A 144,179-nucleotide genomic window follows, 5' to 3' on the forward strand; every position below is an offset into this window, starting at 1 on the left:
AGACATGTGTATATATTAGGAATTTCTACTAATCCAGATTAAATGCTTCTTTTCTAACCATTTTTGTTCTTTTTTTTTCTTAGTGATGAAGTAAAACAAGGTCTGATATCAAAATGTGCTCAACAGTACTTGGCAAACAGAATTTACAATATGATTTGATACAGATCTACTTCCAATTTTGATTGCAGCATTAAAGGGATGAGGGATGGTCTACTTTTGGTTGAGATGGGGGCTGAGATGGAGATTTTGTGAAATAATGAGAACCCTGTTATGAAATATTAAAGAGTAAACAATACCAACAGGAATTCCAAATTTATTTGTTAAAAATTGGTTTTGAAAAGGCTGAGATGTACGAAAACAAAGAGGTCCTAATAAAAGGTGGCACCCACTTTTAATTATTATTCTGTGTCACTTTCTTAAAAATTTCTCGGCCATTTCAAAACCAACAACTTTAATCAAACAAACTTCAGATTACTCTAAGAATTTGATGCTCTTTCATATTTCATAAGTTGTTTTTAATTTGCTTGCAAAAAGTTAAAGTCTGAATCTCCATCTCAACCAAAACTATACCATGCCTTTGAGACTCACGGTTACAAGCCGCATACTAGTAGTTCATGGAAATTGATCCTCTTATTTCCTTTGAAGCCCAAACGCCAACATTTTAATCCTGTCAGATTGGAATGTCTATTGTTTTTGGTTTTATGGGGGGAGTCAACAAAAGGGAAGTGAACTTTGCCTTTCTTCATCAGATGGAGGAAAATATATGACATGTTGGCCAGAAAAGAGAAAGAAAACTGCATATTGAAGTGCTTAAAAAGAGAAAACTTCACAAAGGAACAGTTCGTGAATCTGAAGGGAAATAGCACAGAGCATGTTTTTTTCTAGTTTAAGATATGAAAGACATAAGTAAAAGGTTCCAATCCAAACACCAAGTACAAGAAGTAGTGAAAAGGAATATGATCTGGTCAAGATGTATGTTTTGCCAGTTTGTTTTTTTTTTCACATGTGCCGTAATTGTCATGATGTTGGTAATACTGCAATATATGTTAGCTATTCAGGGCCCCAGCAATGTATACTGGTACTTAGAATAAGGGAAAGTATTAGAGGGTAGCAATACCCACGTATTTTGGAGAGGTGATTTCTTTTTTTTTTTTTTCTTCACTGAGAGACAAATACTCAGTACAGATATCTTATCACACTGGTCTGCGGAACACAAAAATGATATCAGACTAAAAGCAGAATCTTACAAATTTGGCAGTCACCATTCTAATTTAGTTGTACAGTGACGAAAGTTCAATGCAACAGCGTACAGTCATAATTAGCTAGGATATGTAACCACAAACTGTGAAAAAGATAGAGATATTGAAATATTGCCTAAAGAGAAAATTTTGCTTTTCTTACTGGTGTAACGTTTGTGATGGTGGACACATAGTATATGTCACATTAAAAAAATGAGTTTATCAATGCAGTTAATGTAGTCAGCGCAATTTGTATTGTTGATTTTCAAAGTCTTTGGATGTATGTCACAGAGATAAAAATTTTCAATGAGGACTCATTCTCTTTTAATGCTTTTAATCATTAAGAAGATTGCTTTCAGATGGAATTTTTGTTTTTGTTTTTAGATGTCCACAAATCGAGACTGAGGTTCTTATTTATATTTTGCAGGATTCAAGCATGTTCTTACTGTGTATGGTATTTCTATCAGAATTTTGGTAACCAGCAACATTGATGTCAAGTGCTGCTATTCTAGTAAATGTACGCTAATGGCGAATCATTATTTTAAAAAAGAGAAATTGTCCCGTTTACTGTTTACTGTATTTCATTGTGTGTTGATATAGTCCGTGAACGCTGTTTGAGACGGTGGTTGCGGGCGTGGTGTGCACATTGTGTAGTACGTTTTGTTGGTTGACTGGGAATATAGAGTGTTGGTGATAACTGAAATGATTTTTTTTTTCACAAAGATGTGATAATATAGAAAAAAAAAATCGAATTGCAAACAAACAATTTGTTACATGTCTGCTCCAAGGACATAGATCTTGGCTAAGGATAAATATAATCTGTACTATAGACTAGATAATTTAACCGACTTAATGATGGGAAGGGGAAATGAGGCTGTTATTGCATTGTACGCATTTCAATTCTAGTTCTTTTTTACTTCTTGTTTTCTTTTTTGAGGGTGATATTTGCCTTACTTTTTCACACAAGTATCTGGGGTACATATATAATATTCTTATGTCGCCGAATAAGTGTGCGTTCCAAACAACGTTCATGTAAACAATCAACCATCATAAAAGAAACATTTAGTAAGTCTTCGGGAGGATAGATCAAAATAAAATGCAAACACCTCGCCTTAGAACATTACAAAAGTAAAAGTGATTTCGTGCCTATCCCTTGCAGGGCTGCGTTTCAGGGCCTGAGAGTGCAAACTATATAGCATTGTATTGATAACCATGAATTCCCAAGCATTCTCGGGGGAAGGGGTGAGTATGCAGGATGGGAGATTTGGTATCGTAATTTTTCCCAGTAAAACGTGATTTGTTATCACGGTTTCCATGACAACCATTTCCAAACAGAGTAAACAATTCATATATAACTCTTAGGTTTCATTGTTAAACATAGATTAGTTAGAGTGATACATTTTTCACACACACACACACAAAAAAAAAAATGTTTCAACACTTGTACGTTTTATAATCATGAATATTTGAAATTTTCAGGGAGTGACCTAATAATGATCAGTTGCCATGGTAACAACACTAATGACCACCCCTCTTTGTATTTTTTTTTTTTTTGTGCAAAGAAGCACATTTCAGTCATATCAAGGTGCCACAAAGGGTTTTTGCAGTCAGCTATTCAACCTGTCCATTGACGTCGCCGATTATGTAAGATAATATACTTACACGCACTATACCATACACAATATATATGGGCCTACGCTATACATTCGATTTTTCATTCAAAATGCGCGTCCAGTAAAAATACATCGTCCCATTTAGGATAACATAAAACGAGTTATCTTTCGCCTTATCTTATAATTTCTTTGCTGCATAACATATCAGAACATATATTATATTTCGAAAAAATAAAAACTTTTGAATAGATTGATTTAGGTAGTGTAAAAAAACTTTGAAGTATTGGTAGATTTTACAAAGTACAATTTTGAGTAAATCACGGTTTATATTTCATTGCGCCATATATGTGCGTGTAATATTCTACATTCAAATGTATATTAGTCAGGTTCTAAACTTGAAATGGAAGATAACACATTCCTAGTTTGAAAGGTACTTATCAACCATTACTTATTTCGATAAAAAAATAAAAATCGTGATTTTTGACATTCTTTCAAATTTTGGGCTAAAAAAGGCATTTTTTTGGCAAAAACGCGCTTGACATCCGGCCGTACACTAAAATTCAGTATTTTTGCAAGACTTTCAGCTGGGAAACTTAGCATTAACAAATTTTGCCGTCCAAAGTAAAAAAAAAATCGTCTTGGCTGGCCTACTATATTTGCCAAATGGAGATATTTGCGATATAAGTTCAAGAAAAATAAAGAGAATAATAAAAAAATTTTGGCTTCTTTTGACCATAACGTAAAAAAATATACCTTTATATGTAGTGACCAATATATCATTTTAAAGGTATTATTTTGTACTTTATGACAAAGATCGTACTTCAAAATCTTCAAAAATGGACTTATCGGTTTTTGCAAACAAACCCTTCATATACAAATAAAAAAAAAAAATCATCTGTTTCGTTTATGTCAAATGTCAAATGCCACTACGTACGAGACACAAAATCCTAACATCCTCAGCCCGAACGCCTCTTGTTCGGGCTGACCGCAGTTATGTGGGCATATCATCAATCGACATAGGATGAAAGGGAGTGCTTTTTAAATCATTGCTCGAAAACAGATAAACTTGGGGCAGATTTAACATCAACTGGCGAATCAGTAATACTGTTTTGTGCAAAGTTGTGCGTGCACTAATTACAGCATATGGGACACGTTTTGCTGACGAGTGGAGTAATTATGAATTTGAGTATTTTTTCTTAGTGACACAACATTATATGCTCCCTCGACATGATAATGCGGCGCCGACAATTGTCCAGAAATTGCGACAAATGCGCAGCCAGCAATTGCTCCGTCGACATTTGCTCATTAAACATTTTTTACTTCGCCGACATTTTGTTCCCCGACATATCCTCCGCGGACAATTGCTCCGTCGACATAATTTGCTCCGAAGATACGGCATTATTTTGTTCCATCGACAATTGCTCCGCCGAAATTTTTGTTTCGCCGATAAAACGCTCTGCCGACAAACGCTCCTCCGATACTTGCTCCGCAAGCCATTCCTCCGGCGCCATTTGCTCCGAAGGTACCGCATTAATTGTTCCGTCGAGAATTGCTCCCCGACATTTAGACCGGGGGCCCAGAAGATTTATTCAGCTGAAAAGGGTCACACTTTTTAATGGTCTCATCATATAAGGATGTGTCCAAGGGTCAATAAAATGAATTGCTGGCAAGTCACATCCTGTACCGTAAGCCTAGGGACCACAAAAAGGGACCCCGAAAAATGGATTTATTCAGCCGAAGGGGGTCACGGACAAAAGTTGGTCGATATTGTTCCTTTGGGTGTACTTATCATGAAAACAGCAATGCCAGCTATTTTATCCTGTACGGGGCCCCAGACAGTAGCCCCAAAGGGCCCCACAAATATGGTGTTATTCAGCTGAAAAGGGTCACGGCTAATTTCTTTTGCAATGGAAGTAGTTTCCATCAGAGATATCCAAAACACCAATGCCAGCTATTTTATCCTGTACGGGGCCCCAGACAGTAGCCCCAAAGGGCCCCACCCCCCATAGGCCTACGTACAAACACACACAAACATTGATTTTATTCAGTTGAAAAGAGTCACGGCTAATTTCTTTTGCAATTGAAGTAGTTCCCATCAGAGATATCTAAAACACCAATACCAGCTACTATATCCTGTACGGGGCCCCAGACAGTAGCCCCAAAGTGCCCCACCCCCCATAGGTCATAGTACGTACAAACACACACAAACATTGATTTCATTCGTGCAGCTGAGAAGAGTCACGGCTAATTTCATTTGCAATGGAAGGAGTACCCATCAGAGATACCAAGAACACCAAAGCCAGCTATGTTATCCAGTACGGGGGCCCCGGACAGTAGCCCCAAAGGAGCCCCCCCCCCCCCCCACACACACACACACACACACACACATTAGTTTCATTAGCTGAAAAGAGTCACGGCTATTCTTTTGCAATGGAAGTAGCACCCATCAGAGATATCCAAAATACCAAAGCCAGCTATTTTATCCTGCACGGGGCCCCAGTCAGTAGCCCCAAATTGCTCCCCCCCCCCCCACACACACACATTGATTTTATTCAGCTGAAAAGGGTCATGGCTACTTTCTTTTGCAATTGGAAGTAGTAGGCATACTTATCAGAGATATCAAAAACACTAAAGCCATGCAGTTATTTTATCCTGTACGGGGTCCCAGACAGTAGCCCCGAAGTGAACCCCCCCCCCCCAACACACACACACACACACGCACACACACACACACACATTAGTTTCATTCAGCTGAAAAGGGTCACGGCTAATTTCTTTTGCGATGGGATTAGTACCCATCAGAGATATCCAAAATACCAAAGCCAGTTATTTTATCCTGTACGGGGCCCCGCACAGTATAGCCCCAAACACGGGTAATCTCTTTTGCACTGGAAGAAGTACATGTACCTATCAGAGGTATTCAACACACCAAGGCTAGTTATTTTATCCTGCACAGAGCCCCATAGCTCCACAGTGTCCCATCCATTATACATGTACTGTGAATCAGCTGAAAATGGTCTTACAAATTCTTTTGTAGCGTTAATATCAGGGCCTACTGAACAGAGGAGATATCACAAACACTAAAGCAAGTCATCTTATCCTGTATACGGGGTCCCATAGGTTACAGTAGCAAAACACTCAAGAAATTTGCAAAGGAAGCATACTTCTGTATAGTGCACAACTAAGATGACCATATTACGAAAACCAGTCATTTCATCTTGTACTGGGCCCAGGTTACAGTAGCCATATAGTGCCCCTCCCCCACATAATTATTATGACATCATTTAGCTGAAAAGAGTCATAGTTGTTTTTCTTTTACAATCGAAGTAGGCCTTAGTTTACATCATAGATACCCAAAACATCAAAGCCAGTTAGGTTTTCCCAGCCAGTTTCGCACTTTTGTTTGTTCATTTGATAGAAGGTTCGAATTCGTAAAATGGGTATTCAAATTGGCTGGTACTCTACGTTCATTCAAATTCGCCTTGACTTGCCGAAAAGGGTATTTCAGCCATTAAATTTCGCGAAAGACAGTCAAATTCCAAACGTGTTCATTCAAATTCAAATCATGCTATTTCTTTGTTTCAGATCATTTTAACATGTCTTTCTATGTGTGTTTTCGTTTCATCTATGAATTACTGTTATAAAGCAGTAAAAGTATCATATTTCTTATCTAGTATAACTGGATTTGGTTGTTCTGTAACCAGACTGGTAACGCTCCTTCTCTTTCATATACATGTCATTATAGGCCTATACGTGTACCAGTAATGCAGATTAACTTCATTTTTTATAGTCATGACAGCACAATAGATACAGACGTATATCTCTCGAAGACATAGAAAGAATTATTAAAAAAAAAAAAACATTTGACGATCATAACCTTGACTTCTTGGAACTGGCCGACCGCTCGTAATAAAGCGCTCGTAACGGCCAGATAATTTGTGGCTTCTTACTTCTTTGGATTCAAAAAGCACGTTAAAAATGGTGTCAAAGTCTCAAACGAATACGAAAACATGAAATGCTATGATGCTTACAAAACAATAACTACGATGAAAGAAAATAAGGAAAGAGGCCAAGCATGAACATATCTGTTTAATTGACTGCAGAACATTTTAAATTAGATGGCCAGAAATCAATTTGAATGAACGAGCGCAGCATGTAATCACGTGACTATATCATTATGAATTTATGAATGAACGGATAGTGGAATGGTACTTGTCTTATATATGGATTTCAGTTGAAAAAAAGTGTTATTTAGAATAAGGTTAGAGGTAATGTGAATGTTTCAAAATAAATTTGAATGAAGAGATTAATATGACATTGAACTACCATGTCATCTAGGCGAAATTTTTGCTAAATTTAATTCAACATTAAAGAATTCGATTAAAAGAGGTGCGATATTGGCCCGGATGCAGGCCCTTGACAGGTATAGCCCCAAGGTATTCCCACCCCATATGAATTAAGTGTTTTTAGGTGAAAAGAGTCATGTATGCCTATTTTCCTTGGCAGCTAGTGGAATTAACAGCTGAGATACGTAAAACACAAACCCATCCAGTTAAGGGGCCCCCAGCCAGTAGCTGGAAAGTGCTCCCGTATTATTTTATTCTAAGTGAAAAGAATCACTGCTATAATTTCTTTTGCAATGGAAGTAGTACTCAACGAGGTATCAAAAACACCGAAACCAGTTATATAGCTGTACAGGGCCCCACGGAGTGTTCCTAAAGTGTCCCCACATGTAATTCCACTATCAAGATCTGCATCCCGATCTATTCAATCTGTCAGATCGGGAGAGAGCGGCAAAAGTGTACGGGGACCGGGAGCATCGTAGCAGCAGCGTTTGGGTGACGGGGTTGGATCTGGCAATTTTACAGATCGGGAAGAAATTTTGAACTGGTTCAAAATTTCTTCCTCATCTCCCCATCAAGATTGACCTATTTTGAATCGTAGCTCAAACGGGGAGAGAGCAGTGACAGTGTTAATACCGCGGGATGAGCGTAACAATTCCAGGTTTTTCTGACCGTAGTAACAGCGGCACAAGAACGGGAAATGTAGTCTAAACTAGACACCGACGACATGGTCCCGCTGCTGCACCGCTTTCTTGATCAAAGCACGACCTTCCCGCTTTAAGCCCCCGTCACACTAGAGCGGATCGAGCCAACGAATGCCCAGCGGATCCGAAAATTTGGAAAAAAGCTCACATCCGTTGCTCGTCGTTCGTTATCCGCTTGACGTTCGTTGTATCCGCTAGCAGCTGTTCGCAGAGATTCGCAGAGATCCGCCGGCGTTCGTTATCCGCTTGACGTTCGTTGTATCCGCTAGCAGCTGTTCGCAGAGATTCGCAGAGATCCGCCGGAGCCAAATTTTGATTTTGGACATGTCCAAAATCTTGAGCGGATGACGAACGGAATGACAATCCGCTCTGTGTTCGCTTAGCATCCGCTGATTGAAAGTTTTGGTCGCTCTGCATTCGTTTCTCAATCGTCCGCCGTTCGTCCAAATTCGTCCAGCAAATCTGCACAGCAACACACGTTAATCAAACGTAGATGAAAAATAGATATTCATATATAGCACACATAATAATAACAATGATAATTATAATGATAAGAAAAAAGGGTCTTATTTGCCCAGGGTAGCCTATTCTACCAGAGGGCCCTGACATTATTATTACCCCAGCGTTGCCAGGTACCCATTTATACACCTGGGTCGAGAAGGACATCGTGGGTAAAAAAATCTTGTCCAAGGCTGTAAGCACTAGGCGGGATTCGAACCCGGGTCCTCGGTTCGGGAGTCGGATCCACTATGCCACAGTCCCTATACATGACATTTCATTATACGTATTCTGGCAAGAGAACATTATTCTAAACCACTGCTATAAAAGTCAACCTGTAGTAAATGGAAATCTCTGAATGGAAATTGGGAATTGTGAAAGTTCGACTCCAGTTGGAGGCACCAGACACAATGGAGGATGTTGGACTACCAACATCGTCACATGATCATCAGAAGGAAGTACACTTTTAGGGGAATCTTGAATGAGTGACATCAAGAGTACTTGGTGGTTACTTCTGCTTCCTTCTTTTGGGGGCCATTTCACAGTCACAACTGTCTAAACAAAAGAAGAGTGAAAATGTTCAATCTTATTAAGGGAGTGAATAACAGAAAAGAGTGAGTTTCGAGTGAAATTGGAGTGACTTTGGAGTAAAAATGTTCATTTTTCACTAATTTTGGAGTGACCTCAGGGATCACTCCAAAATCTTCGAGTGATCCCTGAAGTCATTCCAAAATTAGTGAAAATGAACATTTTCACTCCAAAGTCACTCCAATTTCACTCGAAACTCACTCTTTTCTGTCATCTACTCCTTCATGAATGAACATTTTCACTCTTCTTTTTTTAGAGAGACAACATTACTTGACACTGTCACTGCTCAAAATGATTTGGTAAAGTGTGTGTCATCCGAGATCCGTCACGTGATTGCCGCAGTATCGCTCTGCATATGTTGGGCATTCGCTGCTCTTTCACTTTGTCTACTCAGCATCCGTTGGATGGACTGTACGCATTCGCTTTCATTCGTTACTTTATCCGCTCGTTACACGGTTAGCATATGCTCATCATTCGTTAGGCGAACGTTCGAAAACCACATTTTGCTTGCGAATTCGAGCGGATTCGAGCGTATCTGGACTTTGCCAAATTTTGCCCATCCGCTAGGCATTCGCTGATTTATACGCTGCAGTGTGACGGGGCCTTTAACGACGCTCCACTCTCGTATAAAATCAAGGCCTGTTCCTACGACGCTTCATTCCTGCTTCGATAACGCTGTTGGCCGCTTTAGCTACGCTGTTCCTACGCTTTCCCAGACTCAATTATGCATGCAATTATGCGATACGCTGGAAAATGTTTGCCAGAACAGCAAAACTGATGATGATCAGGAGGACGCGTTGTCGTTGTCGCGAAAATGAAGACGAAGGAGCGCATATTTAAGAAGAAGAGATGCAAACAATAAAGAGAATAAAGCAAAACACTTTGGAGCTACTGACGGGACCCTGTGCAGGATAAGATATCTGACTTTGGTATTTTGATATCCGATGGATACTACTTCCATTGCAAAAGAAATTAGCCGTGACCCTTTTCGGCTGAATGAAACCAATATATGTGTGTGTGTGTGTGTGTGTGTGTGTGTGTGTGTGTGTGTGTGAGTAGGGGGCACTTTGGGGCTACTGTCTGCGGCCCCGTACAGGATAAAATAACTGGCTTTAGTGCTTTGGATATCTCTGATGAGAACTACTTCCGATTGCAAAAGAAAGTAGCTGTGACCCTTTTCAGCTGAATAAAATCAATGTGTGTGTAGGGGGGGGGGGGGGGAGGGGGAGGGGTAAGGGGGCAATTTGGGGCAACTGTCTGTGCCTACTGTTTGGGGCTACTGTCTGGGGGCCCATGCAGGATAAAATAACTGGCTTTGGTATTTTGGATTTCTCTGATGGGTACTAATTCCATTGCAAAAGAAATTAGCCGTGACCCTTTTCAGCTGAATGAAACTATATAATTGTGTGAGTATGTGTGTTTGGGGAGGGGGGGGGGGGGACTTTGGGGCCACTGCATTGCGCCCCGTACAGGACAAAATAACTGGCTTTGGTGTTTTGTATGTCTCTGATGGGTACTACTTCCATTGCAAATGAAATTAGCCGTTACTCTTATCAGCTGAATAAAGTCAATGTGTGTCTGTGTGTGTTTGTACGTAGGGCTTATAGGGGGGTGGGGCACTTTGGGGCTACTGTCTGGGGCCCCGTGCAGGATAAAATAGCTGGCTTTGGTGTTTTGGATATCTCTGATTGGTACTCCTTACATTGCAAAAGAAATTAGCCGTGACTCTTTTCAACTGAATAAAATCAATGTTTGTGTGTGTTTGTACGTAGGCCTATGGGGGTGGGGCCCTTTGGGGCTACTGTCTGGGGCCCCGTACAGGATAAAATAGCTGGCATTGGTGTTTTGGATATCTCTGATGGGAACTACTTCCATTGCAAAAGAAATTAGCCGTGACCCTTTTCAGCTGAATAACACCATATTTGTGGGGCCCTTTGGGGCTACTGTCTGGGGCCCCGTACAGGATAAAATAGCTGGCATTGCTGTTTTCATGATAAGTACACCCAAAGGAACAATATCCACCAACTTTTGTCCGTGACCCCCTTCGGCTGAATAAATCCATTTTGGGGGTCCCTTTTTGTGGCCCCTAGGCTTACGGTACAGGATGTGACTTGCCAGCAATTCATTTTATTGACCCTTGGCCACATCCTTACATGATGAGACCATCAAAAAGTGTGACCCTTTTCAGCTGAATAAATGCTCTGGGCCCCCGGTCTAATTTGTTTCACCGAGATATGCTTCGCCGACAAATGCTTCTCGGGTACATGCTCCGCAGACAATTCCTCCGGCGATATTTGCTCCGAAGATACGACATTTGCTCCATACCGATAATTGCTCCGGCTACATTTATAACGAAGATACGACATTACGCTCCGCCGCAAATTAAGTGCTCCACCCACTCTGCTGACGATTGAATTCTTGAGTAAAATTGATATATTATTGTCCGTTTTTCATGAATTCAGTGTGAACTATCTTCTGGTGACTATCAAATATCTGGCAGATGTTATCTTACAAAATTGTTCTTTCTTTAGTAAATGCTTAAGAGATGGTACCGTCCAGTAATTAGCCAGTTTATTCGTTCGAATGTTTCATTGGTTAAGTGGGTCATTGAGATAAAAAAAAAAAGTTTGTAATGCTACGAAGAAACTGTCACTGTAATGTAATTGCCGTGAGAAAGACTTTTTATGTATTTTTTTTTCTTTTGAAAGTTATAATCATCTCAGTCCCTCATCTACAGAAATTGTTCTACATGAGTACTAGTATACTATACATTCACTACACCTTATTTGCGTTTAATCAAATTCCCAGGAATAGGTTGCATGTTATATTCCTGCTTTCACATAGAATTCATGATAGAGTAACGCTTTATATAGGCTGGAGGATAAAAGGAAAGAAGGAAATGCGTGTCAACACACCGTCATTGCCGGTATTAGAGTGATTAATAATTTTATCGCTAATCAAAAGAAGCATTGCGTCCTTTGCCAAGTACTGTCATCATCATTCGAGCTATACAACTCAGCCCACAGATCTCAAAGTACCCACACAAAAGTGGTTGCTAGACGCCCTAGTATATTACTAGGTGTTACAAAAAATATTTCCCAATTTTGATCCTTAAAAGTTCAAAAACTATACATCAGATAACACTGACATTGATATGCGCAATAACTGAATAATGTACAATTTTGTTGGAGGCAATTTTGAAATGAAAGCATGATTCAGTTTCATTAAATTAAACATTGATTTTTCGGTTAGGTTTCAGATTTTACTATATTCAACCCTCTGTACAAAACTTTAACTTTGCACAAAAGTCAATTGGTGTGTATGGGAGTGTGTAGTTGACACCCAGACAATGATCCTGGACAATTTCCAGAATTGGAAAGCTCCATTATTTATTCATGAGGAATTCCACTTTCACAGCTAATCTTTATTCGTTCTGAAATGATATGGGTTTTCATATTCAAATCACCTTCAACTAAAATTGTACACTATTCAGCTATTACTTATATCAATGACAGTTTTATCGGAAATATAGTTTTCAAACTATTAAGCATCAAAAGTGAGAAATTTTTAGTGACACCTAGTATAACTAGGCCTAATAACGTTAAACAAAATAATGGCAATTACTTTCTCGTAGATACTGCTAAGATTGCTAATATTGCTAATAGTTGGGGGCCTAAGGGCTCAAAATGGGTTGTTTGGTTCAGATTCTTCCTAAAGCACCAAATTTGGCTCATAGGTCCCTCGTACCATACTCTTTCGATTTTTGATGGGCGCCAAGACTAAAAACCCTTGGGGCCGCCATATTGGTGAAATCCAATATGGCCGCCATCAATCCAATATGGCCGCCATCCGGGTTAAAGGTCAACTGCAGTTACAAATTGAAAAGGTTGATCAAAGTAATGAATCCCGTGTGAAAGGGTTTACGGGGTCAGAGAATATAATTCTAAATATCATTTCTGCTATTAAAGGTCACTATCACCTCCCAAGGTCACTTTCAAGGTCAAATAAGGGTCAAATCAGGCATTTCGGGCATTTTTCGAAATGGCGTCTGTGAGCATTCAACTGCAATTCACTGGTACCCCCATATTGTGTCCCATTTGTCATCTCTTCCATACTTCTTCAATGATCAGTTAGGCCAAGAGCGGTTCCATCCCACCCCCCACATACAATATCAATAAGAATTATGACAAATAAACGAAAAACTATATTTGTGGCCGTGAATCACAAAACGAACAAAATGTCGCACACACTGATTTTGAGTGAGGACTGAAAATAGGTGAAATGGATCAACCGAGCCGATCTTGACTTTTTCATATTTTTTGAAAGAGCAAGTCTTGTTCTACGCTATGCTAAAATTTGGGATCATAAAACGGGCAAGAAAGTGCGTTTTTCAGCAGTTTATCTCAAACATTTCTTGGTTGAATAGTGTGATTAAGTGTGTCTTTAGAGTCCCCTTTTCATTTCTTAAAGACCTTGTACACTCTCCTCACTTTCAACTCCTATAATTTTTGAAACGATGATACTACTGCTTTGAAAATTGGTATTAATTAAGTACAGAATGTGTTAATAAGGCATTTTCAATTTCAGTTTAATCTGTGTCCAATTCATCACGCAGCCAGCACGGCTTGGTAAAGATTACGCGCTTGAATAGACACTGTACTTCAGAGCCTCTTTTGTCAGTTCACACTTCCTGAGTGTGTGCCTTCTTTCCAATATTTAGATAGGTTAGGAGAGTCCATTTGGTTTGGGTTATACATCATTTTAATGCTTTCAGTCTGCTCTTTCAGAATATGGTCTTAACTAAAATTTCATGTCTGGCGACTTTCTGTTTGTTTTGTGATGCAGGGTCACATTTAATATATTAATTGTAAAAACTTTGAGCACAGAAAATCGGTTTCCAACGGTTTCGTTTTCTTTTCTCATTTTCTTTGCTCAAAGTTTTAACTATTTATCATTTGTTTCTGGTCAGTTTTCCCTTTCTTTGTTTCAATATATATATTATTATGTATATATATATATATATATATATATATGTGTGTGTGTGTGTGTGTGTGTATGTATGTATGTATATATATATATATAATATATTATATATGCCGAAGTCCCAAGGTGCTGAATCAGGGTGCAATTGCAAATAGGGTAACACATCTAATCTTATTTTGTTTTCATTTTTCCTTCTGACGAGATAGCTGGATAGCCCGTATGCAACTAGCTGGTCTGTTTGTATAGCTGGCCAGTTGTGTGTAGGACCTACATGGGGTGGACCACTCTACCGGGTTATGCACCTTGAATTTTCCGATAACGGAATGCCGATTCGGGATCTTTTAATGTGTCTGGGTTGTGATTCTTACACACACGGGACTTCCATTTTTGTATATCCGAATGCTGTGGTGCAGAGTTGTGCCTCTACTAGAGGGGGCGGTATATATATGACAACTCACACCATTGCTCAGCTAGACTTGAGATAAGTGGGATTCGAACTCGCGCCGGAACACAAGTCTTAAGACTGCGAGTCATACGCTAGGTGCCGACTGAGCCACCACGTCACCTTTCAAGGTCAATTATACAACTTTCCAGCTGGCAAGCGGTATTACTCTTCTCCTGTTCAAATTGGTATATGCCTTCTCCCCCTTGACAAGACAGCGCTACATCTTCAGTGAATGACGCAATGGTCGAAGCTTAGATTCCAGGGAATCGAGCTCCTCAGTCCAGGTCAGACCAGCATTCTAGGAGCAGTTAACTACATGCGATCATTCAAGTCCTATAATGGCAGTGTCTTATCAGAGTAGGTGAGGACAATCCAGCTGAAGGTTTTTTTTTTTTCTTATCTTTTTTATTCTTTTTTTTTATCAAACGAAACTGTTTCTTTACTTAAGGCGTAAATTACTCGGGAAACTAAACACCTATTGATGTTGTGTGGGTTACTGATCCTAAAGAAAATTATTTAACATTTCTGCGCAGCAACAATGTGCAGTCCTCTGGCAAGAGATGGTGATGGCACCACTCAAACCTGAAATATAAGATTGACAAATAAAGAACCGCCCTCATTCATCAGCGCACAGATCTACAAGAATAGATGGGACGGAAAACTCATCCTGAGCACCTGATCGAGACTGGAATATCCGACAGGAATTGTGATCTCACAACCCTTCAGCTCTCCAACAACTTGGATGCGATCTACGCAAAGATATCGTTATGTAGGATGACATAATGTTGAAAAACATTTTCTGAAAACAGTTTACAATCGCACGGATGAGCATAACATCACATTTTTGGTAGTATGCTTTTTTTAAATCCCTTTGATCTGAGGGAGTTACGGGTGAGTCCTGGTATTGGAAAGATAAAGGCCTTTCCAGCTCTTTCCTGTACAGCATATCTCTCTTCCAGAGCCCAACAGGCACCTACAGGGTGCGACATTACCTTAGACATGCTTTGATGTCGCATGCAAAATGCCTATAAGTAGTATGGGTCAGCAAACTAGAGGTCACTGACACATTAACTACACAGATTTCATCCTGGACCTGAGCTCGACGGTATCGAGTCCGTTCATATGCAACGGGTAGAACACTTTAATAATCGTGCTCATGTGCAGCAAGGGCTGATGAGCAACAAGGTATATGGTGCAGCCAGCGTCAACGAGGGTAGGAATCATCTCGTCATAACGTGGGAGCAGATCATCAGAAATCACCCTATCTGCTCAAGCGGCGCTGTATCAGCATTTCGTAGATGAGTGCTGCTACAAGCGAGATGTATGTTGTAGCACGGTATTAATTGATGGTTATAAATTTGAAACAAAAAACAGAGAGCAATACGGAGGGGGAGTTGGATGTTATGTTCGTGAAGACATACCATACACAAGAAGATCTGATTTAGAACAAGATGATTTAGAAATTTTATGGATTGAACTGAAGCCTAGACATGAGACTAGCCTCTTAGTAGGTGTTATTTACAGACCACCTAACAGCTCTGTGTCTTTTTTTTTATGTATTGGAAAACCATCTTGATAATGTCACCTCTATTTCTGATAGAATTGTATTACTCGGGGACTTTAATTGTAACATGTTAACAGTCAATCCCCTGTCAAAGAAACTGAATAACTTGTGCAGATTGATGGGATTGCAACAACTAGTTCAAGAACCAACTCGAGTAACCCCGAATAGCACCACCTTAATTGATCTAATTTGTCTTTCAAATTCTTTTGGAGAATTACAATGTGGTGTTCAGTCAATAGGCATCAGTGACCATTCGTTGGTGTATGTGTTGTTAAAGGCTATATCTCCAAGAGTAACTCCTAAAATTTTTTGTTTTCGATCATTTAGAACTTTTGATGAAAACGCTTTTTTGTGTGATTTAGCGGATATAAATTGGAATGATGTGTTTCTGCCACAAGACGATGTAGACTCAAAACTGAAAAAAATTATATTTTTGTTCTCAAAGCTGTGTGATAAACACGCTCCGTATATAACAGTTCGTACAAAACTTAAAGGATCACCCTGGATAAATAGCCAATATCTGGAAATTGCCAGAGAAAGAGATTTTAATAAACGGAAATTTAACAGAACAAAGGATTTGAAGTATTGGGACCAATACAAGTATTTCAGAAACAAAGCTAACAATATGAATAAGAGGTTAAAGCGAGCATATTATTGTGATCAACTAAATGATGTTAGCAATGATCGAAAAAGGGGATGGAAATTTTTGAACGAATTATTACCTGATGAAAAGAAATTGAGTACAGTGTTAAATATTACGATAGAAGATGAATTAGTAACCGATCCCCATAAAATTGCAACTGAGTTTAATGTAATGTTTAGTAATGTAGGAACATGTGCTTGTGAAAGTAATTCTGATGAGACACAGACTAATTATTCTCGGTTATACAGTTTAAAACAGGCACAATCAAGATTTGTTTTTGAGGATATTTCTGTTGAATTTTCTTTGAAGGAACTGAGTAAGTTAGATTGTACTAAGGCTGTAGGTCTTGATGATCTGCATCCCAGACTATTGAAAATCAGTGCTCCTTTCATAGCTACGCCCTTAACCCACATCTTCAATCATTCAATTCAATCTGGTTATTTTCCATCGGACTTTAAACTTGCTAACATTGTTCCTAAAGCCCCTTTTACACTTTCACGGATTACTACACGGATGACCACGGATCGTCATCCGTGGTGATCCGGCATGCAAAATATCGATTTTCCTCTCAATGCCGGTGTGAATACGATGCCAACTGGATGTCTACACGGACAAGTACTGATGCTACAAGGACAAGTACGGTGCCTACACGGACAGACAAGGAACCAACGCGGACCACAGCGGAAACGATACGGAGCTAACATGGCCATATCAAGGAAGAGGACGGATGCAACTTGGTCCCTTCGCGGTCTTTACACGGATATCTAAAAAATGTTGACAGATAACATTTACTTTTGCTTTTGATACTTTATCATTCTCAGGCAACATGCCTCCAGCGCTAATAACAAGCACATCAGAAAATCTACAGCAGCCATGCCTCGGCTTGTCGACGTCAGGCAAATCTCTTTGTTGCAAACTCTCATTTTGCGGGAACATCATCACATAAACAAAGCAAAGCAAAACAAAACAAAACAAAACAAAACAAATCAAAATGCACACACATACACACAAAAAAAAAAGGTCAAGGAAATGTGTGGGTCACTGAAGGTTTTCGTGCGACCATTATACGAACAGAATATGAGGGGTTGCTGGCTGTACTGATGGGGGAAGATGTGAGCAAATTTAATGGACTTCATGAGCTTGTATTTACAAAATACACGAATTTTTCATCCCGGATGGAGCCGATGCTAGTACGGACGTCCCGATGTCTTCACGGATTGTCCCGGAAAGAGTACGGAGGCAACACGGAATAGCCGGTGCCTGCAAGGAAGGAATACGGAAGCAACACGGAGTAGACGGTGCCAACAAGGAAGAGTTCGTATTGATTTTCGTCCGTCATGTCCGGGATGAAAAATTAAGCAAGCTTAATTTTTTCCGCGGACATACCGGATGATCAAGGATAATGCCGGATGACTTCACGGAGTCAACACGGTCATGCCGGAAACAGTACGGATGATCCCGGATCGACGATCCGTGGTCATCCGTGATGCAATCCGTGAAAGTGTAAAAGGGGCTTATCCCGAAAAGTAAATCCTCCAACGACGTGAACAATTTCCGTCCAATATCCCTTTTATCCGTGGCTTCGAAAGTGTTTGAAAAGGCGATTCATTCACAGCTACTTAGTTACAACAACTTGTACTTGGACAAAGAAAAGCTTCTGTCTGATCGTCAGTCAGGCTTTAGACCAAAGCATTCAACTTGTACGTGCTTAACCGAGTTCTCCGACCTTATTTACGATAGCCTCGATAAAGGGCGATTGACAGGTGCCGTCTTTTTAGATCTAAAAAAGGCTTTCGACACTATCCCACACGATCTTCTATTAACGAAGCTGCATTGTTTTGGTATTAAAGAGGTGGAGTTGGCGTGGTTTGAATCTTATATAACAGGTAGACAACAATGTGTAACATTTAGGGGAGTGACGAGTGATTTTCTTCCAGTCTATGCGGGGGTTCCGCAGGGATCCATTTTAGGTCCCCTACTATTTTGTATGTATATCAATGATATAGCTTACCTTCCTCTTCACCCCCAAACAAATATATCCCTTTATGCAGATGATACTGCCGTCTTTTCCTCAGGGTTTGGCGTAAAGTCAGTGCAAAAACAGCTTCAAACAGATATACACGTGTTAAGTAAATGGTTTATGGAAAATAGAATGGTGGTTAATACAAACAAAACAAAAGTAATGTTATTTAAATCCCGAAAGAAAAAGAGTTTCTCTGAGTTAGAAATTACCATGAACGAGAGAAGACTTGAGAATGTTACGAAGTTTAAATACCTCGGTGTGACGGTCGACCAAAACCTCGACTGGTCTCCTCAGGTGAATGAAGTTATAAGAAAAGTTTCGTATGCTACAATGTGTATACGTAGAATCAAGTATCGCTTAACAAAAGATATGTTAATTCAATTATATTATTCTTTGATTCTCCCTCATATTGATTATTGTTGCACTGTATGGGGATCTTTAACTAAGAAGAACATTCATAGACTTCAAATATGTCAAAATAAATATTGTCGTATGGTATTAAATGCAGACTATAAAACATCAACAGTTAGCTTACTAGATACACTTAAATTGCAATCCATTGAAAAGAGATTAGAGTATCAGTATTGTATATTGGCCTATAGAATAGTTAATGATGCAACCCCATCTTATCTTTGTAAGCTTATATCCCGACGTAACGTTATATATCCTACTAGACATGTCCTAACAAATCAGTTATATTTACCTAAGCCAAAAACAGACAATAAGAAACGTTCCTTCTCATACTCCGCTTGTAAAATGTTCAGCTCACTTCCAATTTCCGTTCAATCATCCCCTTCATTACCAGTGTTCAATCTTTTGATTTAGTTATCACTTCATATGACCACCACTTGTATTATGTCGTATTATGTTTTCATTTGTTTTGTCTTGTTTTGTTTTCTATTTTGTATATATGTTACCCGATATTATTTGTAATTCGTTGATTTTGTAACCTTTGTATGTGATGCAGGGCTCCCTTGCAAAGCAGGCCATTGAGGCTCTGAACGGGACAACCCTGCTTTTAAAGAAAACATGAATAAATAAATAAATGAATACTGGAATCATGACAGCATGGGTCATGATGTGATCCCTGACTTCAGGGAGTGGAGTTCGAGTAAAGATGACACAGGTATATGACAATTACTATCGGCCACTCTCCGCAATGCTTCAGTACCAAATGTCATTCTCCTGCACTATACAGCTGTTGCAAGGCATGCTTTGGGAGGAGGAAAATGGAAATGAAAATGAAAAACAAATGAATTAAATGAATGAATAAATGAATGAATGAATGTGAAAATGCACAATGTAGAGCGGGTGTCAGACGAGCCATGATCAGTAGCTTGATATTGCTGCAAACTTAAATGGGGGGAGGGGGATTGAGGGCCTATCTGACGGTAGGAGACATTGTCGCAATGTCAGCGTGTGGAAGAAAATCATTTTTGCTGTCACAACCAACGCGATTTTCCAGGGCGACGTCCAAGACGTCTTTAAACAAAGGGACAACTTATTTGCTTGGAAGTCACGGGGATGTCGGCACGGCTTTTGCAGTCGCAGGGACTTATCAGAGACGTCTTTTCTCAGCGACTTCTCCATCTCGTTGCTATTAGGTTATTACGGGCCTCCGCAGATGCGGGGACATCTCGAAGATGTTGCAGACAAATTTAGTCCCCACGACATGGCCACAGTGACGGAGACTTCGCGGAGACGTCTCCGAGACAAGCTGGAAGCCGGAAATAGTCTCTGCAAAAATCGAAAATGTTCGATTCTCATGCGACTCCTGGAAATTGGGTTCGTCTCCAGGAGACGTGCGTCATAAGAGATGTTGCGGAGATAGTGTTGCAACCTATAGTCTTCAGACCAACGAGATACCAACTTATAAAGTCTTGTGATATCATACCCATTCGCGTCCAAGCACTTTGGATCGAATCTTAATAGACCCTATACGGTGTCATGAAAGTTGTACTATAGCATATCTAATCTGTACCCCGTTAAAGGTGTCACTGTGGCACCTGTGAAATATGCTTGTTCCGTACATGGCGTCACCAGGACCGTCATATTCTCTAAACGTCATATTTAGCTGTGGTGGCACATAAAATTTCCTATGAGGACTTTAGAATCGAGCTTTCTTACACAAGTTCGAAAATAGCAAATTGATGCTAACCTGATCTTCTAAAACCTCTCTTAAACACGACAGAATCATTTTTTTTCATCCAGATTAGGAGTGATCTTCGTAAATATTATTCTACTGAATTTAAATCTGGATTATGGAAATCTACTGTGATTGAGGAGCCCTGAACTGCAACAGAAAAATAAAAACACCTCTCTTTTTAGTGGCAACTTCAAGGACGCTGGCACTATGTGTCCCCTTATTGCTAACCTATTGATTTATAAGTTGGCAAAAGGATTCTATTTCTCATATATAAGTATGTTTTTTATCGCATTCATTGCAATAATGAAGATGAAAATAATTATCCAATTATCAAATCTTGAAAATTATTTGAAAGGGCATTACCCATAATTCTAACTAGCTCTTTTGGCTGTCATTAAAGCGAATGCAAACATATCGAACTCCGCAAATATGACCAGTCGGTGAGGACCTTCCTCTTAGCGCCTGTAAAAATAAAAATAAATGGAATAGTTGCGACATGAACTACATGTCACATACATCCTAGCTTTGGACAGAACCTCACTTAAAAGCTTGTGTAGCTATAAATAGACCATAAGTGAAATGATGCAGGGAAAAAATTCACCGTTGAAGAGTGACCAAGTCTTCAAATTGAATTGTGAAATAAGGATTTGAGCAAGATCCTTAGAATCGTATTACTCTCAGAAAGGGGTTCTTATCATTATTCATGAGTGTATACCTATAGTGTTTGAAATCTTTAACACGAAAGCAGATATTTTGATGTTATTTGTGAGAAAGCCCACCCCTCCCTCTCCCACATCCCTCAACAACTGCAATTCTGTTAGTAATGCTAGCATTCCTGCTATATTTACTATAGGCAAGACATTTTTAAATTACCTATTGCGAATATAATGGTTTGACCTCAAATGGCCTTTAGGGTGACCTAAGAAAGAAAAGTTGACATCAGACCATAAAAAAAACAACTTCAGAATCGAATTCCTCGAACCAGAAAACCTATGTAGCTGACTTTTCACATCATTGTAAGACTTTTATGTTTTCAATTGCAAGTGACCTTTAAACCTAAAATTTTTTAGTTGTTATACTAGTCTGTAAACGTAGGTGGCAGCCATATTGGATTTTGAAAATATGCCGCCCCGGAGGGCGCCCTTCACAAGAAATATGCCTTTTTTCAGCCGTCGACAACTGCAATTCTATCACCAAGGCTGGCATTCATGAAATATTGACCATGGGCAAGCCATTTTTAAATCACCTGTTATGAATACAATGGCTTGACCCCTAAATGACCTCTAGGTGACCTTATAAGGAAAAGTTGACTTCAGACCATAAAAAACACTTCAGATTTGAATTCCTTGACCCAGAAAACCTCAAAACCTGACTTTTTGAATGATTGTAACCCATTTATGTTTTCAATTGCAAGTGACCTTTAAACCTACATGGCGGCCATATTGGATTTTGCCAATATGTCCGCCCCAGAGGGCGCCCTTCTTGGCGCCCATCAAAAATCGAAATAGTATGGTTTGGGCTACATGTGTGCCTAATTTGGTGCTTTTGGAAGAATTTGAACCAAAAAGTCCCATGCCCCCCCCCCCCACTATAAGAGATAGAAAATACACGCATCACTTAAAAGGGGGATTTCAACTTCATAATGTGAAGGGAAAGGATGAAGTGACGTCAAAAGAGGGATGCAGTGCACTCCCGTTGAAATGAATACAGTTATAAAGAAATTTCGATACAACGGAATAAACATTCAGGTCCCAAAGTTATCGTCATTAAAACCTATGTTACAACATTCACATACAACGAAAAAGTTATCGCGGAATTTTGGTAACTGCGAAATCTTTTCGGGACGCCATCGGACGAAAAACAGAAGAAATGACCTCCCATATGACGAAATGCGGATCGCTTACGAAAAAATAGTAAACAGCGGAACATTTACAAAGCGCCTGCATGGATGGACACTTTATAATCACTCTGCGTTCGCTCCGTTTCTGAGGAAAACTTTCAAAAAAAAAAATTCAAATGTTCGTTAATAGGAACATGAAATAATAAAGAGAGAAAAAGAGGTTTGCACATTATCCAAACTTGGAAATGACAAAGGTTATGTTGTCTTCATATAAAGAAATTTTCGGAACATAGAACCTCTCTCATTTTTTGATTAAGAAACCTTTGGAATAACAAACCAGCAGTGTAGGGTTTAAGTAGTTAGGCTGAAACTTTTAACTTCTACTGATACAATCTATTCATGACTTGTAACAACTTTCAAGGCAGTAGCACCATCTTTAAACAAGTGATTAGAGTTTAAAAGTTAGGAATGTGTAAAGAGTTAAAATACACAATACTGGAGCGTTAAGACTATATGTATGGTAATCTCTACAACATGGGATGTGGTTGTGTAGATTCTGTGTGTGTGGCTTGCAATGTATATGCCACTCGTGGAGATAGTCGCAGAGCAGATGGTTGACCGAAAGATTGTTCTATCGTTGGGGATATATTCTGCGGAGACTATGTCTGCTCTCATTGAATCCCTCTACATCAAAGTCTGTAAAAAGATATAAAACTCCTCCAGACAGGTGGATTTTCTGTCTCTTACAAGCACGTAGTATCCTTCTTCAAAACTAGCCCTTGTAGCTGTTTACAGTGCCAACAATTGCGAGCTACTAGTATATGCACCTGAGGTAATGCTTTTCTCTTGCTGATAGTGGGCTCTAGCTCTACTTGGGATTATCTGCATTGATGTTGTATGTGCGTGAAAGCGGCACTCGCCCTCATAATCAAAGGACTACCCCAAGATATCGCATCGATACCACTCATTCAAAACATCTCACACTCTGTTTTACTTTTTACTATCTTTGTATATCATGTGAACAACGTCAGTATTGGAGAGGACTATAGCAGCACTGCAGCTGATAAGGAGACTTTTTTGAAATTAGGTGCCACAAAACCAAGGGATGTGGAGTCACCTTCGACCCTGTCCCCCCCCCCCCCCTCCCGGCTTACAGCTGTCAATCTCTACCCCCTCCCCTTCCCAACCCAAGGAATAAAACGTGTTTTTTTTTTTTTTTGTCGTCTTCTTAATATGTAAAGTGGTACTATATGGAGCTTAATTATGTGATTGACATCATTTTGCGTTAGGTTTTTTTTTTACATTTAATACAGGAATTTGATAACCTTGCATTATCTTATCCAGCTGCAATGATATACCAAATCCCATCTACGATTTTCAGCTTTCAGAATATACATAATTATATATCCACTATAATGAACTAAATATATTAACGACATACGCCTAAGATGTAGCATCAAGAGGCAGTGATGTTATCATAAGTTTCAAATGTTACAATCATAACCATCATTAATGTTTAATCATCTGTGAACACTGGCCCGAGAAGTGGAAGGTATAAATCCTGGTCAAAGGAGCAAGGTGCTGTGGTGATCGAAATCTGAATGCATCCTAACTCTACTCTTGTGTCCATTGGCTACTAGGCTCAGTGGTAGGCACTATCCCAACTATTCAGGGATGGAAAGGAGAAGACATCCGCCTGCCGTGTGACATCCAGGAGGATCCTTTTGCTGTGTACTGGGTGAAGGAGAGAACTTCTGTGCATCAAACGGAGAAGGCTACATTCTTGGACGGGGTTTTTGAGTCCAGAGAAAAACGCTTCAACATGGACAAAAACTTCAGCCTCATCATCAGCGACGTGGAGGTGGCGGATGAGGGTCGCTACCTTTGTCAAGTGGCGGTGATGAATCGTGACTCTTTCAGGAATTCCACCCTCCTAACAGTTAACTGTAAGTAGTACTTCATCATTGTAAGACCCTACACCATGTACACCTTGAATAATGTTGGTACATGTATATGAAGCAGCATCCTAGTTTCCAAAGGAGTAAGGTTCATCAGAAAGGTAATCGATGATGTGTCTCCTCACCATAGTGATCTCACATTACCTGACACTGTCACTCCCGTTGAGTAACGCCGTAGAAATGTCCTTTTAAATCTCATGTAATATTCATTTCGCATTATTTGCATGGTAAATATAAACTTTGCTACAGAACTTGGTGACTTAGTTTGAATTGAAAGCTTTGTCTATTGCTGTAGGATGGGTACTGGTACTCTCACCATGCTGCAACCTTCTCAAGACAGTCATTTGATGTACAGTGTACTTGGAATAATACACTTTTATGTTACCACCTCCCCCCCCCCCCATGTAATCAATAGTCTTTAGTTAAAAGTCTTATTATGATTTTTAAATGACGAATACAGAAATTATTGAAGTATGGAAAAGTGTTGACCTCCTCTCCTGCAAGTTTCTTAATTGAATGATTATTTGTGGGGACATACAGCTGCTATATAGAGAGTGTATATCTCTCTGTATCACTGTGTAATGATGCAGAACTTATTTGTATAATATGCCAAGGCGGTACTAGTCATCTAGTGCGGTTCTACTGTATGTGCACCTATGTGTATTTTTACAATACTGGAAAATTTGAACATAAAATATTAAAAATATCCCGAAGCTTCATATACCAAGTGGAGGTGTGTGCTTTTTAATCGCTTTTGTCCGTGGAAGAGATTGAAAATACTAGATCAAAACAATCGTGATTTTCTTTGCTGTGGTACATTGTGATCCAGTGAAAATGTGTTGCTATAGTTACTGTGAGTCTGTAATATAAAATTGTGCAGGACAAACGTTTAACAGTGGCATGTGTTGCTTTTGTAGCAGTGCATTTCATATGCCCCCTAAAATCAGGAAAAAATTGCAGATCGAATTTAAACGCAATTAAAGTCAAATTTGATACACTTGTACTTGCTGAACTTGACATTGCTTGATGTAAAGTAAGTTTTGCTGGGCACATTTATATGACTAAAATTAAATTGTGTTGCCATGTAACAGTCCATTATGGCCCGTAAATCCTAAAGGAAAAGACTTGCAGATTGAAATTCTCCAGTTTATAAGGGTGCACGTCACGAGACAGAGACCCACGAGTCACACAGCCCACAAGTCATACAGCTCACAAGTCATACAACCCACGAGTCATACAGCTCACAAGTCATACAGCCCATGGGTCCGACACTAGGCCAACAAGGCCCACGAGACCGACACATTACGCGCCGTGTTGTATCTGTCGAACTCGTGGACTGTTTTTACCTATAGTGTCGAAGTCATGGGCTTTATTCGCCTAGTGTCGAACTCATGGGCTGTATGACTCGTGAGCTGTATGACTCATGGACATGATTTCAATGTAGAACTCGTGGGCTGTATGACTCGTTGGTGTCGGTCTAGTGAGATGACCCCGTTTATAAGCGATTCAGAAGATATTTGATTTGGCACACATGATTTGAACGTAGAGTTCTTTTTTAGAGTTCTTTTTAGTTCTTTTTTTTTTGTTCAATGAAACCATGTATTGGAAAGGTATCATATAAATCTGTCAGTATTATGTACAATTACTGCTTATTATTCTAGTTGGTGTATTGTTTAATCCTCTGTGTACTTATCACCTTCAGTGATATTTCTAGTTTTAGACACCAAGGGTGACTTGTACAAATACTACATGCAGTGAGAAGCCATCAGTTTGTCTACTTTTTTCCCCAATACTATCCTGTTTATTTTGATTCCCTGCAAATGTACTCGAGAAGTATGCAATATATAAAAAAGATTTGAATTTGTATCGTTTGCCTGTTAAAGCTATCTGTAGTTACTCATGAGCATATAACGCATGTCTAATACCATAGGGGTCAAACCTAATCTTTTATATAACATGAAAAAATAATTATGACACCGTAGAGTTGGATTAAGGCCTTTCACATTATTATCTCAAATTGGGGATTGAAACTTCTCTGGTTTGAAGAACTCTTCGCACAATGACATCTTTGAGTACAAGAAACAGCCCAGATAATGTAAATTTGTCAGTGCTGCTTGTGTGTCCATATCAATGTAGACCTACATTAATGCTGACTTTTATTTATAGCAATTCTATCTTTAATAGCGTCAACCCTGTCTTCAAATCTTGCACCGAAAATCACCTCATGGAGTTCTATCACATGCAGAGTGAAACATAAAAATGTTAATCTTGCTTTTAAATACTTACCGTGTACATAATTGACATAAATGCGGACCTACCACTGCATGAACATTCGAGTTTAAAGTTTGAGATTATTTATGACAACATGTAAAAGAAAGTTTGAAGACATAATGGTAATTTAACACTACACTTTTGTGTTAACTTTAACATTGATGCATAGCACACGTAATTGTCTAAAAAAATCACATCGAATATATGATAACATCTATGATTATGTAATCAAAAACTTTTTATCCAAACAGAACTTCATTAAACATAGAATTGATAGATAATATACACAATTAGATTGCTAAAAGAACTACAAGATAGCACATGTGTTATTCAGGAATAGCTTTAAACTTTCTGGTTATCCATTTCTAAGAGCTTCCTAAAGGGATAAAGGGTTTGATTTTGAATGCAACTTGTCATATAATTCTTTGTTTCTGTAGCGATTGCGTCTAAACATGCAATCAAGGAATGCGACGAGAAGACCGAGTCCTATCAAAGCTGGTGTAAATTCCCCTCCAACACCTCATCCTTTAACCTTACGTGTGTCGTCAGTGGATTCAAGCCTAACATCTCCATGCAATGGACCAATGGTTCAGGACAGATACTGGATTCCACAATTTCACAACAGACGACCCTATCTGACGGCACATATGAGAGGTTTGAGATAATCACTGTTTCAGTCAAGCGTGAGATGGAGCAATCCTTTATGTGCAGTGCTACTGGAGACTCATTGAATGGGACGTCAACAACAGAAATCATCATTCCGGGAATAGTGGATCTCCTGAAAGGTAATTGTGATACCAAACGATGTTTGGGTCATGTAGATCTAGTTCTGCTCCTTGAAAACACGTCTTCGTAATGATGGAAAAAAGGATACTGGAATGTGTTTTTTTTTTTTTGGGGGGGGGGTGGGATCATAGGACGATTTAATCTGATAGGGTGTTTAATTCATGAGTTGATGTAACACATAGTTTCCAATTTACTTGTACCCTAGCGCATTTAAACGCTGTCAAGAGACGTGTGGTGTGTTGATTTGCCTATAGTTAATACACACCTCACCAGGTCAAAATGTTAGGTCAAAATGAGTATGTTTGTACCAATTTGTATTCGGACAACTTGTTTGGCATTTCAGACAAAAAGGAGATACAATATTTATAAAGCTGCCGATCTCAAAGGATGCAATGTTCAGCAGAGATTTTTTTTTCACAATTTCACGACACTGTTCAGTTTAGTCCCACTGAATTGTTGGCACATGAAATGATACCTTTTCCATTTTCTTTGGCTGTTCTTCCTCTCATTTTTTAAATATATTATATGGGCATTCACATACTTGTAAATATGTATTTGATAATATTTGTATGTATTGACATAAAACATAGAATTATTTCATGTATTGAATCATGGAAGCCTTTGTTATGTTTTATACTTGAAATAAATGATTTGAATTTTGACCTTTATTTACTTCATTCAATATTCTCAAAACCCACTTCTGAATGAATAATCTGTTTACTTAAAACTCTATTGATTGTCAGGAAAACATGATTCATCGCTCACTGTTGGACTTGTGGTTGGTCTGCTGCTAGTTGGGGTTATCGTTATCCTGCTGGTGATTTTTAGAAAGCGTGTACGAAATTGCTCTGCAGGCTGCCTACGACGAAAAGGTCTGGATTTGTTTTTTTTTTTTTTTTCAGTTAATCGGTGATAACTTAAGTGGAAGGAATGAAGGTTTGGCTATTAAGACCTATTGGAAATTGAGATTAGAATCACAATATTGACTATCTTTAAAATATGCACATCTTAAATGTGTTGTTTACTATTTGGAGCAGTGATTTAAAAATGTGTGCGATACCACATTTTTTTATGCATATGTGTAGTTCAGTTGTATCACAAAACATCCTATTAAGTAAAAGTTTGGAAATAATGCGCAAAATGTAAGGAAACATCTCTATTTTTCCTCAATAAACCATAACTATAGACGGTTTAGTCTAGAAACATTTTTATCATAACTATTGTTCATATTTTGTATACGTAACAACACTAAAAGAGATGGTTTAGTATTGGTGGAGGTGAATATTGGGCTTTTAATCTTTTGCAAGATACCAAGAAACAATGATACAGAACATACCATTCTAAGAGAATTAGATCAGATGAAAATCTGCTTTGCAGATAATAAATGGTGGGCCACTCCTTTTAGGCTCTTTCATATCTCACGAGAGGTTTCTTATTATTTTACCAAAAATTATTAGAATCCTGAAGATAGGGCTCAACCAAAACTATACAATCCCTCATTGTTTATACTGATTCAAAGTTTTACATTGGTTTTTTCTTTCCTTAACTCTTTTTAGGAACATAAATAATGTTTTTAATTATGGACATTGTTCTTTCAAGAAGTATACTTGGTGTGGACTTTGAAATTCTATGGTAATAGAATATGCAATGATAAGGGGGATAATTGTCACATAGGCGATACATAATATACGTGTATCATAAAGCTGTAGAGGAAACAATTGATCAATTTACGCATTCCATAAAAAAGACATAAATCAATGTAAGTGTAAACATATGGACCTGTATCACTAAATCCACAAGAGGTGACTGTGCAGAAGTTATGAGTGAAGAAAAACTCATCATTCTGAAAAAGGGGATTCTCAGTCAACCCTTATGATAAAAGAGACTTCTAGATGATTTGCAGAGTTTGGCATTTAAACACCTATCAGTTGGTTGTGCTAGGTAGATTTTTTTTTCTAAATTTATATTGCCCTACTTTGGTAAAAGGAAGCAGGTGACATTGTTGTGGATATTGACTTTTTTATTGATTTGGCATATTTGAAGCATGCTTTATTTAACTGCAAAATCCAAAAGTTACAATTTTGGCCCATTTCTGAGATATTCGGGTGGTAAAAGGAAGCAAGTGCACAAAATTACATTAAAAAAATTGGCAAAAGGAAGCAAGTTACAACCTCAGGATATATGATTGTCACTTGCTTCCCTTTGCCAAATCATTTATATTCGCACACAATATAAAATACTTTGGCAAAAGGGAGCAAGTAACATCCTTATGATATGATTGTCACTTGCTTCCTTTTGTCATTTTTTTAATGTTTGCTACAAATCTATAATACTTTGGGAAAAGGAAGCAAGTGACATCCATATGATATGATTGTCACTTGCTTCATTTTGCCAGTTTTTGTCGAGCCCACCGGAGGTGCACCGGAGGTGAGGGGAGACTAAGGGATCGCCTGCGGCGTCTGTCCGTCCGTCGTCCGTCCGTCCGTCGTCTGTCCGTAATGCTACAAAAACTTCAATAAGTCTTTACTCTGGGCTTCAATTGCAATCAAACTTCGAGGGAAGAAGGGTCATTCAAATTTTCACATTTTACCATGAAGGTCACCTCAAGGTCAAAGCTCATAGGCAGGGGTCAATGAACTTTTAGAGCCCAATGTTAAGTTTTTATGGCGCGTTTCTATAATGGGTCATAACTTTTGATCAATAGGTCCGTTTGTGACTAAACTTGGATGGTAGATGTCCCTTGGGAAGTGGATGATCACCACAAGGTCAAAGGTCACAAGCAGGGGTCAACGAACTTTTAGAGCCCAATGTTAAGTTTTTATGGGGCGTTTCTATTATGGGTCATAACTTTTGATCAATAGGTCCGTTTGTGACCAAAATCGGATGGTAGATGTCCCTTGGTGAGTGGATGGTCACCACAAGGTTAAAGTTCAAAGGCAGGGGTCAACGAACTTTAAGGGCCCAATATTAAGTTTTTATGGCACGTTTCTTTTTTCGCCATAAATTTTTATCGTTTTATATGTCTTTTTATCTGTTATATCTCTTTTTTATCTGTTATATCCCATTCGCGTATAATTTCTTGTACGCGAATGGGTGAGACACATTATGGCACTTGCCTTGTTTGTGTTTGCTAGAAATCTGTAATACTTTGGCAAAAGAGGTAAGTAACATACTCATGATTGTCGCTTGCTTCCTTTTGCCAGATTTTTTAACGTTTCCTACAAATCTATAATACTTTGGCAAAAGGAAGCAAGTTACTTAATAATGAGTTTCTATGGGAATATCAAAATTCTTCGAATTGTCATAAATGCATCGCCATATGACTTGCACGAATGCCAACATTTTTTCTCGTCACAAATTTTCATGTTGAAGGGCGTACCCAAAAACATATTTTCTTCATTTATAGCATGTGTACTCGATGTCACTTGCTTCCTATTGCAAAAGCAGTGCAATATAGTGACTGCCATGAGAAATGAGAACTACTGTGGAATATTTTTAAAGTTTCTCTAGGACTTTTCTGCACACTATGTCATTCATGTGTGAATAACAAAGATAACAAACACACAAAATAAAAATGAATGGGCCAACAGCAAACCTGTTTTAAAACAAAAAGTACTTTTTTCATGAGGGAAGAAAAAAACAACAACCAGCGTGGTAGGTTGAAATTAATTTGTGTATGTATACTACGGGGAGATATGGTACATATACCAGAAATAAAATAGAGGTTTGTGAGAGATAAGGAGATGCGAAATGCTCAACGATTCATTTCATAAATGTGAAGCATGACGAATCCTTCGGTGAAAATCTTATAGTGGTGTGAAATCAGAGTAGTGTGGAAACTTTCGCACATTTCTCGCAACCAGAAACGATTACGAAAATAAAAGCACACAAAATTTGTGTGTGTCATTGTACTGCAAGTTATGTCATTATGATAGACTTTGATATTGCCGAGAAAGATGTAATACTAGTAATATCAAACTTCCCTCCACAAGCAAATTACTTAAACAGTGAAAAATATGAAACAAACAGGGAAACCTGGGACAAAATGAAAAGAAATGTATTTTTTTTTATTGAATTTGTCTCCCCCCCCCCCCCCCCCCCTTGGAAACAGAAATGGAAACAAGGCAGGCACCCGGAGAAGAGATGGTGGCGTTACAAGTGACAGAGGATGAGGTTTGAGGACTGTTTTGTCCTAATATTAAACGTTCTAAAGTTATTCCTCTTCTGCCGTGCAGCTTCTGCTGTTGGAAAAGAAAGAGGCTTAAAAGTGAGATTGCTGGTCCCCCGCAAACATCTCTAAAATGTGTCAATAACTACTGGTCTTTTCTGTACAAAATGAGGATTGCCATTGCAATTTGTCTCCCAAATGCCTTTGAGACAACACCGTAATGATTACAAAATGCATATTATGAAGTGTTGCATGTGCCGCCTGATGCAGGAAACGGGTACCCGTACTTAACAGACAATGTCTCCCAAAACGATTTTGGAAACTAAGACCTCACAAAAAAAAAATGGTGGCTGCTTTTATTGTTTGATTTGTGAAATTGTATTACAAGTTAAGATGAAAATGCTTTACAAACACGACTTTTATACTCTGTTTCTACATTAAAGTCCCTACCGTGGGGGGGGGGGGGGAGTATCACCCTTCCACACCTTCTCCCCGCTCCTCGCTTCGCTCCCTCGCCGAGGATCTGACATCGTCATGTAAATGTGCCCCCGTCTAGATTTTGCCAACCCCCCCCCCCCGAAAAAAAAAAGTGTTCCGACGCTCCTTTAGATAAGCCTACAGGACTGTTCACTAAAGCAAAGTCAAGTGGATGCCAATATATGCTGTAACAATCCAAATCGTAACTGTAAGCAAACATAATCTAGCCACCACCTGTCTGCTATGACCACTTACCCATTGCAATCACACTGGAATCAAAAGAAAGTAAACTAGTTAACCATACGCCACGCACAACATATTTCAACAATTACTGCATTGTCGCACGCAACTGCAGCAGTGCCACCAGCTTAATCCAGTCAAAGAATAGTTGGGTTAATAGCTCCTTGGTTATAGCTTAGAGTGGCTGTATATATATATATATATATATATATATATATATATATATATATATATACATATATAGCAATAATAAAGTCACAACAGAGGAATGCAGGGAATGCATTAATAGCCAATCTTGATTTAATGAATAATCCGAATTTTCGAGGATCCTTCCTCTTCTTCAGGGATGACAGTGCGAATATTCACACTGTCATCCCTGAAGAAGAGGAAGGATCCTCGAAAATTCGGATTATTCATTAAATCAAGATTGGCTATTAATGCATTCCCTGCATTCCTCTCTTGTGACTTTATTATTGCTATTTCTAGTACTGCCAATACGCGGAACTATATATTATATACACACAAAATACTGCTTTAACGTGTTTCCGGCTAATAAGGTAACCAGTGATTGCTTGCAGGGTTGGGGTGATTTTTTCACAAAAAACAGTTAATAACTGTGCAGAATGTATTTTGTAGATATTTGCATAGATTTGCAGTAGTACTGGTCATGCTTGTACATGTAGTCATATGGGATATTGAAAATATCGACTACCATGGCTATCACATCAAACTTTTATACAATGACCACCTGTCTATAAGAGGGTCACATTTCCGTGTCCTTTGAGCAGCCTAGACAGACTTGAATATATGTAGGACTATACAGTATGATCTGAAAGCAAGTAGGTTACAACCTGCATTGATCTTTGCAGAGTGAAATGCAGGTAGAGATCGAGCCGATTCCATCGACAGAACCCCTTCATCCAGAAGAGTCCATTGAGAGAAACAGACTGATGGACGTCGATGTACATGAAGCCAACACTAGTGTGGAGAACAGTGAAGACAAAATGCCTGCAGGCATGGCAGCTCCCTTTGCCCAGAAAGGTGAGTCTGTGAGCAGCTCCACTGTCTCAGGTACGAGTATCTCTTGACATAAAAGTTTGTGCCTGTCGATGCCCACTGCCAACATATCATTATTTTGCGCATACAAGGGAGATTAATGTAAGACCCAGTAATGAAATGAGTGTAGCAGATTAAAATAACCTACATTTACGACATCGGTGACGAACTCAATGATCATCTTATTGATTGGTCCAGCAGCAGCTCTATTCTAATGACCAGAGGCTTCGACGATTTTAATGATTATTTCATGAGAAAAACGTTCTGAGTATTTGTTTTATTTGTGTACTTTGTGTATTGCTTCGTTCATTCCTGCTTTTTTCATTCGCGCACGCATACGCACAACATCCCATAGCAACAGCATCAAAAACATAGACCAACAACCACAGGGAGTATACAATAAAGAAGAAAATGATGGAAGAAAAGTAGTATTTGAATTATGTTACATGAGAAATATACAGGAAAGACTTCCCCTCCCTTTTTTTAAGAGGGGGGTGGGTGTGATACACTGTACTGGCACTCACTATTACTATGCCATTGAAGAGAGACAAAGCACCTAAATAAAGGAATCGTATCAAATCTTCTTTTGTAGAACCAGAACTGTTAAAGCTAAGTTAGCGCTAAAGAGAAAGTACACTGGTGACTGTAGGCCTGCAGTTCATTTTTTTTTTTCACGAAGGATCAGAGGATGGCCTTGTGGAGGAGATCAACATTTTCACCTTTTCACTTCCATGAAATTTGAATGATCAACATAATATATCGTCACAAGGCAGGCATTATCACTGGAGAGACAGAATATGTACATGTACACATACACCCCGACCCCAGAACCCTCAAATTAAATTCAAATTCTTCACACAAAACAAAACAAACAAAACAAACAAAACTAAACAAAACAAAGCTCCTGAAATCAGAAATACCATGAGCAAAACATTGAATGGTAACATAACGTGGGCTATATTTAGATGGTTTATTCATCAAGTCGAACGAAAATATCCATGTAACTATAGAGCGTATGCACTTCTGACATTAATAAACCAGGTATGGCAGAATCTTCGAGTATTTTTATGCCTCCAGCACGAAGTGATGCCGGAGGCATTATGTTTTTGGGTTGTCCGTCCTTCCGTCCGTCCGTCCGTCCGTCCGTAATGAATTTTGTGGACAGCGTAACTAAAAAACCGTTTGAGGTATCATAATGGAACTTGGCATGTCGGTATATTAGGGGGTTAAGTTGTGCCTATCAAATTGTGGGTGCACATGCTCAAGGTCAAAGGTCAAAAGGTCAAGGTCAAATGCTCAAAATTTCACGATTTCTCCCATATCTATGTAATGCCTGAAGATATTTTCTTGAAACGTAGTGTATACGTGCATTACCAAATAAGATTCTTAGGTGAAATTTTGGGGTCATGAGGTCAAAGGTCAAAGGTCAAGCAAAAATTTTAAAATTTTACTTTATTCTCCGTATCGTGGAAACGGTTCTAGGTATCTTCATGGAACATGTATATATGCATGTACTGACTGGCGGTGACTATCTACGGAATTTGGGGTTTATGGGATCAAAGGTCAGGGGTCAAAGGTCAAGGGCAACACTTCAAAATATGACTATTTCCCTCATTTATGCAATGCCAGCAGGATTATTAATTTTTCTTTAACTTGGTGTATGCATGATTGTATAATCCAACTGATTTTATTGAAATATTAAGAATTATTTGTGCTTTTTAAAAAAAGTTATTCTGTCAGTCATGATGAAATCAGCACCCACTTACTTAAGCAGATTATAGATAGTATTTTGTCTCCCTTAGTCCATATCTTTAATATATCTCTTTCTTCTGGTATTTTGCCAAGTTCCTTCAAAATTGCTATAGTAATACCGATTTATTAAAAAAAGATGATCCCACATGTGTAACTAATTACCGTCCCATTTCCATTCTCTCTAGTTTCTCCAAAATACTCGAGAGAATTGTTTATGATAGGCTGTATGGATTTTTATGTCAGAATGATTTCTTCAATCCTGATCAATTCGGTTTCCGAACTAATCATTCTACTGATCACGCGCTAATGCAGTTATTTGATAGAGTATCGAATGCCTTGGCAGATCGTAAACATGTAATTGGTATATTTATGGATCTGAGCAAGGCATTCGATACTCTTGACCACAAAATATTAGTATATAAGCTACGACATTACGGGGTTCGGGGTACTGCACTTACATGGTTTGAAAACTATTTGTTATGTAGAAAACAATTTGTTTCCTTTGATTCAGTATCCTCCAATACATTACCTGTAACATGTGGAGTTCCCCAGGGTTCAATCTTAGGGCCGTGAATGTTTTTAATCTGCATTAATGATATTTCAAAGGCATCATCTATGTTACATTATATATTATTTGCCGATGATACAAATGTGTTTTACTCACACTCTGATCTTAACCACCTAGTTGCTACTTTGAATAATGAATTACCGAAATTATCTACATGGTTTAAAACTAATATACTGGCACTTAATTTAAGCAAAACAAATTTCCTTCATTTTGAATATAAAAACGTTGATTTACCAGAATATGAATTGTATATTGATGGTACATCTCTTGAAAGAAAAATATTTAATAAATTTCTCGGTGTGTATATAAATGAAAGCTTAAAATGGGATGATCATGTAAAACACATTATTTTGCCTGTATCCCGAAACGTTGGCCTGTTAACCCTAATAAGCCCAAGCTATTTTGACCCCTGGCAGGCCCAAGGGGGGGGGGGCACAATGTGCCCCCCCCCCATATAAGTTTTTTATTATTTGATGTATCATCGTCATATTTAGCACATGGGTAGATTAACTCATACTCTACATGACCGTACTTTTGAATTTTCTCAAGGTCACCCATGGAGGGCGCTATTTACCAAAATATAAAGAAATAAATAGGAAATATGCTCTAATGACATAAACGTTCTCCAAAAAGCTATATTTATGTTCTGCCTCAAGTCAAACCTCTTGGCTCCAATATTTAACAGAATATTTCGGTCAGATTCAGAGACTCACTCTTATCCTACCAGATAATCCATAAATTTGCATTTATTTAACCCCAAAACCGCACTCGCGCATCATTCTATCAGACACTTTGGCCCTGACACATGGAATTCCCTTCCCACCGAAATTGAAAACATGACCACTATGTATTCATTTAAGAAGGGTGTAAAACTTCACCTCCTTAAGCAGTATTTCCCAGGATAACATTCTGATTTCTTTATTGTATTATAATCAAATGTATATGAATATGTACGTGATACATGATGCATGTATGTGTGCATACATATATCGATTTATTTATTTGTCCATATATATTCAAGTTCATTCAAGTTCATATTTATTCGTTTTTTCCACAATATATAACACAAACATAAATCTCACTTTCTTAAGTGACAAAATCAATGAATACAATTGTACAGAGAAAACAACAATAATAGCACACAAAAAAACTAACAGTATCGATACATTGCAATAGTTGCTAAGACAACGAAAGTGAAATAGTTTTCAATATAATTATGGACTGTGTGAAAAAAACGGAGGGACCCACTAAAAAGACAGAGCTTGTAGAGTGTGGGCCCCTCGTTATTAGAAGTCCGATGTAAAAATTGAATTGAAAACAGCAAAAAATCCGCACAAAAAGTTCGTCACAAAAAAGTTTGGCAGCCCACTAAGAGACAGACGAACAAACAGTTATACATAGAACAACTACAAACAGAGTAATGAACATGCAACAGGACTGGGACAGCAACAAGACTACTTGTAGGAGGAAAAACAAGAAAAAAAAACTGACATGGCGACACAAGAGGAAACAAGACTATAGCGTGATAAAGAGGTAACAGAATAGACAGGAAAATGCAACACAGATGACGATCCTCGGGGGTTTGAGGAAGAAAGAGAAGAAGAAAAAAGAATAAAGAATATAGAACAAACCCTGCAACTGCGAAGTATAGGTTAACGAAAATCTTATAATGAAGGCTTGAGCAATAGTTACAATAATAAAGAGAACGGCAATGCCGATATTGCAGATGAGTAACAAAGTAAGCCTATAAACTAATATGACTCTGCGAGTCGTCATTATAAGATTGTAAAAGAAAAGACTTTAATCTCCTTTTAAATGAGTATATAGATGGAGCAGATTTTAAATCATGGTTCAGGGAATTCCAATAATTTGGTCCAGTGTAAATAAGTGTATTCTTTGCTAAAATCGTTCGAAGAAGTGGTAAATGAAACTCGTTAGAACGTCGGGTGGGGCAATTATGGAAGGATTGATTTTTTTGAAACATAAAATCAAAGATAGGTGGGAGTAAATTGTTATCATACATATACATAAATTGACCTAAGTTAAATAAGAATAATTCGTTGATTTTCAATAGCTTATAACAGTCAAACAATGCATTTGTATGTGAACGTGTAGGAGAATTAGAAATGATACGGAGGGCTTTCTTTTGCAATAATAACACTCTATTCAGCAGTGTCTGATGAGTATTGCCCCAAGCTAAAATTCCATAATTAAGGTAAGGGAGTATCAAAGAGGAATATAACACCAGTAGGGTCTTTTCAGGAATATAAAATTTCAGTCTATTCATAACACCTATATTGCGAGAAATAATTTTGCAAATATGATCTATATGTATTTTCCAAGAAAGTTTATTATCTACAAAAATACCAAGAAATTTAAAATATGACACACTTTCTAAGTTACAATCATTCAGAAGTATTTCTGAGTTCAAAGAATCCACAGTATTGCTGAAAAGCATATATTTTGTTTTTTGAACATTCAGAGATAACTTGTTAGCTCTGACCCAGTTGGTCACTTTTTTCAATTCCGTATTTACTTGTTGAACTAGAACATCGATATCGTTATGGGCAAGAAAAACACTGGTATCATCAGCAAAGTGTATAAAAGAAAGTAGCTCTGAAACAGAGGAAAAATCATTGATATAAATAATGAATAACAGTGGCCCTAAGAGACTTCCCTGTGGAACGCCACACTTAACATCTCTTATAACTGAATGATTATCTTTAATTGAAACAAACTGTTTTCTGTTAGCTAAATAACTCTTGAACCACTCCAAGGCCTTCCCACGTATTCCATAGTGCGATAACTTATTATAATTATTATAACTATATATTATAACTATATATAATTATTATAACTATATATATTATGAATATGGGTATGTATGTGTATGTATAGGATAGGTACATCATGTATATTAATGAGCATGTATATGTATGTATACGATGTGCCTTACCATTACTGCGCACATAAAATAAGCACGATATATTTTATTTCATGTCAGATAACCTTATGTATAGAATACTTTGTAGTTACACATTACTATTTTCATAGTGCATATTCGATCATTACTCCGGCAAAGGCAACTGAACGTGTTAATTTCAATATCACTATTATATTGTGTTTATCACCATTACTATCATTGTAAAGTAGTTGCAGTGGTACACATACAGTCTGTAATTTTCCCTTTTCTCCCTTTTCCCTTTTTCCCCTATATACCCTTTCCTATCTCTCTCTCTCTCAGTGGCGTATCTAGGGAAAACGGCGCCCGGGGCAAGCGCGAAAATTGTGCCCCTAATTTCTGAAAAAAAAAAATGTTAAACCCCAACCCCATCCCGGTAGGGACTTTTACCAAGTCCACATGATACGCTTTTTCAAGCACTTAAAAGGGGTCTTTTTGAGGGTGATTTAAATGTAATGAATTTTGATAAATTTTGACGAGCGAGCGCGGCGAGCGTGCCGAAAATATTTGTATTTCAGCTTACAAAACATCGAATTCTTGTCATTTTTTGCTTATTAGATCTTACAATTCTAATCAAGATGACGACCGTATAGATAACGATTCATACCAACAAAGGACTTACGAGCGAGTGAGCCGAAATTTGTATATTTCCGCGTCATCATTACGTTTTGTTTTGTTTTTTTGGCGCCCCTCCACCCCGTATGTTCGAAACCGTTGGCGTCCTCTTTTGATCCGATTGGCGATCGCTTCAGAACGAATGAAATTGCAGCCCCTGCTCCGTGTAACATTTTTCCTGCTGAATATAAAATTACATGTGTGAACACAATAGACATTGTCATTTTGTCCGCGTCATCGTCTCGTTTTGTTCTTATCTTCTTCTTTTTTGATAAATTTTGGCGAGCGAGCGCAGCGAGCGAGTCGAACATTTTTGTATTTCAGCTTACAAAACATGGAATTCTTGTCATTTTTTGCTTATTGGATCTTACAATTCCAATCAAGATGTGTGACGACCGTATGGATAAAGATTTATACCAACAAACGAGTGAGCCGATATTTGTATATTTCCGCGTCATCATTACGTTTTATTTTTATCTTGCTTGATTTTTTTTTTGCTCCCCCCCCCCGTATATTCGAATCCGTTGGCGCCTTCTTTTGAACCAATTGACGATCTCTTCAGAACGAAAGAAATTGCAGCCGCTGCTCCGTGAAACATTTTTCCTGCTAAATATAAAATGACATGTGTGAACACGATAGACATTGCCATTTTGTCCGCGTCATGATCACGTTTTGTTCTTTCCTTCTTTTTTTATATAAATTTTGGCGAGCGAGCGCAGCGAGCGAGCCGAAAATTTTAGTGTTTCAGTTGACAGAACATGGAATTCTTGTGTTAACATTGTCATTTTGTCTGCGTCATCATCATGTTCTGTTTTTATCTTGTTTGATTTGGTTTTCTCCCCCCTCCCCCACCATTCTCCCTCCCCCCCTCCCTTTCCGGGCGAGTTTTTTTTTTCTTCTTCTTCTTTTCATTTTTCTTTCTTTCTTCTTCGTTTTTTTCTTTTTTTTCTTTTGCGCCCCCAAGGAGTGGCGCCCGGGGCACGTGCCCCCCCCCCCTTACCCCCTACATATGCCACTGCTCTCTCTCTCTCTCTCTCTCTCTATCCCCTATTCTATTCAGAATAGAGTCTCCATACCGTCAAGCCTCGGCTTATATTGGAGTTCCCTAAAGCTGTTTGTATTTGTCTTGTATAATTGTACTAGGAACAATGTGTCGATATACTGTTTGTCATAAATGACGTGTACATAATCATATCTGATGTAACGGAATTAAGCAGAAATAAATCAAATCAAATCAAATAACCCAATAGAGATTCTCTGGGAAGTTTTTCTTTTCCAAAATGGTCAAAGGTCAAAGATCAAGTGAAAGTGCTGAACTTACTTCTTCCTCCATATCTCGGTAGTGGCTTACGTTATCTTGAAACTTAGTACTTATGCATGTTCTGCCTGACAGTGATTCTCTTATGAATTTTAGGGTCAAAGGCCAGATGAAAATGGTAACAATTTACTATTCAATACAGAAATTGCATTTTTTTCTCCATACCTTGAAAATTACTCAATGCATAAACTCATGAATGGGTCAAAGTCAAATTAAAGTCCTTAAATCCCCAAATGCATGCTCTCCTATTCATCCAATTAAACCAAGGTCAAGGAAGGTGAACATTCAACACATTTGTGACAAACATGTCATTTTAATATTTTGCCACTTTTGTGAAAATGTAATCACACATTGTCCACATGTACTATAGACATACGTTGTATTAGGAGAATCATGCATTATGGCGGAGGCATACCAGTCGCCATAGCGACATTTCTAGGGTTTTTTTTTTTTTAATCTTCATATTATGTCAGATGAGTGAAGAAATGTTAAGTCGATTGATTTGGATATTCACTTCATCGATATTGTGAAATTTTTGTTCAGGTTTGTTTGTCTGTGTTTGTACCAGTATATACAGTTCGTCTTTTATAAGAAGGGACTGCAAAAAAAAATTACCATCAAAAAGATATTTCGTCCTTTAGAGTGGTTGATCATTATGGAATGACACACGAATCAAATGTCTTCCTATCTGCGGGCTGCTCCAGTTTGTCGTATGCCATTATACTTACCACACATAACAAATATGTATATATATTTTTCCAGCGGTGGCATCAAATATGGGGTCGAAGCAAATAGGACTCTTGTGATCTCATGTCCTGAACCTCCTTCATTTATGGTAGATCCAGGGGTTCTCGTTTTTTGCCGGGACCGAAGTGGGGGCCAGTTGTCACATTAATCATCTTTTTGAAAATGCATGGTCGTACTTACTGGCACTTTTGCAAATATGATAGAATAATACAAACGGACACCATGATCCCCTAGAGGCCCTCAAAGCTGCCCTCCCACCTTTAGTTGATATGTTCTTAGGTAGTAGTCTGCAAGAATGTGTGGAAGGTAACCTTGATACGGTACTGAGGAAGTTCAAGAGAATGAAGTCACAACCGTCTTATTTCCTTTGCTAGATGTCCGATGTCGCCACTCGAAAATATTTAAAGCATGTGCCAAACCTGAGCTGCCACGCAGAAAAAAGACAATTGACTCGTGTCTCATCGCATGATCACCAGCGGCATCAGACATCGATCATCAAAATCATAAATGCACAGGTCTCGCGCCTGTGGAATTCGTTTGTTCATCAATGGAAAACTGAAAACTGTTCGATTAATAATCACAGTCAGTTGGAACTCCAACTCTTAAATCTCCTCGGGTAGACTCAAATGAGTGTGAGACCTTCAAAACTCTTGCGCTTGTCCATTGCCCGACTCTGACAATTGGGCCAGTGTTAAAATACATGGTCCCGGTGTTTTAGTCAAAATGCGTGCGAGGGCGCACGGCGCAAGTTTCATAAAGAGACCTATATGCCTTCGACTCCTCATTGGCAATATGTTTCAATCATTTCAAGTTTCTTTCAATCAATCTTAAAAGGATGATAATGCAACGAGAGTAAAGCGGATGTTAGAATGAGAGCAATATTTTGTAGCAAGTGATGGGAGGGGGCGGAGGGAAGGGGTCTGTGGTGTACAATTTGACATCTGTGAAGTCGAATAATTTAGCTTTGTTTTTGGGTAGTAATCATTGGTAATGAGATGACTGAGTTCATGATTTGGTAAACAGAGAAGAATCCTTGTTGCATATTAAGTAGTATGCATTCTAGATTATCCCAAATTTGCCTTCTTTTACATTCATCAGGTTCACCAAGTTCAGTTCCAGCCAGTAAAGGCTCTACAAACGACAGAATTCTACAAATCAAGGAGGAGTTACGGGAATATTATGACAGAATGTACAACAGTGTGTGCACTTCCCCTCTTGATCCGGAATCATTAGTGAAGCTGGGGGATATATACACAAATTTAGTGATGTTGTCTAATGATAAGAGCGATGAAAAAAAGGCCGATAAGAGCGATGAAAAGAAAGACATCAGTTACGATCATTTCATTAGACACTTGGAGCAGATTGGCACTGAAAGATGTATGCGCAAACGTATTGCAATTTGTGGAGAAGCAGGTGTTGGCAAGACAACTTTCCTTGCGAAACTTGCATTGGACTGGGCTGCGGGGAGATGCCTGCAGACTATTGATCTCCTTTTTCTGATTCATCTTAAGGAAATTAAGGAGAGCACATGCTTTAGTCATACCATCATGAACAATTTGCCTGATGACCTGGACTGTGATTGGGTTGAACTAGACGAGTACATTCGAACAAACCAACCGAAAGTGCTGATTCTCTATGATGGTCTCGATGAGTATGGAAGGAATATTGACAAAACTGGTTCAAACGAAGCTTCCGTTGCTGTAATTAGAGGTGAGAAATTCAAAAATACCAGAGTCATTGTTACCTCTCGACCGTGGAAAGCTGAGATGATAAAATCCGATAAAAGACTGAGCAAGCTTTACACATTTGTTGAGATTGAGGGCTTCAAGTCAGATGATGTTGGTTGCTACGTTTCAAAATTCTTCTCAGATGACGAAGAAGCCAGAGACAGTCTCATCAGTTTGATGACTAATAAAAACAGTCTAGTAGCACAGAATATGGCACCCTACCCCATTTACTGCAGCATGCTTTGCTTCATGTGGCAGAATGAAGGAAGCCGCAGTGTGATTCATGAACTAAAAACATTTTCCAAACTCTTCGACCTATGGATCCAACTTTTTAAGGAGCACTATGCTGGTAAGGAGACAAATCAAGAGGCCCAAGTCTCGAAATTGAAGCAAGGTGACGACTGTTTACAGAATTTTGGCAAAGATGCCTTTTATAGCCTCCTTCGTGACGAGCTTGTTTTCAGAGAAAAAGACCTCACTGCAAGTAAAACTGATTTACAGACCGCATGTGACATTGGAGTCCTCACAAGAAAAGAGTGCTTTGTTTCTTGTTGGGAAAGCAACAAGAGGAAAAGAGAACATGTGGTTGAATATCGAATTCCCCACAAGTTATTTCAGGAGTATCTAGCTGGAATTCATCTGGCATGGCTGTTTGAGAACAACCTAGAGGAGTTCAACCAGGTGAAAAACCAGCTGATTGATGATTACCGAAGGTATCGATACCTCCTCTACTTCACTGCAGCACAAGGACTAGAGGTTGGAAAGGCTGTACTGGGCTTCTTATGTGAGATGTTAGATGTTGAGGATGAGGACAAACTTTTGTTTGCCATTGATGTCGCGTTTGAATGCAATAAGGTGGATGCCCTCAAGCCTCTGATTCCTCATCTTAACAGACTTTCATCATTACACATTGAAGGATCTGGCCACACAACTTCTGGATGGATCTATGCACTTCAGGCCTGTGGCTTCTTTGTAAGTATTCTTCACCTCACTTCACTTCACATCACTACAGGGCTTTTTACACTTGTAAATTTTTGCTTAGTCCCGTACCAACGGTGGGGCTACGGGGGGGGGGGGGGGGACTATCCTTAGCCCACTTTCTTCGTTTTTTCCAAAGTGGGCTAGCCCCACCGATAGTCCGGTACTACCTCGCAATTGCGGTGCCAAGCAAGTGAGTGTAAACAGAACGAAAAAATAATCCGGGGCTAAGCGGCGGAGACGAAGTCCGACCCCCACTGACCAATCAGAAACGAGGTAATCAAGTGCTGCCGGTGCGTGCGTGTACGTGTACAGTGCACAGCGTAATCATGAATATTCATGTGGTTTGGAAAGTCTGGGGCTAAGAAATACGAGTGTAAAAAGGTCAGTTTTCTCCTTAGCCCCGGACAAGAGATAGTACGGGACTTATTGGCGAGTGTAAAAAGCTGAAAAAATTGGTACGGGACTAACGATAGTCCTGGGTCAGAGAAAGTCCGGGGTTAAGAAACACAAGTGTAGAAAGGGCTTACGTTTCTATGTCGTGTATGTTATGTTATCCCATAGACACAGCAGCACGGCACATCGATCGTTAGGTGTCTTCATTCTTAGCTTCTTTCATTCTTTATCATGACCTGTTTCAATTCTTCAGTCAAAATTCCTTTGAAGTCTTTTGTGTACCTCACACATACAAAAAACAAACAAACACGCACAATGAGTGAGATCACAAAGGAAATGAAGATTGCAATGGCATATACCCAAGTTGTGACATTCAAATGACCATGCATTTAGCAAGGATATATCTGCAAGTCTTTTGCACAATTGATATCGAAAAATTCGAGATTTTAACTTTCCTTTTTACATCATCTTTGTTTAGAGTATTGCACATTTCAAATGTAACACAAACACAGAACTGAATGTCATGCGTTGTACTGATTCAATCATTAGGCATCGATGCGTTCAGATAATCGGGATTTGTGTGATATGGCAGACAAGGACGATAGCCCTGCTTCTGCTGCACTGCTTGCTGGTAGAGGCATTTGCTCACTATCCAATCTCAGATCAATGGAACTGAAGGACGTCCAGCTGCATGACGCGTTCTTCACAGGAATGGTTTCTATGGCCTCACAATCAGAGGTCAGATTCTTCTCTTTCTGTTCTTTCTGTTTCTTTTCCTTTCTGTTCTTGACGATTTGGGCATCAGCTGTAATTACTGTAACATGCAGGAATCTACAAATGTTCTTGAATGATAACTCTCTCAAATTTTAAAGTTCACACGATGGAGTTTATATTAAAGAAAAGTTTTCTAAGCCTAAGTGAAAATGACCCATTTCCTGATTATTTGCATTCTGAAACAATTTAGCCAACCAAATGAAGCATGGTTCAAGGAATGTAATCACTAAACACATTGTGGTTGTGCCAAACTTTCACATTTTTTTCCAGCTTCTTGCCGAGTATATGAAACTGTCGTTTCACAGTGTCAAGATGTATCATTGATCTTTGCAAATAAAGTCATGCAATATGGCATGCCAGTCACATAGACTCTAGTGACATTTCTATTTGCCACTAAAGGTAATTTCTATCACAAAATATTAAAAATTATATGGGAGATCACGTCAACTCTCAAGGAATTGTTGAAGGTTTACAGGCCCTTGTGATGCCATCTCTATCCAATTATCTGTGAAATTCCTTTTTGAATAAATCGATTAAGTATTCGTCTCCATATTTCATGTTTTTACCTCATCCTCGTACTTTGCTCCAAAGCTCCAATCAATAAAACACACTGGTGGAACTGACATCACCACTGTTGCATCAGAGTCCTATGCCAAGAGTATCTGCACCATGCCAAACCTTCAAACTCTGGAGCTGATTCTCGTCAACATAGCAGATGATTTCTTTCTCGCCCTTGCCACATCAGCTTCAGGTGCAAAGGTATCTTCAATTTTTGCTTTATTTGATTTCTAATGTATTTCAATTTTTGTGCAATTTGATCGAAAAAAGCAAACAAAAAACCAACCAAACAAACAAAAAAGAAGCTCATGATTGAGAGTCGTAATAAAGTATTTAATTTGTTTTCATATTAACCGTCTCATGTTAATAACAAGTTAGTATCGAAGACGATAATGTAAGTGGAATGAGATGATAAAGGAATGCCATGTCCAAGGGCCCCAAAGTTGAATGCTGATTACCACTACTCTAAGGAAATTTGGTGTGTTCTTGCTGCAGCAGCATGAAGGGCAGGGATATATATATATATATATATATATCACTCTATAGAAGGAAAAGTCTAATGGATGGAAGTGTTCTCGAATTCTGCATAAAATAGAATCTCAGGTGTCCATGTTTTCACAACAGTGTATCAATGACAATCATATAATGCTGATGAGAAACCAAATGATGGGGTTTTTACCATTAAATCTCATTTCTATCACGCAGTATTAAGATTATAAAAGGAGATCGTATCAACGCTGATGGAAAGAAGTGTTGAAAGTTTAAAGGCCATGTCATACCATCACTATTAATTTATCTGTGCATTTTCGTTTTGGAATAAAAAGAATGCATAATATTTCTCCCTCCTTAATATTCTTACCAAAGGATATAATTTTTCCTCCTGCTACTTTGCTGCAAAGCTCCAATCAATAGAACACACTGGTGGATCTTGCATCTCCTCAGCTGCATCAGAGTCCTACGCCAAAAGGAACTGCAACATGCCAGACCTCCAGCTTATCTCTTTTTTTGATGTTGCCATAGCAGGAAATATCCCTCCAGAAAAATTTCAATCAATAATACGCCATGGGAGAGCTGACATCTCCCCTGCTGCATCAGAGTCCTATGCTAAGAGTATCTGCACCATGCCAAATCTTCAAACTCTGTCTCTACGGTATGTCAACATAGCAGAGGGTTTCTTTTTCACCCTTGCCACTTCAGCAACAGGAGCAAAGGTATCTTCTTTCTTTACTTCATTTCACTTCTACAGCAAGTCATTTTTTTTTTCAATCTAAAGCAGGAACCACAACACCAACATAAATACACAAAGATAAACAACACATAATTGAGATATGTGATGATGTTTTCGCCATTTTGCATCAGAAAGAATACTTTTTATTTTTATATCCCATAGTCTTTGGAAAGTACGCATATTATTTTTTACCCTTCCATGCTTCTAAATAACAATATATCGTAGATCACGCCTTGCGAATGTGATGAGGGAATGATATGCAATAGTCGCCGAAGTAATTGATTTCTAGTTAGTAATTTGGTGCGTTCTTGCTGCAGCAGCACCAGGCCCAGATATGATTTTTGTTCTTCTTCTTTATTTCAGCACATTCCTATTGAAGACAAGCCCAATACATGCCAAATTTGCCTGCAGATAAGAAAAAAACAGAAAAGGTAGTGTTTGAGCAGTGGATGAAGGTGTTCTGAAAATTCTACAGGCCAATGTTAATCTTTAATTTCTTTTTTTCAAACAGTGGTATCAGTGACAATTACATAGGCATGATGCGAATGAAATAATACATGTTTTTTTTCCCCTGAGGCAAAAAAAAAGCATGTTCATTTATTTTTGTTACTACATTTTCTTACGTCATCCTCATACTCTGCTGCAAAGCTCCAATCAATAAAACATACTGGTGGACCTGACATCTCCCCTGCTGCATCAGAGTCCTACGCCAAGAGTATCTGCACCATGCCAAACCTTCAGACTCTGTCTCTATGGAATGTCAGCATAGCAGACAATTTCTTTCTCGCTCTTGCCACATCAGCACCAGGAGCAAAGGTATTTCTTCTTTTTTGTTACTTTATTTGATTTTAGATGCTAGTCCAATTTGTTTTTAACGCAAATCAAAAAGAAAAGAAAACAAAAACAGTATGAACACATTATTGAGATACATATTTTGTTGTCGTTTTGGAATAAAAAATAGTTTGTTTATCTCCATATTTCATAGTTTACGCATCAAAGATGATTATGTTAGGTTAATGAAATGGTGAAGGGATGACATAATGGCCAAAAATTGATTGCTAGGTTGTCAATATAAGGAAATTGGTGCATTCTTCCTAAAGCAGCATGAGGGGCAGGGATGTCTCATTTTTTTTTCTAAAGAAAAATTCCAATGCACATCCAATTTGACACCGGAAAACAAAAGTAGTGTTGGATGAAGTGTTCATAAAATTCTAGGGGAAAAAAACACATTAGTTTTCATGTTTTCACAACAGTATCAGAGATGATCACATAATGCGAATGGAAACAGAATGGTAATGTATCATTTTTTGGCCATTAAAGCTCATTGCTCTCACAAAGTATTACAATATATATATATACATATATATATATATATATATATACATATATATATATACATATATAACACGACCAAAATCACACCGATAATGATCGCACACACACACACACACTCACACACACAAAATAACTAATTTTCAGGCGGTTTATTAACAGTGATATTGTGGGGACAGACAATGATCAATATACTAATTATATATATATATATATATATATATATATATATAAATATGTATATATATATATATATATATATATATATATAAATATGTATATATATATATATATATATATATAGATAGATAGATAGATATAGATAGATGTGTATATATAATTCTCTGCCTTCGCCGCCGAAATGTATAGACGTGTGTGAAGTACCGCACCGCCGAACATATATACTTTACAATAGACCAGAAATCTGCCTTACAAAATGCCTGCAAACGACCGACCGAAACGGGCCACTACTACGAACAAAGCCGGCGATAGCCCGTGTACTGCAGCGAAGAAAAAGCATGGTGATCGTCCTATAAACGGAGCTGATGACGTCGAGCTGACTGAAACTATTCAAGCTGCAGTGGAAAACCTGTTAGCTGACTCGGATTTTATCACAAAGCTCGTCAATGCTCTAAAACAAAAGATGCTAAATGAGGTCCAAGATGCCATATGTGAGGAAGTTCAGCGATCTCTGCAATTCGACATTGAAAGCCGCAATGAAAAAATGTCCCTGGAAGCGATTGTGCGTGATCTGGAAACCGCCGTTCATGAGGCAGAACAATATTCCAGGAGAGACTGCCTCATCTTCGCTGGAATACAGGAGAAAGCGGACGAAAGCACCGACTCCATCATCAAAACGATTTGCTGCAGGAAGACCTCGGAATGGAAGTACATGCCGATGAAATGGATCGTTCTCATCGATTAGGACCCCTCCTCGAACAGCCGTCGTTTGCCGCCACCTCGACCTCCAACAAGGGAGGGAAATCGCATCCAAGGAACGTCATCATTAAATTCGCTAATTATCGCGTGAGAGAAAAGGTCTACCGAGCGCGATTCAACCTCAGGAAGCAATCTTCGAAGCACAAAACAGTCTTCATCAACGAAAACTTGACTAAACGACGGTCGAAACTCTTCTGGAAAATCAAGCGGGACCAGACAAAGAAAGACTGCAAACTATGGACGCAAGACGGTAAAATCATCGTGAAATCACCCAGAGGCGACCGATTCACCATCACCAAAGACCGCGATCCCCAGAGACTCAATTCCTGGTTGTGAGAACTTGAGATATGTCTTTATCATAGCATATCCCCTTTCTATTTTGATTTTTTTCTAACATTTTGTCTATCTACCACGACTTTTGCCTGTGATATACTTCGTTGTTAATTTGTGATGGTATTTAAGTGTCCATGCGTATGTTGTCTGCAACCTGTCAAATCAAACCAAAAAGCGCTGTCGTGTACAGAGTGTAATGAATGGGTTCAAATTTCGTGTTCGAGTGTGACATCTGATCAGTATAACTCATCTGAAAAAAGAAAAAAAAACATTCTACATTGGAAGCATCCAAAATGTATTCTAAAAGTGTTACCATTCTACAATACGTCCGATCAAGTTAATGCCAAAATTGAACCTGTGAAAAAAAAAAAATCCGATGTTGTTTTACAAAATTCACATTTTCCATCTTTTAAAGGAATGAAAATAGCACATTCAAACATAAGAAGTCATGGAAACAAAAATCATGAATTATCTGTGTTTCTATGGAACAACCAGTACATTTTTTTTCACTTTAAGAAAATGGCTGAATGATGAAATTGGTTCAAATATGTTATGCATTGAAGGCTGAAGATGTGAAAGAAAAGATAGAGACCAACACGAAGGTGGTGTAGCTTGTTATATTAAAGATAATGTATCATATGTGAGAAAATATAACATAAGAACTAACAATATTGAATTATTGTGGGCCGAGATTCAGTTTCCAAACTCGCCATCATGTTTTACTTGGAATTGCTTACAGGAATCCCAGTTGCACTAATACTTATTTTTTTTAAATTACTGGAAGCCCAAGTAGACTGTTGTGGGTCGAGATTCAGTTTCCAAATTCGCCATCATGTTTTACTTGGAATTGCTTACAGGAAACCCAGTTGCACTCATACTTTTTTTTTAATTACTGAAAGCCCAAGTAGACTGTGGTTTTTTTGTTTTTTTTTTTGCATTATTCTAAGATCTTTCTTGTTGATGACTTTAACTGTAACATGCTAACTAAAAATCCTCTTTCAAACACAGTCAACTCAATTCAATTCAATTTTCAATTCAATATAGTTTTATTAGCAATAAAAAAGAACATGCAGTTCAATAGCTGAAATTGTTCATTTTATAATTAAAACAAATATACGACATTGTAGACTATATATATATATATATATATATATATATATATATATATTTGTTGAAATTGTCTATCAGTATGATTATGAATATGACGGAAACACTGTAGAAACAGATAAAACCTTAATATTTTAGCCCGGCCTCAAATCACTGACCTTTGTCCCCAGACCCAAAAGTTCCCAAGAAAATCACCGACAGACAGTACATGCATAAATATATTTTTTACACTAGTTAAAAACGTTGACCTGTTAACCCTCAATAAAAATGCATGTATTGAAATGTTCAAAAGTGCTTTTCAAATACTGAAAAATATTGCATATTTATAAGAAAAAAAATAATTATACCAACCATTGAATAACTGAACTAAGCACGGAATACTTAAATTTCTGAACATGAAATAATTAAATTTGATTATAAATATACATCACAAAAAAGATTATATGAATGTAAACAAACTCCAAGTGTCGCCATGGCTCAAAATGTGGCTCTCCCAACAAGTCTACAGCACATCTCAACAATAAATAACAATATTTCAACACAATTGACAAAACATTTAAAAAATTGTATTTGTCACAAAGGTGTTGAGTGCTCCCCCCACCACCACCACCTGGCCCAATGCAATAAACATCCACGTTATTAAGAAAAAACGAACTTTGTCAGTATTTCAATTCCATTCAATTCAATTCAATTCAATTTCGGTTTTATTAAAAAACACCAAATAAAAGTCCGGAGACTAACCATATTTGGCTTACATCAAACTTTACAGCTTTACAACTTTTCAGGGAGACATAAAAAAGAAGAAATAAAACAAACAGACACTTTGCACAACAACTGATTCATATTGACATCCCCCCGAAAAAAAATGCCACACTCTAATTACATTATCAAAGAAATTAATAACACCAACTTTAACAACAAAGATAAGGCATCAACAGAAGAGAATATTGCACACACCCTCACATACAATGTACATAATGTTCATTATATACCGTATGTCCCAAAACAAAATTACAACGGGCCCTACGCAATGATATCTTTAAAAATATTGCATCAATCTAAATACAAATTCAGGGTATGAGACTATAACTCATTGCCCACATCTTACAGAAAACCCCATTCGATTAGCTTCAGTGGTCAAAGAGAAATGAGGAATTTTGTAGAGGATGTCGGAAATCTCTTTTGTCCAAGTTCTTTCTATTGTTCACACACAAAATCATCGAAGTGCTAAACGTGGAAGAATCAGACTCATGACACGCTTTACTACAATCTCCATTTCTCTCTGACCGCTTAACCAAATCGAATGGGGATTTCTGCAAAATAGAGCTAAGATGTCATATTTTAAGACCCTGAAGTAGCATTGAAAAAAAAATAATCATATTGGATGTTATCAATGCGAAAATCTGATTGTAATTTTTGTGGGACATACTGCAGTATGTCCCTCAAAAATGACAATCAAAGTTTCGAATTGATAACATCCAAAATGATCGACCTGTCTAAGTGCTACGTCGGGGCCTTAAAATATAACATCTTAGCTTTATTTTGCAGAAAGCCTCATTCAATTTGGTTAAGCGGTCACAGAGAAATGTAGATTGTTGTAAAGCATGATTGTCATGAGTCTAATTTTTCCAATTTTAGCAATTCAATGCTTTAGTGCGTGAATAATAGACAGAACTTGGACAAAAGAGATTCCCGACATCCTCTACAAAATTCCTCATTTCTCTTTGACCACTGAAGCAAATCGAATGGGGTTTTCTGTAAGATGTGGGCAATGAGTTATAGTTTCATACCCTGAATTTGTATTTAGATTGATTCGCTATTCTTAAAGATATCATTGCGGGGGGTCCCGTTGTAATTTTTTTGGGACATACTGTATAATTCACACATTATGGTGTCAAAAATCTTTAAATATTTTCAAATTAATAAATACGTATTGGATTAAAAAACCAGCAACTGGAAATGAATACAGTCATACAGAGATATTCAAATTAATTTCATCCAACTGCAAATAAAGTTATGAGAAAAAAAAAACAGCATAATGCGAACAGCATGATGTGCAGTGTTACCATACCCCCCCCCCCCCCACCCACAAAAAATAAAATATCAAGGCTGTCAGTATTCAAAAACAGAATGAGAAGAAAAAAAGAAGAAACACCGAGGGAACTGAATAGATTCGCGAAAATTGTAGAAGCGGATAAGAAATAAAAAGAGGACAACCAGAAAATAGAGAGAGAGAGAGAGAGAGAGGGGGGGGGGGAGAGAGAAGAAACTAACATAGGGATCATGAAAAGGAAGGAAACAAAGCGGAGCAGAGAGAAAATAAGTACTCGCGAACTGGTGTGAATAAGTATTCGCAAACAGGTGTGGAAGCGAATAAAGTAATGCAAGGATAGCAGCAACATATAGATCGACAGGGGACGAACGGAGAAATCAAAGAGAAGGGGTAAAACAAGATGGAACAGAGAGGAAAAATGTCAAAAAGAGCTCAGATAAATCTTTCAAATTGATTACAGATCAAAAAAATACCATCAACTGCAGCAACGAGCTACACATATACACATACGAAGTGCCACATGTGCAAATAGAAAAAAAAATAGAATAGAAAAAAGGAAAAACATCCATTTATAACATAGGAGGTAATCACAATGCGGATAACGTTACATACAGTGTACATGAGAGATGTGACCGAGCGAATGCTATAATAATTGCCAAAAACAGTATACAATACATTCAACCATTTTTATTTTAAAAAAGTAGAACTAACCCATAAAATTATTCATTGCTATTGAAGACCCCTCAAAAATAAAATAAAGACCACTGAAGAAATTTCCAAAAATTCAAATTCCAATAATAATTGAGTTCAGTACTGACGAAAGAACGAAGATAAAAAAGGGGGGAAATTGAAAGAAAAAGTGTCGAAATGAGAGGAGGATGAACAAAGAGAGAAAGAAAGAGGAGAAATTGATAGGATGGAACAGACCACGGGAAAAAAAAAATACAATGCATATTTCACATTTACAAAACTATTCTAATGAATTGAATTAAGCAGATAAAGTAAAGAGGGCATTGTAAATCGGTGGTAACGCAGTGTTCTAACGTGGTAAAACCAAATAATAATCGTTTCTTGGACTACAACCAGTTTCAACATTCACATTTACAAAACAAATCTATCTAAACAAAGCTAATGAATTGAATTAAGGAAACGAACTAGAGAGGGCAATGTAGATCGCTGGTAGCGCTGTGTTCTACAACGTGGCAAAGCCAAGTGATGATCGTTTCTTAGACTACGACCAGTTTCAACATGTAGTTTCAATTTGTAGCTCGTTCCAATTCTCCCAGCTAATCGATGTTCCCACCCGCGTAACTCCAACCAGCTCATCCTTATTAAAAGAGCTTATCTTTAGTTACTGATTCAATGGGTTCTTTGAATTCTGTAGTTCAGTCAGTGGCATTCAGTGATCACTATCTTGTGTATGTAACTATGCAAGCGTCGATTCCCAAGTATTTTGACGAGGACCTATTCTTGCAAGATTTGGCAGCAATTGATTGGAATCGCTCTTTTTTCTGTGTCGCAAGACGTTGAGGAAATGTGGGGCAAGTTCAAATCGAACTTTGTTCAAATAAGTAACAAACATGCTCCCTTCACTACGGTTGAAAAAACAAGAACAAAATGGCTCTCCTTGGATTAACGATGAACATTTACATTTAGCAATAGAAAGGAATTATAATAAAAAGCCTTTTTTTTTCAAGCGAGAAATATTTCATATTGCAAGTGATTTATATACTTTAGGAATGAAGCAAAAAAAAAAAAAAACTTCGAAGGAAGTATTATGAAAAACAATTTGAACACACGAATGATATGGGTTGAACATGGCAATCGATGAAAAATTTATTACCAAACAAAGTTTCATCAGCTCCTGATCAGAAAGTTGTTATTGATGAAAAACATTGTCATGATAAAGATAAAATAGCTGATAAATTAAATAAAATGTTTCATTATGTTGGTATAAATGTGCATCATAATGATAAGTTTGGTGTTAATGATATGCATACATTGCAACCAACTGTAAATACCTTTAGATTTAACGATATCAGTGTACAGTTTGTTGAAAAGGAATTGATTTGTATTGAATGTTCAGAGACCCATGGTCTGAATGATTTGCATCCTAAACTGGTTAAGATTGCCGCACCTTTCATTGCTGGCCCACTGACTGTCCTTTTTAATCGATCGCTTTCATCAGGAAAATTTCCCAGTGACTTTAAAGTGGCTAGAATAATTCTAATTCCAAAAAAACTGGACAATTATAAGAACTTCCAAATTTTCGACCAATCTCGCTGTTACCATTAATATCAAAAATATTAGATAAAGCTATTCATGAACAAATGTACAAATATTTAATCGACAAATTATTATTTGAACGGCAGTCCGGTTTTCGGCCTAAGCATTCAACCGCAACATGTCTGATAGACGTTAGTGACTATATCTTAGACAATATGGATGCTGGCTACGTCACAGGGGTATTTTTTTCTGGATCTGGAAATAGCCTTTGTAATTATATCTCATTCTTTTTTATTGCAGAAATTACCTTTCTATGGTATTCATGACATGGAGCTACGAGAATGGTTTACGTCATACCTGACCGACAGAACTCAATGTGTATATTGATGGAGCACTTAGCAGTTTTCTCAAAGTTTAATCAGGTGTACCACAAGAGTCGATACTTGGACCGTTTGTTTTGTTTGAATATAAATGACTTGTGCAGCATTGATTATAATCAAACAAAAGTATCCTTATACGCTGATGATACGGCCATTTTTGTGAAAGTAAAAAAGGCAAGTGCTGTTCAAATTACATTACAGAATAATTTCGATTTGATGTGTAATTGGTTTAATATAAAAAAACTACAAGTTAATGTTGATAAGACTAAATTGATGTTCGGATCAAAGAAACGCATCAATAAATGTCAACTTAGTATATGTTACCAAGGTCAATATTAATTTAGAGCGTGTGTGGTCTAAAATACTTTTGTGTATATTTTGATGAAAATCTTAAAGGCATAGTTTACCATTTGCAGATGAAACAAAAACCCAGCATTGGTGCTTTAAACTAGTTCTAAAATGCGAGTTAGGAATAGAAACAACCACTGTAAAAAACTGAATCCGTATAATCGATGTTAAGTATTGTTAAATACACAAAATGTGAACAATAGTTATAATAAGAATACTTCCAGATTAAACCGTCTACAGTTACGGTTTATTGAGAAAAATACTGATATCTCCATATATTTTAGGCTTTATTGCACAAATTTTATATGGTAGGTCGTTTTGTGATACAACAGACCTACACATATGCATCAAATGTGATATCTTGAACATTTTTAAAATCACTGCTCCCAAAGGTAAACTGGACCTTTAAATTGGTCACCACATATTTCCAAATCATGAGCAAAATTTATCGAGCTATGTTATGTATAGGGAGGATTCGAGAATTTTTACCGAATTATATTTTGATACAGTTGCATTATTCCCTGATCCTATCTCACATAGATTACTGTGCAGAGTGGTATGGGGAAATTGCACCAAGGGTATTATTTTAAAGTTACAAAAGCTTCAAAACAAATACGCAAGACTAATTTTGAAAACCGATCATACTACTCCAAAAGCTGTTTTACTAAACTCATTGAATTGGCAGTCTGTTGATGGGATATTAAAACACCAGTATTGTGTTACAGTTTTTAACATTTTGAACGATTTAGCCCCTCTGTATCTAAACCCTCTGATAAGTTGATAGATACACTGTGTTGTATTGTACCCGACAAGCCCTCAATAGTGCACTATCCATTCCGCACCCGCGTACTGACTATAAGAAACGCTCCTTTTCGTACATAGCATGCTCTCTATACAACATTCTACCAAATAATGTACAAACGTGTCCATCATTGTCAACATTTAAAAGACAGATTAGGTTAATGTTGTAATAAGCTTATTTGGCAGTAGGTGTATATTGTAACATGTGAATGAAACGCATTATCTATTATTATGGATATCTTTTTAAGATAGATGTGTCTGTGTCCGAATGCGTGCGTGTGTGTGTGTGTGTGCGTCTGTGTATCTCTGTGTATCTGTGTGTCTGCGTGTGTGTATCATGTGTATGCGCGCATGATAATGCCCTTGTGTTTAATGTTTTGACCATGTCTATTTCTTTAATTTTTTGTATTTTGAATTCTCATTTGTTGTATTATCTTCTATTTCATTGTATAATGTTATCATAATATGCAAAATATATCTGTACAATTGTTGGCTCTCTTGAAAAGAGGCCTCTGGCTTGAACGAGACTTACCCTGTATTTTTTAAAGAAAACGTGAATAGATTAAAAAATAAATAAATATTTCAGTTCTATGAAAGTGTGATAACTGACATGCATTACAGCCAAATCTGAAATCACAAGGTCCATGTAATCCCCTGGAAATGTCCAAAGACGATGTTCGATGCACAGATGAGTGATCCTTGATACACCAATGAGTGATTCCTCCGACGTAAATCGATAGACTTAGGTAACGATAGTGTTATAGATTTAGATAAATATAGATTCACAGAATAAATCTACAATGACACGCTCAGAGTCCAGACGTTAAGATAACCGCGTCTAGTCGATGCGTGAATAATCTAGAAAATAACATTCCGCTAGGAATCCAGCCCGTCACAGCTTTCACATAGACATAGAAATGGATGCTGTCTCCAATTTAGGCAAATTAATTCCCTGCAGGCAAAATGTCTCCCAAGCCCTATCTCCACAAATATAACAGGTCAGCAGGTAATACAGGACTGACTATAACAAGTCGCTTCAGAGCCAGAAGTGACACAACTTTCAGAGCAGAGGTGTTGGGTACTATGCCTACTTCAGAATTTCTTTGGCTTATATTGGTCCATTCACCCCTTTCTTGAATGTTCTGTATTTTGCTCCAACCTGGGGCCACCTACTTCTACCTACTTGCACATACTTGCAAGTTTAAGACCGTTCAAGAAATCCTGGCTGAATCACTGCCTTTATGTGCACATCCTACCTAAAGCTACCAATCACATTGGGCTTCCAGGACAGAGTATCACTCAGCTAAATATGTAGGCACTTCCTATACTAGATCATTCTAGATTGGGTGAGATTATGTTGCATTTCCTGTCACATGCATGTACTATAGCTATACCAAATAAAAAGTTCTCCACTTATCTGGTCAACCTGTGTGTACTGTAGCCATACCAAATAGAAAATTCTCCACTAATCTGGTCAACCTGTATACATACGTATTAAAACAACCATGTATACAGTACATCATACATGTACATAACTACTAGTGTGTACATTTGTGACATAAAATACATTGCATCGACCCTTAAGAGAAGAGCTTTAACCTTTACTGGCCCTTATCATTTCATCTCTAGTAAAGTTTCTGTGAATGTTTTTTGGGAATAAAAATTAATGCATTATTCTTCTCCCTACTCCATGTTCATAACCAAAGTATTTCATATCATTTTTCATCCTCTTAAATTGCTGCAAAGCTCCGATCAATAACACACCATGGGGGACCTGACATCTCCCCTGCTGCATCAGAGTCTTATGCCAAGTGTATCTGCACCATGCCAAACCTTCAGACTCTAGAGCTAGACAATGTCGGCATAGCAGACGATTTCTTTTTCGTCCTTGCAACATCAGCATCAAGAGCAAAGGTATCTTCTCTCTTTGCTTTATTTCATTTCCAATGCACGTCAGATGTATAATTCAAGTGACAAAAAAAAAAACAGAAGAAACACATGACTGAAGTATGTAGTAGTGATTTTCACCATTTTGGAATATAAGAAATGGTTTGTTTATCTGCATGTTCTATAATTCCAAGTATTTCATTTTAGTTTTCATTCTCTTACATTGCTGCAAAGATCCAATCAATAACACACCATGGGGGGCCTGACATCTCTACAACTGTATCAGAGTCCTACGCCAAGAGCATCTGTACCATGCCAAACCTTCAGATTCTAGAGCTAAAGAGGGTCAAGATAGCAGAAGATTTCTTTTTCGCCCTCGACACATCAGCATCAGGAGCGAAGGTACATGGTGTTTGTTCTTTCATTGATTCATTTCTTTTAAAATGTACGTACATGTATTTTTTTTCTGCAATTAAAAGCAAAAGGCAAAGAACAAAACCATGATTTAGATTCATAGTGATTTCTTTTCTTCATGCCTTTCTTTGTAAAAAGAATAGTCTGTTTGTCTCCATCATGTTTCATAGGCTTATTATTTTGTACCATTTTCACCCTCCTTTGCTTCTGACAAGTAGATAATGAAGTCAATGTAATGCGAATGAGAAGAGAATTTAATGAAATGGAAGACGAACGGAAACGTCTTACTATAGATCAATATCCATACTACCCTTAATAGCAAAAATTTCTGGAAAAAAAAATCAATTTATCCATTTCCATTTTTTGTGTGTTTCGATTATTTTTAGTTTAGTTTTGCTTTGTTTTGTTTTGCTTTGCTTTGCTTTGTTTTGTTTTGTTTTTGTTTTTTGTTTTTTGTTTTTCGTTGTTGTTGTTTTTGTTTTGTTTTTTTGCTTGACAGTAACATAATCAATGTTATCCAATCTGGTTTCAGACCAGTCAATTCCACGCGTTATTGAACGTCACGGAAAATAATTATTGGTTGCATAGTTTGGATATAGGGGAAATAATTGGTATGGTTACAATGGATACGAAAGCATTTGGCACGATTGACCACTCGATACCTCTGAAGAAACTATAACTTAATGGGCTAGATGACCACGCTTGTAAATGGTTTGCAAGCTACTAACGTGATCGGGTACAATCCACTTTTTTAATGGTGTTGAGTCTTCACCCCAACTTGTTACATGTAAGTGCGGGGTGCCTCAGTGGTCGTACTTCAAGGACCGTTATTGTGTATGCTCTAAATAAATGACCCCAAAAACTGTCTCAGACAGTGTGGTGCGTCATCATATGCATAATGAATGAGTCCTACGCCAAGTGTATCTGCACCATGCCAAACCTTCAGACGTTAGAGCTAATAAATTGTGAAGATAGCAGACGATTTGTTTTTGCCCTCGCTACATCAGCAGCAGGTGTAAAGGTGTCTTCATACTTTGTTTTATTTGACTTCCAATGCATGGCAAATATTTCTGCAATTTAAAACAAAAAACAAAAGAACAAACACATGATTGAGATACGAAACGATGTTTTCGCCATGTTGAACTAAAAAGAATAGTTTGTTTCTTGGATGGGTCATTTCTTCTTTAATTCAGCTCATTTCTATTTACGGTAAAGTTAAAAAGCATGTCCAATTTGATTGTGGAAAAATAAAAGCAGGAAGGATCAAAATGTTCTCAAATTCTGCGAAAGATACAATGTTATTCTGTCATGTTTTCACAAAAATGGCATCGGTGACAATCATAATGCGAATGAGATACGAAATAAAGTTTTCTTTGCCATTAAAGCCCATTACTATCACAAAGTGTAAAAATAGAAGATCATATCATCCCTGGAAAGAAACGTCAAAACTTTACAGGCCCTTGTCATAATACGATCTCTATCCAATTACCTGTGAATTTTCATCTGGAATACACGGAATACATTATTCTTCTCTCTACTCCATGTTCTAACCAAAGTATTTCGTATCATTTTTCATCCTCTTAAATTGCTGCAAAGCTCCAATCAATAACACACCATGGGGGACCTGACATCTCCCCTGCTGCATCAGAGTCCTACGCCAAGTGTATCTGCGTCATGCCTAACCTTCAGACTCTAAAGCTAAAGAGGGTCAAGATAGCAGATGATTTCTTTCTCGCCCTCGACAAATCAGCATCAGGAGCGAAGGTATCTTCTTTCATTGATTTATTTGTTTTAAAGTGTACGTATTTTTCTTCAATTAAAAGCAAAAGCAAATAACAAAATCATGATTTAGATACAAAATATTTTCTTTTTTTGGCCATTCTTGTCGAGCCCACCGGAGGTGAGGGTAGACTAAGGGATCGCCTGCGGCGTCTGTCCGTCCGTCGTCCGTCCGTCCGTCCGTCGTCTGTCCGTAACGCTACAAAAACTTCAATGACTCTTTACTCTGGACGTCAATTGCAATCAAACTTCGAGGGAAGAGGGGTTATACAAAGTTTCACATTTTATCATTTATGAAGGTCACCTCAAGGTCAAATCTCACAGGCAGGGGTCAATGAACTTTAGGACCCAATGTTAAAATTTTATGGCGCTTTCTATTATGGGTCATAACATTTGATCCATAACTCCATTTGTGACCAAACTTGGATGCTATATGTCCCTTTGGGAGAGGATGGTCACCACAAGGTCAATGCTCACAAGCATGGTTCAACGAACTTTTAGAGCCCAATGTTAAGTTTTTATGGCGCGTTTCTATTATGGGTCATAACTTTTGATCCATAGGTCCGTTTATGAGAAAACTTGGAATGTAGATGTCCCTTTGGGATTGGATGGTCACCACAAGGTCAATGCTCACAAGCATGGGTCAACGAACTTTTAGAGCCCAATGTTAAGTTTTTATGGCGCGTTGATATTATGGGTCATAACTTTTGATCCATATAGGTCCGTTTGTGACCAAACTTGGATGGTGAATGTCCCTTGGGGAGTGGATGGTCACCACAAGGTCAAAGGTCACAGGCAGGGGTCAACGAACTTTAAGGGCCCAATGTTCAGTTTTTATTGCACGTTTCTTTTTGGCCATAAATTTTTACCCTTTTATATCTCTGTTTATCTGTTATATCTCTCTTTTTTTGGCTGTTATATCCCATTCGCGTAAAATTTCTTGTACGCGAATTATTGCACTTGCCTTGTTAATAAAAATAATAGTTTGTTTCTCTCCATCAAGTTTCATAGTCTAGTAATTTTGTACCATTTTCATCCTCCTTTGCTTCTGACAAGTTGATATTGAAGTCACTGTAATGCCAATGAGAAGAGAATTTAATGAAATGGAAGAATAACGGAAACGTCTAACTATAGATCAATATCCATACTACTGGTAATAGCAAAAATTTCAGAAAATATCAATTTATGCATTTCTGTTTTGTAAATGGTTTGCAAGCTACTTGCCTAATTGGGTACAATCCACTTTTGTTAATGGTGTTGAGTTTTCACCCCAACTTGTTACATTAAAGCCATAATTTACCATTTGCAGAAGAAACGAAAACCCAGAATTAGTGCTTTAAAATAGTTCTAAAATGTGAGTTAGGGATGGAAACAACCACTGTAAGAATTTTGATCCTTATAATAGATTTTAAGTATTGTTGAACACACAAATTGTGAACAATAGTTGCAATAAAAATATAATGTTTCTAGACTGAACCGTCTAAAGTTACGGTTTATACTGAGAAAATTACTGATATTTCCTTGCATTTTAGGCTTTATTGCCAAAATAAAATTAGGCCTATATGGTATCATGTTTTGAGATACAACAGACCTATGCATCAACTGATATCCTGCACATTTCTAAAATCACTGCTCCCAAAGGTAAACAGGACCTTTAAAGTGCGGGGTGCCATAGCGGTCGAACGTAGGACCCTTATTGTTTATGCTATGCATATAATGACCCCCAACCAGTCTCAGACAATGTGATGGGTCGGTATTATGCAGAGGATACTTGCATAAATTACACAGGTAAAGCATTTTATAGGATATGGAGAGTAAAATGAATGATGATTTGATAAATGTATCTGAATGGCTTTCATTCAGTCGTTTGTTCTTAGATATATTAAACAAATGTGAAGCTTTGTTGATCGGCTCTGGAAAAAGAATAAAATGTAAAATCATTGATGTTTCTATTGTTAAGGTGAGAATACAGCATGTTACGGAGTGTAAATATATTTATATAATATTGACTGGCCTCGAGGGAGATACTAGAAAATATTGCCCAAACTGAAAGAATATTGCCGAGTCGAAGACGAGGGCAATATTCTTTCAGTGCGGGCAATATTTATGTGGTATCTCCCTCAAGGCCAGTCAATATCATAATACCTATCCCCTAGGTAAATTAGGAAAATATGTGAATACGGCTATACACTATGATATAGATAAAGCCACATTTGACTACCTGTAAATCATCAACATGTCGAATAATTGAAAAATTGTTCATCAGTGTATATCATTCAACTCCAACTTCAAAGATACATATGTAGTTGTAACAGGCGAACTTCAAACATCTGAACGCTTTTACACTTTATTTTTACTTCTGTTTAAATTTGGAGAGTTGTAAAACTGATGGTCACTGTGCAATTATTGAGCACAAAATGGACTAGTCGTTGTTTGACGCGTAGTGCTGCTGGAAGTGGTCGACCTTGTATGAGTTGATTTATCGGCGTTCTTCTGCGGTGCGTGTAACCGACACGCAGCGACGTCCTGGAATGTTTTCTTTTCATGGTCGATCGGAATGTTTACATTTAAAGCAGGGAGGTGGGGAGAGAGATTCCACTCTTTCTCTTCCCACCTTCCTGTGTAAAGTGAATGGCGAAAACCGGAAGAGGCAAAAGACCAACGAATATTGACTGCTGACCTTTGACCCTGCAAAATAACAACTGCAATTGCCTCGCAAAACTACCTCGTATAGGTAATAATGGTTTGACAGTTGCTATATGTGGGATAAACATGTTGAATATATTGGTAAAAGCACTCTGAAAAATCCGTAGCATTTTATTGAAATTCATAAGACATTTCATTTCTTAAAAACAGACACTGCTCTTTTATAAGACAACTGCATAAAGTAGACTGGATTACTGTGACGTTGTTTGAAATATTAAATAATTTAGTTTTGCAAAATAGCTTGCTTAAAACTGTCCTAAGAGTACAGGCAAGATATTAAACCAATGTCATTTATGAAACTTTATCACTCGACACATATGAACTAAAACGCAATAAACACATGCTATGTTTCATGTACAAAATCACGGCTCAATTAACCCCTGGATATTTGCTAGGAAAAAATGATTTTAGATTTACTTCTTACAACTCAAGCTCATTGCAAAGCTTCTCGTTGCCCAAGATCAATACTCACTTTAAAAAGAAAAGCCTCGGTTGTTATAGGGCTAAAAAGGGGAATACCCTGTCATGAGATCTGAAATCTAAATGTACATTGACGGCTTTAAGAAGAGATTAGAGCAATTTTTTGAAAGAGAACATTATAGAATAATCTCTAAGAATATGTTTGTTTGTTTATTTGTTGTTGTTTTTTCTTTAGCTCACCTGAGCCGAAGGCTCAAGTGAGCTATTGCGATGGCTCTTCGTCCGGCGTCCGTGCGTCGTGCGTCGTCCGTCGTGCGTCGTGCGTAAACTTTATATATTCATCTTCTTGAGAAGGTCATTACCGATTTCACCAAACTTGTCAGGTACCATCCCTAAGAAAATAGGATCTCAATTTGTTTAATAGGGCACCATGCCCCATCTCGGGCACCCCCCCCCCCCCCCCCCCCCCATTCAGAAATCTTAAAAAAAAAATCGCCTCCTCCATAGCCAGACGTGATAGAGCTATAAGACTATGAGTAAGTACATTGATGACTGCAGTTTCAAGTTTGTTCATGGCCGAATCGGGGATGTCCCCCTTAGGACGCAGGGGAGAGGGTGGGGAGGGGTCCTAATGGGGCCTAAACTGTTCATTTTCATCTTCTCCTTGAAAACCATGTGATGAATTTTCATCAAACTTGGCAGGTAGCATGCCAGGGTATTAAGATCTCAATTTGTTCAATAGGGTACCATGCTCCCCTCGGGGGCAGAGTTTAATCAGGAAGGTGGGAAGATACCACCTCCCTGGTATAATACTATGAGTTTGCGTACATTGATGACTGTTACAGTAGTTCCAAGTTTGTTAATTGCCGATCCAGGCCTGCCCCAGAGTCGGGGGTGGGGGGGGGGGGGGGTATCCAAATGCAGACGTAAAATGTAAATTTTCGTCTTCGCTCTGAAAACCGCACAATGGATTTTCATCAAATTTGGCAAGTACAGGTTTAGCCTTCATAGAGGAATAGGATCTCAAAGTTTTTGAATGGGCACCATGCTTTCTTTAGGGATCACACGGGCCCAAACCTCCTAAATTACGGAATATTCAGTTATTTCTGCTCTAGAATTAGAAGTGATAGAGCTTTAAGTTTTGTTTGTTTGTTTTGTTTTTTTCCAAACAGCCAAGTCCAACATTCCATCAAGTAAAATAATCCTGACAGGTATTTTTTTACCAGTGTGAAGGAATATGCAAATTGACACCATATCCCCCTCTCTCAAAGCTGCCCACCGCGCCCCAAGTTTCAAATGTGCTCAGGTAAGAGTCTGCAAGAATGCATGGAAGCTGAACTTGCGATGCCCTGGTGAGCGCGACACCACCGGGTCTCTCGTTCAGAATGCTATTCGGAGATTATGTTATCGGTGTGATTTGACTCATTTTTCCCACACTCATATTCATGTGATTTGATTTTTTTATTTTTCTCTTCTTGATAATTTCTCATTTTCATTTTCTGTTTTCTTTTTTCTATGATTTTGCATGTTCATATGCATTGTTTTGTAAAATTATATCATAGTAATTTTGTTTTTGTTCTTTTTTTTATCTGTGCACGGACATGCTGAAGAACAGCCATGGTTGAAGCTAGTGTCGTGCAGAACCAAATGAGTGACTGAATGAATGAAGTAATGAAGTAATGAAAGAATGACACAGAAAATGATATGTGTAATGACCTTCAATTGGTTGCTGGCGGTTGTCACTTCTCTTAAAAACATTTGGTGCGTTCTTCCTGCAGCAGAATGAGGGGCAGAAATGTCTTAAATTTTCTATACTTCAGCTCTTTTATAATAAATATTAAAGAAAAAGCAATCGATGAAAGTGTCCTCAAAATTCCGCAATTGAGAGAATGCTACTTTAGTTCATCTTTTTACAATAGTGGCATCAGTGACAATCACATTTTGTCACATATTTTTTTTTGCCATTAATGCTCATTGCTGTCTTAATATCAAAATCACGAATAGTTCATAGCAACCCAGGAATTAAATGTTAAAGGTTTACAGGACCTTGTCATATCTCTATCCAATTATCTGTGGATTTTCTTTTTGAGAAAAAAAAAAATCCTTTTCCTTACTCAATGTTCTTACAGAAGTATTTCATATCATTTTTCATCCTCTTACATTGCTGCAAAGCTCCAATCAATAGCACACCACTGGGGACCTGCCATCTCCCCTACTGCATCAGAGTCTTACGCCAAGAGTATCTGCACCATGCCCCACCTTCAAAAGTTACAGCTATACGAAGTCGAGATACCAGACGATTTCTTTCTTGCCCTTGGCACATCAGCAGCAGGAGCCGAGGTATCTTCTTTCTTTGCTTCTTTGTATCCCTCGTCATGTATGCTGGAGGATACTTTGGATTCAGCAGAGTTACGCCGCCGCCGCCGCGTCTTGTGTGCACTTTAGCGGCCACAAACCTTGACTGATTTCTTTGAAATTTTGTATGGATGTTCATATTAGTTATCTACATACCTACAACTTTGGGTGATGCTGCCCCCATGGTTCCGTCTTTTATAGGGTATATGTCATATTTTTGTGCATAGTTTGTGCGCTCTAAAGGTCACATTTTGTTAAAGGTCGTGTCACACCTTTCCGGGAAGACCTCGCGTGCAATTGCGAAGAACAAATTTTACTACCCGGAGGTCCCCGCAGATGACCCGCACGTGACAGTACCTAGCACGTATCTCACCCGTATTCGCCCGGATGTGCGCACGCTAATCCTTTTTACTTGCAACTACATTAAGGCCCTGTCACACCTTTAGGGAAGATGTCTATATAGGGCGCGGACAAGCCCAGGAAGGGTTGCGGAAGCAAATTCTGTCATTTCGGCATCCTGTCCGCGTCAGACGCGGAAAATATGTGCGAATCGGCTTGTCGTGGGACATTCCTAGGAATGTGTGCGGAATGTGCGCGGACTGATTGCGGGCATTCCTATAGGAGTGTCCTAGGAATCACTCCGGAAGAGTGCGAAATACTTCGGAATATGCTAATCGTAGTCGGGCAGCGCGGAAACATCTAGGATTACACCAGGAATGAACGCGGACAGTCAGGATGTCTTCCGGATAACATAAGTTAGACATGCGGACAATACCAGGAAAATTGAAAGGTACAAATTTGGCGCTGACTTTGAATTTTCCTCATTTGACTGCTAGCCGTCATGAAGGTCACGCCAGTCAAAATTCGCTTTGCCCTATTGCTTCAAATACCAGCTATGAGAGATGCTGAGATAGCACTTATAGCTCACAGGTCAATGAGGCCTCACAGACCTGATACATGGAGTGCTTTACCCGACTCCCTACAAACACGAGCAACTCTGTTTTCTTTCAAAGCTAGTTTAAAGAAATATATTTTGACTCAATATATTTAATAAAATGGAGTATAGTAATTGATATGAGTTTGTTTATGTTTTGGTCTGAATTTATAAGTATTATTATACTGATATACTGAAGAATAATCATATATCATAAAATGACCCCTACAAAAACATTCAACTGACGTATTGCACTCGCACAGCACTCATTGACATCTTCTTCTCCCTCTAAAGCATACTATTGTAATGTAGAAACGTTTGTGTTGCTTCTGTGTCATTTGGTTATGTTTGGCTTTAATTTTTTACATTGATGTAATTCATTTTTGATTTGATTGGATTTGAGAAGCAAAATAAAGTTAAATAATTTTCAAGCTTATAACACAGTAGGCCCTACTTTTAACATAAGTATATAGGCCCTATGCCTATTTATATATAAAAAATGACCTAGTTCCACTTTTGTGGTGTTTGAGTTGGACGGACACATTTAAAGCGAACTAAACGATGCACTATGTATAGATGTAATGGCAACTATTAAAAATCCCTCAAATGAAACTGACTTCTGAAAAGAACGCAAAAAAACTCCAAAGTTCACTCGAAGCGGAGTGCTGCTTCCTCTTTTTCCTAGTTACAGTTGGCAAAATATCCACTGCCTTCTGCTTTGCTTCCTTCATTTGGGACTGGAAAATACTGATATTTACCTTTTCCTAATCAGTGAAAGAGAGGTTTGATTGTGGGGCTTGCATGAGGACCTCGCCTCCATTAATTGGTCTTTTTGCGTGTCATTGACATAATGCTGCATTGATCTATTTTATCAACTTTCAAAATGATTTCGCTCATGGAACGTGTTGACTCTTTCATGTCTTGATCACAAAATTTCCGCATCGGTTCCGGACACTTGCATATATAGATCCGCATCGGCTCCGCGCTGTCCTAAAACATTCCTGGTGTCTTCCGCTTTCATTCGCGAAGCTTCCCCACACCGCGGGATTCTTTCAGGAGCGTTTTCGGAAGGAGCGGAAGGATTCCGGACAGGCGGGATGTCCTGAGGACATCGTCAGGACAAGTTGCTGAAGGTGTCAGGAAGTTCATTTCCGCGTCCTAATTTTGGTCTCGATCAAAATTTGGACGCGGAAATTTTTCTCTCTCCCGAAGGTGCGGAAACGCCCGGACATGTCTTGGACAGTGAGCGGACACTTTCAGGAACGTGCGGACAGGTTGCCGAACGAGTGCGGAAAACCAAATTTGCCTTCCCGATCTTGTTCGCGTCTTGTCCGCGCCCTAGTGGACGCCTGGTCTTAAGGGTAAGCTACTAGGGCTTGTTGCGTATGGATATTTTCCAGCATATGGACAATTTTTTTTTCGGACAGAAAAGGATTTGGGCGATTTTGAATGTGGCCTACTTGCTGGACGCTTCTCCTTAATTTCTACTTGCGGGTATTTTGTGTGACCTGTGTGCCAGGCTCGTGGGGCTGACAACTCAGTGAAGGAATTCTTCTGAAGGAAAGGCAGAAGTCCCACTGCTCAATATCATTATCTTTGCTAAATACGGGGACTGCGAAGTACCTGCGTGGGAGTTGCTGCGAGGTGCTGCCGTTAAGGGCCTCCTACCGGCGTTAATTCTACGTGGCCTCTTTGGGCAATCTCACCCGGAAAAAGTTTTGGTCATGCTCAAAACTGAAATTGGACTTGCGTCCACACCTCCGGGCAACTACGGCGAGATACACGCTATACGTACTGTCAGGTGTGGACCAACTGTGGAGAGCTCCGGGTAGCAAATTTGTTTCCCCGCAAGTCAACCCGCAAAACTTCCCCAGATGCGGTATGACAAGGCCTTGAGCATGCTCAAAACTTGTTCCAAGTGACTCGCGGGGGTTTGCCCGCAGAGGTACATGCACGCAGAACACCAGTAGGAGACGCTTACCGGCAGCACCTTGCAGGCAACATCGCAGTACCCGTAAGTTGCTCGTAACAGAAAACGGATCGGATTTTAAAGCACTCATGCAGTTCATACGGAATACACGCAAGTAGAAAATAAGTATCTATATAGCAGGTAAGACACAAGAGAGAAACTCGCAAACATTCTTGTCCGCCGGCAGAAAATTCTCCTGCGTGCTGGAAAATCCCTACTGGCAACAAGCCCGCGTAGCTTGCCCCGAAAGTTGTGACGTGAATTTTGTTCAAATTTGGTATTGGAAGTTTGTCATGATGCAAATTTGTAAACCTATAAATTTTGAATGTGCCGCCCCCAGTGTTCCGTCTTTTATAGGGTCAAATGTCATATTGGTAGATGGTTTGTGTATGCTCTATAGGCTACATTTCTTGACAGATTTTGTTCAATTGGTATGAAGCTCTGCCATGATATAATCTACAAGCCTATAGATTTTGGAGCTGCTGCCCCCAGTGTTCCGTCGTTTATAGGGTCAAAGGTCATATTGCTGGTGGATGATCTGTGTGCGCTCTATAGGCTACATTTTTAACTGATCTGTTTTAATTTGGTGGGGTGAGAATTCCGCCTTTAACTTTTTGCTACGTTCTAAGAAGCCACTGCATGAAATGTTAAAAAGCATTCAATTCTAGAGAAGTCGTAAGTTTATTCTATTGAAATTGGTTTTGAAGTGGCTGAGATATCAAAAAACATAGTAAAGCAAAGTGATCCTACTTAAAGTCGGGTCACACCTTTTATTAGGTTCGCTTTGTTTTGGATATCTTAGCCAGTTCAAAATCGATTTTAATCAAATAAACTTTGAATTCCTCTTAGACTTTATGCTCTTTAATTTCTTATAAGAGGTTTCTCATTATCTAGAAAATATAATCATCAAAAATCGTCTCAGACAAATTATAGTCTTTCACATAATTTTTCACCCTCATAAGTTCAAGTTGAAATAAAAACCGATCATAATTATAATGTATAATGAGATGATGAAAGGTCCTTGATTTGTAATGATACTAAAGTCAATTGTTGGTTATCATTCCTGTCACAAAATTTGGTGCATTCTTTCTTGAGGATCATGAGAGGCAGGGTTGTCTCACTTTTTGTTTTTTCTTTACTTCAGCTCATTTCTGTTAATAGTTTTCTAGTTTTCACAACAGTGGAATCATAGACAATAAATGATGTGAATGAGATACGAAATTATGTTATTTTTTTTTTACCTTAAAAGCCCCCTACCCCTAGAATGAAGTGTTTACATTTTTTCATACCCTCCTAGCACCATCTTGACTCTAACCAATAATCTGTGCATTTCTGTTGGAATCAAACGAATACATAATTCTTCTCTCATATTCTTAACAAGCGTATCATTTTCATCCTCCTTATTTCTGCAAAGCTCCAGTCAATAAGCCACTGTGGCGGACGTAACATTTCCCCTGCTGCATCAGAGGCCTACGCCAAGAGTCTCTGCACCATGCCAAACCTTCAGACTCTACAGCTAGAAAATGTCAGGATAACAGACGATTTCTTTCTCACCCTTGCCAAATTAGCATCAGGATCAAAGGTATCTTCTTTCTATTACAGGAACCTCAAATGTACATCCAATATTTCTATAAACAAAAAGCAAAAATAAAAAATCGACTCACCCCAGTTTTACTTGGCTCAAAAGTCGAATTACATTGTTTTCTACTGTCAGCTCCCGACTCTGTCTATTGCAAGGAATAGAGACCACTGTAGAGCACAAGTCATTTCCACATTTTCCAGTCATTTTCCAACAGTAAATACAAAATAATTATACAGAATGGATTACTATCACATGTGAAGAGCCAGCACATAATCGAATGACGGTGTCATTTAAAGTATTGATTGATAAAAAAATCCTTTTATTAGACTTTTGAATTAATTCATGTTTCTTCAATGGCAAATATTTTACTCTTTCATATCAAAGTGCTCCTACACTGTATTATCTACCTTTTTATCCTCACAAGTTTATGTCAAATCTATCGAATCTACGTACCAACTAATGACAATTATGGAATATCCGTCCATGAGTATCTCTGTTTTCGCGTTGCAACAGGGAGCTTCAAACATATATGGCAGAGATGATGGTCTCAATATATATGATTTGAAGAAAAGGGCTCCAAACATACATGGTGTATGAAAACGATAAACTAGAATGTAGTAAGCAAAAGAGTGATAGTTTCACTCGAATTTATTTATTCAAGATTTCATGCGTGTTCACAAAATAGGAGTGCATACAAAAATGTATGCAAGTACATCTCATATAGCCAAGACAGAATATATACGATAAGTATACATTGATAAGAAGCAGTTACAGAAATAGTATACAACTCTAAGAGAGCTACATTATTCAAGGTAACAAACACGCAAAGGAATTGCAACATAAGCTTAAAGCTTGAAAATCGTTGCAAACCCTGTGCACACAATCTATATGCTTGCAAGTAGTTTAAATGATGAGTTGGGGGGGGGGGTATTTACAAAGAGAGGAACATGAGGGGGGAAAGAAGAAATGCATGTGTGGTGCCTATTGATCCTGTCGGACATTGACAAGAGAGAACAAAAAAAAATTGACCAAAAAAAAAAAAAGAAACACACACACACAATAAGTTACGAATTTTTTAATCTTACCAATACAGATGTCAGTGACAATGACTTGTCAAATGAAAAAGATGCCATAACCCCATAAAGTACCTTAAAGTATGGTGAACGAGACATTAAAATCAAGAAAATCATATAAAAGAAGGTGTCAAAGCACAGGGAAATGTCTTCTAAAACAGATTTTTAATGTGACTTATTAAAAGATATTCGCGCCACTGACAAATCGCAAGTTGAAATTGATTTAAAAATTGATTGATTTACTTCACCGATTTTCGCTCTGAAACTGCCGTCTTTTTCGAATCCTAAAATATGACGTCATGAAATGAACAAAACCCTTTACGAGTGCAGCAGGACATCAAGGCCGCCATTCATAAAGCACGTATTTCTCGGTGAGCGGATGCAATATCTGGCCTGTCTTTAGTGGCATCTGCATTTTCGGCTGAGACATTAAAACGTCCATTTTTTACCGTACATTGTACGGGAAAACTTTTGACATCGAGAGTGAATGGAGTGATGACAGTGACAATGACACTGATAGTGACAGTGGCAAAGTCGGGGTGGTAGAGGAAGCGAGGGAGAGGCGACGGATATAGAAGGCCGTTGCGGACATAATTCATTTTGGGCATACGTATGGAAACGGGAATACGTATGCCACTTCCTTTAGCAAACGTTTGCTAACATTATTGACCAATCAGCGAGTGCTGTTTGGCAAACGTTTGCATGTTATCTATTATACGTATGCCCCATTCCATACGTATGTTAATTTACTGCGCATATTATGCAATTGATCGACCAATCAGGTACTCCGTGTAATATGCATTTGTATATATATGTATGTTGCGTGTGTGTATAGTGTGCATGGTAGGTACTCGCTCCCAATCTGAGAAAGGAGGTACTAAGTGTACGTATATGTATACATGTAAATCTCACACTGTACCTTGTTAGTTCCTCCGTTAGAACATGGTTAAATCTGCCTTCTTCAATGAGCTGAAGATTTTTTTTGGAGACTCGTGCACTCACCGCAATTCTCTTCCACTTGAGTTTTATTGGCCATACTGAGCTGATCTGAGCAGTACTGAGTTGTACTGAGCTGATCAGCTGGTTCCAACAGCTAACTGCATTGCTTGCCTTGAAAATCAATTAACTGGCATTCTGCGCATACGTATAAAAACGGCATACGTTTGCTAACAAAAACAAAAACAAAAACAAAAACAAAAAATCTTGCAAACGTATGCTATCGTTTGCAAAACAAGACCAACCGATTGGTCAATTAGTAAACGTTTGCTAAAGGCAGTTGCATACGCATGCCCGTTTCCATATGTATGCCCTAAACGCATTATGTCCGCAACGGCCTTCCATTGACGGAGCCCACTGTGTGCAATGGATGGAGTGCGTAGCACAGCGCATCTCAGCGCAGGGCTAATTCGTTCATTTCGTGACGTCATAATTTTGGTCACCAAAATTTCGCCGTCAGATCGGGTTCAGGTGGTCTAAAACGGGTCTCAAAACACCATCTCTCCATCGTTCTAGAGACTTTTTTTTACCTTCTGAAAGTTAATTATTCATATTCCTATAGAGACTTAAGCTTTCCAGAAATGTATAAATCACCTTGTTTATCAATATCGTCCTTTTTTCTCGTTCACCATACTTTAAGAAGGTTGAATATCTTCATATTCATTTGATAGTAGGCGAACACAAATACACACATGTATCCTTGGTGCTATTTCTCGCACGAAGTTAAAAGTACTCGCCTTCGACGTTTCCATCCTCCTACTTCATTTCTGTATACATAAAATCGCCTCCACAGATTTGAGCATATCATTTTAGAATACAACATATTAAGACATATACTGTTTTCTTCTAAAACAAAGGAAAAAACAAAAACCCGAGTGAAAATATTTGATAATATCTGTGGAATTATCAAGCACTACAAAGTGTGAAATTACTTTCATATTGTGTAATCGTGATTCTACTGGCAGTAACTTTAACAGGATCTGTACTACATCGATTTTGATCACTTAACTAGATTCAGCGATTGGAACTGTTCAAAGCTTCAATATCGGCAAGTATTCTTCACTCCATTTTACATCTACCATATCTGAGTTTCCTTACTGTTCGAGACGTTAACAACGAGGTAAGTTTGAAGAAATCTTGAAAGGAAATCGAGTTTGTTCGAAAGCGTGAGATCCGTCTATAGTGAGATATTCGTCGAACCTTGTTTGACTGTAAATTGACCGGCAATGTTTCTATTACAATCCATGTAACAGTTGGCTTCATGAACAATATCAATTTCCCAAGTTCTTCACCTGTGGAAGAAAATGATTTCATTTTTTCTTCTACATTTCGCATTGACCAATAGTTTACTGTCCTGGAGATGTTCACAATTTAAAAAAAAAAACGGATGGAAATGCTACTGCATCAGAATCAATGACGTGCACCTAGTCTTGTCTGAATAATACACAGTACTCTGGCACTACTGACCGATGCAAGTGCATTTGCTGCCCACCATACTTCCCTTTCGGCACTGATAGGTGCAAGAAAATATTGTCAGATGTAGTTTACTAAGCTGGATTCTGTGATTTTTACAAGAAGGGGTATAGAGAAAGAGATTTCATACTTTAGCCATTGCCAGTCAGGCCACTCACTCCAGTTTGTTACAGCAGTGTTATTCATTTGTTCTGTGTTTAGTCTTTTAGTCTATGTATTTAGTCTTTTATACTACTGAAGTACTTTAGCGTGAGTGGCTTATTTCAACATCATTTTACTTGGAAGGTTAAGCTACAGTAACAAAGGTTCGTACGAATGATGCGTTCGTACGAATGTTACTGTTCGTACGAATTCTGGAGTTCGTAGAGATTCGTAGATGGGACACGGATTCTTATACGGCCTTCTTACGAATTTCGTGCGAACGCTGTATAATTCGCAAGAGAAACGAAATGATTTTCAGTTATACAATACCCCTAGAATTCGTTCGTTTTTCGTAAGAATACCTTTAGTTATTCTTTCGTCAGACTTACGATTTCTTGTTGTCGTATGATGGTCGTAAATGCAACTCACATAACTCTCAAGTCATTCTTAAAAAGATTTTACGATTTTTATTCTGTATATTTTGTCGGGTTGTTAAAAAGACGCTGTCGTGTCCTGTCGAAACTTCTGTAACAGTTGAAAGTTTTATACTTCAAGCTGGCAGTAGTGCCAAGGAGACTACAACAAGCTGCATCTACAAGTAGAGGAGGAGGAGGTTGTTGCTCCAACTCTCCCCCTCTTGCCCCTTCCTCCTCATCTACCTCATTTCTTTTCTTCTCCTTCCCCCTTTCCTTTTTGGTTGCCTTCCCTTTTGGTCCCATATTTAACAGAGATGTTTTCTGGTCGAACACCTAGAATAGAGTGAGGATTTGAACTTCGCGCGTTTGGCTTTATACCCCCTAAAGTCAACAGTTGCACAAATTGTACCTACACCTTAGAGTCCCTTATACGAACGCCTTACAGACTCGAAGAGTTGTTCGTAAGAACGCCGTACGAATCTCCATTCGTAAGGCAGTCTTACGAAAGACGTAAAAGCCCTCTATGAACGACTTAAGGCGTTCTTACTATCATCGTAAGAATCTAAGGTTTCTAGAATTGTCTCTCGACCCTACAAAATCTTGCATAGTTCTTACGATGTTCGTACAACGTTCGTACGGCTACCTTACGAAGAGAGAGTTTCGAACGAAGTTAAAAAAAAAATCTAGGACAAGACCATCGACCAGGCTACGAACTTAGGGTGGGATTTCACGGAGCACGGGAACGATTTGCGAAGGACGCGAATGACAAAATCCAACATTCGGAAAAGTTTTTCTCCGAATGCGTTCCGACAATGAAGCCGAAAACGATTCTTGCTCAATTTGTGCGAAGTTTCCACGACGTATGTGAGAATGTCGTGTGTATCATTGCTAAAGTACAGCATGTTACGTCCACGAAGACCACGCGACGGAAATGCGAACAACGAAAAATTTTCAATAATCATGGGAGAAAATGTACCCAAGGAGAGGTGGAAGCTGTCTTGAGTTGAATTTTTTTCTTCCCTCTATTTCTCCTTTCTTTTTCTCTCATTTCTCTATCGTGTGCTTGCCTACATTTTTTTTTTTTCGTAGGACCTATCTCCACTAGTAAAGCATTTGATTTTTTTTTTGTAGTTCCTCCAACACATAATCTCTATAGTTCAAATGAAATTTTACAAACTTTAGATTAATTTTAAGTGTATTCTGCGATTTTTTTTATATCAAACATTTCTTTCTCTTTGGTAGTCTTTAATTTCTTTTGTTACTAAAGTTGTTAATAATTGTTTGATGTTTATATGTATGCTACGATTTTTTTTTTTTGGAGAAAACATATAGGTCATACATCCCCCGAACGTGCGCTAAACGTTCGCGAGAATGTCTCAAAAGGTACGCGAACAGTTTGCGATTACGTCGTAAAATGATCGGAAAAACTTCGCAGATTTCGCGTAAGGGTGGGATTTCACGGAGCACGCGAACGATTTGCGAAGGACGCGAATGACAAAATCCAGCATTCGGAAAAGTTTTTCTCAGAATGTTTTCCAACAATGAAGCCGAAAACTATTCTTGCGCAATTTGTGCGAAGTTTCCGCGACGTATGTGCGAATGTCGTGTGTATCATTGCTAAAGTACAGCGTGTTACGTACACGAAGAACACGCGACGGAAATGCGAACAACGAAAAATTTTCAATAATCATGGGATAAAATGTACCCAAGGAGAGGTGGAAGCTGTCTTGAGTTGAATTTTTTTCTTTCCTCTTTTTCTCCTTTCTTTTTCTCTCATTTTTCTATTGTGTGCTTGCCTACATTTTTTCCTAGGACGTAGGGCCTATCTCCACTAATAAAGCATTTGATCTTTTTTTTTTTTTTGCAGTTCCTCCAACACATAATCTGTATAGTTCAAATGAAAGTTTACATACTTTCGATTAATTTTAACTGTATTCTGCGATTTTTTTTGTATATCAAGCATTTCTTTCTCTTTGCTAGTCTTTAATTTCTTTTGTTACTATAGTTGTTAATAATTGTTTGATGTTTAGGTGTATGCTACGATTTTTATTTGTAGAAAACGTATAGGTCATACATCCCCCAAACGTGCGCTAAACGTTCGCGAGAATGTCTCAAAAGGTACGCGAACAGTCTGCGATTACGTCGTAAAATGATCGGAAAAACTTCGCAGATTTCGCGTAACATACGCGAGACATTCTCCAAAGTTTCGGAGTCTGTTTGGGGTTTCACGAACATTTTGCGAACATCGCGCGTGTCGTGCGAAGGTCTTGCGCATATGACGAGGCTTTAAAGACACTTTCGAGAACAATTCGCGAGCAAATCACGACCAAGTGTGCGGAAAAGGTTCGCAGAAAATTTCAAACTTTTTTGAAATTCTCGCCGAAGTAAAGACGACATTCGCGAACGACTGACGACGCTTCCGAACCCTCACGTTCGTTTGGCGAACTTTTGCAGACTAAAATACGAATGCTGGATTTTGCCATTCGCGTCCTTCGCAAATCGTTCGCGTGCTCCGTGAAATCCCACCCTAACATACGCGAGACATTCTCCAAAGTTTCGGAGTCTGTTTGGGGTTTCACGAAGATTTTGCGAACATCTCGCGTGTCTTGCGAAGGTCTTGCGCATATGACGAGGCTTTAAAGACACTTTCGAGAACAATTCACGAGCAAATCACGACCAAGTGTGCGGAAAAGGTTCCCAAAAAATTTCAAACTTTTTTGAAATTCTCGCCGAAGTAAAAACGACATTTGCAAACAATTGACGACGCTTCCGAACCCTCACGTTCGTTTGGCGATTTTTGCAGACTAAAATACGAATGCTGGATTTTGCCATTCGCATCCTTCGCAAATAGTTCGCGTGCTCCGTGAAATCCCACCCTTACGGACGGTCTACGAATGGTCTACGAACGGTCTGCGAACGCTGGTTTCGTACGGCCTTAGAAATTGTCTAAAAATCGTTCGTACGGCGTTTGTAGCAGTTCGTAAAGGCATTTGTGACCGAGCCTTTAGTTGCTGTCTGTATAAGTGTGTGAATTTAAGTGCGATCTAAATCAACGTATATATAAAAAATGATGGGTTCAAATCATGAAATTACCGTGCCAATGTTATGCCTCATTGCTAGATTATATATATATATATATATATATATATATATATATATATATATATAAATATATATATATATATATATATATATATAAATATATATATATATATATATATAGATATAGATATAGATATATATATATATACATTTTTTTTTTGGGGGGGGGGGGTTGGCTACTACAATTGTAATGTAGGGAGATTTTCGTCGACTTTTCATCCCACTCGGTCGCTGTTCGTATCTCTCTCCCTCTCTCTCTCTCTCTCCCTCTCTTTCTCTCTTTCCTCCTAGTTGTTTATTTCCTTTCCCTACCCCATCTGCACCATTCCCTTCAATAAAGTTCTTTCTAAATTTGTCAGGTATTAAAATATTTCAATCATGTGGTTCTCATGAAATTAACTTTAGTATTATTTATTGAGTATACATTACTTGACGGTATCTTGATTTGATTACTGTTATTGAAGAACAGCATTTGATTTTGTTACTTTAATCTGAACTTCAGGTTTCTATGTCACATCTGGGAAGCAACGAAGAAGAAGCTGACAATGAGGTTTGTTCCAGAATGATGAATGCACTTTTCCAAAACAGATTTTATTTACGTATATCAATGCAGGGTGCTACTCCCATGTGCCATAACGAAGACCATGGGAAACAGATCCGTTTCGTTAACAACAATTAAAAGGGGGCATAATTCCTCTGACAGAGGCATGCTGGAAAATCTGATGGCGAACTGATTAATGGAGTTTTGCTGGATGTAGGCTGCGCAGGAATTTATGCCCCCAATAGACAGATGTTCCGCAATGGAAGAAAGTGCAGATACATTCACGCAATTCATTGTCACGATGAGAGAGGTACAATACAATACGGAGTTCAAATGGAAGAGCGTTTTTCAGGGCAAACTGCTAGTTTATTGGCAGATACTTTTCGTTGACACACATGATCGACAAGAGTTCCTACAGGACTCGTCTAACTGCATGACATGTACGAAGACAGTCTCTATCGCGAGATTTAAGAAGTTCCTTGCTTCGTCAGCGTAATCGATATTTAAAACTCAATTCTTGATGTATTTCCTTAAACTTACAGAAATATTCAGGTAATTTATTTAAATTATGTGAAGGCTATAAAAAAACGTAAAATGTTTGGGTGCATACCTTGATATAGCACGTGTGGAATTCAAACATGACCCCCACGAGAATTCGCTGCGGGGGGCATGTAGTTTTCACGTACAACAAAGGTTCTGCATTGAGGTGGTCAGTGGTTTCCTGCTATCAACATTCATTACAAGGCTTTTCTAATTGGAGAAGAAAGGAGGCAGGATGGGATCACCATCCAGATACCACGATGGTATGCGCATAAGGTACCACGTGTTTGAAAAATTGAATGTTCACTTCATACAGAAGTATTTATGACGGGAAATGCAGGATGTCTGGTTTGTATATGAAGTTTTCATTTTATTCTAAGCTATTCAGGCACAGCGCTGAAGACAAAAGAATTTGTAAAGATTATCACATTGTAGAATTATATGTGGAACTCAATGATTTGTTAATCATAGTATTTGACACATGAGTGCCCATTAAAATTCATGATCATTGCGGAATATACTTGCGACGGTCATCGATAAGTTAATGAGAAGGGCAGGTTGGGAAGGATTAGTAACGTGGTATCCCCACTTTTATAACTTAGACTTTTCCTGCTTTCCTTTTTTTTTTAAATGATAAACAGTTCACTATTAGGTCTTCCTCTGTGAACCTCATCTTGTAGGTGAATAAAGATAGACAAAAAACTATGTAGTCAGTTATTTGGCGTAGGCCTGCAACACTTTTTCTAGTTAAGATTTCAATGTGAAATTGGGCTGCATCTGGAATTATGTTTTTATTTAGTACTTTTTGTCTACAGCCTCTAGTGAGAAAGTGGAGGTGAGATTAAGAAGGCCAAATAATGTTTTCTCTTGAATTGAATGTGAAATAAATATATTCGTGTATTTTTTGTTTCTGTTTACAAGATTTTTTACACCAAATCGTGTTTGCTGCTTAGACGAGCGATCAAACATAATATACCGGGTTTAAAAAGAGTAAGAAAATAATGATCGGTGATGCATCTCATACAACCTATCACTATCCCGAAAGTGAAGACAACTGGCATTTTGTATGATATAGCTGTGTTTCTAGACCATGACTTGCTTTGTGTCCCTATGTTTATTGAAGCATTATGGATGAAGGCTGTGATAGTGCGCTTAGAAACGTCAGTATGAAGCGCCATATAAATGCAATTATTATTATTATTATTATTATTATTATATGCGGTAATTCTCAGGTCGAGGCGTACCATTAGACACGAACAGAATAGTACCCGTTGACAAAGTTATTGTCTCATGAATTTAAAGGGAGCATGTATTCTTTTTTTACGTGCCAATGAATTGATATGATTTGAATATATTATGGTTATATACTAACTTACATTTCTTTTTTTCATATTTCCTTGGAAAGGACAGAATTTATAACTACAAATGTATAGAATTAAAAAGATTGTTCATATTAACTGTCATCTCACTACGCGACCTGCAGTGTGACTGAAACAGTGGTGAGCGTAAACATTCCCATTCTTCTCGTCTTTTGGTTCACTTTTGTACAGAGTGATTTTGTGAGGAGTCCCATCATCCATGTTGGTGTAGACGACAAATCCCTCTCACTTCTCAAACAGCTAAATGTGGTCTCCCTGTGCCCCAATGTGGAGAAGGTCTGTGTTAAAATAGGAAAGTACAGCTCTTACTTGGACATAGATAAGGCATGGCCACTCTATTCTCACAACTTGGAGCTCAACCTGCAGGGGAACATATCACACTTTGTAAGGGACCGCCATTTACGCCAGTCCTTACTTGCACCGCCTACAGTAACCAGACTGTCTGTGATGAACGAGTTGGTGGGCAATGAAGAAGCCAAGAAGTTGATCAGATCTCTCAGCTCTTACCATCATCTCAAGGATGTATCGTGAGTTTTCATGAAACCTAGTATCTCAAGCTTAGGCCTACTTTCATGCAGTGTATTCACTTGACTTCAACTGCAATTACTTTCTATCCCACAGAAGGGTGACATGAAAATACAGAGCATGCATTACAAAATGATATTAATTTGTCAATTGCTGAGAAATATGTATACATGATATAACTTTGTCAAAGTTGTATTCATCAAGCTATCTTGCTTCGTTGGATAGCACTTGTGTGTGATAGATCTCATTTTCACCTTTGATATCTAATCTGAAAGTTTAGCGCAAATGTTTATGCTTCAGACTACAGAGAATTCTTTGTTACTTTTATTTTTGAATGGAGTACGTCTGTTGCGACAAGGATTGTCGCCCCGACAAGGATTGTCGCCCCCGACTTGACGGAGTTGGCGTAAAGGATTGTCGCCTCGTCAAAGATTGTCGTCAGGCGACAATCTGTGACGAGGGCTGGCGGCAAGGATTGTCGCCCGCCCTCGAAGCACATTTTGCTGGGTAATATCGTTCTTGACATAGTCATTGAAATACCAACATATAACTTACATGGCTACATCCATGCAAACATGCCATGTAAAAAGTCATGATGAGGTTTCAAGGAAGTGTGTATGTGCGCGCGCACATGATAATTTCGTGTCCATTTGTGTGTGTGTGTGTGTGTGTTAGTGTATATGATGGAAGAATGTGTTTATTATGTTAGCGTATGTGTTTTGGCTGCGCGTGGGGAGGGATACCTAGTAAGCTGTTGCTGGCATAAACGTTATATTGATTTTATCAGCAGCTTTGACTTTGATGTGTTTGTTTGACGGATTTGTATATGAATTCGGAATGGTGCTTGCGTGCGGGCGGATGCTGCTTTTATGCATACGGTCCATTATGTCTTAGCATCAACATTGGGAAGTCGTTTCATCAGGAAGGAAGGTGGTATCGGTTCGGGTTTGTGTGTCGGGGGGAGGGAGGCTACATTTCGTTATTGCGACGGTTCGTTATTCTGAAGGCTCTTTAGTCCGAAGGTTCGTTATTCCGAATTTCATTTTCGGATCAACGAACCTTCGGAATAACGCCACAAATGTTCGGATTAACGAACCCTTTTTCATTTTCGGATTAACGAACCTCTAGGTATAGGTAATTGTGTGTTTCGGATAAATGAACCTTTGGAAAAACGAACCTTTGGAATAATGAGTTAACCTTCGGAATAATGAACAGCATCCGTGTGTGTGTATGTGTGTAGCATGGTGTGTAGGTGTGTGTATGTATGTGGGTTGGTGAATGTGGGTGTGGGATGATTTAGGTTTTGGTTAATCGGGGGTTGGTGGGTTGGGGAATTGATTTGACCAGACTCATCGAAAACTGCGGAGATGATCATAAGAAGCTTTTCAACGTCGCCAATCGACTTTTGAACCGCAAACAGTCATCTCCATTGCCTAAACATGTCGATGGCTGTGCCATGGCTGAAACTTTTAGTCAGTTTTTTCATTCGAAAGTTGAAAAAATCCGAGATAATTTCAATTGTAATGTTGTACTATCTGAATCTGAACCTGTTACCTCTTCCACACTGGAAACCTTCCAACATACAACTACTGATGAAATACTTCTCCTTCTTCGTAAATTGCCTCCTAAATCCTGTCCATTGGATCCGGTTCCAACCATTCTCTTAAAGGACTGCGCACCCACGTTTGCCCCGATTATTTCTCAAATTGTTAACCTCAGTATCGAGCAAGCTACCGTACCCTTATCTTTAAAGAAAGGTCTGATCCGTCCTTTGCTGAAAAAACCTTCATTGGATAAGGAATCATTGACAAGTTATCGTCCTGTATGCAATCTTTCATTTTTGTTCAAGATTTTAGAGAGAGTTGTGTTCTCGAGACTCTCAGACTATATGCTGGAACATGGTCTATTCGATCCTTTACAGTCGGCTTATCGCCCTCACCATAGTGTGGAGACCCTTTTGATAAATGTTTCTAGTTATATGTTTAAGGGAAATGGATTCCGGATCCGTCACAGCAATGGTTTTGTTAGATTTGTCTTCGGCCTTCGACACTGTAGATCACAGAATTCTTGTCAATACACTTAGAAGTTTGGGTATCCAGGGACAAGCTCTCGAATGGTTTAAATCATACCTATCACACCATTCACAGTCTGTTCTTTTGAATGGTGTCACATCGTCTTCAAAGCCATTAGGCTGTGGTGTACCTCAAGGCTCTGTTGGCGGGCCCACCCTTTTTTCTATCTATTTGATCGGTCTGCGGAAAATATTTCAAAGGCATTCTGTTCGGTATCATCTATATGCAGACGACATACAAGTTTTTGTATCTTTTCCACCACATCAAATCCAAGCATCTCATGCACTGCGCTGTCTAGAAAATTGCATCATTGATATTGATGCTTGGATGAGGTCTAACTCATTGTTTCTAAACCACAGCAAGTGTGAATTTATCCTTTTTGGTTCTAAATCTCACTTGAATAAGTTGGATATTAATTGTATTTCGATTGTAGGTAATGATATTCCTCTGTCAAAGTCATGTCGCAATCTGGGTGTTACGTTTGACTCTCACATGGCTATGTCCGATCAAATCACCAACATTTCTAAATCAATCCGTTATCAATTGCGCAATATTGGTTTTATTCGCAAGTATTTGACTCGCTCTGCCACGGAAAAACTTGTTCATGCACTTATTTCTTCACGCCTTGATTTCGGTAATGGTTTGTTTTTCAATCTACCAAACTCGCAAATTGCCCAATTACAAAAGCTACAAAATGCCGCTGCACGTATTGTTTCTTTGTCAAGTAAACGCAGTCATATCACACCTATCCTGAAGAGTCTTCATTGGTTGCCTGTACAGGAGCGTATTCGGTTTAAGATACTTCTTTTGGTTTATCATGTTATTGAGGGAACAGCTCCTGATTACAATGTTTGTTTGTTTCGTCAATACCAACCTTCACGAACTCTTCGATCCTCAACTTCAGGTCTCTTACATATTCCGTTTTCTAGGAAATCTTGGGGGGAACGAGCTTTCGCTCACGCTGGACCAACACTGTGGAATTCACTTCCTCGTGAGCTGAAAGACTCGAGCTCTATAACATCTTTCAGGAGTAATTTAAAATCCTATCTGTTTAGCAGTGCATTTTGAAGACCAGTGTCTTTTGAAGACAGACTTTCATGTTTTTTTTTCTGCTTCTTCATCCTTCTTCTATTACTGTGATGTACTTGTATTTTCAATCTGTTTGCTTTGATGAACAATTGTAAAGCGCCTTGAGCATTTAATCAAAGTGGAGAACGGCGCTATAGAAATTGTATGTATTATTATTATTATTATTATTAAGAAGGATAGTTATAAATGGTACATGTATTATGACAGATATTAATATTTAGGATAGAATCAATGTAGATTTGTTTCGGTGGGGGGTTGGGGGTTTGGTCGGTTTTTTATGAATGATTCAATTTTACATTTTTATAATGTATTTTTGTGGTTCTTTATGTATATGCCCTTGTAAGTAAGAGGGTGTTAAATGATCCAAACCAATATATTCAAGGGATATAGTTTTGGTAGGGCCCTACACGTCAAAACTTTCTCATGAAGAAATTGTTAGTAGGGTTGGTCTATAATCGAGTTGAATATGTTGAAGTGAGATTATTTGTAGTATAAATTGACAAATGGATTTGTTTGTGATTCGAATTGCCATTTGTAACGTTTTTGTTCATGTCACACCCAGAATGGGTCGATTTATGAATGATTTGAATGAAGTCAATTAACATCAAGGAAAAACAAAAAAAAAAATGTTGAGGTGGTTTATTTGCATTATGAGGATTTGAGAGTTTGTTGGTGTTTGTTTACAATACGTATGTATTGGCGGTGTGCATATGACAAAGAATAGTGATATGGAAGTTATAGTTGAGACTGATGGAAGAATATGACTACAGTGAAAAAATGAACAAAGACAGATAACATTTAAGGGAGGGTACCTCCCTCGTATGACTTTTCTCTGGGTCTCTCTCTCCTAGCCCGCCTCACCGCTGAAATTGACACACCCATACTATTTTGAAATCAACGCTGCTGGGAACTCTATAAATACGTGCTCATACACGTTTAAGGCATTTTCATTGCCAAAATAGTGCCTGCTGCTCAAAAAAGTCTGTTCGCACAAAGATCAAAACACAAACACAAACAGACACACGTACGCATACAGGCACACGTATACACACAGAAAAACAAACACTACCACTATACAACCACCACACATGCACAATTTCTACATATTGTATATATCATACTCCAAACACACACACACGCACACACACACACACACACAGTACACAGTCACACACACACACAGCCATACGGAAACTCATCCCCCTTGCTAAGTCACTTATTGTACACACCTACAAATCATACTCAGCACATACCATGCAGCTCCCAACAAATACACACACACATACACACACACACACACACACACACACACACACACGCACACACACACTCACCCACATACGCACACACACATGTACGCATAACTTACCAGTCATACCCATCCCACCAAAGCATAACACCGGAGCAACCACCCCGAGCCGGGGGTGACAATCTTTGACGGGGCGACAATCTTTGTCGCAACAATTTTTTTGTCATGATAGATTGTCGCCATCGAGGTCAAAAATTGGGAACTGCACAAGCGTCACAGATTGTCTCCAGACGACAATCTTTGACGGGGCGAGAATCCTTGATGTCAACTCCGTCAACGATTGTCGCCCCGAGCCGGAAGCGACAATCCTTGTCTCAACATACGTCACTTTCTCTGAAGGAACGATCAAGGGAATAGGATGTAGAAAGTCAGAATTCATATTACATTCCAAAATATATCTTTTATGTAGTAAAGAAACTACAGAGCAGTCGGGATGATGCATGTGTTCCTTTAGATAGGGTTCCTATAATCAAGACCCATAAGAAATGTGTGACCTTTTGTTTGTTTCTTTGCGAAGAGACTGGTTTTCGCCTTAGAAAACGTGTTAACAAGCAAGAAAAGAGCATAGGTTATGAACAAGATAGTCCATGGGCCAGGCCAGATATTGGTACCATCTGAGGTGGAAATACCTTTTTGGTGTCATTTTGTTTGTCGGGCATAGATATGCTTATCAAGCTATTTGTATAGCGGTTGGTCTCGATTCAGAAGTACAGGGATATAACAACGAGACCAAATTGGTTAAAAATTCATTTATCATGACTAAGCTACTCATTTGGTGGTACCAACAACTCATTTTTCGGCTCTTCGCCCATGGACTAAGAGGGATTGTCATTGAATATTGATATAGGTTTATGATGCGTAGTGTTATGAAGCAGTTAAACGGCAGCATCAATAATGACTCACCGGCTACATACTGTTTGCTTGTCATAAGTTTCCAGCATCACTCGGGTTATTGTTCACATTGCTTTTATTGTTTGTTTGTTTGTTTGTTTGTTACTTTTAATTCAGGGTGATCAGATGTAATACCTCAGAGGATCTTGATCCATTCTGCAGAGAAGTCAACGCAGAAGGGCGGCTTCTCATTTCTGTTGAGCACGGAGAACCAAGTATGCATCCCCGTAAATATAGATAGATGTAGTGTTATACCAAATGCAATTCTGTGTAATCTGTAATCTGCCCTGAAAGTTTGGAATGAGGGTTTATCATGATGGAGTCTACAAGGTAGCTTATAGATTTTGGATGTGCTGACCCCAGTGTTTCGTCTTTTATATAGGGTCATAAGGTCATGTTATTGGTGGGTGGTTTGTGTGCGCTCTATAGGCTATATACACTTGTTAATAGATTTTGTTCAAATTTTGTATGGAGGTTTCTCATGATGTAATCAAGCCCATAGGCTTTTGGGTTACAGCTCGTTATTCCGAAGGTTCGTTATTCCGAAGGCTCTTTATTCCTAAGATTCGTTATTCCGAAGGTTCATTGTTCCGAATTTCATTTTTGGACTAACCAATCTTCGGAATAACGAACCTTCACTGCAAAAAGTCCGGTGTTAAATATGAAACACCGAGCTGGTGTTAAATTTCCAGTGCTCATTCATGGTGTTAGATTAACACCTCCGGGTGTCATTGCAAAATTTCAAATTGTTTTTTGAATAGTTTCTTAGTTACTGCACTTCTTGTAAATTTTGAACTTCGACGAGACGATAAAAGAATTTTCCGATAAAGTACTTGATTTTTGAAAAAAATGTGTAAACACATTTACACCACAGTAACACCAGTTGGTGTGGTCCCCTATTAAAGCTGGACGGGTGTTAAACCATTGAAATTAACACCACCAATATCAAATCAACACCATGCGGTGTCATTATTGTATTAACTCTACCGCAGTGTCAAAAATATCACCAGCCACAGTGTCAAATTAACACCACGAAGTGCCAGGGGAACACTTTTTAACACCGTCACAATACATTTTCAACACCTGTGGGTGTGGTCCTCTATTGAAGTTTGATCGGTGTTAGATTTAACACCCATGGTGTTAAATCTAACACCGATGTTTTTACAGTGTTCGGAATAGCGCCACAAATTTTCGGATTAACGAACCCTTTTTCATTTTCATATTAACGAACCTGTAGGTATGGGTAATTTGCTTGTTTCGGATTAACGACCCTTCGGAATAATGAACCTTCGAAATAGCAAACCTTCGGAATAACGAACAGCACCCAGGTTTTGGATCCGCTGCCCCCATGTTCCGTCTTTTATAGGTTCAAAGGTCATATTGTTGATGGATGGTTTGTGTGCGCTCTATAGGCTACATGACAGATTTGATAGATTTGTTCAAATTAGATACGAAGCTCTACCATGATATAATCTATTGATTTTGGAAGTGCTGCCTCCAGTGTTCCGTCTTTTATAGGGTCAAAGGTCATATTGTTGGTGGAAGGTTTGTGTGCCCTCTCTAATCGCATTGCGCGGCAATGGAAATTTCTAGTTTACTGTGAAAAATCATAGATGAGAAACAGAGCTACAAATTATACACAAACTTTAGTTGAAGGGTATCTAAAGATATGTACTTTTATAGATGTGAATGTTGTCATTGGTTGTAACACAACTGATCATTGTCAGTTGCTTGAATTTAATGTTTCAGAGCTTTCTTGGTGAAAATCAATGACGAGGTTCTCAATGGACTCTAATTGCCACGGACGTGAATAAACAGGACAGATGTTGGTGAACATTGGTAATACACCAGCTTGTGACAATCCTGGATCGGATGTTGGCAATAATCTTTCCAATTCATATACTACCATTATGTGTAATTGGTTTTGTCACGGAGATTTTCATTATCCAGGGTACTTTTTAACAATTTTGATTTTGCATGTTTACTTTTCATACATTAATTGTTGAGAATGTGTATCATTTCAGCGAAGAAAAAAAAAATGTGCTCAAAACAATATTTATAATGTTGGATGTGATGGTTTGATGTTGAATAACTCAAACCAAGACAAATCAAGACTCTGTGTTCGGCTTTTCTGCAATGGTGTTTGACTTGGTTCCATGATATTGCCACCTCTGTGCTTGCTTTGAACACAGAAGCAGATCTGACCTCTGACCTATGTAAATTGTCATAACTCTTGTTCTTGTTTCATTCTCCTATGTGAAAGTATGGTCCCTGTTTCATAATCTCTGTTGCGCATGAGAATGAACTTATGTAATGGTTACTGGGGGAGGCGGAACCGGGGGCCGGGTAGCTGAAGAAACCCGGAAGTGGGAACAGAAAATTGTGCTGAAGGCTTCGTTTTTTTGGTTTTTTTGCTATTCAGCTGATAAAACCCGGAACCGGAAGTTACTCCAGAAATGATAAACTGCCACCCCTCCCCCCCCCCCTTAAAAAAACGTGGCACCGGCCACGTTTTTGTATGTTGATACAATGTAATGTCTGTGTTTTCAGGGGAATAAGATTTCATACATTCTTGAGAATTTGATAATCTCACAATTTTCAGTTACATGCAGTTATTCGGGGTTGTTTGGGTTCCATTTAATATTTTCTTTTCTCTTTCCTCACACATTATGGAGGTGTCTACAGGTTTGAAATGAAGAAATGAAATATAAATGTCCATTTTATCATTGTAAATCAACACATGTATATCACTTTTAGCTGCACTGTGCAATGGTTTGACAGTATCATTAACTCTTTCCTATATCGCAAGTACTTGATGATTTCCATATTCCCACAATCTGTCAGAGACGTTAAAAATTGCAAAACTACATGTATTGAATGTGAGCAACTGCAATCACAACGTTTACCGTATGAAAGGAGGTTATCGCCTATGATTCCTCTATCTATCTATCTTAATCTTCTAGACATTATGCTGCTTGGACGAGACGTTGTGAAAGAAGTTTCACAGCTTAGGCTAAATTGTTTGTGTTGGATCCTGCATGTTTCATATGGCAAAGAGATAATGTGGTTTACTTTGAAGGGATCGTATAGTTTGGGTCGAGACCTTACTTCAGGTTTTTATTTTTTGTGTGAGATAGTAATAAAGCTCTTATAAAAGGAAAGAACATGTAATTCCTAGAGGGATTCGACGTTCATTTGATGAAACGTGGTTGTGAAATGACGGAGATATCCAAAACAGAGCAATCGTAATAAAAGGTGGGACCCAGCTTTTGTTAGGATCACTTTGTTTTACCCTTTTTTTTAGGTGTCTCAGCCATTCCAAAATAAATTTTCATCAAAAAAAAAAAAACACTTTGAATTCCTCTTGGAAGGGTATGTTATTTCATAGCTGGTTTCTTGGTATCTCGCAAAAAGTTAAAAGTCCAATCTTCATTCTCCACCACTACTGTACTATTCCTTTAACGTTGATCATTTTAATGTCTGAATGTAGAGCTGTAGATAGAAATTTGTCTTGTACGTCATACACGAACTTGCAATGCACATGCCAGCTTGTAAAGTATATTGTAAACTGATAAGTTTTTACTCTTATGTTAGTTTGTTAGACATTTTATGGTGTTGGCAAGTGATATATTGATAATTTGGCATAGTAATGTATCCTCCAACCATTTAGACGTTTTCTCTGTAGCTTAGCTCTCTTCTGTGGAGAATGGTATATAATTATAATGTGTAGTTTTGTCCGAAGAATGTGTACTTTTTTAAAATAAAAAGTTAACAGCAGCACATGTTTATGCTATTACTTACAGTTTGCACAAGATTTAATGTAAAGGTGTAAATTTGTAAAAGTGTCGTGGCCGCAATATATAAACAATCATTTACAAATAAGTGTATTACACCTTTATCACTACTTCTACAGAAGTGTTTATTTCAATGCAATCAAAATGTGCAGTATGTAAAAAAGAATATAGTAAATGGTCTTGTGTCAACTTTTGCTGTACTGTGTGTTATTTGGAGGAATGGATTGATGCTGATAATGGCTGCATGTGTTCACTGGCAGACTGGAGGTACATTGCACTTAATCTGACTGTTTATGTTAATAATGACTCTATCACAACTCTGCTGCCCTTATTAATGCAGTGTCTTATACACTGTGCTGAAATTGTAGATCATTTCAAATTGGTATATTTTTAGTTATGTGTTTCACTATTTTTCTTCATTATGTAAATAATACTATGGGATAGTTATACACAATCTAGGTCTCAAGTTAAAGGCACTGTTTCATATGGTTAGAATATCTCCTCCTTTGGTACAAGTATGTGTAGGTTTTGCACCAGACAGTGTATTTTATGAAGTCAATCTGGTGATGTGAATGACACTTGTAAATTGTGAGCTACAGATTTTGGTGAAAGTTCTGACTCGCGAAACTGATGAACAAACACTGAAAAATTATAACCCATGCATGGAATTTCACATTATTCTACACAATGTATAAGCATTGTATGCCAGGGGTAACTTGAATACTTGAAAGTTTTCCATTTTTATGATGTTGATATATCTCCTTTTTTTTGTATGATTCAAAACTGAAAACTATAAATATCAATAACTGATATCAATCTGCAATGACTATTTATCAGAATGAACTGAAAAGTGAAAATAATGCTCTTTTCACAAGTTGTCGTATACCTTACTACAATGTTTTCTTCATGCCTTATACTTCCATGTAGTGAATGCATTTAGTATGTTTTATCTCAAAATTTGTAAATAACGTAATCCACTGTAAGCCTTTCAATTTAAGGTTCTTTAGATAATATTATTGTTTGAGTGAATGTAAATTGTAATTTAACTTGTATGACTTCCTCTTTCTTAGACATCAAACGGTAAATGTGATTGTAGAAAAATGTATGAAAATGAAGTGTTTGACAATAGAGCAACTGTCATGCGGAGTTTTTCGTAACAGCGTTGCCACATGGAATGAAGATATAGTGCTCTTTGTATATTTTACCAGAGTATGATTATCTGCAATGTACATGTATCGTTTTGTGATTCACACATTTTTATTTGTAACATTAACGACATGAGTTTGATTTTAAAACTCTGCAGAATGGAAGGACACGGGAATGAGATAATACAAATCTGAAATGTCTGTGAATTACGACAGACTGATGCTGGCTTCATATGGTGGAGATCAGAGCTAGTAATGTTCTCTTGCTCATTATTCAGTAACACAGATTTATTTTGATTGTGTAGACCAGAATTTCAGAGATGATGCATTGTACTCGGGAAATTGTTACAATGGACTTTTAGCAAGAGAAGAGAATTATTTGGAGGATAGAATAGAAACGTTGCTCTTTATTACAGTCATATTGTTAGAAAGTTCAATGGAAATGTGTTTACAAATAATGATTAATGCTTTCATTTTCTTCTTATACAAATAAGGATTAGATGTTGTACATTACTTGATAGTGATGTGACTTAAGTTTGATGTTAAAACACCGTTGACATCATGCTCAGAATATATCTCTGTGTCTCCTAGGTTAAGAAATTTTAGTAATATCAAAAATGTAAATATGAATCGGTTATATTATTGCCTGTTTTGAATAAAACTTCTTGCTTGTGAGCAACAAATATTTTTCTTTTGAAAATCCTCACAAGGGTGAGCAATTATCAATTGATTTTAAGCAATGTATCCTTTATAAACACAGAGCGTGATCTGTCACATGGGGTTCATTACAGTGTATATACATGATTGCAAATTGTAAACAAAAACAATATTGATATGTGATATCAAACGTTAATGATTATATCTCAACCAAAAACAAATATGAAACATACTTTTTCACAAGTTGTAACTGTTCCGCTGTTACACGTTTATAGTTTAGTGCCCTATAGATTGCCATTTTGATGTTATATCACTTTGTGCTGATAGCATCAGAAATAGCCATCGTAGGATTATTCTTATCCAAAAGGTTGTTTCCGTGATTGAATGTCTAGTGTGACTGTAACTTCCATGACTTGTTCTCTCTTACATAGAGGCCAAGTGGAAGGTATGGTAATAGGCAATTTTACAACATGAATTATTTGCATTTTTATTCATTTCTTTAATTCATTTCTTGAATACAAATGATGCGAAATTATTGCAAAGTAGCATTAACAATTTGTACAAGAAGGTGTAATGTCATAAATCAAATGCAAATACCTTCTATATACAAACAATATACAAAAAGTATAATACACATAGACCTGCACCTACATTTATGAATACGTAATACATACACTAATTATTATGTGAATGAGCATACTAACCATGAAGACAAAGAGTTGATTATGTATCTAAACTCCAGTTAAACATTGAGAAATGACCTTTAATTCTCTTTCTTGATAAGCAGTATGATAATATATAATGTATGTGTGTGTATGCTTGAGGGTTTTTTTTTTCGCATGCAGGTCGTTACCTTCGGTTATAATCGTTGATAATGAATTGAGTGTCGATGAGTTGACATGTAGAATGTAATAAATTACAGATCAGAAACAAAGTACAGTGCGTTCAGATGGTGGAAATTATGACTTCCATATATCTCTCTATTTTGATGGCTTCGGGAAGCGATTCTTTCTATGTCTGTAAAATGTAAGAAACAAGTTAGTATAGAAGTAACAGCGCGCTCTCCTGTTGATGCTGGAATGTTTATATAGAACTATTTTGCTCACAAACCAGAAATAATACGTGTGGTGCATCTATAGCTTTTCATACATTACTATACGTTCAAGAACAGAATGGACAAGCTCCAACTTTTGTTTTTCAATTTCAGTCGCATTTATTCACCATCATAATAATCATCAGTACAATACATGTAAAATGTTTTGTTTTTTTAGTCAGGAGCAGTAGAATGGCTGAATTAAGTATAGGTAATGTATATAACTGGAATTTCACTCAAACGTGGACATGACTGGTTATAAGCATAAAATACTTTACCAAACTTGTTAGCATTTTAGGAATTCCCACCTTTATACGCAAATATTACTTTATCACTTTTTTATCGCTATAATTTAACTATGGTGACAGGAGATATGTTCTAATATCCCTACATGTGTATGGGAATATTCGTATGTTGGGATATGATGCTGCATATTTTTTTTTTCAATGTACAGTAGTTTGTAGTCATAAATCACTTGTAAATATAATACTTTGTAGTCAGTTGGTTTAGATTATTGCCCGATTCGCTTCTTTTTTGTGATGCCACTGTTTCATATCATGTTCTATATTTTGTAAACCAAGAATTTAGCTGATATGTTCTTGTTGTGTCTGTAACTTCTGTATACATAAACAATATACCAGTCTATTCAATGTGTTTATGGTATTGTTAATAGCTATCCGTACAATCACTGAAACTACACAGTTAAAACAGCCATGCTCAAGACTTATTTGAGAGTAACACTCAGATATTGCCAGAGTGGACTACTGAATGCTGACGATCAAAGATCTGTAATTTGAATCAGCAATCTCTATTCTCGGTATAATGATTGAAGTGCCATCTGGGAATTTTAAGCAGTGTGTAATGCTATCCATCTATCTAGAATTGGAAAAAAAAAACTATTTGTAACTCTTCATGATTTCGGTTAACACTAAATTAAAATCAGCCTAGTCCATTCGGGCACTTTCTTTATCAAGTTGAGTTTGTGCTCACCTTTTTTTTATTCTTTGATTTAAGATTAACTGTTAAAAACACGCATGTACGTTGTATAGCAGTTTTCATTTTGATAGATTTAGAAATAGCCCCTTGCATTTTTTGCAGAACATGTGTGAAAAAAAAAAATCCTTTACATGTGCATCTTGATTGTGCTTTGGGCATTTTTTTGTAGTACGTTATCCTTTCTTGCTTTTATGCCATGTATTATTTGTGAGTGATATTAGCTTAGTGGGAATGCAAAATAAAAAAAGTTTGTTAAATCACATCATGTGCATATCCGCATGCACTGTATATGTTTCCTTATTCTAATGTATGTATTTTTTATTCTGAATTTTACTTTGTCATTTGAACTGTACAGTTAAATATCATATGTACATTTGCATATTCATTTATATATATATATATATATATACATATATATATAAAATATACATATATATATATATATATATATATATAATATACATATATATATATATTACATATGTATATAAAATATCCACAACATGTTATCAGTCAATCCAATTTATATGACACGAAACCCAAACCCAAATGCAACTGCCGCCAAAAAGACTAATGCCCGCTGAGATTAGGATGCATGGAAACGGCTCTTGTGTAAAGTCAACCGTCAGACAAGACAATGAGGAAAATGTGACTACGGACTGGTGGTGATACATTCAAAGACATATATACAGGAACCATGTTAAATCGATCTAGCACGAAAATCTATACAAAAAAGAGAGACCCAGCTCTCAAAGTACATCTGGAGCCTGAGAGACAAACGTCATGTAGATTGTACGCTAACGTGGGACATCAAAACATTGTAAAACCAAGGAGGTTTTATACACGGGAGTTCCAACTGGCTGTAATTATTCAAGCAATTGTCAGATTTCTATTGATGTACAAAAGAATTCCACAGGTGCACTTGTGCCTTTGATGATCAATGTTCGACGCCGCCGTCTTGCTGAGCAATCTGAAGATTCATTTTGAACGTTATAAAGTTGGCCATATTTTGCTTATTTATTTATTAAATGAAATGAAATTTCACGTAATGATAAAGCATGTTAAACAAAAGTAAATTCCGTCCAGAAATTTGCGCAAAAGTGTAAATCAGAGCTGTATCATGTGAAGATGTTTAAAACTGTACCATCCTGGAAAGCTTTTTTTTATCACTTTTCCGCTTAATTTCCACAAATGAAACTAATATGGAATAATCTTCAAGTATAATTCTTTATTGATAGATATATCAAATCAGTGCCCGGGTATAGGTTATGCCCAGTCGAGTAATTTTAATCTTTATTTCAGCATTTTTTGCTCAATTTCTATTCGCACATCCTCGTGTCTGTACCACCTAACTTTCATAAGAAGGGATGGGGAAAAGTAAGTACCATCACAAAGACATTATTTATCTTCCTTTGAAATTGGCTGGTGATTATGCAATGAGACACGAGTCAATTGTCTTCCTATCTGCGCGGCAGATCCTGTTTGGCAGATGCTTCAAATATTTTTGAGCGGCGGCTTCGAACATCTAGCAAAGGAAATAAGACGGTTGTGACTCCATTCTCTAGAACCTCCTTGGTAAAACTTAACCCTAAGAAAGAGTGGCCTGTGCAATCTCTGCCTCGATGAGAAGGTCATAATCATTCGAAGCAGAAACGCGCTCAACCGAAGGGCCGAACCAATATCTAATTGTAGACACAGGAACAGACAAACCATCCAAGCGTCAAGCCGATCCACGGCGCCACATTAACACAGAAGCGCATCATTTTAAAAGTCAGTGTACCTGAAGATCGCCACACAGCGTGAAACCGCCGGTAGCGGACAGTTAAGATTCCAAAGCGCAGGTACACCTATACAGTGTAAATGATTGATTGATTGATTGATTGATTGATTTTATTTCTGCCTTTTTCCAAATCACACATAACAAAAGAATACACATATTTGGAAATCACGTTACACGACATTTAAGCAAGCATAGTATACTGTCTTACAAATTAATTCAAGGTACATATACACATGCACACTATGAACATGACAGCATTCGATGTATAAAACATGTAGCATATCACTCACAAAAAAGAAAGTTCGGAGGAGAATCATCAAATCAACACTTGTAGATTATATGAATAATAATGAAATATTCATTCAGAGCATATGATCACGTCGTTTCATTAAACGAATTTCAAAGAAAAGAATATAACAGAGGGGATTTAAATAAATTGATATCAGAAATTAAACATTTTGGTTATTATAATAACAGAAAAGCAGGAGACTGCGATCATAAGCTGCAGCTTGACATGGATCGAGGCCTCGGGGTAAAATTCAAAACTTAAAATCGATTTACATATCTGTATAATGGACGTGTCTACAAAAACAGAATCAATAGTCAAATCAAAAATATTGTAATAATTTATGAAATTAAAAGTAAAGGAGAAATTCAAAATAGTTTTCGTTTGTTTCTTATCAATATGCATTTTTTACCATAATACTGTGCTGAGGTGAGTGCTGTGCTGTGCTGTGCTGTGCTGTGCTGTGCTGTGCGGAGCTGTGCATGTGATACAATACAATTTTATTAATTTAATGTTTGGGTATATATACCTGATTAAATTGATTCTGGTTTATTCTTTGTGTCACATGTATGTCTTCTACATACTTCTGTATACAATACAGCTGTATCAACAATTTTGATGCGCAGCAAAGTACTAAAACTAATACTATATCAATATTGACTTTTTATGAGTGAACGTAGAAACCCCAAAACTTCTTAGCACTCATATATCATTATATTTCGATAAAAGATATTTTTTCATAAGTGCCTTAAAAATATGTAACTTGGTGGTCAAGTGGTGGTTGTCTTAATTTGCTCAGGGAGATTGTTCCAAACGTCAGGTCCATGATGTCTAATTGACTTGTGAGCTATCACTAACTTGGGATTGTGGAGGTGATAATCTTTAGACTGTCGAGTTGGGTAAGCATGGACGCTGGAGTTCACAGTGAATAGGTTGTGGAAAGAGGAAGGGAGGGTGTTGGATTTGTATTTGTACATGAATATTGCGCTTTGTAATGTATGAACATCGTGGATTTTCAAAGTTTTCAATTTAAAAAATAGTGGTTCAGAATTTGCAAGATAATGTGAGTTGGTACAAATGCGGAGTGCTCTTTTTTGGAGAAGATGAAATGATTGAATTTTTGTCTTGTTAGAATTTGCCCATACCATATTACAGTATGTGATGTATGGTAAAATCAGTGCATTATATAAAATAAAAAGAGACTTTTCTATCAAAAAATCTTTCAGTTTAAACAATATACCTATGTTTCTTGATACAATATTACTTATATTATTTACATGTTCATTCCAGGTAAGATTAGAATCAATAATTACACCAAGAAATTTCGTAGACTTTTTTTCTACAAGGGGTACCCCATCAATATATAAATTACATTCCATATCAAAAGAATGAGCATTTTTAGAATATATAAAACTAGTTTTATCAATATTTAAAGATAATTTATTGCATTTGAACCAGGAAGAAACTTTACCTAATTCAAAATTAAGTGTGTGGATAAGTATCTGTGGATCTTTATGTGAATAAAATATATTTGTATCATCAGCAAACAAAATGTAAGTTAATATTGGTGAGACATTAATTATATCATTAACATAAATAAGAAATAACAGAGGGCCTAAAATAGACCCTTGTGGTACTCCACAATTAATTTTTAACCTCCTGGAAGAACATGAATCAAATTCAACATATTGCTCACGGTTATATAAATAATCAGTGAACCATAAAAGAGGTATTCCTCTGAATATATATATATATATATATATATATATATATATATATATAATTATATAACGATATTTCCAGCAATAAGGGGAAATGCGGAGTAAAACACCGGGGGATTTTGATAAAAAGCATGAAAATATTCAGAAAAAATGAAAATCTTGCCCTTCTTGAAAAAGATATACATTAATAATAACATTATTAATATAATAACTGAACTGACAAGCGCACAAAATGCATCTTATAGCACTAAATTATGTATGTTAATGAGAAAATACAACTTATTATTTAGAAAAAAGCACGTATACCTAAATTCACTCAATGACCCGTTTTCTGATATGCACATCCAATGTTATATATCCATTTTTTCATCCCTGCCAATCTCCCCTAAGTTGCATTGATAGTAGCTACAGTCCCAGGCCCGTAGCCAGGGGGGGGGGGGGGGGGGGGGGGGGGGGTGCGTCGGGTGCGTACGCACCCCCCCCCCCCCCAAATTCTGAAAGGTCCACTTTTTCATGATAACGGTTTTTAGCAATTCTCAAGATAACAATCCAAATAAATATAAAGACACATTATATGCTACGTAAATGTGGAAGAGTACGTTTAACAATGTTAAAAATAATTGTACGAAACCCTTTTGTTGTATGAACCATCGGATCGTCCCCATGCACACAAACACAAATGTTATGTATCAATTTGCGCGAGCTATAACATATTGAAAACTTTCGGTCATCTGCGAAGCCGCGCTTCCGCGCGAACGCTACAACACGTAAAACGGGTCAAAAATCGACGCATTTTTCCACAAAATCTGCCATAACTTTTAAACTGTTTAAGAAGCAAACTTGGGGCGCCCGGATTCTGAAAGTGGACACTTTAGGGATTATTTATGTGTATATATCTTTATTGTAACATTTGTAGCAGTGACGCAAATTAGATCAGAAAAGTACCTTATGAGTAGAATTGTTTATGGCGAACAGTCCAAATTTGACGAATTTGAGCATATTTTGCCGTCTTGCAATTCTTCCAGACGGGATATCTCGAGAACGGAAGATCGCACAAACTTGGGGCGCACGGTTTCAGAAAGTAGAGGTTCTGCCCATTTTTGTGACATAAGAATCTTGTCCATTGGTTGAGCAGTCCTGACGCAAATTTGCAGTAAAGCTAGACTACCCATTCACAATTGCTGTCATAGGGAACGTGTACAATCCATACAGAACTATCACGTGACGAGACTACCAACGAAAATTTGAGCCGTTGACCTTCACTGTCTGCCGTTGTCAGCAGTGTGACAGTTCTATTGGTTCTCATTTTAAAGTGAGCCAAAACCTAAGAACATTCTCACTTATAATTTCCAAGGAGTATTATGCAGGCACGCAAACTCATTTTAGTTGTATTTGATGGGTAAGAGGGTATGAGAGAGAATGGAAAGTGCTGAGCTATGAAGTAAAATGGTAAAGTAAAAAGTTTGTCAGATAGTATTACAAAAGCCTGAATATTGCAAGAGCTCCGGAGTAAAAACAGTCAGTGAAAACCCCTATGTATGATAGCATTGTGAGAGCGTTAGACTGCATTGTGACGCATCGTTATTTAATTTACATTCTTTATTGATATATTTTCATAAATATCTCAGGTAATGAGTCGGATTGGATTACAATTCTCACTTACAGCTTTGTAGAAGTCTGAGTCAACAGTATCACACAGTACTTCAAGACGTATTATAGTACAAACGATTTCTTGAGCCTGCACCTTTTCAGGCTCTGTTCTGGATACGGCGGTAGAAACTCATTCTTTTTTGTTGTTTATTTTATCATTATTTACTAATCTCTTTTCTAACTTACAGGTAGCGGATTTCTTTGCAGGCCAAATTCGGAAATGTAGTGTTGATTATTACTTATACATTTTCTCATGTTGTGACAGTTCTATTGATTCTCATTTTAAAGTGAGCCAAAACCTAAGAACATTTTCACTTATAATTTCCAAAGAGTATTATGCAGGCATGCAAACTCATTTTAGTTGTATTTCATTTAAATGTAATGGGTAAGAGGGTATGAGAGAGAATGGAAAGTGCTGAGCTATGAAGTAAAATGGTAAAGTAAAAAGTTTGTCAGATAGTATTACAAAAGCCTGAATATTGCAAGAGCTCCGGAGTAAAAACAGTCAGTGAAAACCCCTATGTATGATAGCATTGTGAGAGCGTTAGACTGCATTGTGACGCATCGTTATTTAATTTACATTCTTTATTGATATATTTTCATAAATATCTCAGGTAATGAGTCGGATTGGATTACAATTCTCACTTACAGCTTTGTAGAAGTCTGAGTCAACAGTATCACACAGTACTTCAAGACGTATTATAGTACAAACGATTTCTTGAGCCTGCACCGTTTCAGGCTCTGTTCTGGATACGGCGGTAGAAACTCATTCTTTTTTGTTGTTTATTTTATCATTATTTACTAATCTCTTTTCTAACTTACAGGTAGCGGATTTCTTTGCAGGCCAAATTCGGAAATGTAGTGTTGATTATTACTTATACATTTTCTCATGTTGTGACAGTTCTATTGATTCTCATTTTAAAGTGAGCCAAAACCTAAGAACATTTTCACTTATAATTTCCAAAGAGTATTATGCAGGCATGCAAACTCATTTTAGTTGTATTTCATTTAAATGTAATGGGTAAGAGGGTATGAGAGAGAATGGAAAGTGCTGAGCTATGAAGTAAAATGGTAAAGTAAAAAGTTTGTCAGATAGTATTACAAAAGAAACTCATTCTTTTTTGTTTGTTTATTTTATCATTATTTACTTATCTCTCTTCTAACTTAAAGGTAGTGGATCTCTTTGCAGCCCAAATTCGAAAATGCCTAGAGACAGCTAGTAACCAAATATGCTACTATAATTTAATAAATAAGAAATAACCATTCCAGTATGTATCTTAGTGTGCACAGTAAGACAGATCAAATCAAATAGCAAAACATCTGAGCACTAAGCCTGAGGTCTGAATTTGCACTCAACTTCTTCCATGATGGCTAACGGATGTTTAATGTTTGAATTTCACTGACCTCCAAATTTCACAAAGAAAACCTTCTTAGCATGATGGTTAATATGACATTTGACTGATATTGGAGATGTTTGCGAATCGGATCTACTACCTTTAATATTATTAAATCTAAAATGATTATTTGAAAGTTCGGAAATGCTGGAAATATCCTACCACAAGGAGGCAAAACATAAATGGTTCACATTTACAATTCATTTTGTTTTAAAAATTTTCTTATTTATTTTCGTTTTTGACAAACTCGCATACCAACGGCTGATATACTGTATAGTAAAGTGAATGAAATTTATGTTTGTAAAATAAGAAAAATAATACCTCGTTTTGATTTATGTAATATAAGGGAATATTATGATAAAGAGAAATTTATCGCAAGAAATTGTAGCAGCGCTGTACAGCGTTACCATGGTGACCACAGTGCACTGCTCTGTCCTGAAAGTGAAAAATGTGCAAAACCCTCTTGCAGCTTGTATTTACATTGGTGTAGGAAAAGAGAAGGAAAGTCTGTTTAAAACTAGGACGGGTGCCTGATATTGTATTTGTACAGTTTCTTATTATGATATAGGCGTTAGAAGTGCATGGGCACTGCAAAATGTCACACTGCAGCACAGCACCACAGCTGACAGTTGACCGCTCTGCCTGACTTTTTGATAAAGTACCCCATGGCCCAAAGCCTCATTATCACTGACCATAACAAATCACCACCTCTTAGGGAAGAATACCGCCACTGACCCCTCACTCTTTAGTGTTTCCGGGGTCGTTTTTCTTCCAAGTTCACGGAAAATAGATCTCATTGTGTGTGTATGAATGAAAACAGGTAAGATGACAGGGAAATATACCAGTTGCTGTCTGATTGACGCCTCCTAATAAAGCCAGGCAGCTAAAAACAAAATCTGACCCTAGACTGGACGGAGACTTCGTGTGCATCTTTGACCCCTGCAGAGGAAGTGAGTTCGACCACGACCTCCACTTCGCTGTCATGATCGAACCATATAAAAACCCTGAAAACTCGGAATTAGGAAGACTTTGAAATTGCCATTGACCGCTGACTATGCTGCCCGAGATCAGCTGATATTTTCTCCTCAACTTCATGACTTTTGGCTGAAAACTATGAGAGGACTTCGTTTCGTCAGGCAGTCCTTATTTCTCCACAATACTGGGCTGAAAATTTTGAGAGGACTTTGTTTCGCCTGGCAGTCCTTGCTTTTCTGCCCGATGCCTCAACAGCCTGGAAATAAGCATCTTTCCCGGGAGGAGAACAGCACCGCAGCCCAAATCAGTATTTAATTACAACCGGCAATTAGAAACTGTTGACTCTACATACACGTGTATAAGAGGATTATTATATGTCCGCTCAATCTTTTCCGATGACTGTCACAATGCGGCATCTACATCATTTCAGGCAATTCTGACTCTTTGCTCCTTGCCCCCTTCATGCTGAGCATCCAGTCGACTGTCATTCCGTTCCCGATTCATCTCGCTCTGGACCTTTCGTGTTCGAGTTCATTCGCGCTCGCCCCTATCTCGTCCTTCTCGCTCATCTTTCGACGACGCCGTACTCGCGAGTGGACGCATGCCCTTCAGTGGATTTTCGCGGAACATTCCGGACTTAACGTAAACTGGAGATTTCTCGCCCTGATACACCGTGTTAGATAATTGGTGGTGAATGTTTAATGTCAATGTTTGGAATTTCCTAATTCGGATAATATCTGTGGATCCACATTATTGAGCTCGATGTTGAACAAGTCAAGAGGGGTAATGTACATGCACATCTGTTCAATTTATACCTAGTTGTAAAAAGCATTTTTCTGAACGCCAGAATAATATACTAAGTAAGGTTTGTGTCTGTCCCTACAACGCTATATAATTGACAGAGTGTCGATACAGGTATGATCCTGATCGATTGTAAATAAAGTCCGTTCAATTAAGAAGGCCATTGCAAGTGTAAACTGAACTGTCTCACATGTCTTTGCTTTAACCTCGTTGTCTCGTAAAAAATAACAAAAAATAGGGGAATTGGTTATTTACCCTTGCGCATGCAACTTAAGCAAAAAACAAGAACAAGCACTCTCACAATTACAACTATACCAATTCTTCCTAAAAAATAATCGTAAGTTGCAAGTGTTTCAGAAAAAATTGTGTCTCTTAGACACCTTTTTTCTTGGATGTATAATCTGTATTGAATTCGAAAAAAAGTATGATGTTATTTGAAATATATTGTAATACGTGTACAGATTAAAGAGAATAATAACTATCCCAGTGAGGGGGAAAAAAAAAGATATCTCCCATAGCCATTTATTTATCTAATTTTATTTGTTTAATTGGAGTCACTGGACCTGGACGTACAGTCATGATACAAATGCTGACGAAGAGAAAGAAGGGCCAATTAGGGCATTTGTACGAATCAGTCATGAGTGTTTGTATTGTTTTTGTTTGTTTGTTTGTTGTTTGTTTTTTTTTTTTTTTTTTTTTTTTCTTTTAGCATTCTAGTCTATCCGGGCACTTACCCCTGGGCTAAGTACCCTCCACCGGATGCACAAGGAACATTTTGTTTTATGCGCGCGATGTGTAGACTTCAACATGCCGCTTCGCGCTATCGCTGCCAGAAGAGTAGTCGCTGTTAGTAGGTTCCCGTTGGCGTGTTTTTTTTAGACGGCACAGATTGGGGAAACTAAAAATCTATCGGGGACCCTATCCCTAAACCTAACCCTAACCATCAAACCCTAACCCTAACCCTAACCCTAACCCTAACCCTAACCCTAACCCCAACCCTAACCCTAACCCTAACCATAAACCATAACCAAAAACCCTAACCCAACGTTTTTCCCATAGGTTTAACACGCGCCATGCCCCAATCTGTGCCGTCTTAAAAAAAAACGCTTCCCGTTGATGTTGATGTGGTGTCAGGAGTGATCGGCTTCTATCCTTTGAATTGGCAGAAAGGCGCTGATAAAATGGCTCAGCAAAATACCACTTCAAGAGAAGGTGGTCTCGTTCCAATTAAGGTTCTTCTTCAAGATAGAAACTATCTTTGGTTTTCTGCAGCAATATTATTTATCGCCGAGATTTTTGTCAATGTCTTGGTCATCGAAAAAGTAAAATGTGAGTACACAGCGCATCAAAGACGATATCAGTCCCATATATTATAAATTTTGTCACCTCTAAGAAATTTAGTTTCTCGTCTTGTTTGTCTCGCAAACTTTGCCTCTTGGAAAATCCGTACCAGTTCCAAATTCTTATGTACATGTACATTTATAATTGCTTCACCATCATTTTACTGAGTCACTCATGGCATAGTTTCTAAAGCCGAAGGACAGATACATTAATTTATTTAGATTTTAAATGTAAAATATAGGCTTCCTAGTCTAGAATTATGGGGTGCGTTCGCACATTATTCGAGCGCACCCGTACGTACAAACTCTAGCATGTGCTCCCACAGTACTGTACTGTATTGTGGTATAACTCTTAACTAGTCTAACCGCACCAGCGCAGCGACCCAAACCCGTACCAAGTCGACGTCGGGGTCGCATTGCTGCCATTGCAGCTCTGTTATGGCTATTGTCTATTGACAGAGACTCCAACCCCAAGCACTTCTGATCTGGAGATTCTCCCGCCTGAAACCCCTAGCAAACGGGAGACTCCACGTTGATGTGTGCGAAGCGCGAAGTTCCTAGGGTTCTAGATGCTCTGTGGTGCTAAGACTAAGGCTTATTTTTTCAACATACGATAGCAATACAAATGAGTATATGAATATAAGAACGACCCAAGTCCATGGAAGATCATTTCGAGTAACTAAACAAAAAAACTTCATTTATATCTTTTTTATTTGTCCAATGATATTCTATTTAACTGTGATGGGAAGGCAACATTGTGTATACAAATTAGAACATATATTATTATGACAATTAATATTTACATTAATTGTGGAGAGGCCATTTTGTGTGGTGGACTTGGGTCGTTCTTTGATTCATATACATGATATTCTGCTATAGAGATGGGAGAAGGATGAGAGAGGGCGCTATTATATGAATGTAAAAATGACCCAAGTCCTTCATTCTTACATTAATATAAGATTTAACTCATTCATTTCAGGCACTTCGGGGGGTAATTAGGATTTATCATGAGTCCATGCATAAGCTACAATTTCCCATGTCAAACTGAATTTGGTCAAAAATTGGACTTGGGTCGTTCTTATATTCATATACTCAAATGTAAGTAAGAAATCCTTTCCACTGGGAGACACAGTGCCAGGGCGGGAGAAATCAAATCTCAAGCGGGAGAACGGGAGATTTTGCAAAAATGGGTTTTCGGTGGGAGATCTCCCGTCGAAAACGGGAGAGTTGGAGTCTCTGTATTGATGACTGTTGTACTACCTGATATGGCTTTTTGGTGACCAGAAACCAAAATACAGGGTTTTAATTCGTAGCTATACCAGTACTGTTAAATAAGATACTGTGTCTTTGTTTAAATATATTACAATCAGAGGCGCGGAAATCGATTTACATATACACTGATATAGATCTAACAGTTACATTGTACATTATGATCTGTTTTAAGAGCCCAGTGAAAGATTTTATCCAAGGTTTTAGTCCCTCCGCACTTTGTATTGTAGTACAACTTACACAGCGCATGCGCTAACACTAACAGCCTTGCTGTGTTGATCTGGTAAGTGGTATGGATAAAACATAGCACATATAATGCACAATTTTGCGTGTGGAAAAAAAAAAAGGACGGCTAGCCGAGAAATGAAATGAATATTCATTCGCGCATGTGCAAATAATTTTATTTTCATGATGTGTTCAAAATGGCGATTCGCATCTCGCGAAGACGGTCTCAAAGATGATGACGATTTATCTTGTTATGGTATCACAACATGTGACTTTTCGTTGCGAACCCAAGTGTCGTTTTGAACAATGAGTTGTTTACTGAATTGCAAGCATCGCAGTGCACTTGATTACTTCACTAAATTGCATACCAGTCGTCAGAGTGCTGTTACTGGTTACAGCGCCCCGCGCCGGTGTTAAACGTTAACCTGCTAACCATGAACAAGGAGCGCCCAGGGGTTAATCATACTGTACTGTACTGTACCTGCTCCAGAGGAGCACTCAAACGCTCTTAAAGTCCTACATAGCCTAAACTTTGTGTACCGTACCATACTGTAGTGTACCCCTTCCCGATGTGCTCCAAAAGGATACGGTACCATAAGTGTACCAAAAGTTCGCATGTGAGAATGCATGCAACATGAACGACAACATGCACCATGTGCACATTGCATGATAGGTCTAGAGGTCTACATCCAGTAACATCACACAGCCGGCAGAGCGTTTTGGGGGGGGGGGGGGGGCACTTCTGGGTTTCCTCAGCGACGCGCAAAATAAAAAAAAGGTCTTCAGCTCATCTCTCCCCTTCCACTTCAAATTTTAGCTTTTTCAGCTGACAAGCAAAAAAAAAGGGGGTGGGGTCTTCAGTGCAAAAACTTAATCTTTCCGCACTCACACTTCAAGATCTCTGTCTATTTCTTTTTAGTGCCACATGTGCAGTACTTCCTGGGTAAAAAATTGAGGGGGGGGGGGGGGGGCAAAGTGATGACACCTTATGTAGGCCCTATTCCTTTTAATGCTGCACAAAAAGTGGGGGGCTGAATGACCAGGCAAATTAAAGCATAGCCCTGGCTGAGTTAATGACTGTTTGTATGTTTTAATGTGTCTTATTGTGTGATTATTAATACCAACAGATACTGAGATTGACTGGAAGGCGTACATGCAAGAAGTAGAGGGTGTGGTAAATGGCTCCTACAACTACATGCAGCTTAAGGGAGACACTGGTCCTCTCGTGTAAGTAGACCCCGGCATCCTCCTGGATACTAATTAATGAAGGACACCACTTCCCACCTATCTATTTACATACAATGTATGTACCATCTAAATCTTTATGTATACTACTGTAGAGTTCACAGAATAGCCCATAGTATATTATACAGTCACAAACCTTTACATTGGCACACATTTCACACCGAGATCATGGTGTTGATATCATTCAAGTATTTTCACTTCTTATGATCAGTTATATTTTGCTGTAACTAGCCATAGGTAAGGTGGCATTGATAGATCAGTGTTATGATAAACCAGGTGAAAATAAATTAACCTTTTCTGTACCACTAACGTAGGTAGCAGTGGTTCCACTGAGATACAGCCATTTTAAAGCTATCAGAAATCAAAAATAAATCAAAAAATGAATGATTATGAAAATAAAGCAATTCACAGTGAAATAAACTAAATCAAGCTGAATTATATGTAACTCTTGCATCATTTATGCTGAGTAATCTTTTCTTCTGTTTTCCTTACTCCATCATGCCCCACTTTAGGTACCCAGCAGGATTTGTGTACATCTTCATGGCTCTGTACTATGCCACTGACAGAGGTGTTAATATCAAGCTTGCCCAGTACATATTCATGGGCCTGTACTTGATGACCATACTTGTGGTGTTTCGAATCTACATCAGGACAAAGAAGGTTAGAGAGTTGCTTCTGAAGTACATGTAACACAGTTTGTTTCCGATTTTATGTTAAGTGAGTGCAGCTGAGTGCAGTTTCACTTCATGTCCATGTTGATCTTAACCAGTTTTAGTCCTTAGTGTAACTCAGGCAGATCAATCGATGGGGAAAATGCATGCAAAATAGCAAAATCAGCTTGTCCTCAATGAGTTAAAAAGCAAAATCAACTAAAAAGATTGGTATGGGTTTCATTCACTTCAACTTGATGTAAGAATGTTATAGAATTTTTTAAAACTTTTCCCCACAAATGCATATAAAGAGGTGATGGTATTTTTATTTCACAACCTATGTTAGTACTCTGGGGGGGGGGGGAGTTTCTTATCCAATTAAATGCTCAGCTGGAGTGCATACTGTTTCTTTCTTCTCACATCCACCATACACTGATAATGCACCTACGGTATCTACGCTACATATACAATGTACAGCATGCGTGGTATGTCATTGCAGACACAGAATACATGTAATGTGGCTCACTGGGGGTCTACACCATGGCGCATAAAGTGGAGTAGCAGATTATACGGAGACTGCAGTGCTGTATAAAAAATTGTGTCTATTGGCAGTATTCTAAGCACTGCAGCCCGTTATCATGTACAAGTCACCATCACTAGATTCATACCACACTGCAGTAATTTCATACTGTGAAGGATACAATTTGATTTTATTTTTCTTATTCATATCAAAAACAGAATTCAGTAAAGTACAGTGGTAAAGATCAATTTGTGACTTGTGAGCTAAAGTGCCTTTGTCTTTGTGACAATGATTTTGTTAAATTCCATTTCTTTCTTTGTTGACATGTCTGTTGAATGATCAATATCAAACTTAGTCATGGTGGGAAATGTGCTCATATATTTTCGAGAGAATAAGAAGAAACAAGTATTTATTTTTTCATGATTAGTGATACCTTACATTTTAAATAGACAAAATCTCACTGGTTAGGCTATTGTAGATGATGTATTAAAGAAAGCAGTGGTACAGCTGTAGTCCTCTATCAGGTGCATGGTTTAGTCAAATTGCTGTTTCTTTACTGTGGTATTTGTTTTTTACATAAAGGTTGGATTAAGATCTGTCTAATGTGGTCACTATTCAGAAAGAAGCACCTGAATCTTTTGTATGAGCAAGTGTTGTCCACAGGGACTACGAATGGCTTTTGGTCCTTGTAAAGGGACTAGGCAGTGAGGATAATTGTGGATCTGACTTTTGAGAGTGGCCCAATGTGGCTTCTCACAGGTCCAAATAATGGCATGAGATTTGGGAGCAGATTTCATTGGACGAGTGAATGAGTGTATCTTTGTTTCCTTGTCATACATTAATGTTAACATTGGGAGATGCTGAGATATGTTCACACAGCCAATGAAGAAGCCTTATTCAATCTTGAGTGTGTCATCAAATCAAGATTTCTTGTGTGCCCTGTAGCAGGTATAAAAGTGCATATGCATGACTGTAAATCCAGAAATTTTCACATGGATGAAATTTCCATTAATTTTCAATGAGCTAAGATTAATGAAAGTAAAAAGGTTTTGTCTTACAATGCATTGAATGCCAGTGTCATTTTGCAAGTTTCAAGCTGCAAATGTTTAAGTTTTACAGTAATGTGCACTCTCTCCAAAATTCTGAGAGTGTACATTTTGTTTGTTTGACAAGTGATCCCTTGCATTGTTTCTGTTTCAATTCAGATTCGACACCTACATGTATTCACAGTGATAGGCGTTGTTCCTCCAGGAAAGAATGACACTAACCTTTCGTTGATACAGAGATAGATACACAACAGGTGGTAGAAGCAAATGCAATTTAATGTACCGTACACAGTTTGTACTGGTGTGCTTGATCATATCCCAGGATAAACTAATTCTATGTGCATCCCAAGATAAACTAATTCTGTGTGCATCCCAAGATAAAGTAATTCTCTGTGTATGTTTGTGTGGGAACCTCATATGCAGACTCCACCGTATGTGTTCTTCTTCATGTGCTGTGCATCGTATCGAATCCATTCAATCTTCGTCCTCCGTCTCTTCAATGATCCCGTGGCTATGTACTTCCTCTATGTTGCTGTGGCTCTCTTTATGGACAGACGATGGACAGTTGGCTGCATGTTTTTCAGGTAGGGTTTATGGAACTAGTCCGTGAAATCAGAACAAGAATAACAGGCTCACTTTTGGCTTAAGTTTCTGTTGGACTTGACATAGAGAAGTGATTTAGAGGAGCCCATGTACCATTTTTCTTCTCCCCTTTTTGTTGTATGTGAGTCAATTTTGAATGTGCTAAGTTGTTTATTCACATTCCATTAATGTAATTAATTATTTAATTAACATTAACCCATTGAGGACGAGTCCTGAATATACTCAGCCGGGGTCTATGGGTTCAGTCTGTCCTCAACGTGTTAACTGCACACATACAGATTGTTAGATAATTATCTAAAAATATGTCTATGTGTGCAGTTAATGTACAACTCTACAATCATAAGGTCACCACAGGTATTTGTAGAGACAGCATTAGTACACAAGTAAAATTTGTACTGCCCTTCTTTAGATTTCATTAAAGATCAGTAGGGCAAACCCCAAAAAGGATGAGATGTCAGTATCATAACCTTGTTTTCATCACAGTATTATTCAATCAAAAGTTAAATTAAAGATTTGTGTTGCTTCTCAATATCAGTTACAGGTTTCAATAAAATAGGAATTTAGCAGTTACGTGTATTATGTTCATTTTGAATTTCTTTCGATATAGTTATTACATTGTTTAAAAAAAAAAAAAATTTTTAAATAAAAATGTTGGAAATGTCTCCAAAATAACTTTCATTCATAATGGCTCACAAGACATGAGAAGAATTTTATTCCCTTTCAAAACTTATCTAGACATTTTGTAATCTAGTAAATGGATTGGAATGCTTCTTTTGTAACTCTGCACTACCATAGCCTTGCAGTGAGCATCAAGATGAACATTCTCCTGTTTGCCCCGGGTCTACTTCTACTTCTACTTACGGAATACGGCTTCTGGTTAACCATTCCAATGCTAGCAATCTGTGGCCTGATTCAGGTGAATTAGAAGCATTTATTTCTTTAAATATTTAGAATACATAAAATGCAGTAGAAGTTGTAATGATATTTGAAAACGTTATCATTATCATCTTTGTGATGAAAATGATGATGGCAGTGAATAACTTTTTTATTTTCAAACATCCTCCAAAATGTTTTAAACATGTTTTCTGTCAAATGCTTCGTGCAACTCACCTTTGTATTTATATCAATGGGCCCGAATACCTAGTATCTTTAATTATTTTCCTACTTTTTTTTTAGATTTCCTTGTCTTGCTCTGTTTATCATACTCTGTTCAATTTTCTCTATTTTTACATGTGATTCGTGTCTTGATTTATAAAGTTCTATAATATATTTTCCTTTGTTTTATTTATTACAGTCTTTCACACAATGATGCCTCTTTATGCTTTGTAACATTCCTGATTTTCTTACTCTCCTATTTTTGTCATTATATCTAATTTCGTACAACCATCTCCATTATGATTTTTATATTTTGAGGCACGTTGTATCATTTTTGAACAGTGTTCATTGAGCTAATTAATTCATTTTGATTATGTTTTGGTGTTTTTTTTTCTCTCATTTTCTTTATGACAGATGTTGTACTTGTTAAGAGTGAAAGTAATTGCACAAATAAGTTTAGAGTTTGAGGCACCCTTTCCTGGGCACTATTTCATGAAAGTTTTCAGTTTCTGACAATCACCGTGGTAACGATCAAGACACCAGAGCATCTAAGCCAATCAAAATCAAAGGGCGGTGAGTTGGCTCAGTCGGAAGCACGTCTACCTCTGACCCAAGCGATGCGGGTTCGATCCAGAGTCTGGAATGAGCAATGTTGTGTGTAATCATACCATCCCCTCTAGCAAGAGGCAAAACAATCTACAATGTATCCCTCGGATAGGACATACATAAAATGGAGGTCCCGTGTGAGAGAATCACAACTCACGCACGTAAAAGATCCCACTTCATTCATTCATCTCAAAGTGCAGGGTGTTTAACCCGATGCAGTGGTCCAGCCTCACATCCAACAGGACCCCATGGAAGACCAGCTTAGCAAAACTGAATATGGGCTATCCAGCCATCTTCCCAGATAATGGAAAAAAAATGAACAAACAAAACCAATTATTTCTATACTGAAGTTGTCAGAGACTGACAACTTTCATGAAACGGTGACCTGGTGTTCTTTTCTTATTGTTAAAATGAGATTTAAGGGCCAAGTTGACATAATATAATGATTCCCTGAAATCATCCACAGCTCGGTCTTGCCTGGCCCTTTCTGCTGGAGAACCCGGAAGGCTACCTCCTCCGTTCCTTCGAGCTCAGCCGACAGTTCTTCTTCAAGTGGACAGTCAACTGGCGTTTCCTTCCGGAGGAGATCTTCCTCAATCGTCATTTTCAGCTGACCCTCCTAGCTCTACACATCATCGTCCTCTTCCTCTTTGTGGTACACCGCTGGAACAGGTAACAGATGTCAAAGGGTTAAAGGGGTGGTATAGTTTTGGTCGAGTGGGGGCTTCAGATTCTTAATATATATATATTTTTTTTTGCGATAAGTGTTTGAAATGATTAAAACCTTTTATGAAAATGTGAACGAAGTTATGACTCTAATACCCCTTTTATACTGGGCGTTAGCATGCTTCGGGTGCGGACCTGAAGCGAGCTAACTCTCAGTTTAAAAGGTCGAAAAATAGTTAGTCCGAGCTAAAGTTAGTCCCCTCTAGGGGGGTGGTTCAGGTCAGATTCAGAAGCGAGCTAACTTCGGTATAAAAGGTTAGCGAGTTTAGTTGCGGCTTAATTCATTGACATGTGACCAGAAAGCGTATACAGTGCTTCCGGGCTGCCAATATGTACGTTTACTGCTGTACTGTTGCCACCGGCGGGCTGTGTATTACGCAGCGCATTGGTGTGTTCACTGTTCGGTAAAACTCTCAATGCAATGAACTCTTTGAACCAGCAAACGACATGATTAAATCGTAAAAAAAAAAATAGACCAGCTCAGTACGAATACACTATACATATATATATATATATATGCCAATGACAGGTTGAATTTTGCGAGTAGCGTACCGTATAACAACAGAACTGTATTCGTACTCGCAAGTAAGCATGAAGACTGTCACTGAATTTTCGCGCTCGTTAAAAGGACAGCAGGGTAATGGGGGGGGGGGGCGATAGGTCTGGTCTTGCACGTAACCTTGGGTGGTCAAGAATGGCAGTATAAAACGACTTGGCCTGAGCTAAAGTTAGCTCGTTTCAGAAGCGAGCTAAAAGTTGTGCCCAGTATAAAAGGGATATAAGAAGAATTCAATGTTTATTTGATGAAAATTGGTTTTGAAATGGCTCAGGTATATAAAACAAAGCTATTCTAATAAAAGGTGGGACCCACCTTTTTAATGATTGCTTTGTTTTACTTTGTTTTTGGATATCACAGCCATTTCAAAAATTGATTTTCATCATTTAAACTTTGAACTCTTTTTAGAATTGTATGCTTAAAGGGACTGTACAGTACTGGTTGAGGTGGGGATTCATGTTTTTGCTAAGTAAGATGATGAGAAACCTATGAAATATGAAAGAGCTCATGCAATTTAAAGAAGGATTCAACGTTTATTTGATAAAAATTGGTTTTCAAATGGCTGAGATATCCAAAAAAGTGATAATGATAAAAGGCGACAGGCCACGTCTTTTATTAGGATCTCTTTGTTTCACCTTGTTTTTGGATATCTCGGCCATTTCAAAAAAAATTTTCATCAAATAAACTTTTGATACCCCTTAGAATAGCATGTTCTTTGACATCTCATGGAGTGGTTTCTGAATATCTCGCAAAACGTTAAAAGCTAAATCCTCACCTCAACCAGAACTGTACACACCCTTTAAAGTGGTTTCTAAGTATCTTACAAAAAGCTGAATCCTCATCTCAACATATACTACCATCCCTCTATTAAAGATGATGACTCTTGTGTGACTACTCCAAATGAAATTCTTGGGAAGTGCACTGTACAGAACATGCAAGTAGCCTACAAGCTGTGCCTTTTCACTAATTCAAACAGGAAGCTTAATACAGGATTTTCACAAAATCCAGCAACATTCTTTACTTTTAATTGGACAGTGTGTCATATCAGTGCCATAATTTTTACTGGCGTTACAAGAGGCAGATCTTGTCTTTGTGCCCTAATTATGTCACATAAAACTTTAACCCTTGTTTTACTTGTTTTTGTTTTATCCCTTAACCCGTTGAGGACGGTTTGATTTCGCTACAACACGCATTTCCCATAGACACCTGCCCGAGTATACTCGGGACCCATCCTCAGCGGGGTAATAGTGCTTGCACAGACATTTACATGTACATGTAGCAACTGCAAAGTGTTGCTTCATATAGAATCTATCATGATATATTCTTGATATTCCTTATCTCTTCTTCAAAACCAACAGGAGGAATGGTGGCATATTTGCACTACTGAAGACACCGTCCATTCCAGATAGAAGTGTTCTCACTCCCAATTATATCCTTTTGTTACCTATCATTATCACTTTTATCATATCTACAATGTATGCCATAAGTCTTTTATAAAAGACGTGTTTTTTCTTTGTACATGTGTGAGCCCTTTCTCTAGTATTTGGAGTGTGTGGAGTTCATTGTTTTGTTGGTCATGGGAGTAAATCCAGCATTAAGGTTATGAGGTGGCTCAGTTGGCAACACATCTGTTTCCCAATCTAAAGGGCCTGGGTTCAATTCCCATGGAGTCTAGCTGGGTATTATTGTTTTTATGCCTCCGCCACGAAGTGGTGCCGGGCACGGAGGCATTATGTTTTCGGGTTGTCCGTCCGTCCTTCCGTCCGTCCTTCCGTCTGTCCGTCCTTCCGTCCATCGATAATGAATTTTGTGGCAAGCATTACTAAAAAACCTTTAAAGGTATCCGAATGAAACGTGGCATGTATGTGTATTAGGGGGTGAAGTTGTGCCTATCAACTTTTGGGTGCACATGCTCAAGGTCAAAGGTCAAAAGGTCAAGGTCAAATACATAAAATTTCACTATTTCCTCCATATCTATGCATTGCCTGAATATATTTTCTTGAAACTTAGTGTATACATGTATTACCCAATTAAGATTCTCTGGTGAAAGTTTGGGGTCATGAGGTCAAAGGTCAAAAGGTCAAGTAAAAATATTAAAATTTCATTTTTTTCTCTCTACCTTGGAAATTGTTCAAGATATCTTTACGGAACATAGTATGTATACATGTACTGACTGGCAGTGATTATCTAGAGAATTTAGGGTTCATGGGGTCAAAGGTAAGGGGTCAAAGGTCAAGGGCAACACTTCAGAATTTTACTATTTCCCTCATATTTATGCAATGCCAGCAGGATTATGTTTTTTTTACACTTAGTGTATGCATGTATATGTAAACCCAATAGAGATTCTCTGGTAAGTTTTTTTTTTTCTTTTTTTTAAAGGTCAAGAGGTCAAAGATCAAGTGAAAGTGCTGAACTGACTGTTTCCTCCATATCTAGGAAATGGTTCAAGTTATCCTGATACTACATATTTATGCATGTTCTGCCTGGCAGTGATTATCTTAATATGAATTTAAGGGTCAAAGGCCAGATGAAAATGGCAACAATTTACTATTCAATACAGAAATTGCACTTTTTCTCCATACCTTGAAAATTACTCAGTGCTTAAACTTATGAATGGATCAAAGTCAAGTTAAAGTTCTTAAATCTCCAAATACATGCTCTCCTATTCATCCAATTAAACCTAGGTCAAGGAAAGTGAACATTCAACACAATTGTGACAAACTTGTCATTTTAATATTTTGCCAATTTTGTGAAAATTTAATCACACATTGTCCACATGTACTATAGCCCTATTAGGAGAACCATGCATTATGGCGGAGGCATACCAGTCACCTTAGCGACATTTCTAGTTATATTCATGCCTTCCCCTCTTGAAATAGGCAATAACATTGCCTCCCTCAGATAAGACATTAACCTGTTACTGTGCGTCAACTCATGTACAGGAAACTTGTTTACCAGCTCCTCAAAATATGAACAAGAGTCTCAGCATTCATAGCCTAAATTCATGTTTATTTGTGTTATGCTGACCAGAAAATGACTTGGATCGAAAGATTAGAGTTTCTTATATGAATATCTTTCTTTTTGTGCTTTGTTGTTGCTGTCAAGTAAAGAGGGTTCAAACAAATTGTAGCTTTAAAACTGTAATGCACAAATTGAATGTGCGGTTTCCAACAAAAGAACATTTTATTTTTAGCAACAGAAGTGAAGTCATTATAGTTATTTTTTTTTTGTCCATTTCCCATCTGTAGGCAAAAGTTTCTTTCAGGTAATGCATTGTTTTTGTTTGTTTGTTTGTATATTTGTTCTTTAGTTTTTTAGTGTGCTGTGTTGCATTTTACTAATCACATAACATACAATGTAGTACCACTACACCAGGCTGTAAAGTACCAGTGCTTGGAGAAAGACATGGCCGTGATATTTCCCTCTAAACCATAACAAAATGTTTATGTTTTTGTTTTCTTGTTTACTGGAATAAAATTTAGCACAAAATTAAGGAGCGTAAGGAACATGTTAAATACCAGGTTAAAGATAATAAAAAGTTTTGGTACCTCAAAAGTTTCCCTGAAATTCCTTGTCTTAGTTTGTGTTTCAGGTTAAAGTACCGGTACCTTTCATACAACTAACACTGTGAGACTCACTCGCCCCAAAGTGCTCTCATGTCTTAGTAATCACGAAATAAACTGCGACCAGCAGCCCCATATGCATAGCGTAGTGGGGCTTCGCATTGTAGCATTCAGGATCATGACAGATTTAGTATCTCGGGTAAATATCAACTTAAAATCTAAAAATTTCTTCAATTTGAAGACTTACCAATTATAAAGTTGAAGTATTGAAAACAGGCTTCGGCAGGCGCGGCGCTAGGGTGCAATTAACTCGCCAAAAGCTTATGACCTCGAAGCCTCAGTTGCAAAAAGTAGACAGCTTGTGTGCGTAAAACCGCTGGGGAAGTGTTGCAGGACAATCGCAATATCTCACCTCAAAGCCATCAAATGATTAAATCTATACAGCAAACTGAAGAAGAAACTATTCTCTAACTCGTAATGTTAGTTATTTGGGGTTTTATTGAGGATAAACGTGTGAAAATAATGTCGAAACTTAGCTTCCAAAACAGAAAATTTGGTCTCAAAACAAGTGTTATTTTCTCACATTTTCCTTCATTGCACAAAAATGAAACTTCGGTATATGACTTATGGTAGTATATCCATGCTGCTCTCCAAATATCTTTTCTGTATCATTTGGCGCACAGCTATGTCTGGAAAAAATCGAGATCACTGTCACTTGTGACCCACGTAAAATCCATGGCGTAAGGAATACGCAGTCCGATGTATTGGTTTTTGTGCTGCTTGAAACAGTTGAAGCACAAAGCAGGGTTCCTCTCTTGCCCACTCACCACCCTGCTGACCGAAAATCGACCTCTGTCGCATTGCGCCGAGCCTGACACCGCTGATTGGCTAAGCGTGCACTCACCAGTAGAAAACGCATGCGCAGGAGGATGATCTAGTTGTGCATGTCCAGTATCTTCTCTTAAAGTTGGTTGTCTTTTTGCTCTTATTTTCACCTAACTACTAATTGCACAAACACGAGACTTCGCAGGTAGTGAGTCTGGTGTATACAGACTAGTAATATGTTGATCAAATGCATATTCATGCAGGCGCAGACTTGTGTCGGGAAAAAATCGTAACCCTTTCCCACAGTCGACTCAAGCAGAAAAATACACATATCTCAAAAGATACATCAGCGTTTTCGCCCAAAAATCATATGAAGGATGATATATTCATATTTGATATATGTGTGAAGTTTCAAGGGATTTGGTGGTAAAATAAGGGAGATACGAGGAGGTGAACTTTCGAGATTTTTTGTCCTTCCCTCCGCACAGCGCTTCGATGACCGTTAAGAATTCAAAAGCTTTGGCCTCTTATCAGTGAGTTAATTGCACCGTAGCACCGGGGCTGTCGGGCAATGTTTGGTTCTGCCAACAGTCTCTTTCTGTTAGAATTGATGACTGAATGTGACTCGGTCGAGAGGACCTTGGGAGAGCTACATACACGGAATACTACGGCCAGCGCATGCGCACACATCACATGCACACAAATTTCAAATCCATGAATAGATAAGATGGGGCTGCCACACGCTGCTGGTCACAGTTATCATGCATCGTACAATACGTGTACTACCTTGCCGCCGTACGGCGGCGGCGGCTCTGGTACGAAACCATTACTATTACTTTAACCTGAAACACAAACTAAGACCAGGAAATTCAGGGAAACTTTTGAGGTGCCAAAACTTTATATTATCTTTAACCTGTCCCATACGGCAACCTGATGGCCTATGTATTAAGTCTACAGGAATTAAGAATTCAGTATGGAACGGGTCAATAGGGGTCAATATGGACATGACATGATGCTGCACATTTTCTCTATTTTGTTACTTTTATTTCAGTGCTGGTTTTAGAAGCTAAGAGGTCATCTGTTTATCAGTCTTGTCATCTGATTCCAAATTTTTACCTTGACACCACAGTACATATTGTTGGCACATTATTTGCTTCCAACTTCATTGGTATGGTGTTCAGCCGTACACTTCATTATCAGTTCTACGTGTGGTATTTTCACACCCTGCCATACTTATTATGGAGCACGGATTATCCAGATGTCTTCAGGTAAGTGGCCAAGATAGACAGAGTGAATGAAAGAGAGAAAACGCCAAAAATATTTTTAAAGCAGACTGTGCATAATTTTGCCATTGAAAGTTTCTTTAATGCATTCACCATGGTTTGTCCTGTAGCAATATTGTGTAAATAAAGTGGATGAGGTAGATGAAATGGAATTGAAGGAGGCAGGCACAGGAATTCCAACAAGAGCAGCAAACTTTGAAATACGGTAGTTTCATTCACTGTAATCAACAATTGAATCTAATAAAAAAAAAAAAAATCAAAGAAGTTTCACCAAAGAAAGAAAACTAGAAAGGCACTGTGAAAGCGCAGATCTCCACCAAGCCAGCCACTCATTTCTAGCCATTCACGCTTACAAATTGCAAATAAAAAAGCCTTTTACGCCATCATCTGTCAGCTGCCTGGTGCCTTGCCTAAGCAGAGCACGCACACCCCGTATCTACAAAATGTCAAATGTTCAGGAGAGCAAAAAAACATGGCAGCCGAAGCACAGTATCCAATGGGATAGACATTCCTTTAACATGCTGTGGTGGCTTAATTTTTGGGGTAAGACATAGGATTTGGACAGGACATCACTTAACTGATTAACTGACCATTAATCTAAAAACAGTCATTTTCACCAAAATTGCAGATACAAGGTCTTGTCACCCCAGCGGCGAATGTAATCATCCAGTATGCGCAGCTAGAACTCGCAGCCCAAGTTCATTGACCTTTTATGCCAAAAGATCAAAAATCCATAAAATTCCCAGATCACTACCAAAATTTCATCATTTGTTCCTTGTGTCATTATCAACTTTTCCTGCAAGTTTTATTCAAGTCCATTCCAGAACTTTTAGATATGTTTTTGCAAATAGACAAACCAACCCTGATGATCACAGTGAACCTCCTCCTTCCTTGGCGGAGATAATTAAAGGACAAGTTCACCTTCATAGACATGTGGGTTGAGTGAATGCAGCAATATTAGTAGAACACAACAGTGAGAGTTAGAGCAAAATCGGACAATCCGTTAAAAAGTTATGAATTTTTGAAGTTTCTGCTCAGTCATGGCTGGATGAAAAGACTACTATTGCTTGTGATGTCACATGAGTACGATATAAAGAAAGAATAAAGAAAATTCAACATATTTCCATTTTTCTCGCATAACAAAAGAACACTCGACTTCTCTCTTTCAGAAGGCAGGGGGAATAATATTACCCTTAACATATGTCAGTAACAAGTCAAAGAACTGTGCACTTTATTCAAAAAGTAAAGTTTTGTGAAGTTCTCTTTTTATTTTCCTTATATAGTTGTACGCATGTGACATCATATACTGTAGTAGTCTTCTCTTCCAGCAGTGACTGCGCAGATACTTAAAATATTCGTAACTTTTGAACTGATTGTCCAATTTTCCTCAAACTTTCACTGATGTGTTCTACTAATATTGCTGCATTCTCTCAATCCTTATGTATATGAAGGTGGACTTGTCCTTTAAAGGGTCACCTAAAAGTGATATTTTGTCTGACACTACATGTGCAAATGGTCTTTAAAAAATAATGACAAACAGAACGGAAGACTTGGGTCGAAATCAAACTTTAGTAGTAGAATATTGGAAATTGTGTCAAGGAATGGCAACCACATCGTTCTGTGCAAATTAGCTGAAATGATGATGTCATCAACTCAGAAGTTATCCACAAGATAATGCACAATAGTTTACCAAACTGATTTTTATGAGGTCTTTATCATTCCATTCCAGAGATTTTCCTCCATTAACCCTAACTAGGCCGGGCTATTTAGGAAGATCATAGAGCCGGGGGGGGGGGGGCCTCCCAGGCCCCCCCTCCAGATCTCGGCCGTCGACCGCGCGATCGCGATGAAAATTGGCACACACATTGCCTGTGATGTAATCTAAAGTACCACGAAGTGAAATTTTTTTAGAATTATCGTTTATGCTAAATTATGCTAATTTATGCATAATGATGCATGAAATCATACTATTTTTGGTATAAATCACTAAATAAAGCTCAAAACGGGCACATTTTTTGTGTAAATATTCTTTTGAGTGTCCTGAGCAAATATAAGAGAAAAAATTGCGCCATTAGAAAAAATTTCCTAAGTATTTTATTGTTTTTGAATTTCTTATGTATTTCTTTGTTTTTTCGACTTCATGTTTTTCATTGTTTTTTCAAAGAAACTTGTCCGCGACATTGTTCCGAACAAGAAAATATGTTATTATTTGATTTTAATCAATAAAACCCCAAAATAATCATGCTTTTATGAAATTTGCCTGTAAGCACAGTTTGCATTGAAATTGTACACGAATTCATGTTTTTGAGCAATTTTTGGTCTGACATGCACGTACATATTTATGCGCAACTTCGGAACCGCGCGCCCGGGCATCGCAAATTTGGTGTCAAAAGATGCGGGAGACTCGAAAGAAAAAAGTCATGAAACGTCGCGGCGATAGCTTTTCGCGTTAGCGATACATCGTGCGGAACGTCGAGGGGGGGCCTCTGAGGCCCTCCCTGGCCTAGTTAGGGTTAATTGAAGCCAAGTTGAACATGATGTAGAAGAGCAATTCAAGAATGGTTGAATAGCTGTATATCGCTCAGATCGCTACTACCGTGAGTAGTTTGACAAGATGTTTTGTGCATAATTTATGCTGGTTAGCCTCACCTCAAGTCCTATCTGCCCTTTAGACTCCTTGATATGCACTATACAAGGAGTATGCCGTTACTTATATGACTTGTCTGTATTACTGTTATTGTTATCATTATTAATGGGGATGGCTAGTAACTGATCAGTGGGAATCAGTGGGAATGCTGGAGGATGATTGTTCCAGTCCTTGTGGGATTCATTTAAGAGTACCGTACATTATATATCTATTGTTGTGTGAAAATTATTTGCTTCAAAATGGTCTCATATTCAAGTAATGTGCAGTTTAATGTTTCCAGGTTAGCATGCCTGTACAGTGACGGGGCCTTAAACTGCACATTACTTGAATATGAGACCATTCTGAAGCAAATAATTTTCACACAACAATAGATATATAATGTACTGTGACTGTAAAAGTGGATATTTTCGCAAGATTAATTTTTTGTGCTTGGCGGGGTTAGAAGAGTTTTGCGTGTTTTTAATTCCACGGAATCAAGACATCATGCACAGGAACATATGGCAAGCAAAAATATTCGTGTGCTTCTATTTTTGCACTAGTTTCTGGTTGCGTGAAATGCGCGAAACTTTCAACACCGCGAAAATTTCCACTTCTACTGTAAATGAATCCCACAAGGATTTGAACAATCATCCCCCAGCATTCCCACTGATCAGTTACTAGCCATCCCCTTTAATGTTTAGCATCATTATCATTGTTATCATCAACATTATCAGAGGTGTTAATACTCCTGGCTCACAATCAACAGGTTGCTGATCCTGGGGGTGATTGAGATGTGCTGGAATACCTATCCCTCCACCTCCCTGAGCTCTGGGGCTCTCCATGCCTGCCACCTGCTTATCCTCCTGGGCCTCTGGCTCAACAAGGAGGATTTAAGGCGGGTGGCCGTCCGCCAGACCACTGCCGGCACCACCAAGGACGAGTAGCCACTGTCGAAGGTCATCTCAATTTCAACTGGATCAAAGCTCAGAGGACGTTTTATTGTATTTTTTCTCCTTTTTTTTGGAAAAATTTTGCATCTCAAGATACATGCTACATGACTATCAGTAGCCATGTTGTACAATTTTGATATTTCAGGGTACAGTTTTTTGCCTGCATTGTTGTGCAATGCCTGATTAGCAGTCATGACCAAATGACCGATTTCTAAAAATCTAACACAGGCCTTCAATTTGTAAAGTGTTTCTGTTTAGGATATCTGAAACCTGTGTCTTTTTATTGTGACGTTATTTGTCAGTCATGAGCCACAGTGTAGGTAATGACCTTTTGTCCACTTCACAGCCAACTTGAGAGACATTTGTTCAAAGTGAGCGAAGAATGATACAATTAGAAATCATTTGCTCATAACAATTTATAAAGTGCATTATTCTTTTTCATTTTATTGGTGTAGGAAAACTTCCTGTTGTTTTCTTTTTTATCCTAGGACTGAGCTAGCCATATATAATGCCAATTGAAAGTCAGAAATTTGTTCAATGTTGCATAATCTACATAATGATGCCAGTTACATCTGAAGTGCCTGTCAGTTTAAAGGGATAGTACAGTTTTGGTGGAGATGAGAATTTGGTTTTTAACTTTTTGCAAGATAACAAGAAAACACTTATAATATAGTACAGAATATACCATTTTAAGAGGAATTCAAAGTTTATTTGACGAAGATCGGGTTTGGAATGACTGAAACATCAAAAAACAAAGTAAAACAAAGCGATCGTAATAAAGTGTGGGTCCCACACTTTATTAAAATCGCTCTTTGTTTGATATCTCAGCCATTTCAAAACCAATTTTCATCAAATAAATGTTGAATTCCTCATAGAATTACATGCTCTTTCACATTTTATAAGAGGTTTCTCATTATCTCACCAAAAAATGATAGAAACTTGAAATTAGGTCTCAACCATAACTGTACAATCCCTTTAATATTGAAAGGATTTGCAGATGAAATACGTTGAAAAAAAATGAAAAGCTGGGAAAAAAAGTACTATTACCTTAATAAATGAATATATTCAAAATTAAAAGTTGTAATCAAGGACTTCACATTCAAATGTGAACTCATTTTAATTTGTAGACTGATCATTATTTCTTTATTCTAAACTTCAATACTTTGATATTTTTGACCCCCCCCCAAAAAAAAAAAAATGTGTATGTTTGTATTGCAGTCTTACCAATATTGCCAACAAATTGCCTGAAGTTAATATGATGTAATACAGAAGCCTACTTGATGTACTCTCACACAAGCTGCTGTTATAGACATGCAGGATTTAACCCGTTCCTTCCGCAAATTTCTGAGTACCTTTACTGTCCCCAAATGAGATTCTTATTGCCAGTCGACAGAGAGGCAGACAGGTTGGTAATCCACCTGTGTGAAGGCAGTCAAGCGGTACATTGTATCCCCCTTTCTACGGTCAACTACATGTGCCAGTGAACAATGGAAATATCGATCGAGTGTGAGGTATAAATAGAGCGTGCACTGATGAGCTCACAGAATCTTTTGTTCTTCACAAAATCAGGTACCTGAATGGGGTGACTGGGGTCAGCGAACACAGATATCTACTGTAACAGCCTTCATCGCTATTTACATGTTCGTACGAGTTTACAGTAGAACAAGCAAAAACTAAATTAGGAAAAAGGTACATAATTCTATGAAATACGCATTTTTGAAACAGAAGGAGAACAAAATGCTGATAGAATAAATTCTAATCTTTCTATCATATCCACTGTTCTCGGCATTTAACACAAAGAAACACGAATTTAGCCCACTAAAGCAGGCACTCTTGTCTTCATTTTGGGAACCTGGTATACCAGGTTCCTGTATATCAGTTGCTCCCAAGGGAACCTGGTATACCAGGTTCCCGTAAGGAACGGGTTAAGTTTCCCCAGAAAGGGCTCTGTAGAGAGATCCTATCCAGTGAATAATGTGCACGCTTTTGGGTTTTTACAGTGACCCAACTTATGGCTTTGCTAATATTCTTTCCCAGTCTATTTCTCGGTGTTTAAATACCATATCTAAGATGATTTTAATTAACCTATTATTCAATGAGCATGTACAGTAAAGCAGCCCAAACAGTCACAACATGACTTTTGTTGACTTTGCTCGCTATACAGTAGTTTAATAGTGAAAATTGGAAATTGCCACTTTCAAGTAGAAAGTCCAAATGTTTATTGAAAAAAAAAAGGTAATAGTAAAGATCAATTGACAATGAAGAGTTACATGTATCAGCACAACATTGCATGGATTTTTTTATCATTATAGTTAATATTCATGCTTCTCATATGGAAAACTATACATGTAATCATCTTAAAATTATTGTTAACTAATTAAAGTTGAGGGATCCTTTCAAGTACAATGTACCTAGTGTAATTCAGATAATACAAATATAATTAAATCTTCAGTTTCAGTGAACATCCAAAATTTGGAATACAATAGCTTGAAGTGGTATGTCCCTTCTTTTTTCTTCTTCTTCTTCTTCGTTTTATTAACAACTTCTGTGTGGGTCATTCCAATCTACAGTATTAATAAGGTGGGACAAGACCATTCTACAATGTATATGCCAGCTCTGAGGAAACCAAGGCCATGTACAGACAAAAACTACGCCAAGGTTACTTTGCTCAGTCCTCATAGTGTGGTCATAATTAAGATAAATTGCCAGACATGTTTTTTTTTTTTCTTAACTCTAGCATATGAAACAGCACATATCTCAATATGTTAATGTGAATTTGATATTATTTTTATATTTGGGATCCTGCATCTTTTTAAAGCAAAGTGAGGAACACCTTAACAGTTGTGCACTTTGAGATCTGTTTGGCAAAGACAAGTCCGTAGAGCTGTATACACCGTCAGAAGTCACTGGCACAAAAAGGTGTAACTCAGTGTGGAGCACTAGCACTGTACCAACCATGAGTTCAATTCAGGGACTGTACCAAGTTTAAAGGGATAGTTGAGAATTGGGCTTTTAAGCTTTTGCAAGTTACCAAGAAAACACTTATGAAATAGTACAGAACAAACCATTTTAAGAGGAATTCAAAGTTTATTTGATGAAAATCGGGTTTGGAATGACTGACACATCCAAAAACAAAGTAAAACTAAGCCATCGTAATAAAGTGTGGGTCCCACACTTTATTAGAATCGCTCTGTTTTGGATATCTCTGCCATTTCAAAACCAATTTTCGTCAAATAGACGTTGAATTCCTCATGGAATTACATGCTCTTTCATGTATCATAAGAGGTTTCTCATTATCTCACCAAAAAATGTTAAAATCCTGAAATTAGGTCTCAACCAAAACTATACGATCCCTTTAAACCTTTGTGTGCTAGTTGATTGCCAATTGGCTCAGAAAATGCCATATTGCTGTGTACATTGCCCAAGTGTGTGGCACAGTAAAGGTTAAGTGCCATAGGACCAGAGATTATGGATTATTTTGTTAACTGTGCAAGAGTTTGCATGATTTCACAAGACCTGGCAGTTGCAAGAATCAATGAACTTGCAGAATATTCCCATCTAAAGAAAAATATCATTTTTGTCATAATCATGTGCATGCTTGTGCACCTGTGTGTGTGTTGGCATAATTGATTGTTATTCTGTCAACCAGGGAAAAAGTGAAGAGAAAAGTATAATGACCTGGTTATATTCCTCAGAACAAAAAGAGACGATAGCAGAAATGGAATGCATTCTTATCTTGTTAATAATCATGACATCAATTCAAATGCAATGCGTCTTGTTTGACTATGTGAGTGTAAGATAATACACTGTACTATGTAATCTTGGCAATACACTTCCATTACGAAATTGAAAATGCCAAAGACGACTTGTTTTTCTGACTGTCTTAGATTTGGGATTTGTCGAGATTGATATTTTGCAGAGATGGTTGAGGTGATATCATTGTGTAATCCTGTTGTGTGCTACAATGTATGGAGTGCACCGCTTGATATGGAACATTTATTAAAGGACAAGTTCACCTTCATAAACATAAGGATTGAGAGAATGCAGCAATATTAGTAGAACACATCAGTGAAAGTTTGAGGAAAATTGGACAATCGATGCAAAAGTTATGAATTTTTCAAATTTTTGTGTTGGAACCGCTGTATGAGGAGACTACTATAGCTTATGAGTCATATGCGTACAACAGTATAAAGAAAATGTAAAGAAAATTTAACATATTTTCACTTTTTTCGCATAACAAAAGAGCACTTGACTTGCCTCTTTCTAAGGGCAGGGGGAATAATATTACCCATAACATATGTCGGTGACAAGTCAAGGGAATGTGTACTTTTTTCAAAAGATGAAATTTTGTGAAAATCTCTTTATATTTTCCTTATATTGTTGTACGCATGTGACATCTAAGTTATTCATACACTGCCGTAGTCTTCTCATCCAGCGGTTACTGCACAAAAACTTCAAAAATTCATAACTTTTGAACGGATTGTCCGATTTTCCTCAAACTTTCAATGATGTGTTCTACTAATATTGCTACATTCTCTCAATCCTTATGTTTATGAAGGTGGACTTGTCCTAGACAAGTCCACCTTCATTCTGTATGTCCCAAAAATAATTACAACAGGACCCTCCACAATGATAAAGTGCTTTAGAAATAGTTAATCAATCCAAACACAATTTCAGGGTACGAAACTATAACTCACTGCCCACATCTTGCAGAAAACCCCATTCGATTCGCTTCTGTGGTCAAAGAAAAATGATGAATTTTGTAGAGCATGTCGGGAATCTCTTCCCTCCAAGTTATATATTGTGTTCACACACAAGAGCATCCAAGTGCTAAACTTGGAAGAATCAGACTCGTGACATGCTTTACAACAATCCTCATTTCTTTGTGACCGCTTAACCAAATTGAATGGCATTTTCTCCAGAATAGAGCTAAGATGTTATATTTTGAAGACCCTGAAGTAGCTTTTACACAGTTCAATCATATTGGGTGTTATCAATGCAAAAATCTGATTGTAATTTTTTGGGGACATACTTATAGACATGTGGAGTTTAGTGAATGCAACAATATTAGTAGAACACATTAGTAAAAAGTTTAGGGAAAATCGGACGATCAATGCAAAAGTTATGAATTTTTAAAAGTAACTGCGCAATTACTGCTGGATGAAAAGATAATTACAGTGTAGGATGTCACATGTGTAGAATGATATCCAAAGGAAAATATAAAGAGATTTTTCGAAATTTTATTTTTTGAAAAAAGTACCCACTTCCTCGACTAGTCACTGACTTACATTTCATTGTATGTTGAAGGTAATATTATCCCCCTACCTTCTGAAAGAGACATGTCAGGTGTTCTTTCACTATGCAAGAAAAGTGAAAATATGATGAAATTTATATTTTCTTTATATCTTTGTACACATGTGGCATCACCAGCCATAGTAGTCTTCTCATCCAGAATGAACTGAGCAGAAACTACAAAAATTCATAACTTTTGAATGGATTGTCGGATTTTCCCCAACATTCACTGATGTGTTCTACTAATATTGCTGCATTCACTCAATTCACTTTTCTACAAAGGTGGACTTGTCCTTTAAATCTACTGCGTGGCAAAGACTGTTTTTTCCCCACAAGTATTATACACATGTGTTAACAGGTATGCCACTCGTTAACATGCATCTCAACCGTTTTAATCTCAAAACTTCTTACCGACTCCACAAAGGGACATTTGACAATGACAAAACATGACAATGAAAAGACACCTATAAAATTTGAGAAAGAGACCACTTGCCATCATCCGGCTTATGACTATTGTGTCAAGTGAGCCGGAATAGTCTGGAAAACAACTTTATGTTTTTAACAATGCGCAATCGCCTCAAAATCAACAAATCACAAAGATAGCTTTTGTAAAAGAGGTCACTCATGTTTACTGTGAGTGTTTTTCGAGTGGCAGAGGGGCATTGATGAATTTTACATTGAGTGCATATAAATTACCTTCTGGTTTTCATTTATTTTTATCTTTATTTTATTTGAGTAGTATTTTGAGCATTGTGCGTTTCACGGAAGATGGCTAGTGTTTTGTGCATTTAGTAGAAATTCTACACTGTACATTCCAAGTAGTGCTGTAATGAAAATTGATAGTCGAAGCCTTCAATCAAAACAGGCACCTACACAACGGGCCATAAGTCCAGATGTGGAAGGGAGCCTATTAAAGCAAAGAAGGAAAATTAAAATGAAAGGCAAACAAAACAACAAATAACAAAGACAGAGCAGATACTAAGACAAAGAGGCTAAGAAGGATCACCTGAAAGTGATGCAAGAGCAGATGCTATTTCATTCTTTTCCTCTTCTTTATCTCTCTGTTTTTCCTTAATATCTTGTTTGATGTTGCCTCCCTATTCATCTTTATCCTTCACAGGTTGCCCCCCTATGATCCTTGGGATCATCACCAGCCCACCACTGCCTTTTGTCTGTTCACTCCCCCTTCCTTTAATCCCCCTTCCTTAATACCTGTTTGGCTCCCTGCCTTTGACTTCTAACTCACCCCTTTTGTTTTCATTGTTCCATGTCCCCTAGCCCTCCTTAGACTGCTTGTTTTGTGTAGTCCATCTCTATGACTGCTTTCCTTTATACATGTTTTGTCATTATTTTCCTCTGACAAAGATTCTGCTACAGTGTATTCTGCTACAGTGTAGGGGATGACAAGCTCAGGCCCTTTTCAGATACCGTGGTACATCAGTCGTCTACAGTAATGACCATCTTTGGCCACATATAAAATTGCAGTTGTAAGGTGAGTCAATGTCTGGCTCAATGATAACCTCCTCCTACAGACTGGTCATCTCCAAAAAATATTGCAAAGCAGTGCCAATGAGTCCGGTCAAGTCCCCATTGATTGTGTTGCCTTCCATGACATGATGAAGGGCACGAAGTTCACAAACAGAGAACTTTTGCAACCTTAGTCTGGTTTCCAGACCCTTTGCCAATTGGACTCCGTGGCGACAAAGGCGCCTCTGCAGGACAAAACCACCTTAAATTATACTAGTTTTTGACGTTGAGGCCGTCAATGTCCTGAATAACGAAATAATATTGGCAGAAGGTCTGGAAGCCAGACTATTGCAACCCATACACACGCCCTCTTTCTCTCACACTAATTCACTCATTCTCATGGTCGTGTATACGTCACTTGTGGTATACAGTACATGTAGATATAATGAAAACAAACAGCTCTCCAGTAGGCCTACATTATATTTAAGAGCTGTAGTGTGAATCCCATGCGGTGTGAATGCTGTGCATGCAAAAGGGTACAAGACTGTGTACGAATCTACGTGTATGTGGCAATACAGATGACATGGCATCAGTGTTAAGAATCCTCTACAGTGGACTCCTGTTACAACAAAGTCCTTGGGACCGGCAGTTTTCTTTTGTCATATCAAAATTTTGTTATACCCAAACAAATAAACAATAAAAATACATATGAAGGGTGGATAACATTGCAGCCCTGATTTTTACTTTGTTGTAAGCGGAATTTCTTTATAAAGGTGTTCGTTAATTTATCACTGACATTTCTTGTGGCTATCAGAAATGTCGAGATGGAACATATCTGATAGTTTCATTGAATTTCAAAGCCAATTATGGAAGAAAAGTAGATGATTTTGTCTCAAAAATATGTAAATTGTTTGTTTTCACTCTAGTCGCTGCTAAACACCTCAATGTCCAACCATGAGAATTCTCTGCATCCATGTCCCTTCCTAGAGAAATACAGTTTAGCTCATAACGACAGCTAAAACAAACAAATGATACACATACATAGACAGCTTCTACACTGCATGATACTGCATTTTATTTACACTTCAAATAAAAATTCTCATTTACAAGTGCCATACTAAGTAGGGAGAACAAAATGCTTCATTTCATCTCGTAACACTCCAAAAAGAGTGTGCTAAACTTCAACTCGGTAAATTATCTCAAAAATGCAAGATGTAGGTTGTACTTGTTTGCAGAATCACAGCTAGCTGAAACTTGTACATTTTTGGCCCTTTCTGGAGAAAAGAAAAGTGGAAGCTATTTCATTTGTATACTTTATATGTTTGGGGTTTTTTTTCACAAAGTTGATAACACTACACTGTATGAATACTGTAAATGGCAGATTTATACACTTTCAAAACAAGTTGAATTTTGCTGGCTGATCAAAAATGCTCCATATAATAATGGATTTGAAGGAACACTCAAGTGTTTTGAAAACACTATGCTGTCACAAATGAGATATCAATTAAAATAAAGAGTTTAACTGTGCTTCAGAAAAAGTTTATTTTAATACTATGGTCAACCAAAGAGCATGGCAATTCTGGCCATTCACAGATTTCCACACAAAAGGCATCAATCATCTTCTATAAAGCAATTCTGAATGCTAATGCTTTTACCTTGCTTTGTGTGTATCTTAAAATGGTGCAGAATATGTTTACCTTCAGAATTTCATGCCGCACTCGTCGAGAGCTAGCTGTACAAGAAAGCTTTGCTGCAGTGTGCTCCTAATGCCACAATGCTTTGAAAGCACCAATAAAAATGTCTTAAGTAAGTGGGCAAAGAAGTGCTATTGATATCTCCTAAATGCAGACTTTTGGATGAGTGACAATGGAATGATTTCGCTGTTTTGCCGTGGACAAACTGAAATCAAACATGTTGGGTATCCATACACTATCCTAGCCAAGGAACATTCACTTCCTTCCGGAATATCCATAATAGAGGGTTTTACATACACTGTACATCACAAGGATGATACTGAGGTTGTTTGAAGGAAGAAAAAATGGAAATCCAAATTTTCAGATGATTTTACCACATAGTACAAAAATGTGTAACAACTTGAGAAGGAAAAAGAAGGTGCATTGGGCTAGTAAAGTCTGTAGATTTATATTTAATATAAATCTACAGACTATACTAGCCTAATGCACCGAGCTGTACATCATACCAGTAGCTAGAAATTTTTACTTTGTAGGAAACTAAATCAACAGTTCTGTACTCTTGAGTCTCCTAAAAAATACAAACTGCCGTAATTAAGAATTTTGGAAACGTCCCCAACTATGATGTCATCACAGATGATTCTAGCACACAAGAAAAAATCTTTGATGACAAAATAGTGAGTCTTTGAAGGTAAAGGAAATAAACTATTTGCCAGGATGTACAATTTGTAACTGAGAGGAAGTATAATTCATCTTTTTATGAGCTATTTCAGTTTATTTATGTGGCAGCATTACTTCCATATAATAGTTTATGAGATACAACAGTCTTCTTCACACATCTGATAATACTGATTGCAAACAACACAAATTTAAGTTATGACAAAATATCAAATTACTGACTATCTCAAGGCAAAAATCTTTAGCATTCATTCACAGATTTCAAGCTTCATAGATCGCCCACTATATGTTTTTATTTAATTATTTGCCGGATATCATGTATTTCATTTAATTTTGTTATATTTGATGTATTTTTTTCGAGAAATATGAAAATCAGAATTGAAATTGAAAAAGTATAGCATTACACTTCATAAATTTATATTGTGTTTTCTCTCATGAAATATTAACAGATTTCTTACATCACACCATATACTTGAAAGTCACAAAATGGAAAGGTTCAAGGACTTTCATGTGACACTTGATCATTCTCAAGGATCTCTACCAATACCCCTTTCATATTGGCCAAAAAACGGCATGTCTACCAATACCCATTTCACATTGGCCAAAAACACGGCACGTCCTTCAGAGGACGTGCCGTGTTCATCCCAGACCGCTGTCAATATGAAAGCTCGACTCGGCGTGAACACAGCATGTACAGTGGATGAACAAGGGGTGAAGTTCGTGCTAGACCAGAGGACGTGCCATGTTTGTGCTAGACGCTGTCAATATGAACGGACACGGCATACAACCGGAACTGGAAATCTCGGATTAAAACACAACTGCGAGTGCATGCTACAGTGAAACCCCGTTATAACGAGGTCCGTGGGACCGGCGATATTACCTCGTTATAACTGGTACCTCGTTATAACCGTACGCATCAAAAACAAAGAAAAACATAAGCACGACATCGGAATATACCCATCAATGGAAGAAACTTAAGAACATCCTTTGCGTTGTTATTATACAATTATGGATCATTATTATTGAGATAATAAAGGGAAATTATTTGTTAATTAGACGAAAAAGTAGGGGTTGAAATGAGATAATTCTTTATTGTAATTCTTGTTTGTTAATTTTTCCTAACACCAGCGCAAATAGAGTAAAATACAGGCGTTGTTTACCATAACTTGCGAAATATTTTTACGCTGTTGGTGCCCAGCGGGAATGCGATGATTTCATGAATCATTTCGGCTGAAATCTTGTACAATATATGATCGTTGCGCTCGAAGGGATTAAAAATGCGTTTTTTATTTTCTTCCGAAAATCTCTTCGCGTTTTGTACATCCGTTCTTGAAAAATATGCGACAGGATTGAATGTGGAAGGTTACGTTGTGATCCTTTTTACGCAAATCTGTATCTCATAGACCATTCTGAAAGAAAGAAAAATCTTCATTGTGAAATGCAGTGTTAAAATTGAGATAATGAACAAACCCAGATCTATTCAAACTAATAAATACGTTTGTTTCTTTTTCTGATTTAGGTATAACATGCGTTATTCAACTATTTTTACGCTACTGTCACCTGGCGAGATCGCGATAATTTCAGAGTAACATAGTACATGCGTTGTTTACCGTTAACTTGAGAGGTATTTTACGCTGTTGGAGCCCAGCGGGAATTCGATAATCTCATGAATCATTTCGGTTGTAATTTTATACAATGTATGATCGTTGCGTCCGACGGGATTAAAAATGCGTTCTTTATTTTCTTTCGAAAATCTCTTCGCGTTTTGTACATCCTTGAACTGTTAAATGCATTTGTTTCATTTTCCGAACACCGATTAAGTATATAGGTTAACATGCGTTATTCAACTATTTTTACGCTACTGTCACCCGGCGAGATCGCGATGATTTCATTAATTATTTTGGCTGTAATCATACACACTCATATTTAAATTATTTTGTTAAATGATAATGAACAAATCCAGATCTATTCGAATTAATAAATGCGTTGTTTCTTTTTCTGAACACCGATTAAGTAGGTTAACATGCGTTATTCAACTATTTTTACGCTACTGTCACCCGATGAGATCGCGATGATTTCATTAATTATTTCGGCTTTAATCATACACACTCATATTTAAATTATCATTTGTTAAATGATAATGAACAAATCCAGATCTATTCAAATTAATAAATGCGTTCGTTTCTTTTTCTGAACACCGATTAAGGAGGTTAACATGCGTTATTCAACTATTTTTACGCTACTGTCACCCGACGGGATCGCGATGATTTCATTAATTATTTCGGCTTTAATCATCCACACTCATATTTGCTAAGCAGCAAAAGAACTGGAAGTCGGAACTAAAAATGGAAAGGATATAATAATGAGTTGCACACGCCTTCCAATTGTCCATTTTTGGCCACAAGTGAAATGAAAAGTTTTTGAATGCGTTACCTTTTTTATTTCTCGTTGCAGTGTGGTCTGCCCTAATTATTATCACGCACGCGTATCTCGCGGAAAAGAAAATCAAATGATTATGTTTAATGATTTAGTAGGAACATCAGAAGGCATTCCTGTGTCTTATCGCGTGATTTAGAAGAAAACATGGAAGGAACGGTTCTCTGCAAAACGGAAAAAGACGTGGATAGCGTGAATTCGGTTTTCAGGGTTTCGTTTGTCGCGTGTTTGAAAGCGGCAATTTAGTCAAGAAAGGGAACCTCGTTATATCCGATCAAATTGCTTATGTTTTTCTTTATCATGATGCACCGAAATTGTCCTCGTTATAACCGGAATCTCGTTACAACCGAACTCGTTATAACCGATTCGTTCTGCCATAGGTTTACACGTAAAGGAAAACGGGACCGACGCGATCACCTCGTTATAAGCGGTTCCTCGTTATAACCGAACTCGTTATAACGGGGTTTCACTGTAGTATGTATACAGCAAACAGTTTCACATGTGTGCTTTGTCAATGAACAAATAATATTGTCCAGTATTATGTATGCCATAGCACATTGTTTGCTGACTTGCAAAGATATCAAATTTGTAAGAACAATGAATGATAAAGTAATACAAAAAAAAAAATATATGTTGACTACAAAATAATAGAGTTAATGTTTTATTTATGTCTCAACAATTTTTACACTTATTTCACGTGTAAAATTACAAGGCAATTAGGTGCGCCTGCTTAGAATTGGGTCAGTCTGCGCTAGTAATTACTGACTGCCATAAGTGGCTATACACACACTGTACTTATTGCTGTCAGCTGTAAAATGTAGTATTGCTGTAATGCATTCGGAAAAAATTGTAGTTTTGGCATTTTGGTGGACTGCCAGACTGTCGCTTTCATAAAAAAAGGCGCGGGAAGATGGCCGCAAGTAATCACGAGACCGTGTCCCGAGCGGGTTGCTATAGGAACGTGTGCCGAGTTTGTGCCGTGTTCGAGATCAGTATGAAAGGGTACCACGGGCAGTACCTCGTGTTTACATAAGAATTTGGGAGGGCAGTCACGCCATGTTCATCCCAGGCTGGAGTTTGGCGTGACATCCGAGGATGCCAATATGAAAGGGGTACAACTTTCCAAGAACATGTATTATAATCCTACCAGTACAGTATACACTGCATGCTACTCTACAGCCCTGTTTTAGCAGAGCCTGTCAAACTCGAGTTGCCGCGGCAACATCCTGGTAGCATCCTGGTAGCATCCAGATAATTCTTTTTTACCCTGCCTGTTAACCTGTTGAGGATAGGATGATTTTGCTGCAACACGCATTTTTCATAGAGGCTTGCCTGTCTATACTCGGAACTCGTCCTCAACAGTTACACACAGTCCCTGCAAAATGTTGCTCAGACGTCGTAACAGTAATTTGTGCCAAACTCTACCCTAGACAGCTAGGGTAATTACCATGACATTAACTCCGATATCACCCTGACAACCCTTCTAATAAAGTGCTCCTGTGGTACGGTAACATTCCTTTGATTCACCCCACACGCATGTGCAACAGTCCAAACAGAATGACGCATTGCTCGCCAATAACATGCCTGGATTGTAACCACACGCCCTTAGTATATGAAAAGATAGGTTATTACGGACACCTAAAAAGAGAAGTTTTTCAAAGTGTGTCTGTTAAAACAGTACCACTTGCTCTCTCTTGCAGTATATTAGGGAGCTTTAAATTTTTGCCACAAAGACGTTCAGAGGGAAAAAAACCCTATTCTGAGCATGCACAGAATCGTTTATCAAAGTTAATCTATTTATAGCTCGGGTCGCTGAGTTTTCACTATGCGTTCTGGGCTATTTTTACATCCGCTCAATTCATGAAATAGAGAGCTAATTCATGCACCGATCATATGGGGGCGCAATATTATCTTTTATAGGTTGGGTCCTAGCATAATCTAGAGCTACTTTTCAACACGACGCAGGAAAGAGAAAAACGTCCAACACAAGTGTCGTCTCAAATGTCCGCGCCACAAATCTAAAGCTCCCTATTGCCCAAGGTGCGGAATTTTGTTCTCCAGACGTTGCTACATGAGGGTAAAGTCTGCTAAAACAGGGCTTTAGAAAGAATTGCAGCAGTGAGCCAAGAATTCATACAATGATGAAAAGTTGACGAGATGAGTCAACAATTCTTGGACAGGCATACCATCATCAGTCAGTGACTACAGATAAACTGAAAACTCTATTTAGTGTCAGCAAGAAGTGTTGACCATGTAAACTATAAAGGGCTTTTTACACTTGTAAATTTTTGCTTAGTCCCGTACCAACGGTGGGGCTAAGGGGGGGCCTTAGCCCCACCGTTGGTACGGGACTATCCTTAGCCCACTTTAATCCCGTACTATCTGGCCCTGCAAAATAGCAGGGTTAGCATCGCAATTGCGGTGCCAAGCAAGTGAGTGTAAACAGAACGAAAAACTAATCTTGGGCTAAGCGACGGAGATGAAGTCCGACCCTCACTGAACAATCAGAAACGAGGTAATCAAGTGCTGCTGGTGCGTGTGTGTACGTGTACAGTACACAGCGTAATCATGAATATTCATGTGGTTTGAAAAGTACCGGACTAAGAAATGGGAGTGTAAAAAGGTCAATTTTCTCCTTAGCCCCGGACAAGAGCTTAGTACGGGACTAATGGGCGAGAGTAAAAAGCTGAAAAAATTGGTATGGGACTAACGATAGTCCTGGGTCAGAGAAAGTAAGGGGTTAAGAAACACAAGTGTAAAAAGGGCTTAGCGGATTTTTGACAATGTGTGCCTTTGATAACAATTAAGAGACTTTATACAACTGTATATTGCACAGGATCTTAATAACATGATGACGACTATCAAATATGAATATCTGTAAATCTAAACCTTTGGTGTGTCCCCTAACCACTTACAAAATCAGAAAGCTAAGGTATCTGAGTGGATTCATAACTACATTACTCAATGCCAGTAACAACCATAGGGTTTTTCTTCTTTTTTTATTTGGTGCAGTGTGTATAAAATTTACCACTGCTTACCCTTTATGTGAACCAGGTTTTGTGAGATGAAGTACAATGTATCTAACATAGCACTGAGCCAAAAGAAACATACTGTATGCGATCATAAACTATTAGAGGGCTTTATACAATGTCAAAGGTCGTTTCCACGATCACCTGATATTCTGGTTCATCAGTGTGAATGGTTTGAAAATACCTCAATTCTTCCGAAGGCCAAAACCAATTTAAGTAATTGCCCAATTCAACCAAACATCAAATTTCTTCCTCATTGTAACATCAAATTAAAAAAAAACAAAAACTCTCATCTTCTTTCAGCAGTACTTTGCTAAACAATCACACCTATCACACATTATATCAAAAACCTTGCAGTCACAATTAAGAAATTTGATTAGTGAAGGCTGTAGACTTGTTTACTAAGTGGACATTATATTACTACCCCGCCCCACAAAGAAAGCTAAAAAAAAACACACAAAAAAAACAAGTTTCTTATTACAGAAATTGAACCTTTGCAGCTTAAGAGCAACTTTACAATTTCATTGTTCATTGTGTTGCAATCAATTATCAAATCAGTTTGGCAAGACCATTTAACTTCCTCCTTTTTTTTTTTAAAGTAGGGACACATGCACGAAGGAAGACAATAATTACCACATAACATATAAATTTGTCAATATGGCTGAATACTAGAAAAGGTGGAGAGTACATCACACATGTACCCAAGGGCAAGCACTGCATCTAAGCATACAGCCAGCTCAACTGAAAAGCTGGAACCTGTAAGCTGGACTTGACCATTTTGAAATGATGGAATAAAAAGCAAATTTGCAATTCAGTTACTACAAATGCGGAAATGCTCACGGTACATTAATCAGGGCTGCATGCTAACCCATTTTTCCTAGTGGTCTGAACCTTAAATTTACTGGTCCAATACTTTTTTTTTTTTTCAACTGGTCCCAACAATGTTATTTTTTGTTATTTTACCTGTAATATCAGACTACTAAATCAAGTAATTCCTAAAAAGTTATTAGTCTGACGGTGATTTATACTGGTCTGGGACCATCGGACTGGTGCCAGTGTTCAGCGTCACATTAATTTTTTGCGTATTTCTTGCAACTTTTGGCTAGCATGAATTCTACAACTTTCTCTGCACGTTTTGAATGGGTTGACAAGCCGCTCTGGAACAAGTAGCGCGAGTGAATGGGACCTACCAATCTACTTCCTCAATGAGAAATTACGACATCTTTCTTTTATCAAGTACTGTAGTTAACATCTACCCATTTGCTGATATTAGAAATGTCTGATACAAAAGCAAACTGGAGATGGAAGTCTTTTAATCAGCCTAGATAATTGAGCACCATGAATACCATGATGACGGCTGCTGCTCAGAAGTGCTACTGCCGCGCCTTCTTGACCGCCGATGCGAGCCTCGTGTCGATCCCCTTGATAGCGTTTCATCACTGCTCAGCTCTGATTCGCTGGAGTCATCCTCTGAGTCTTCTGTCGGTAGGGTGAAAGTTGGGTCAAAGGTCACGTGCACTGCATCGCCGGCACTGTCAAGGGTTTCAATAATGAAATGATTGACACTGGTGGCAAGTTTCACAAACTAACAGCAATTAGCATTTCCAATTTTTATTTCAACCTTACCTCATTGTAGCAAAGTAGGTGCAATAAAAGAGCTATGAAATGATTACTTGATTTGTATAATGCCATCAGAACTCTTTTGATTTTGTGTGCTTACACACAAAATATGATGTATATGCACTTACCATGATAACACATCATATGCAACTCTACTTTGAACCATTTATACTGGCAGCACAAAATAGATGCATGTACCTACCAAGATACAATATGCAACTCTACTGCTTTAAACCATAATTAAGGGTGACATTCTCATTCAAAAAAATTAAAGGGTCAACTTTGTTGGGACTTTGTAACTTTTAGTCATTTTCTTGGGAAAAAACAAACAAACTCAGAAAGACAAAGTAATCAGAATCAGTAGTGAGCTGAGTGAATAAGAAAAAAAAAGTCATTTTTAATAATCAGCTTTATTTCCTCATCATCTATTAAAAACCAACAAAGAGCAAAAATAAAAAGCAAAACAAAACAAACTGTAGAAATGCCTTTCTTATTTCATAGTGATGCAGTGAATAGTGCTGTAAGGCAAAAGGCTAATTGTACAGCTCACTGCTGTAACACGATATATTACAGTCAAACCTGTCTTAACGACCACCTGTCTATAGCAGTCACATCCTGTATATGGCCACTACAAACAATTCCCTCCGAAAAAAAAGGCATGTTAAAAAACCTGTCAGTAGCGGCCACCTGCCTATTACTGCCACTTCTTTTTGTTTTTTGGTTTTTTTTTTTGGTTTTCCTTCGGTGGCTGCTATACATCAACAGGTTTGACTGTATTATTACAGCAAATTATTGCAAATATCATAAAACAAATGTTGAAAGTACAGCTCATTGTTTGGAAGTGACAAATCGAGGCAACAGCTTCACATTTACAGTCACTACCTTTGTCCAGCCACGAGTCTCCATATCCTGAGCTCCTGTCCCCCCGTGATGAAACACTTGTGAGAGTTGGCTGTGTTGGGGCAGGAGATGGTCTCAATGCGGCTCAGGTCAGGGTCAGAGAGCGTCCCCACGTATTGATTATCTGAAGAGAAAACTATTTAAAAAAGAAAAGAAAATGAAATCAAAAGGGGCCTCAGCTTTCGATCCAGGCAGAATCTTTGTCCAAGTCAAAATGACAAACATTGTACGTGTAGAGGGTAAGTTGGGGGGGGGGGGGGGAAAGAAATATCATAGGTTAATGGACATTCCCATACATTTCCTAATGGATTTTTTTTTTTTCTGTTTCTGCTAGCAGGGATCAAAAGAAAATCTTAATGCAGTGGACTCCTGTTATAATGAGGTCCTTGAGATTGCCAGTTTTATTTCGTTATATGAAAATTTTGTTATAACCGAACAAAAGAAAAACAATAAAAAAGCACAGAGCAGATAATATTGCGTCGTAAATTTTAACTTTGTCTGAACAGGAATTTGGGTAAAACTGTGGTCATTATATTCACGGGAATGCACTGTACAACTCAAAAATGCAGAGTATGATCCCTGATACATGTTGGAATGAAAACTGTTGCCACTGTTGCTGGTGTTAAACCAATTATGTATGTACAATTGTTCATCCTGTCGTCATTTCAGTACAGTATTAGTGGTTGGAGTGGAAAAACGTAAACTGACTGCTAACAGTTAGTTGGTACTAGAAGTTGCTAGTGTGACTGAACGCGTATGCTCCCAATGCCAAACACTGGATCGGTGAATCAACTTTGTGTAGGGGTCCAAAATACATGCATTATATTGCACCCAGTGTACAGCAGCGGAAAAAAATAATAATAATAAATAAAATTTAAAAAAATACACAAAACAAAAGAAATCATATGACAGAATAACTCTTGGTTTCCAATTGTCTAAGTGAAAATATCACAGAGCGTTAATTGGGAAGGTAAAAAAGAGAATTAAAGGATTAATTCTTTTGTAAAACCAAAACAACACCAACTGAAATATCACTGTAATTTATGTTGCATCTGTATTTAAAACAGCACTTCACATTACCCACACACCCTTATCTCCATTTACTAAATCTGGACTAAGTCTGAACTGTTCCATCTTCCCAACTTACAGTTGATGGAGCCAACACCATTATCCAGGTCGTAAGAGGAGAAGAGAAAGACATCATCTGTGAGCAGCATGGCATCCGTGCTCCCAAACTCTCCAAGATGGTTCCTTAGCTTTGTCACAGTAGCTGTGGGTTAAAGAAAGATAGAGAGACAACGTCAACATACTGTGTTTTAAGCCCTGTTTTAACAGAGCATTTCAAACTATAGAGTTGCATTGTACCATGACATCATCCGGGTAACGTTACGGTAATCTTTTTTCACCTTGCCTGCTAAACCAGTTGTAGCAAAACGTTGCCTGGACATTGCCACAGTAACCTCCAGTGCCAAATTTTACACTGGCCAGCTAAAGGTAACTGCCGCGACATTACCGCGACGCTACCCTGGCAACTCTCCTATTAGAATGCAACTGCAGTACCATTCCTTTGATACACTCAATGTGCATGGGAAAGATTGCAGACAGAGAATGATTGGTACACTGTGCGCAATCACGTGCATGGACTGTAACCACTGATCTCTACGTACCGGGTAGTTCAGGGGCCCGTTTCATAAAACTTGTCATCAGTGACAAGTTGACATAGATGTGACAAGCTACTGAAATCCTTGCATCTGATTGGCTGAGAGCAAATTTGCCATAGAAATGTGGCAGTTGTCACTGATGACAAGTTTTATGAAACGGGCCCCTGATCACTGATTGTATCAACATTTTGTTTACAGACACACAGTGCAGGCCGGTGGGTGGGGTAGTCGCATCAGTAAACACAGCCCCCTTCATAGATCATAGAAACTTACCTGGGTAAGGCTTTCAATGTGAGTCTGTAAAAAATGTACCCCTTGCTCTCTCCTGTGGTTACCAGGTATACTGGAATTCTAGAGGAATTTTGTTCTCCCAAAGTTGCTGTGACATTGTTGCTGGAAGTGCTGTTAAAACAGGGCTTAAAGCATGTTTTCTTTAGGTGCAGATTGATCAAATTCTGTCCCAAATCTCTCAACCTATTGTGAAAAAAGGGGTGAAATACAAGCAGTTCCACAGATAGTCATGTATGTTCAGCTACGAGAATTGTACATTTTGTATGTGACCGTGCATCACAAAACCAAAAAAAAAGTCACACCCCTTGATTTCATGCGAGGAATCAAAAAAGGTGAAATGGGTCAACTCAAGTCAGTCTCCAGTTTTTCATATTTTTCTGAAAGAGCTATTCTTCTTCTACTTTATTCCTATGTTTGGGATCATAAAATGAATGGGAAAGTGTGTTTTCAGCAGTTTTTCTACAACCTTTTCTTTTTTGTAAAGAAATGATATCATCTTTGTCTAATAATAGAGGGCTCTTCACATCTTGAAAATCCTTTGCACGCTCGCCACGTTCAACTCTCAATACTGATAGCTTTTGAAAGGATAAAGCTACTGCTTTGAAAGTTGGCATTAATCACGAACAGAATGAGTTAATAGAGCATGCTCACTTTCAGCTTAATCTGATAATCCCTTCATTGTCGTTGTTCCTGTGGTTTACATCCTGTTTCTTGTCCCATTCATCGCACAGCTAGCACGGCTTGGTGAAAGATTAACCCGTTGAGGACGAGTCCCGAGTATACTCGGGCAGGTGTCTATGGGAAATGCGTGTTGTAGCAAAATCAAACCGTCTTCAACGGGTTAAGCGCTTGAATAGACCCTGTACTTCAGAGCTTTTTTCTCAGTTCACACTTTTCAACAGTGTGTGCTTTCTTTGCAATATTTAGGTAGATTAGGAGAGTCTATTTGAATTGAGTTACACATTATTTTAAAGCTTAGAGTCTGCTATTTCAGAATCTGCCCTTAACTAAAAATTCATGTCTGGTGACTTTTTGTTGCTTTTGTGATGCAGGGTCACATTCATACATATGCCAGTACATGTACTTGCACGATCATCCACAGCTAGTCTGCATATAATGGAATGTGTGACAGGAAGAAAAAGAAACTACTACTGAGGATAGAGTAATGACACATCAATTAAGAGCTCACCGTTCCTCCAGTCAAGGACCTTAACGTTGGTCCCATCGTCCCCATAGTACACACAGTCACCTGCAATGCCCAGCGAGGTGATTGGTCTCTGCACAAGGGCGCCCTCGCCCGACTGGTTGTGGACATTCTCTGACTCAAACATGACATGGAGAGACTGGTCTCTAAGTTCCCAGAGTTTAATGACTCCATCTTCAGAAGCTGTCACCACTTTCTCACCTTTGACCTACGAGAGAACACCCAAATATCATTCATTCTATACAGTATGTGTTACATATTCAGCAAGTCCAATTTTTCACAAATCCAGACTTCTCAACAATTTCACAAGCTGTATAATTTGTCATCATGGAGTGCAGCAATATATGGAAATGTATGCCTGTGCTTTATATTCATTTCTGGATCAGCGTCAATATTTTCATGTTTTAAATTTGACGAATAGCACCCGACTTGCAAAATTTGCCAAAATAAAAATCCTGTAAATGGCATATGAAGTGTGTAGTTGAGAATAAAAAGGGTAAATGCAAATTAAACACTTTTAATTCTGGATGTATTTCACTCGATAAACACGTTTTACTGGTTGCCCACATAAAGAATACGTCCTTCAAGTGCTCCCCACTTCAAATGCTACAAGTTTTATGATTGCCTTAAATGATGTTTGAGAAAAAAAAAACCTTGGTAGCTTTCTTTCAAATACTAATAATCAGACTTAATGGGTTACTATAAAGGGCGAATAGCCCCCTTACCCTAGCCGCACTACATTGGTTCACTACCAAGACAGATCTGGCGCTTCAGTAAGTTCAGTACGTAGTACACTATTTGTATAATTACAAGGCAAAACTAGTACATACAGCTGTAGAAAACAGTGTGTCCTGTACTTGAAGTTTAGCTGCGGAAATTCATTGTCACCCATAATTGCATGATTCACTAGGACATCAGATTCACAAGCTCACAAACACACGCAAGAAAAGAAAAGACACAAAAAAAAATCATATTTCTTGTCTGCAGTGAAAATTGGGTTGTATAAGGAAATAGATATATCGCTACGGCTACTGATATGCCTCCGCCATAATGCATGGTTCTCCTAATAGGTCTATAGTACAATGTCTTGACAATGTGTGATGAAAGTTTCACACAATTGGCAAAATATTAAAATGACAGGTTTGACACAAATGTGCTGAATGTTCACTTTCCTAGAACTAGGTTCAATTGGATGAATGATTAAAACGTCAGAGTGCAGGTGACTTTTGACCCTTTTATAAGTTTATGCATTGAGTAATTTTCAAGGTATTGAGAAAAAGTATAATTTCAGTATCAAATGGGAAAATAGCATTATCTAAACCTGGCCTTTGACCTTTGACCTCACAGTTCCAAATAGAATCACTGTTAGGTTGAACATGCATAAATATGTAAGTTTCAAGATGATACCTTGAGTTACTTTCGAGATATGGAGGAAAAAGTGCAATTTAGCACTTTCACTTGACCTTTTACCTTGTAACCTTTGACCTTTTGGCAAGAAACTTCCCAAAAAATATATATTGGGTAATACATGCCATACATCAAGTTAAAAAAAAAACCTTCAGGCATATTGCATTTTAAGGAAAGTAGTGATATTTTGAGGAGTTGACCTTGACCTTTGAGCCCCTGACCTTTGACCCATGACCCCCACATTCCCTAGATAATCACTGCCCATCGGTACAAGCATATATACTAAGTTCCATGAAGATACCTTGAACTATTTGCGAGATATGGAGAAAAACATGAAATTTCATTTTTTTTTCACAAAATAACCTGTGACCTTTGACCTTTGACCCTGTGACCCTAAAATCCACACAAAGTATTATCCCCCAAGGATATACCCTCATACCAAGTTTGATGTAAAACCACCACACAGTTCTTGAGATATCGACAAAAACAAAACGGGACGGACGGACGGACGGACGGACGGACGTACGGACGTACGGACGGACGGACGGACGGACGTACGGACATACGGACGGACGGACGACCCGAAAACATAATGCCTCCGGCCACTTCGTAGCGGAGGCATAAAAAGGCAAGATTGAACTTTCACAGACTGAAACAAGTATGTTGCTTTGGTCTGTTTGTGGTAATTTCTCAAATGAAAAAAAAAAAGAAATACACAATGCAAAGAGTGATTATTTGTGAATCTGTTTGAGAGCACAAAGGTG

General features: G+C 37.9%; 3 protein-coding genes across 3 annotated transcripts in view; 2 read left to right on the top strand and 1 right to left on the bottom strand.

Moving 5' to 3' along the window:
• Positions 1-20,314: 20,314 nt before the first annotated feature.
• On the top strand, positions 20,315-91,511 carry LOC140239176 (uncharacterized). Its single transcript, XM_072319058.1, has 19 exons — positions 20,315-20,444; positions 24,269-24,574; positions 27,295-27,642; positions 28,387-28,460; positions 33,398-33,569; positions 43,416-44,245; positions 45,197-45,385; positions 46,013-46,180; positions 46,879-47,190; positions 47,856-48,023; positions 58,473-58,640; positions 58,848-59,015; positions 60,624-60,791; positions 73,854-73,961; positions 78,476-78,523; positions 80,605-80,960; positions 86,437-86,534; positions 90,278-90,380; positions 91,475-91,511. The coding sequence occupies exons 1-19, from the start codon at positions 20,315-20,317 to the stop codon at positions 91,509-91,511; spliced, it is 3,951 nt and encodes a 1,316-aa protein (XP_072175159.1).
• A 12,281-nt stretch (positions 91,512-103,792) lies between these two features.
• On the top strand, positions 103,793-121,744 carry LOC140239177 (dol-P-Man:Man(5)GlcNAc(2)-PP-Dol alpha-1,3-mannosyltransferase-like). Its single transcript, XM_072319059.1, has 9 exons — positions 103,793-103,940; positions 106,573-106,672; positions 107,203-107,350; positions 109,330-109,490; positions 110,305-110,425; positions 111,677-111,882; positions 113,851-113,921; positions 118,013-118,148; positions 121,556-121,744. The coding sequence occupies exons 1-9, from the start codon at positions 103,793-103,795 to the stop codon at positions 121,731-121,733; spliced, it is 1,269 nt and encodes a 422-aa protein (XP_072175160.1). The 3' UTR covers positions 121,734-121,744.
• Positions 121,745-137,653: 15,909 nt separating this feature from the next.
• Positions 137,654-144,179, bottom strand: part of LOC140239178 (uncharacterized) — a 14,584-nt gene continuing 8,058 nt past the window's right edge. The window contains exons 7-10 of the mRNA XM_072319060.1: positions 141,994-142,216; positions 140,000-140,122; positions 138,832-138,988; positions 137,654-137,864 (exon numbers count right to left, since the gene is read on the bottom strand). Of these exons, the coding sequence (XP_072175161.1) occupies positions 137,654-137,864; positions 138,832-138,988; positions 140,000-140,122; positions 141,994-142,216 (714 nt within the window). The remainder of the gene's footprint in view (positions 137,865-138,831; positions 138,989-139,999; positions 140,123-141,993; positions 142,217-144,179) is intronic.

The sequence above is a fragment of the Diadema setosum genome, chromosome 15, assembly GCF_964275005.1.
Source record: "Diadema setosum chromosome 15, eeDiaSeto1, whole genome shotgun sequence".
Classification (NCBI taxonomy): Eukaryota; Metazoa; Echinodermata; class Echinoidea; order Diadematoida; family Diadematidae; genus Diadema; species Diadema setosum.

Coding starts and splice junctions, on each gene's coding strand:
- LOC140239177 (XM_072319059.1), top strand. CDS start 103,793: ATGGCTCAGCAAAATACCACTTCAAGAGAAGGTGGTCTCGTTCCAATT. Junction 107,351..109,329: donor TCTACATCAGGACAAAGAAG/GTTAGAGAGTTG, acceptor CCTCATATGCAG/ACTCCACCGTATGTGTTCTT. Junction 109,491..110,304: donor GTTGGCTGCATGTTTTTCAG/GTAGGGTTTATG, acceptor GCACTACCATAG/CCTTGCAGTGAGCATCAAGA.
- LOC140239176 (XM_072319058.1), top strand. CDS start 20,315: ATGGCCACAGTGACGGAGACTTCGCGGAGACGTCTCCGAGACAAGCTG. Junction 59,016..60,623: donor CATCAGCATCAGGAGCGAAG/GTACATGGTGTT, acceptor ATTGCTGCAAAG/CTCCAATCAATAACACACCA. Junction 80,961..86,436: donor CATCATCTCAAGGATGTATC/GTGAGTTTTCAT, acceptor CTTTTAATTCAG/GGTGATCAGATGTAATACCT.